The following is a 125,447-nucleotide window of genomic DNA, read 5'->3' on the forward strand; positions in this document are numbered from 1 at the left end:
TCTCCAACGATTGCTCAGTTTGGCTGGACGGCCAGGTCTAGGAAGAGTTCTGGTTGTCCCAAACTTTTTCCATTTGAGGATTATGGAGGCCACTGTGCTCTTAGGAACCTTGAGTGCTGCAGAAATTCTTTTGTAACCTTGGCCAGATCTGAGCCTTGCCACAATTCTGTCTCTGAGCTCCTTGGGCAGTTCCTTCGACCTCATGATTCTCATTTGCTCTGACATGCACTGTGAGCTATAAGGTCTTATATAGACAGGTGTGTGCCTTTCCTAATCAAGTCCAATCAGTTTAATTAAACACAGCTGGACTCCAATGAAGGAGCAGAACCATCTCAAGGAGGATCAGAAGAAATGGACAGCATGTGAGTTAAATATGAGTGTCACTGCAAAGGGTCTGAATATTTATGACCATGTGATATTTCAGTTTTTCTTTTTTAATAAATTTGCAAAAATTTCTACATTTCTGTTTTTTTCTGTCAAGATGGGGTGCTGAGTGTACATTAATGAGAAATAAAATGAACTTTTTTGATTTTGGCAAATGGCTGCAATGACACAAAGAGTGAAAAATTTAAAGGGGTCTGAATACTTTCCGTACCCACTGTATATAGCCTATATATGTGTATAAATAAAATTGAATTTCCCCTTAGGTATTAATAAAGTACTCTTCTTCTATATAAGAAGAAGAAGAAGAGTACATATATATGAATAGATAGATAGATAGATAAAGGAGCATGAGCTGAAAAGTCAAACACACAACCTCAAACTGTCGTTCACACTCTATACAAATAATTATAACTGTTTTGCACTAATGTGGGCCACCATCACATATACATGGTCTAATATTAGAATGAAAACAGACAAACCAAATGATACAAAATGCAGAAGTATCAGTTAAGAAAAGTAGGAAGATATAGGCTAAATAAATATAGGCCACTTTCAACACTAATCAACACATTTTTTATGTTAAATGAGTTGGATGGTTGAAGTTTTTTTTTTTTTAGATTTGGGCCATGGCAGCAAATGAGTCTTATTTCATTTCACATCTGGCCCTGGGATGATCCAAATGGTACTGGATGGCTGACACAATGGCTCAATCATACACAGTTTAAATGTTACACCTTGTGAAGGTGAGGTGTGGCAAACATCACCTACTTTTTCTGGCAAACTTGTGAATTTGTCCTCAGGGATCACAAAAGCATGCTGAGCCTACATCCATCCATCCATTTTCTGTACCCGCTTTTTGCTGAATCAGGGTCACAGGGATCTGCTGGAGCCTATCCCAGCTCTCTCTCGGGTGGAAGGCAGGGGTACACCCTGGACAGGTCACCAGTCCATCACAGGCTGAGCCTACATACCTACTGAAAACAACAAAAACAACCAAAAAAATCTCTCTCTCTTCAGGAGATGAAATAGCCTACATTATGCAGGGAAAGTGAAATTAAGAAGTGAGATGGAGCAACAAAAAGCAAATCACATAAATGAAGGGAAGTGGGTACTTCTCAGTAACTTTAATCATGCCTAAATAACAACATTCAACATTCACATGTATAGCTTGTTGGAAAATATATCTAGGATTTTAAACAAAGAAAACACCAGGCTATGGTTTGATTGACTGTGATTTTTTAAAACCAATTCAAAGTTTTAGGCCACAGACCAAACCAATAATACAGAACATCTCTCGTCTGTAAATGACCAAAACTGTTCCAAATTTTGCAGAATAGTATAGGCATATGTTCATAATGGACCTAAACAATAAGGAATTTGCGTAATAAGTTCTCATGGTCTTTAAACTTTAAATCTACTGAGTTACTTTGCCAAGTATCAACACAAAACACTAGATGGCAGCAGTCTACATGTAATCAGGATGTGCACTGCAGGACATTAACAATCTATCATTTTAACCTTAAACCCGATTGTCAGTGAAGGCATCATTAGCCACCTCTGAGTGGTTTGTTGTCAGTTTAACCGAGCACCATAAATGAGGGGATTTCAAAACCGTTTTATCCTTTGTAATTTTATTTGATATGAATCTTAAGATATGTCCAATATTATTATGTCGATTTATTTCGCCATAAAAATCTTCTTAAATAGTATCACTGCATTCAAAACAAAGAAACAAATCTTTTCATTTCCAAAAAAAAAACCCCACTATATTTGACATATATTTTGGCAAATCCACATAAGCATTGAGTTTTAACCGTAAAACAATCGAAAAAACAGAACATTCATTTGGTCAAAAAGATGAATTAAATGTGTTTATTGTTGAAAGTGTTTTGGAGAAGTGCTGATTTAATTTAATTGTAATTTTGGCAGCTAAGTGTTTGCTGAATATTACCGCGTTATAATAAAATCAATCTTTATCAATAAAGGTACAAAATATTATTAAAAAACGTTACTCAACACCTCCTTAAACAGAAAACACTAAAAACACTGGTAAACAACAGTTACAGCTGAACTTACTGCAGAACTATTTTAGTTGGCACACCGAGTGTAACCACATGAATGACCACACACAACTAAACAAAAATACAACCAGCTAATCTAGAACCAGGGTCCATGTCAAATAGATTAGCTGTAATCTGTCAGATAAGCGTGTGCAGACCAGGTAAGCAGTAAAATGCAAATCCACCGCCTCCTATTCGCTGTGACGCAACCGGAGCGCTGGTTTGAGGGCTGCTTCCACCTTCCCAGTGGCATTCAGGCTTTTGCGCTTCATGATTCCACTGCGCGCTGCCGCACTGACCGCTGGCCCGTTACTTGGGTCCTTCAGGGCTCCCCAGGTGAACGCAAGGATCGCACCCATCCAGCCGGAGCGGAGGGATGACTGAAAGAAGCTGGCTGGTCCAGAAAATCCAGCGGTTCTGAAAGTGCTTTTTTTCAAGAGGCTCAGTCCTCCAAAAACAATATGATGTCTGCTATAGAGACCGGTACCCCCGTGTACCAATCTGCACAGCTGCTCAACTGGTTCTATATGTCTTTACAAGACACTCAGGGCAGCGCGTTTGATGCGTGCAAAGCCGATTTGGACACGTCTCCTCAGGACAAGAACTCCTCCAAGCGCAGCGCAGCTGATCTGAGCTCCAACTATCTCAACAACTTCCTCCATCTGAGGAGTGAGGTAGAATTCATGTGATGTTACGCTGTCACACTAATGATTAACATTTTGCATGACAGTTTACAACATTCATCCTTTGGTAACACTTTGATCCACAATGACGTTTTTGCTGTATGTCACAAATCCTCCAAGGAGCCTATGAATATTAGCTTGATTATTCTCACATATTTGATTTTAGCTTATTTTTGTTGCCCATACCGTAAACCTTACCTGCATACCTTCACTGGGCCCCACCGTGGTGAGTGGGTAACACATGAATATGTGTTTTGTACCCTGGTATAGTGGCTGAGTGTGTTCAGACAGTCCTGGTGTTAGTGTGTAGCTGGGGAAGGAATGGAATGACAGGTTGAGAAAAGCCTCTCACAAGGTTTTAAACGTGTTAAAAGTTCACTGTGGCTGGCCTCTGCTTGGTCAGAGCAGCATATAGTTTTTACCCAGTGCGGCTTGTTGTTGCTTAATTAAATTCTGGTCCATCTAGGAAAAGCAGAAAAATGGACATGAGTGATTAAAAAGTGACTCTGCTATTCTTGCAGATTCTAAAAATGAAGTAATTCAAATAACACGCTGTTGAGTAACAGCACACATACCATAGATATGCAGAGGTTTAATCCAGAGCATTATCCTGTACATGTGCATCTGATCACAATTCTCTTTCTGTGATGCCTTCAGAGTAAACAGCCAGTCTGCAGGATGTTCTTTATGCTTGCCCTGTGGTGCCATAGCACCCGTCTCCTCCACAAGCACAATGATGCTAATTGTGCCATAGCAATAGGACCAGCAGGAAGAATGCACGACAAAGGCATTTTGTTCTGAGTAGGAAATGGACACTACTGGCTCACAGAATAAATGCAGAAAAGGCAGCACATCTGCAGAAATGAAATAATGTCTGTTACTGTCAGAGAGAATCAATCAGGGTGATGGACTGACATACCAGCTGAAAGGCCTCTCAGAAACATAACAATGTTCTGTGTTTTTGTGAAATGACCAATACTTTTGTGTAGTGCTTAAACAAGTGGACAGTAGATTGAACAGGAAATGAATCAGCAACAGCTCCGATAATCAGTAATAAGATCAGATCAAGCAATAAATAGCAAACATTTTTTCCTGTATCACTGTATATTGAATAACTTTGGGTTTTGGACTGTTGGTTGAACAAAGCAAGCCATTTGAGGATGTCACCTCCAGCTTTGGGAAACTGAGATGGACATTTTTAATAGTTTCTGACATTTTATTAATCACATAAGCAGCAAAGGGATACATCAACTGATAATAATTAAAAGTAATGTTTTGCGGCATCCTTACTTTAATTTATGAAGGTATATTGCTGCTCTTAAATCAGCATGGTCCTGTTGCAAGTGATTTATCATCTTGGTCTATGTGTTTCTCTGACAGGCCCTGAACAATAATTTCTACAAGAGCTCTTCTCCCTATGGGTCCCTCAATAATATCGTGGATGGTCTCAGTTCTCTGGCAGACCATTTTTCAGACCTGTCACTGTCCCCAGAGACACGCAAACCCAGCAAAAGGCCACCGCCCAACTACCTGTGCCACCTTTGCTTCAACAAAGGACACTACATCAAAGACTGCCCTCAGGTGAGCCAGTCATTAATGCTATATATCAGTCAGGTGTAGATCCACACACAGGCAGTGGCCTAAAATGAAACAGCTGTGCAGTGTAGGCCATTTGAGCTGTCTATCAATTGCATCGGTGTGTTTGGAAAAATGTATGAAGTGCTATCTGAGAAAGAAAAATTCAAAAAGTTATTAATATAATGACATGATCTAAATCTCAGATCAAATCCACATGCTTCATCACAGTTGTAGGTGTATATTCTTCCATATTTTTATTTAACGTTATTAAAACAAAGTTTGAATATTATGTCTGTATTCTTTTTCCAGTGTGAAATAGACTTCTCAGCACATATTTGAGTTAGATGTACCACAGCAGTATGCTAATGAGCAGCAGATGCCACACTGGATCTCAGAGCTGGACTAAATGAAAGATGATAGGTTTCTCTGTGGAACCAGGCATGACCTCTACTCCAAACATCAGAGAAATATTACCACTTCTTTCGGTGTAGCTGCAGTTCTCCATTGATCATGCTCAGAGGGAAATGCCTGATATTTATTAGGTGTGATGAAAATAATCACATTACTGCAATAGCAAAAAGCAAAAGTTTAAATACCTTGTAAGCTCACACTGGTCATTATATAAAAAAACTTATACAGTGTAATAAGACAAAGGAGTCACCAGTGTAAAAACTGTAACATTCTCTGATAAATGCACAGAAAGTAATAACAGTTGATCCAGCAATTTAATAGATGTTTTTGTCAGTGTCCAGAAGGTCTTTAGAGACACTGTCCCAGTAATTATGTTGGAAAAAAGTTGTGCATAGTACACATTAAAGCCACAACATTTAGGTATTCAAAAATTAAAAATTAAATAAAGAAAACATGCTCTGTCCAAAAGTGCTTGCACCCTAAAACTGTATTAACCAACAAATGAGATGTAACATTTTAATTAGTTAGCTTTAGAGGTGCTGGAAGGTTTGGATTTTTTTCTGAAAACCCATCGCCTTTATCAGAGATTGGTACAGCCCAGCAGTGAACAAAAGTAGTAAAGGAATGTGGGGAATGCAGAGAAAATAATTTGCAGTGAGCTTAAAGTTCTTAACTTTTCACATCTGTGCACACCTGGAAATCATTGCAAGAAGTGGCTGAGACTATCTTTAGAAATGTACTTCCTGGTTCAAAAGAAAGAAGGTTTGAAGCGCTAACTGTTCAACCACAACACTGACACATCAGTATTTAGACTGAGCCTCTTTGATGCATAACCAAACCAGAAGCGACACTGTGTACATCTTTGAAACATCCGTTTTGAACAGCAGGTTCCTTTCATATGATGAACAGAGGTATAAATCAAAGCCTTGCAAAGCTTTTGACTAAAAGAAGTTTTTAAAAGAGTGATATAAGATATTTTATTACTTATATGGACAGGAAGAAGGCAATGGTTCATTCAATGAGAGAACCATACAGAAAGTATGTGGAAAACCTATAACAATCTTTCCCTGGGTGGAATGGTACCCATGGCAACTTAAAACAAGTCTGATCTTTGAATAAGACAGACACAGTGCCTTAGCAGAAGCATTTACATCCATACATTTAAGTTGCAGCCCTACTTAAAGGTATAAGATATAGCATATGTGCTGTGCTCAACATGTCAGAGGTAAACATCCTGTTGACAGCATAGTGGAGAGTTGGGTTACTTGATTCACTTCGAGGTTAAGATGTCAAGGGACAGCTTTTAGATATTTATGATTCTTCTTTGTAGCCACACTGCTTAAAATGTGAAAAATCTGGAAACCATTTCTGCTGGTTGGCTCTCTGTTGCTATTGCTCTGCTTTATGGAGATGATGTCAGATTTTATCATGTGTTGCTAATATTTTAGTCCCACAGCAATGATTATGGAGTGGTCGCTGTGACAAAAACCCTCTTCAATGGAAACTGAGCCGAATGCCCGTCTGACGTTGTAACTAATGAACAAACTGCTTTTTGTTGGCTGGAATCTAAAGCATTTTTAGCTCAAGACAGCTGGAATAGAAGCTTTTGGTACATGTCTTACTGCTGGGTTGCAGAAACACGACTTTATTTCAGTGAATATGTTAAACTGATAATGCTCATGTCTTCTGTATCACGTTGACCGTACAACTACTTGTAATTTCATGCAAATGAACAAAAAACAGCAATTTAACGCCTGTCCCCTTTAACCCAGGGTTGCAACATTTTAAGTCTCCATTGCCAATTAAGTAACTGAAATTGGTTACTGTAAAGTGAATACACAAGTGACAGACACAGTGCCTTAGCAGAAGTACTGACAGTAACTGGCTGTATGGTGGGAAGGACCTGGGCTAAATAAGGAGAGCATTGTTTTCCAGAGGGGCTGTGGAACCAAAGGTCAGGAAGTCAGGCTGTATTGTTCGCGCAGCTTTGCTTGACTGCAGTCATCTGCATCTCTGTCTGTCTGTAGGTGCAGGGGAGAGGCTATCGGACACTCAAAGATGTCCGCTTTCAGAATGTGTTTTTGGAAACAGTGGGTAGCACAGGAAGTGGGTGAATGTCTAGCGTTGTGGTTTAGTCATGCTTGAATATAGGGGAAAAGTCTGCTTTGATAATTACTTTGGGCTTAATGCTGTTACACTGCTATGCAGGTGGAGCCACGCAGTGCACAGCTGAAAGTGTTACTGCTGAATCTCAAACAACTCTGTGTGATTACTGTTGTTTTGGTCCTTTTGTTTTCACTGCTGATAAAAGTCTTATCAGTAAACTGGCTGTTGCCTTTGGCCAGATCATCTGCAGAGGAGGATGAGCAAGACAGAGGAAACCCTGGAATGTGGGGCAGATTCACTGTTTATCAAACTCCCTCTGATAAACACTTGCTGCGATCTAGTAATGCTAATGTAGAAATAGAAGAATGCTGCAGAGCTCAGGTTTTGTGTGGTGGCATGTTTTCAAGAGAAAATCACTTTCTTTATCTTGCAGGATTTAGTTTGCAGTTTCAAAGAGGTGAGAGGCAGAAAAACAGAAACACGCTAGGACAGACAAGTTTAAATGTCTTTGGTTTGAAACATTCTTGTATCATATCTACCTGAGTGTCTAGCAAAATAATAGTTGACCTTAGAAACAGCAGCTTCCACAGTAATCTCACCTCAAGGACCATTAATTAGCCATTCCGGAGTTTTCTATCATATTACATGGTCTTCATCAGCAGACTGAATTCCACTGTCGTCAAACTGTGCAAGACATTTTCTGAGCACCTATTCTTTTGTGTTCACAGTAAAATCATTGTGCTGCTTCCTTTGGGAGGCATTTTACTTCATTTGAATGAAAGAGTCTTTGCCAATTTTTATATTTTTGGGATTATGATACATAGATTTTCAGACAGTTAGATGCTACAACTAATTTAAATTTTCAATAAAATATCATATGCTGGATTTGATGGCACTGTCCCCTAGCATTCTCCCTATATCTGCTAGATACCCTCAGTTTTTTCCCCATTTGCCACTTCAGTACGTACTGAACAGCTGCTTCCTGCCAGATCATACATTTTGCTTTTGCCATCCTGCCTGTAACCTGACCAAATCTGCTGTACCTGTTTTGATCTGTGCTTGCCTACTAACCCTGCACTTTGGACTTTTTTGCCCAATCTATCATAAGCTATTGTAAACCTTCACTTTAATCTTTCATTAAAAGTCACTGAACTGCACAGAGCTGACAGTGTTTGCATTTGACTTCTCCACACTGTGCTTTCTATATTAATGTGACATAAAGGTTAGAAACGTAGATCAATCAAGTACTGTAATCAGTGAGACACGTTTGAATGCCACATCAGAATTTGACTGCAGAATTGTAGTGTCTTGTTTTTCCCATTAGATCATCACAACAGTGACAGATGTGAAACACATGATCAAAATCACTCCTACCTATCATCCTATAGTTTAGTCCCCACACACTGGTCATTACACTTCTTGAATCTCATTCAGTTGTGTTTTGAACTGAAGTTGGGAAATTTTTACTGCTGCGCTTTGCCAGCCCACCTGCTCCTGTTTTTCACTCATTGTGAAACATAACACCAGTTTATAGCTGCACTGCATATGTCATCAACTTGACCACAGCCAGGACTGCAGCTCAGTTAGAGCTGGGATGGAGTAGAGTGTGTATTAGTAGATAATGTTCCTATGAAAACAGCACTGTGGGGAAATAGATGCTGAGAAGTATAAGGCCAGTAGACTTGTGTGTGGGAATCACTCTGATGGTTTAAAGGCTCTGCACGCTCTGAACAATCAGCCTGTTAGAAGAGTGAAAATCTGGAGGGCTGTGTAGGAAAACAGAAAACCAATCATTTGCTATTTGGCCACCAGTTGTTTGTATCTAATCATATTTATTTAGGCGAGAGAGAAAGTTAATCCACTCAGTATTTCTGATGTGCAGGGAGGCTGCCTGGAAGGATTACAGCTTTGTGCTGGTAAATGATTAATTTGATATCTGGATGTTTCTATAAGTGGACCATTTGGTCCTGATAAATTCTGGAAAGGAGGAAACGCCATTGTGTAAAACAGGACATAAGTTTGCTTCCATTGGCCAGGGAGCGCCTCACATCTTGTTTCCTCGAATCAACGCTCTGGCGGTTTGTACTTATAATTGTGGTGAAGCCCATAGAAAAGTTTTATCTGCATCTGAACCAGGAATGCTGAGTTCAGCACCAATGACACAGTGAGAGCAGCTGTGCAAGAACAATCTGGCAAATTGTCATAATCTACAGAACGTGTCTGTCGAAGTCAGACTAGAAAAAACTAGGGCAAACAAAAAAAAAGATAATATACATTTAAGGAGGGGGGGGATTACTTAAATTTTGGGATATTCATTTATTTATTAGACATTTTATTCCAAAATGTTTAATTTTCTATATTATTGCTGCTATTTACTTTCTCTAGTTTGTTGTTAAATTACATCTGCTATTTGATTATTTGCTTCATTAAAACTAAGAAGAGACTGATTTGATACAATAAAAAGTTTCACTTAAGTCGACAGAGTCAGGTCTTTAAAACAAAGAACACTTATTGCACTGGATTTAAGGCCAGACATTAAGGTGTTGTTTTGCTTTGCTGACAGCTGGGCTTCTCTCTGATGCTCTGGGGGTCTGACTGAAACTATATCCAGCAAGGCAAAGAGAGTACTGTGGGTTTGTTAGTGTGAAGTAATTGAGCACATGGTGTCCAATAGGCTGTTGCTGTGTTTTTGTCTCGTGGGGGTATGGAAAGAGAGGAGAGAGTGAATGAAGAAGAGAGAAACGAGTAGGAGCAGGAGGGGGTGAGGATTTGGAGCAGTCCATTGTTTATCCTGATGATTTCCAGATGATGGCATGAGGAGGCAGCCAACCTCCTGGGCCCCTCTCACCAGGCTCCAAGGATTTGGGCCAAGCTCATCTGCTGTAGCATTAAAATCTGGCTTTACATCTCTTTGTGCATTAGTTATTGTGTTGTGATGAAGGTTAGTCGATGATTTTAGTCAGTTGGTGGACCATTCTGGTCCAGAATAAATGAATGAAATCAGAACTTTCGGCTCGACTGCCTTGATATTCGATATAGACCTTCATGTCTCCCTTACTTTTGTGATTCCTAACTTTTTCAACCAGCACCACCATCTTGTCAACATTAAATTTCTCTCATACTTAGGCACTCATACTTAATAATAATCAAACATTTGCAAGACTAATGCTGTCATCAGCTGTGGATGTACTTTGTGTCAGTCATGCATCTAGAAAAGGTTAGTGTTCCATTTCACCAAACTGAGGTGAATATACATTATACCTACAAAACATCTTTTTTTATTGTGAGCATGTTAGCATTCCGGTATTAGCATTTAGCTCAAAGCACTAGCATAGCTCAGTATAGTTGCTAACAAGGCTCCATTTTAGGCTGTGTGTGTTGCACCTTTTTCAGTGAAATAGTGTTGCCCTAACTTGATCAGATCTTAATTTTGTGTTTTACAAATTTCTTCAAATTGCATTATAAAAGTAGCAAATCCTCAATGTTTGCCTGGTGCATAGTGCTTTATGTGTTCTTTTGCACACATTAACTATACTGGAAATCATATTCTGATGTTATTGAGACATTACATTTTGCATCTTTAGCATATAAGCCAGCTGTGGTGCACCTGTCTTGAATTCCTGTCTAAGTTCAAATAATATCCATTAAAAAAAACATTAAATATTATTTAATATTTTTGGGCACGTTAAACAAGCTAGTGGCCTGATGCATCCAAGTGGATTGATGAGGGATTTGTGCTTTTTTCTCCCTTCCCTCAAACTTTACTGCCTTTCATAAACATATCCATTATTGGGTCAAAAGTCTGATTTTCATTTGCTGGTTCTCAGTGTGACATCTTTGATGGGACCAGTGGAAACCCCAGAGTGCTCCATGACCTTTGCTGCCCTCTGGGTCCAGACTTTAGGAAAAGTTTGTTTTGCTTGTTCTGCAGAATGAAAGCTGTTTCCTCCCTCAGGAAGATGATGCTCTATTTACTTTCTGTGCAGGAACATGAGAAGAACGGCCGCCATCAAAAGTGACATCCCACAGTGCCCTTTGGTGGCTCACCGTGCTTCAGTGCCCTTGACAGTTAGAGACTTAGCTGTTGAACATACACTACATATGTTTAAAAGCTGGAAATCAATAGCTGGAAAATTTTAACCTGACATAAAGTATGTTCCTGTTGTGAAATCAAAACAAGGTTTGATGTGAACTCCCCTGGTGGTGCAGATTCAGTCTTAATTTTGACTTGCCCTACTTTTCAGCTGAGGTGCTTTTAATTTAAACCAGTCGAGATGATTTCTTTGGGTTTGGGATTTTGTCATGTCATACAAGTGCAGAGTTCATCTGGGTTTTATTTCCTCACTCCTAAGATCTCTGTGTCTTGATTGGTGGGCTGGGGCCAGCTTTGAGGATGACTGAGAGCCTGAGGTATTTGTCCTATAGCAAGGAAACCTCCCCTATTGGTCCCCCCACAGGCCAGGGGCCTCCTTTATGGTCCCTTGAGAACACAGCTGGAGGGAGAGCGTTTGTTTCTAATGAGAAAGTTGAGACGCCTTCTTTTCTGTCCAACAAATAAATTACACAACAATTACATTATATTTTAAATTCCTAGGAATAAACCATGAAAGCAATAAAACATATGTATTTTCCTTACAGTCTTCTAAATGTCTGTCTTTTTATACCTGGAGTATAGATAAGCATGCTTTGTCTCTCTTCCAGTGATGTAAGAATCACTCAAACATCGAAGCATATGATCTGCTTTCTAACCTGTATCGACAGAAACCATAAATTATCATTTCATTCCTGAGAGAAAACTACTTTAATAACTCAACTTTATTGACCACCAGCAGGTCTGCTATCATTTCCCATTCTAATCACGCTGAGCTCTGAATTGGCTGCCTTCCAAAGAAACCAAATAGGTCGGTCAGTCTCCTCCAGTTAAAGGTGGTGAAAGGCAAAATCCAAAATGTTTGCAAAGCTGTTGAGGTTTACACAGTGAATAATGTCTCATTTTATGTTTTTATGTATGTAGTAGCAGAAAGTAGGTCATGCATTAGGTCAGTCATATAAAATCTGTTTTCTGCTTTAAATATGTGTTCAGGCTCGACCTAAAGGTGAAGGGCTGACCCCATATCAGGGAAAGAAGAGGTGTTTTGGTGAATATAAATGCCCTAAATGCAAGAGGAAGTGGATGAGCGGGAACTCCTGGGCCAACATGGGACAAGAATGTATCAAGTGCCACATCAATGTTTACCCTCATAAGCAGGTAACAGTATATTGAAACTACAGGCAGAAAGCATTAGCAGACTATGATGAGTATTGGAGGCCCCTATATACCAAAGCACCCCATCAAATCAAGCCTTATTCATTTGAAAGCAAACAGTTTCAAATGAATGTCAGACTGGTCGAATCAAAACATGTTGAGGCATGTCTTGATGCTTCTCTGGATTCAAAAGCAGAAAAATAACGGCTAAACAATACTATACATTCTAACCACAGTGAAATGATTAACCACATCTTAAGTAGAATGTAGTTTAGATGAGAATTTTCAGGATTGTTTGTTGCACAGTCTGAGACAAAGTTGTGGCCAGGATTTCAAAAATATTGAGTCAACATCAACATGTCAACAATGACTCAAGACTTCCATCTGTGACAGTGTGGTCTAATGCTTTGTTTTGTGTTTTCTTTGTTGTTGTTCCAGCGCCCTCTGGAGAAACCAGATGGTTTAGATGTATCGGACCAGAGCAAGGAGCATCCACAACACCTGTGCGAAAAATGCAAAGTCCTCGGCTACTACTGCCGACGTGTGCAATAACACACTATTTGCCTTCATATCAAAAAGGGACAGTTATATTTTAATTACTAAAAATACATGATTATAAACTTTATTGTACTGTAATTCATTTAACGCTTTATGAAAACTCTTTACTCTGACACTGTGACTCTCAGCATAAGAGGATGCAAATTTTCTAAACTATTTCTGTGGAGACAAGTATTTTGCTTTTGCTGGGTTCTTCCTCAGTTACTCAGTTATCATGTGAATATTCATTTGAAGTCTTAACTATGAACCGACTCTTACCAACTGTGAATTAAGAAACTTTAGTTTGCGTCTATCTTTACTTGTGTCCAGCATGTTGGAACAAAAGTCATGAGTTAAATTTCCAGATGAAGATTCTCTTCTATGTGTTTGTATATTCCAGAAATAACTTAAATGTTTTCTGTATAAAATATGCAACAAGTCTTTACTAAGAAGTATGTGCAGTATTAATGTGTATCTGCATTATCATATGTATTATCAGTACTGGAGGGTACATAATTTTTGGAATATATTTTTAAGTCATTATGTTTCTGTTGATTATTACCCATTGTGAAAGGAATATATTGTTTAGCCAACTAACATTTATTCTTCATGTATTATGTGCTTACAATTTATTGTGAAAACACCTCTCTGGTAGTTTATTATGCCAAAGTTCTGACGGACAAAACCAATGAAATATGGCATTTTTTTATTTCTTAACAGAATAAATGCAGTAGTTATATTTTGGCACCCAGTGCTAAGACTCACCAAAGTGCTTTTTATGGGTCATGGGTTGTAATGTCTCATTTGTAACATGAGACAAAAAAAGAACATAATTTTGAATGTAGTATTAAATGTAAGGTTGCATGTGCATGTTGCTTTAGAGGGTTTTTGTATATCAATAAAATTTTTAATGAAAATGAACATGGAACAGTCCCATGGCCCTGGTTAGGAATAAGCAGGTATAGATAATGGATGGAACATGGAACAGAACCACCCTATGACTTTTACTGTTTAAAATGTGTGAAATGCCATTTAATGTGCCTCAGTTCGAATAACCCATGAGATGGATCTGTTGATCTTCTATAAGGATCTTGGATTAAAACCTATTATTCATACCATTGAGTGTGTTCCTGTTTCCTTTTCTGTTTTAATCTTTCTCACAAATGTAAGCACATGGTTTTATACAATTCGTGTGACAGCTTGGAACTGGGGGCTAGCAACACAATGGATAATACCACATTCTCCCTTCAACATAAACTAATCCAGATGTTACACATTTTTATTTTCCCCACAACATAATCTGGACCTATCATTAAAATGTATTTACCAGATTTAGCTTCATCACCTTCTTATACAGCACCACTCTCATATATTCCCTGCACAGGATGTCTGTTATATAAAATGAAGACCAAAAATGTTCTTGTGTGGAAACAATTACATCTGACATTGTAGACTAATTTTTCAGAGCAAACTTCAGCAGAATAAATACTTAGAGGAATAAAGTCGTGAGTAAACTGAAGCTGATGAGGAAAGCAGAAGGCAGCAGGAAGAATTGCAAAACACTGATCTCATTCCTCCGCTGGTGAGAAAACTGTAGCATTCCGCCAATAAACGGGCACACCCTTAACTTAAACAGCTTTAAGCCAGTTGCTTAAGTTCAAAACTTCTACTTTGGGGATTTTTATCAAAACTGACATTGACGTTCATATAGTATAAAAACAGATGGCAAGAACAACCTTACATATGTGAAAAACAATACTTTATTTTGTAAATGTCACTTTTCCAAACCGGTTTAAATGTATGGTAAGGAATTAACACCTTTCTATCAAATAAAATAGAAACTCTTAATTTTTCTATAATACAAGATCACATTTTATATGACATAAGTGCAGTAGTTGTTACTTGAACTAAGTTTAAGGACCAAAATGACTAAAGGAACCTGACTGACATTATCCATTGTCAACAAAGAGGTAGCACTCTGTCCCATGACTGAAGAACGAGCCTCCCTTTTCTCAGATTTTCACATTTTTCATTAGAACAGCAGGGGATGAGCTGAGGACTGTGTCCCCTGCTCACAAGAAGTCTACTTGAGCTCACCACAGTCTGCGATAGTGATCTTCTTGGAGGTTCGCCCAGACCGTGAACCAAAAGACTCCACTTTCTTGACCACGTCCATTCCCTCTTTCACACTGCCAAAGACAACATGCCTGCCATCCAGCCTAAATGAAGAAAGAAGAGGTTTACCATCACTGCGTTGGACAGTAAGGTGATTCATGATGCGCCCACCTGTGTTTGACTTGTCAGGTGATGCCAGTATTTATGCACCGATTGTGCTATTTTCCTGTAACTTTCATAAATCTTCATGTTTGTGTTTTCATGCCAAAACAATTACAAGAATTCACTGCTTCATCTGAGATTTTATTCCCAAGATTACGATTAAAATACACAAATATGCATCAATATCTAAAATATGTCAAACTGTCCTGATCTGTGCTGTGTTCATTTCTTCAAAGTTTGCAGTGCCACCACAAGCACTCACAGAATTTAGAATTTAGTTATTGTTTTTTACAGAACTATAAGATTATAGGATTGTAACCACCTTTAGTTTAAAAAGGGATGTTTTCACATTTTAGTGTACAGCTTGGAGGATTTCTAGGACACCTAGAAATGTTTGCTAAATGTTTTTGTCAAAACAGACACTGAAATGGCAAAAACCCTTACAAGTCTGTATACTTCAGTTTGAGTATCGATGTGTGTGTTTATACTCAGTTTTCCAGGGCAGCGAATTAGATTTTTAGGCCAGCCAGTAACAGATATTAATTCAGGCCAACACTGGTGCAATGTGTAAGAATAAATACATGTGATGTTGTGTTTGCCAGTGCGTACCATTCTGTTTTAGCCGTACAGATGAAGAACTGGGAACCGTTGGTGTTGGGTCCAGCATTGGCCATAGACAGGATGCCTAAAATGCAAAAACATGACTTAAATCCCACTTGCCCAAAGCTGCCACCTGGTGGTAAAATGAGTAAGACAAACTATGTCACTGAAGAACAGTATGAGAAACATTCATTTCCACTTAAAAATAATAACAACATAACAGTACCTATAATATGTCTGGTGTAAAAAAAAAACAAAAAAAACATAACCTTTAAATAATTCTTAACATTTAAGAACTTCCATATGATTGAATATGCATGCATCCTTAGTCTGTTTTCATTTTTGGCTCAGGACAATAAACCTGGTTTCAGACAATTCACGACAAAGAGGAACAAGTGAAAACTGCTATTCTAACCTTTTTTTAACCATAAACACTGTAGCTCCTCTAAGGTTTTCACTGTATAGTCTGTAGCAATCTATTCAGTTGCATGTCTTATGGCTGCACTTCATGTATCTCTAAAAATTCTCCTTTTCCTAAACTCCCATGAGCTGTAGAAACCCTTTAATTAACAAACCAGACAGAATTACTTTCGCCTTCATTTTCATGGCTAGTGTTCACAGGCATAGTGGGATATGGGATGATTACCAGGTCCAGTGTGCTTCAGTTTAAAGTTCTCATCGGGAAACTTAAATCCGTAGATAGACTTCCCTCCAGTTCCATTGTGGTTAGTAAAATCTCCACCCTGAAAACATATGTCACTGAAATTACGCTGCAACACCATAAAAAAAAAAAGATCAAGAAAGAGAAAGGCAGAAACCTACCTGGCACATGAACTGAGGGATCACCCTGTGGAAGGTTGACCCCTTGTAACCAAAGCCATGTTCCCCGGTGCAGAGTGCCCTGAAGTTCTCTGCAGGAAAAACTCGTATCAGATTCTCTCTCCGACAATCCACACAGACCGTTGGACGCTCTTTGAGAAAGTTCTCCAGCAAACAATGAGTATGACGATTTAGGGCTTTCTCTTTTGTAGTTTATTAGTCACGTGGGTAGTGAATGGATTTCAGGTCAAGTTAAAATCTCAACCAGTCCAGTCTGACAATTGCAAACTAAAACCAAACCTTTGAGCCTATATACAACTTGACTGTAGACAGTTGTGCAGTTTAGTATCTGCCAAAAAGCGTTTGGTTGGTGGTGTTCGGTGCAAAGGCTTCTAGGAAATAAAGGTAACGACTTACCTGCGGTTTTTGGCACAACCTCTGCGTTGAGCTGCAAAAGAAAAATCAATGACCTGAGGTCAAATGTGGTCAAACAGTTTAGTCCCAAACAACTGGCTCAACTCAGTAAACGAGACAAACAACACAGGACAGCTTTTTCCCTCATACATTCAAAAGCAATAATTATCAAAGTGTAAACAATTGCAATGCAGACTTTTATATTCTCACCTCCAAAGTTACTCGGCCCAGTGGCTCGTTATCTGCTGCGATGTCAAAGTAAACGATCGGGTTGTTGTTAGCACTTGTAGCACCGCTGCTGCACATGCGTGCGGCGGTTAACGCCAGGGAACATAACTTTATCCTGTTGGATAAAATTAACATCTTCAAAATGAATGTGGTCCTGTCGATTCGCTAAGGTCAGCAACGAGGAGGACATACGGGAAACAAGGAAGTTTTTTTTTTTAACCTAACCGGATGTGCATTTTTTAGCGACTGCGAATCAAGTCTCGCGAGATTTTAAACATAAACATAAACTATAGATTTAGTATTGGGAAGTTTGCACTGGGCATCGATTCGTACACTGTGGGTGATCTGAAGGCACAGATCAACACTCTGTCACAATATATGAACACACAGTTCAGATTTAGATATCTGTGTATTTGAAATTTCAGATTTTGCTTATTGGTTTTAAAGCCATCTGTTCAAAGACAGTGTACACTGCAGTGTATGTGGGTGCAGATGTAGGAATTAGAGCTCTTTAAAAAAATGTCTTCATCTGATGCTAGTGTCACCATCTAGGGTAGTGTAGTTCAGACATATTTTAAGCTGAAAAACAATCCCTCCACTCTAAAACCCTATCTCTGTTATCCTGTTAAGGCCAAGCTGATCTAAAGTTTGTTTATCAAAATATGAATAAAATTTAACACCCATTCCACCTTCTAATTGGATAAGCAGCTCAAGTTATGCAGGCTTGATTGTAACACAGAAGACAAGACCACAGTGACATACAGGTATCATCTGAATACATATTTATTAGATAAATATTAGGTTGTCACATCATCTAACTACATACAGTTCTGCAAGACTAAAAATCACAATTAGTTTCTTTATTTTCTGAGCAGTTTAGAATATGAAATGATTGTACATACAATGTACAAACATAGAGACAATGGCCACATCGCATGAATCACCTTAGATTGTATCGTTTTTCCAACTGTTCATGATATCAAAAATGTACAAACCATGGATTTGGTTACAATCTTCTGCACCTGTCCCTTCCACTGCCTTTCTCCCTCCCCTCCAAGCGATTTTCTTTGTAACCTTTGTTTTTTTCCTTTTTTTAGCTTTAGCACCTCAGAGTATGCAGGTGACAGACTAAAACACTCAGGCTAAATATTACATGTAAAACATAGCTGTCCCAGTTCCCCTAACAAAAGAGGTGAAAGTATATTACAGAGGGGGAACAAAATGCTGAGAGATACCCACAGACACTAACTAACGAGTTTCATTTTCCATATTCAGCCACTTCCAGTAGAGGGGTTGCAAGCTTTTTTTTATTATTCCGAAGAAACAATGCACATTCCCAGGGAAAATGAATACATTTCTGTTCACGTCTCTATATTCATTTACATATATACAGACATCCTTGGGACGTTCGGCCTAGCCTTGCCCTCAACATCTTTTCCAGGCTAGAATAATAAACGTGCCCTTCCTTTCTGTGTTTATATTTTTATTTTGCTTTTTTTTTTTTTCTTTTTTAAAACTTCCCCCAGGAAAATGGCCCTATATTGAGATTGTGCAACAGATTTTGGGTGCCGCCTAATACACCAAATTGGCTCACTTGAAAGTAAGAACAAAATATGAACTGTTAATTGTAATCTCTGTAATTGTAATTCTGTATTTACTTGCACTGGATTCAATTCAGATAGTAAAAAATGAAAATGTGGCAGTGTATCAATAAAAGATAAGCTTTTGGATTAGATGTTTTCTTGTGACCGTAATGTGAAACAGCATGTCAATGTGCTGGACTGGAACAAATAACATTTCATAAAGAATGTTTAAAATAATGTTTACATAAAACCAGGGTGGGTTAATCAGCACAATGCTACATTTGAAAGAAATTGGATTTCTAGCCTTACAGATTAATAAGAAAAACAGTACAAAATAATTTACCAAAAGAAAAGGGGATAAAGATGTATATGGTCTCATGCTTTTAAAAAAGCCACATTTTCTATAATAAAAATATAAACAATATCATGAATTTCTTTAAAATGTGGTTGTGATATATCTTTAAAATACCACTGTGTATTGACAGTCAGCAACAATTATGATATTCACATAGTTCACTAATTACACTGAAAGCCAGCTGATACCACCATCTTTTTTAAAAACCATTACTTTTAAATGTGAATGATAAAATGTTAACACAATTTCATGAATAGACAATGTTGATCCTTTTCAATCAAACACATTTGAGCATAAAATAAAAATATTGCTTGAAACCGAGCTTGACATCTGAAAATCTAAATGATGCTACACAGTCACCTTTAGTTGATGCAGGGAAGGGGACCACAGAGAAATGAGACACCCGTCTATAACTGACAGGTGTGCGACAGGGTGTACTAGAAGGAAAATGACTAGAAAGCATGATGATCTGCAGGAAATAGCTTATGAGACATTTGGACTGACTTCCCAAGAACAAAGAGGTGAGACAGCTGTCGTATGCTGGTTACAAACAAAGTCAGTGGTCAGATGGGAGTTTAGGAGCGTAAGTGGTTGAATTGGACGACTAATGATCAAAGGACAAACATTATCAAGATGATACAAAAATATTCACAATTATATTTACAGTACAATAGCATTTCTTAAAAAATAATACATTTGCATACTGAACAGCACTCTTCTCAAAAAATGAAACTGAAAACAAATGTGGCAAAATGTCTGCACCAATACTGCTTTAAAAACCACTTCTTGAACAGTAGTGATGGATAAACTGTAATTGTCCTCCTTTATATCTTTTAAATCAATTATTACCTCCCATCACACTAACAGAAAGACACACACACACACACTGTCACACACACTTGCACACACTTGCAGTCTTACACAGGACCAAGAAAACACAAACATCTCCATCCTCATCTCTCGGACTTTGGTGATGTTGAGCAATTTCCCAAAAGTTTTATGGATAGTTTAATTATGCAGCAAAACAAAAAAAAACAAAACAAAAAAAAAAAGCAAAACAAACATAAAAACATAACACAGCATATCCAGCAAATACATGATAAATGTACTGCGGATATCAGCATTATCCCTTCAATATTAGTGTTAAATAAATCTTACTAAATCTGACAGAAATCATACAAACAAAAGAGCTGTGGAAACAGCAACTGATAAAATCCACACTATCTTTTTTCAACCACTTGGAACAGCACTACACAAGGGCTTGGCACACATGCACTTTGTAGACTACTTAAACAGCACATCATTTAACAGTGAGAGAAATGCAACTTTGCAAAAATGCTAACACGAGCGACACCAGGAGCTCATGCAGAATGGACAGCATGGAAGGAGTTGTAGCAGGAAGCAATAAACACAGCAGGATTGCCACAGGAACCCCAAGCTCTCATATTGTACCATTCATTTCCATTAAAATCACTCCTCTGTACAGGAGGACAAAATACACAGTATGTAGAAGCACAAGTATGATATTCTTGGTATGCAGTATAAACACTTTTTTGTTTCAGTGGGGCTAAAGTCTTTTCCATTCCATCTGCTAACCCTCAGAGACTGAAAAGCAGGGATATCTCTTTTTGACAAAAATATGTATGTATCACAATTGTAGACAAAGTGGAAGCCAATCATTACCAAAAATCCATTTTTAAAATGTCAGAAGAACAAAATATTATTTAAAAAACATTTTGTCAAGGAGACACATATAAGGATCCAATTGATCTTTCTTATTAAGACAGACAATTGTTTTGTTTTTTTTGCATCGCCAAAATCTCTTGTGCTTTTAAATGATGTGTGGTAGACAAAACAGTGCGACTAACCAGACCATTTGGGGAATGGAGCTGTGACACAGAGAAGTTGTGGCCTCTTAAATTGGAATAACAATATGAACACTGGCCAGATAGCGCAGGTTTTTCAGTTATTTTTCTGTTTTATACAATGAATTCCTTTTTTTTTTTTTCTCAAAAGGAAAAAAAACATGAATAAAAAATGCTACAACATGTTCCTAATGTGCACACATACACTTGTGTGAGTAAAAAAATCAACTGAGTAGAGCTGCACAGTTCAAAGGTATGGCCACGGGGTGACAATCCCACCGTGAGCGTTGAGTTTTAACCTCTTTCAGTCAATCTGCGCTGGCGAATGAAACCTGTACAAGAGGAAGAAGAGAGAGGGAGTGCATCTTTGTGTTTATCAAGTACTGAGCGACCACCGTGGGCTCTCAGGGAAAAACTGCAGGCAGTCAGAAAAGTTTATGTGTCTGAATTGCCTTAGTTGTTTTCAAAAAGTGACAGAAGGTCATCGTTGCTATTGCTGGGGAGGTCTGGGGGATCCAGGTACGACAACAGCTCATCTGGGTTAGCGAGCTCTGGAAGAAGCTGTAAGGGAAAAGGGATGTTAACAACACTTCAGGTAAATTTCTTGTAATTATAGGACTTTAGATTTTGTGCTCTCTGTCAGGACTCACATCTAAAGATGGCTCAGGCATGTCCGACCCTGCTTGGCTGTCCAAACTGCTGGAGGGGTTGAAAGCTAGGTCGCTGTGGGGATGGTTGTTGGGGCCGGGCTGCTGCTGCTGCTGCTGCTGCTGCTGCTGCTGCTGCTGCTGCTGCTGCTGCTGTTGCTGCTGCTGCTGCTGCTGCTGCTGAGGAGGTGGAACTTGTCGTGAGGGCTGAGGAGGCCCGCTGTGGTGTAGCTGCTGCCCTGATTGGCTCCCAGGGTGTGGAGACGCATGTAAGCTCTGCTGCAATGGGCCATGTGATTGGTCATTGCTGGCAGAATGAGGTATCTGCAGAGAGAGGAGGAATTCTTTAGATTAATGCTGCAAATAATAGCCTAATTATTTTTACTTGTATTACTTTTACAGATTAATCATTTGTTATTATGATCAACTAATTGATCACGCATTCTGTAAATTACTAGAAAATATTAAAATATTTTTCAGTTTTACATTGCTGCTGGTTATAGTGAACATATGTAGAGAGATAGAGCTGAATGATAGAGCTGTGTGATTTATTTTGCCAGGTTAAGCCTTTTTCAGGAGTAAGCATTTCTTGTCAGATGGCTCCTTACACCCATAAAATACTATTTTTGATACCGTTTCTTGTGCTCTGTCAGCATAGCACTTTAAAACATATATTCTCGGGTGCCTTGGTGCACTTATTTTGTGTATAATGTCTGCTCTCACCTGTCAAAATGAAGCTGATGTATACAGCACCTTTACAGTAAGACACTGTTAAACAGATATAAAGTAAAACTGAGTAAAACAACAGAAAGAAGAAATGCAGTCGAACTCACTGAGTCGGGCATGTTGTGGGAGAGTGGCTTGTCCATCAGACTGTTAGGCAGGTCAGGTGGGTGAGACAGTTGGGGACCATGCATGAAATCATTCATCGACGTACCACCAGAAGTGCCGTGAGGGAAGTCAAAGTTCCCATGTCCCTGGTAACTGTTGCCTAATAAACAAAGTAGAAAGACAGGCATACATTTCTTATGAATATTTTAATCTTTTAATAGATCTTTTACGTTTGTAGAATGACACCTGTGAATGTGAACTAATCTATAGAGAGATTGTAGGATGGATCTATATGCTACCTTGGCTGCCATATTCGCTGTTGTTGCCTCCTTGCTGAGAGGGTAGTGATGGGTACGGTGATGGTCCAGGGCCGAGCTGCGCGATCATCTCCATCACATTAGGCATGATCATCTGACTGGGACTCATTGTCTTAAACCTCTTGGGCAGTGGTCCATCTGGATCCTCCTTGATGTGAATATCAGATTTGATAGCCACCGGCCGCCAGCTACATGTGGGGTCAATGGTCACCTCTTCGAACTCCGAGCTGGTGAAATACAGGTCAGATCATTAATGAAGAAGTTAAAAGATATACATCATACATTACTGAGATATACATTATTTGTTTCTTGTTCCAACTTACTTTTGGATGGCGTTCAAGATTCCCCACATGTACTGGTCCACCTCCAATCCTTCTAACAATGCTGTTTTACTGAGCAAAAAATAGAGACCGTGCTTACAATGTTAACAGAAACAGAGAGATGGATGACTGTCTGTATCAAAGCTGAAAAAACTTACTTGCATACAGGACAGCGCCATGTCCCCCGCTCACAGTTTAGTTGTAAATATGATTCCAAATCAAAACACTGCAACAACCAGAATAAATATATTTTGTTATCAGGTCACTATTTTAAAAGTTTTTGTCCTTGAAGCATCAGATTGTTGCCGACTGCTTGTTGATCCCTACAGTGCTTACCTGAACATGTTTACAGTCATGGCCTCTTGCTGGAAGCTGTATTCGCCGGAAAGTGATCGGACATTTGAGGGAGACCTTGATCGCCGTCTGCTCCACACCATCCTCTCCGTTGAGTGTGGCGTTGCCTGATGATGCTGCTACACTACTGAAATTCCTCTTAACTTCAAAGCAGATGGAAAGAAATTATAGGTATGCAAGAACTTCAAGAAAGATCAGGGCATTATAGACAGCAAAATGTGGCTGTGTACTTGTGTGCTTACCTTTGGTGATGCAGTGCTCTGCAGGCAGAAGCCTCTTCTTCAACAAGCCCTGGAGGACAGAACGAACTGAGGGCCTGTGGACCAGCTGCAGCACAAACAAGTGCGACTGCCAGAAGAAACATAACTGTCATAATCACAATCTCTGAGGTGTTTTTTATAGTTTAATGATGGCTCATTCTTAAAAATGTGTTCTAATTTAAACGTCATCTGCAAAGAGCTTTTTTTTTTTTTTTTTACATCTACATTTTATTTATTTGGCAACTATATTTTGTGTCTGGATTCTTATTTCTTCATTAGTTGTAGAATATTTGTATACTCACACAGCAGCAGGCTGTGACTGTGATCTGGATCGTGTTCCTTCCAGGCTGGCATACGTGTTTCAAGTGCAGGGGTTTGTGGGAGGTCTTGTTGTCGCCCCGCTCGATGGTGAGTGGTGTGGCGTTGACACTGACTTGGACTGATGCTGGCCAGTTGGTGTTCATCTGACGGTCTTCATGGTGGTAGCACTTAAACTGTAGCTCCAGGTCCGATCTACACAGACAAGTAAAGAAACCTTAATAATTAAGTTTATACACATAATGGAAAAATTGTTTTATTTGTCTGGGCACTGGATAGTACATGATCCTCTACAGACAATTTTTAAGAATGCGCATCTTATTTTATTTGTAACAATAAGAGTAAAAGCTTCTTATGCTGTTAATTCTACAACATTTGGTTTTTTAATGTATACTGTTTTTCCCTTTTCAACCTTCCAATTAATTCTGAAACAAACAGACAACCAATAATAAATATCTGGGGATAATATTTTACATGTGCAAGATGTCTTACCTCCACATGAGAGTCTGGTGTACAGAGGGTCGTAAATGGAAGACATGGTTGCTGACAGCAAGGTTATGCTCTAGCCGGAAGGGTTCTAAGACTACCCCATCCCGCACTGGAAATGTCAGGCGTAACTCTTCATTGTGGTTGGCTACATGGGTGGAGAACTTTGTCAGTCAGACAGATACAAACCTCTAAAGAGGTGAATTGCATTTTTCTCTGTTGGACATTTACTGACCTGGAGGTGGAGGGAGAGAGGTGATATTTGGTTTGATGTCAGGAGGAAAGGGCGGTTTCACATCTTGGTTTGGCGATAGGTATTGAGGGATGTTATTTCCAGGGGTCATTGGAGGGGTGGGGTTGCCTGGCACTGGGGAGTGAGGGTAGTTACCCACTGGTCTGGGTGGCTATAGTGAAGACAATCAATTACTAAATCTAGTGTTCATAAGACTCTACAGTAAATAATATAATCAAAGAAATTATACATATGTAAAATATGTATAAGAATGAACTTACCCCATTCATATTACCCTGGCTGTACTGATATCCACTCCCAGAGAAGTTGTTTGTTTGACCATTAAAAGGCGGCTCTTGCTGTAATTTGATTAAACAGGTTCAACATTATTTTCTTTCCCAAAAATAACTCCTATTATTTGCCAAGATACTCTCAATGACATGTTGCTAAAATTGAATATGAAACCCTGTGGAAAATCCTAAAAATGTGGGGGGAAATAGTTATATTGCACCTTGTAGTACTGGCCCATGGCACCGCTGGGTGGAGGGTATTGGCCCTGCAGCTGCTGTCCTGGCATTCTCTGTCCAGGATAGTTGGGGGATGGCAGCGGTCGGGAGGGATTGGGTGTGGGGTACTGCCCCTGCTGATTAGGGAATTGGTTATTTGGTCCATACTGCTGCCCACCATAGTTTGGCTGTGGATACAGTGACAAACATAAATTCAACATAAGTAAAGGAGCTTAAGCTTTAAGGTGAAAGTGTCAAATTTGCATCCACTCACCTCCCCTGGGTACGGTCTTTTCATGCCCTGCATACTCATGCCCTGAGGGCGGGGTCCTGCATAGCCTTGCTGGGGCATCCTTTGCCCGTGGGCCCCAAAAGGGCCCATGCCTTGGCCCCTGGGCTGGTTCATCCCTATTGGGGGTCCACTCATGTTGGAAGCATTCATGCCTGCACCCATGTTTCCAGGGAGGGACGGAGGGCCGCGGGGTCCTGGCTGGTTCATGAACTGGTTGTTGTACGCCTGGTTTGGTCCCATCTGGAAAGACGAACTCATCTGGAAGACAAAATGGGTTCAGTCAACCATTGCTAAGTTGACTGTCAGTGCTGCAAATTTGCTGTTATAGATCACAAAAAACAGAAATGTTCTAATTTATGATTATTTATTAACTCTATGAAGTTTTTATATAGTTAAATAAGCTGTTTGGCTGGCAAACATTGAAATTATTTGTTCAACAAAAAAAAAAAAGAGGTATTACTCTTGAAAGACAGAGTCAAGAAGTACAAGTAGATTTCAAAGTAGTCCATTGTACAAAAATGCAATATTTTCTTTTATATTTCTAGATGTTATAAATACAGGTGCTGTCAGTTGTGTGCCTACCGGTCCATATTGGTTTATGTCCTTGTTCTGTGTTTCCTGCAGGGCAGCTACAGTCGCTGTGGCAGTGGCGGTTGCTGTGGCGGCAGCAGCAGCGACTGCAGCAGCAGCAGCAGCAGCTGCAGGCTGGGTGAAGTCTGAAGGAGGTCGGGAATGGGGAGGGATGCCCATTCCAGCAGGTCCAGTGTTAGGCCCCCCTGGATAACTATAACAAAGATGAACACGATATAAAAAATGTCCTCAGAATTTCAATTGCAATTACTATTGCAATTGACTGCAATAGTCAGTGTGAATCCACTGTCCACTTACTTGCTCCCAAAGCCTCCTCCTCCAGGGTAGCTGGGTCTTCCATACATGCCCTGCTGCATGTATCCCTGGTTAGAGTTGCCTTTGTTGGGGAACTGCTGTTGAGGACCAGGGAACTGAGGGGAATTCATACCTGGATTGTTACCAGGCATACCAGAGCCCATAGGGTTGCCGCCAGGATTCATGGGATTGTTGTTATTGGCCATGGGATTCCCCAAAACCTGTCAGACATAGAAATTCAGTGACACAAACATGGGTAAATGGTGTATGCTTTATGATGATATTTGAAGCCATTGAGAATAAGAGTATCGGTCTATATGACTGCTGATTAATCTCACCTGGCTCTGTGAGGTGTTGGTCACACCCCAGACAGTGGTCACCACAGACAGTGAACCTGGAGGCTGATTCGTGTTCTGCTGCCAGGGAACTGAGTCATAAGGAAAAGACCCATCTCTGCAGGGGACGGACACAAACACATTATGTAAGTAGATGAAACTGTGCTGACTGGTGGAGAAAGACAAAAATCGTATTTATTATTGTAAGGTTGTAAAAAGCATACTCTTCCTCCAGAAATTAACACATGCAACAGTGCGTCGTAATTATTAAATGCGTGCATACAGTTGTGAGGTATTGTTTGTCCCTATTGACTGTGCTACCACCAGTTAGTCTGGCAGTTTGTATGGCCACTGATCCATAAGGAACACAGAGATTCATGTGGAGAAGAAGGGCTTTCCCCAAGGCCCCAGTCTGTCTGTTCACACACCCAACACACACACAAACAAACACACACACATATACACACTTCACACATATGGCAAGAAGTGCAGCAGTGACAACACTGACCCATGTGAGAGGCTGGGCTTCATTGAGCTCATAGGAGGCTGCATGGGCACTTTTCCCGGAGGCTCGTTCTGTCTGTTTTTCTGGTGACGGAGGAGAAGGAGGCGTCCCAGTTCCTCACACCATGAGGACAGAAGAGCTAGAAAGAGAGCACAGGAAGAGTTGATCAGTGCTGTCAGGCTCCTGTGACAAATAACTGCAGAGGTAACAGCCCTCCAGTGCATGTGCTGCAAAAATCTACAAAAATTGATTATGCGAGAAACATTTTAACATTTTAAACATGAGTAACACAAAATGATCTAGTGCAGTTGTGTCTTAAATATCAGTTTGTTCAGATGTCATTGGTTTGTTGTTTAACTTTTGTCTTTTAGACAAACTTTTTGCTTTAAGAACTTAAAATGAATGTTTTTTATACATTCAGAGGAGGAACAGGATTGTGGAGGCAAAAATGTGCTACTTATATTTATGCAAGCAGCAAGATACACATTAACCACCTGGGTAGCTGCATCTTCTGTTCTGTTCATCATACAGTGATGTGAGCAGCTAAATCTTCACACAATGAAGAAAGTGGCAAAAAAACAAACAAAAAAAAACTTCTCACAATGCATAAAATGAATACATTAACAGTTCTGTGTCATTCCACATTCACCAGCAATTTGCTCAAGCAGAAAATCTTGTTCTACAGTGTTTCACTGTCTGTCAAACCTGATGTGGGATCCATACCTTTTGCTGTCACTAGATGAAGCAAATCCTCATCCTTACCCACTGGTCTGCCCTTTCATCCACTAAAATTCTGTCATTTTTTAGTGACCTTGTTTGCAATACATTCACAAAACTGACCACTAAATTCACTTATATTTGGCCCTGAGAAACCAGGGAAAGAATATGTAATATACAAAACACTGTCAAAAGCCTATGAAATCAAAAATACAAAGGTTAATTTTATGAAAATATCATTTTGAGGTTTTCATGGATTTTTAGCAAGTGTTTTACACAATACAGAAAATGCTTGTTATCGTAAGAAACCAAAAGCGACACCTTCATGCTGAAATATAAATGTTCAACTTTAGTTCAGCATGTCACTGCTGCTCTTGGCCACTAGGGCTCACTCTTGGCCTATAGATGAACTCCAACCCTTCCTTTCTCTCCACCTACCTACCTAGCACTTGCTTAAGTAGCAGTGTGTTTCATTGAATCATATGCTTTTCATCTGCAGTGCATGTTTTTGTACTGTTCCAACTACAAAAGACTCACTTTGCCTTTTTCTCTTTCTCTTGCTTCCCCTTCCTCCTTCTAGCCTCTCTCCGCAGCATCAGAGGAGAAAGGGAATGTGGATTCAATCAAAGAGCAGGACAGCCACCTCCTCTTAAGATTCACAGCACTCCTAGGTTGAGTGAGGAGCATGGGAGGGGCGGGTGGTGAAACAGAGCACTTGGTGATTTCAGCTGCGGTTCGCGCAAAAAGCCACGTCAATATGACAGCAGACAGTGCAGGCTGTCCTTGCAGGCAGATCCACCCTGCTGCCACATGCAAGGACAAGCCGCCACGGCACACATTACAAAAAGAGGGAGACAGAGAGATGGCGAGGAAGAAAAAGCGAGGGGGAGTGTGATAAAAAAGGTTGTGTGACTCAGTGAGAGAGGAGACATCAGGCTAATGTGGTTGATGGGAGGGAGGAACAAACAAAAGCTTCTGACTGCCATCACAAACATGGCAACCCAGAGATTTGACCACACATGATTGCTTGCAAACAGAGTATGAGCCTGCTGACACACACACACACACAGACACACACACACAGAGACAGTCTAGGAGATAGACCACACTGTCTTATATTAATTCACATACAGGTAAAATAAATTAAAATAAATAGGGCTTGAGGTGTCCGCTCACTGCACCAAATATCTGAGGACAAAACAGAATTTCAGCATCGACATACAAACACACACCTTCTCTCAGAGCATCGCGCACCAAAAGGCGCCTCCTCTCCTTTCATTTGAACACTGAGTACACCAGCCTTGCTCTGTGTAAAGATGAGGGGTAGAATACAAAAGACGTGTACAGATGGTGCCAGCAGTCTCCCTGCCTCTCCCTCTCCCCTCCCTCCCACTCCTTTAAAAGCAGCACGGGGCTCAGGCACTGAGGCAGCTGGGTTTTTCCTCCTTCCCACCCGCTCATGCTCCCTCTCTTTTTCTCTTTTTCCCCCCCTCCCTTCTCCCTGCTGTTCTTGGTAAGGCAGGTGCCAGGAGACAGGCCACACTGTTCCTCCAGAGGATCAATCTGACTTCACCATTGTTGTGCTTTGGGTGACAGAAAGGGCCTCTCAGGTGCTCTTGTCCTAAAAACATTACAGTCACAGGTAGCTATGCAGATTTGTAGTTTAGTTTTAATTAAACAGAACCAGATCCAAGCGTGGCTAATAGGTTTACAAGTCTCACATCTATGTCAGAATGTCCTGCAGTGCTGTAACAGACCCTTCCCTCTTCCCAGACCCCCTTCTGATAGAGAGAGTTTTCAATTCAAGGGCCTGGCGTCCAGCCAGCATGTTACAGCTCAATTAGGTCCCATTATTCTCTTCCAACAAGGGGTAAGTTGCACTTCTTCTATGTTGATAAACATGTCTCCACAATTTATCCCCTAACCATGCCACCATGAGCCCGTCTGGCTAAGGGGATGGTATTCTTGTGTCACTATGGTTGACATCAACAGCCGCAGGACAAAAACAGCAACAACACTGAGCCGAGCAGAGAAATGACAGACATTTCTAACAGAGAAAAAAAAAAAAAAAAACGGGAAAAGGGAAAAACCAGTGCTGCCACTTACGGAGGAATTATTCTACCCCACCATTAGATAAAGGGCTTATCACTACACAAAATTGCTACCTCTACTGAGCACCAAACCTGTTTAAAGGAGAGGTGCTCTGTCATTGACTCAGAGGATAAACTTTAGGTTTCATATGACAGGAGGAGGAACAGTCAACTCGTTACTCTTCACAGTCTTTCCCTCCTCCACCCAAATGTCTCTCAGGACAGTGCAGATGATGAACACAAAAGGATTATGTTTTTTTTCTCCTGTCCTCCCACAGACGGTCCTTCAATAGGCTCATCTGTTTCCCTCCCTGTGAAGAGCCAAAACCGGAGTTAATCGTCTCACGTGTAGCTCTTCCAAATCACATCTACTCCTCTGGAGTGAATCAAACTGCAATTTAGTGCTACAGAGTCTTTTTGCTCTGTTTACACTGGTTGTCCTGATGTTGATGGGTTTCAGTCCTCCAAAAGGAGAGGAGCCTATCCTGTTTGCCTTATAGACAACCCCAGGGGGTGGCCGAGTCTGAGCCATATTGATATTCTGGTGCTCAGCTGCACAGCCTGATGGTCAGCCATGGCGAGGGGCAGTAAACACATCTGCTGGGACTAGATGGGTGGTTCAGTAGCAGGGCCTGGAGCTTCCAGCTTTACTCTCTGTCATAAAGCCCTAGGGAGTGATGACAAATGACATGGTCTGCAGTTGTTTAATGCTCTTTCCAATGATAATGCTCTCCCAAGCCCACTTTGACTACACATACAGACACAGCACAGAGAGATAGACTGTCCTGATTAAATACGATGGTTTTGTCAGTTTTTGCTCTCATAAGAGCTGGGCCTCTAGATTAAAGGCCACATCACCTACATATATACATTTAATTTATTTAATCAAATTTGAACAGTTTCGATGAACAGTTTTCATATGAAATCAAAACAGTATGAGACGTTTAGGCTCTGCAGCTACTATCTGAAAAGGTAACCATGTGTTGGGGCGGTGGCAGCTATAGATATATCAAGTAGAGACTTTAGGAACAATGACTGATGCAGGCTGTTTGTGATTTCACGTTTCCTAATGCCACAGTTATTGTGAGGAAATACAACATGACATTCTGTAGGATTTTTCTTTTTAGTGACATCTAGCTAAGTCATCTCTACTGCAAAGCATCTGTCTATGTGTATGTGCAACAAGACTCCTAATATCAATATCATCATTATTGCCATGATGATGCTTTAAAGTAGTGGAATAACCTGTGACAGAGAATAATGTTAAAAACATGAGTGGCTGCCATTAAAAAGGTCACTTCTCCAAAACATTCTCCTCTTCCCTGTCCTTCTTTCCTTCCATTTACTGGCAGTAAACTGTAAGGGAGGCAGCAGGTAGGGCAGGTGCCAAGAGCACTTGTGATTCCTCCCCCTCCCTCTCCTTCCCTCTCTGCTCTGTATCTAATAGACACCTGCTCTCTTGTCAACCCTGGACTCCCCTCCCCAGCATTGTGCACCAATAACATCCACACAAACAAACAGCAGACATCAAGCCATCACATTAAAATCACATTAGATTACATCAGCAGTACTTTCTTACTTATTTCCTTTCTAACGCTAACAACAAAGAGCAATTTTTGCTGTGAACCTGTCAGAAAGAAGCATGACCTCCAAACAGTTTCTTTGAAGACATTTACCCAGAAGGGCTGTAAGGAAAACAAAGACCATGAGCAAACTAACAAGAGCGGCTCTAGTGGGCTGCACCTTCTAGTTTCTGAGGGAGCTCTATTCACATTCTATTCTTCCCTCCCTCTTCTCTCTACCCAGAAAGGTTTGAATGGACACAAGCCTCCTGCAGGCCAAAGTCAATTAAAATAGGAGAGTCCCTAGAGAGCTTGAGTATCCCTGGTTACATAAAGCACCTAAGAGGCCATGCAAGCCAGCCATGTTTAGTTTTAGCCAAAGAATTCCTCACTTGTGTGCCTCATGTTGGCTTCCTGGAACAGTAAAATTATGGGATTTACCTCATGATATATGGAAAACTATATGAAGTACTGGTTGCTATGACACTGTTTACAAAGGCCCAGCTGGTGCCAAACTATCCTGTGTAGGCTGGCAGGATCATAAATCATCTCCTACTCTGCCTCGCGGCTCTCAAACACAGCCACCACAGAGCTATGGATGCCCACCTGGCAACCATCAAACCTCTTTTTGTCTTCACACAGATGCCACAAATTATTCACCGATGCCAATTTGATAATGATATGGAAATGACCCGTCCATCCTGCAGTCTTTTTCACCAAATAGGAGCAGGTATAACAGGTTATGGATCTGTTACCCCATGACAGAATTGTGTTAGATGTTGATCCATGGGAGGATAAATAGGTCGAAGCTCACAGGTGTACCACCTTAAACACACAGTACATTTTTTACCTCTCTCTCTGCTCTCCAGCACCCTGGCACAGAAGCATGAAAAGTGTCAGCTTGGTTGTGTAAACCAACTGACTTCAGTAGCTCAGTTACAAAGTTGTAAAGCTCAGCTGAGTCATTTTGTGACACATTTCAGAGTGAACGATGTCTCCACAAAGCTGATGAAGTGGGAAGGATGTGTGAAGTGGGCACATGTTAATGTCATGGCTGCCATGTGGCATCAAAATCCGACATATTTGTCCTGACTTCCCTTAAACATATGCAGCTAAGCAACTATTTCATTGAATGAAATGTATAAGACAAATAAAACATTATGGAAATTTAATGTTTAGCAGCGAAAAAACCTGGGAAAGTAGCTACGTATTATGGCTTGAAAGCATTAGTACTCAGTTATAAAACTGTCTGTATAAACCAGACAACTGCCTCCTGTCTGCACCTCATCTTTGTTGCTGCTTTTTTCTTGCATTATTTCCTCTACTGCTCTCTCTCCGGGAAGTCAGTGATGTTGGAGTCTTGTCAATGAGTACTTAGGCCCATTGCCTCATGGGGAGCCAGACTTGCTGGCTAGGTTTTATGGCCCATTTCAGAGCTTCCCCGGCTTAAATACAGCCTCCTGCTGGCCACATGGCCGCAATGTCGTGCCTTGTCCATCCGGCGAGGAGAAGTGGGTGGGGGGGGGACCTGGACTTATGCCACAAAGGTTTTACTGAGGCCACAAGCATATGTGGCCATGTGGAGGCAAGCGGCATGAGGAGAAAAAGAAAATGCTGCAGATTTGATGTTTCTGGTTTGATGTTTTGACATCCTGTGCTCTTTGTTGCAAAATGGCAAACCTTGTAAAAATACTGACATGGACTGAGGAAAAAACTTTTTTCAATTAAAACTTTCTTGTTTTACTTGATTAAAACAAGATTAGGTAAAATCTTTTCAGTGACACAATAGTTTAAACAAGACCCACAATCTCTGAATTTAGATTGTCTAATGATGACCCTTTCACTTTACCATGCTGAGGTTTGTGAAGCTCGGCCACCTGCTCACTGAGGCACCGACTGCACCAGCTCAGAGTGTGTTTTTAACTGTACACTTCTGCAACCAGATTATCAGATGAGCAGTCCTGCAAAGAAGCAGCTTACAAGAGCCAGACTGTTTCCCTGAGCAACAGGCTGCTATTAACGAAGGCCCAGCCTTAAGCCCTTGTCTACAATGATACTAATTAGGCACAGAGCAGATGTGCCCAGACAGTGCCCACCTCAGGGTGCTGGGCAGGGCTGGTAGTGTCATGGTGGCATACGCTTGTGGCTGAGTCACCTGTGACCTTTTCACAGTGGGCCTGGGGTCAAAGCTTCTCTTTAGAAGTACAGTAGAAACAGACACTGGAGGAGCCTGGGTTGGGTCCTGGCACCCCTCTAGGCTCATTAAAGTCATCCATATGTGCAACAGCTCTGGATTTGAATTAAAAGCTTCCTATGATAAACACACAGGCAACATGGTAAACTCAAACTTTATGCTTGTTATCCCAGTTTCTTTATCGATGCCAGAAAAGAAAAGACAGGGGTATAACTGACATACAGAGGAAGAGGAACAAGGCATAAACTTAGATTTATAATGGTGTGTGAACAATGACACAGGCAGGATACTAAAAACAGATATGTGTGATGTGAAACTCGCTATAAAACTCACAGTAGCCATGTAGCTTTTGACCAACCAAAAAGCACATCTGATGTCATCCAATGTTTATAAATGAGTGGGAAATACCTGATCTAGACTGACACCTTTTATAGCAGTTTGCTTCTGTAGGGTTCAGATTTTACTTTTTTACTTTTTACATGCATTTCTAAGATATTCACTGAATGGCACCAGACATTTGATGAAAAGTTGCGCCTAGTTTAATAGGCATATTGCCATGAAACCTACTTAAGAAGAGAAACAAGCAAAAAGAAACAAAAATACCAGAATTTAGAAAAAAACTAAACAAATAAATAAAATGTTCATATATGGACTTGTATAAAGTTACAATAACATCCAGTGCAGTCATTTCTGCTACAAACATACACATAAATGACTAAAAAGTATTATCACTAGTTGTTGTTTTCTATGGTGATAAATTCAATGACTGCTAATTGATAACCATACTTTTCCCAAAATGTGACTCACATGAGCACAAAATCCTTATCTGACCATAATTTTATGATGGACAATGTTTAAATAAATTTCTTAACAGGCACAACAAGGTGCGTTTATGTGTGTACAGGGATTGTGGATTGCGCCTCACACAAATTAAGCTCTACTAAAGTTAGATCTTGTCAGTTTGCATTAAGAGGTAGATAAAGGTCAAAGATTTCTAAATGCTCCTTTAATATCCAATGTCCAGTAATGTCATATCTAACGACTCATAATTGTCTCTGTCTAAATTAAGTTTAAGTTTGTGCTATGGGAGGTTAAAGAGCTCCATTATACAACTTCTGAGTCTCTTCTCTGCTTTCTGGTAGAAACTGAACAGACTTTAATGTCAACTTTGCTGCTCAAACAGAACAAGCAAAGTTCTTTCTACTGCTCTCTGATAACTACACCATAACTGACAAAAAAAAAAAAAAAAAAGACCAGCTGTGTGATTAATTTTCACTCGTGTGATCAAAATTAATCAAGAACAACGCTTCCACTTCAGTCTACTTTTGGTTTTTTCTCTTGAGGACTTAAATTAAGAAAAACAAGCATGTGGAGGTGCCTGTGTGCACCTCAATATGTGGAAGAAAATCTCTTGGCTATGGCTTCTGTGTAATTTCAAACTTGGATTCTCAAAGTTTTCAAGAATCACATTTGACATTATCAATTCATTTGTGTGTATGAAGTCCACAACAGTTTTATCAAATCTCACTGGGTTTTCACACTAATCTCAGGTGAAACAGGCTATTTGGAGTTTGAGACAAGCTGATAGTATTTCTGGCCCACAGGTAGTATTTTGGTGAAGTGTCCCTTTAGGTTTAGCTTTACCGAAACAGATGCTTATTAGCATACAAAGGCAGTCAGATATCTAAACTTTAAGCCTCTTGCTCCTTTTCAAAAAACTCTGTCCATCAGAAATAATTGGACCAAAAGAAACACTGATCTGAAACAAGCAAATTCCTCCATGTGGTGAAATCTGTGCTTGTCTCTGCAGTGAGCCTGGCTGGTTAAAGCTGTGTGGCACTGAGTGAAAGGGGTGTGATAAACTGCCAAGAATCTCGTGGAAAATGCCGCCTCAAGTAGGTCAGCCCAACTCGGAGAGATAATCAAGGCCGTTTTGACCCCTTCTGTGTGAGCTGTAAGTGGGTCAAATGCAGCAGTCAGCTTTTGTAACTCTATCACGCGGGGCAATGCGAGGAAAACATCATACCGTCAAAACCCATTCTGTTAGTTTAAGACATGGCAGGGTACCCGCCTGCACCCACCAACGCTGGAATCAACCCTGTATCTGCCTCCCCAGGGGTGAAATAATGTGAAGTTCCTCTCAGCAGTAGCTGATCCACCTTCACTCATGCCACTGAATACACCCCCTGCAAACACAACCCTCTTTAACTGTTGTCTCCGTCTTTTGACAGCTCACAGCTTCACAGCCCGACTCCCCCTCTGTGCCCCCTCCATGTCTAAAATGCCACCTGCATTTCAACCAGACTATCTTCAGAAATGTCCCTGCTTATTTCTCACTCTTCACTACACAGAAAAAAGGAGGACTCATGTGTCTAGAAACACTTTTCTGAGTGTGAATTTGCAACAGCAGAACAAAGGCGATACAGGGCAGTCTTAATCTCTGCACTACTGAAGCCAGCAGCTATTTTAAAGCTCTTTCTCTGTCTCTCTATCCCTCCTACCTTCCTTTCTTCTCTCTAACATTCTTCCTCTCCTCCCTCCCACCCTCTTCCCCCTTGTTTCCCTCGGTGTCTCGGGGTAGCAGCTTCTCTCTGTTCTCCTCTCCTCTCTCCCTGCGTGTCCAGTGACTGACTGCACAATATACATCAATTATTCATGGCTGCTCTCTCTGTTTCGCAGGCAAAACCAATCACAGATGGAGTCATTGCTAATGGGCTCCTGCTGTACTTGCCACCGGCTTCTTTGCACTCAAGCAACAAATACCCCAGAGACAATGAGAGGGAAACAGGGATAAGCTGCAAAAAAAAAGGAAACTTCATACAGCACTAACAGCCATGAGGAGAAGAGGAGGACACACGTTTATGGTCAGAGAAGAAGAAAGATACATATCGGCAGAACTGAATTACCAAAATAAGGAGCCGGCTTCTGCAGCAGTAAAGGGTTAAAGAAGGAGAGGGGGGAGAGGGGGGGACAGAGGGAGAGAAAGAGGGGGTGGGAGGACACACAGAGAGGGAGAGAGAGAGAGAACCAAATGCTTATCTCCTCACCTCGGATGTATGCAGCTGTTATTGATGTATCTTCTTTTTCTGTCTAGTGATCCATTGCTTGCTCTCCCAATACACACATCACACAGAAGCAGCCACAGCCACTTCGCCAGAAGGGAGAGAGGGAGAGAGGGAGGAGGGGAGGAGGGGAGGGAGTAGAGAAGAGGAAAAAAAATGCAGGCAGCTCACATTTCAAACTTGCAAAGAGGGGTGGTGCTTAATGTGCTAGACAGCCTGTATCTTGGCCCGGGTCCAGAGCAACGAGTAAAAGAAGCTTCAATGAAATAATTTAAAGCAACATTTGTTAAGAGGTAAATGCACATCAAGTCCTGCTGAAAAGTGGTGATATAAATGGTTCACGTGGGTACATTAAGCAGTGATTTCAATCCCTAAAGCTTGTCTTTGCATACAGTCAGCTTAATCCATCAAACTAGTCATTGTAATTAAGGGGCATGGAGAATGAAGAGGGAGGAGGAGGCTGAGTATTGTGACTTCCTGATGTGCGGAGGGTTGGAATCAGAAAGGGAGGGGCCAATTAGACCACATTTGTCTGTCAGGACATAAGAGTTTGAGTAATCATTGGGATAAATAATTACACACCTATAAAACATAAACTGTTAGTAAATACACCATGAGGCGGGCTGGAGCATGTATTGTCATCTGCAAATAAAAATACTTGCACTCCCCAGCACCAAGTCAGGGCAGGTGTCAGATTAGTGCAATTTATGTGTGACTAAAACACAATAATAAGCAGCTAATTGTAAAGCATAAGGTACAATGTAAATGAATATGCAAAGAGCTTATTTTATTGCACTGTAAATTATAGAGCCAGATGGAGTGGCTTAAGACGCTGCCAATCACCACCTACTGATACAGACAACTATAAAGAAGAGAGGAAGGACAGACAAGCTGAACAGCTCTTATCTCAGGTCTCTGCTGTCTGTGTTTGCTCTCCTGGTATTTACTATCAGCTAAGTGCACAGTGGGTGACTTACAGCCCCACAGCCCTAGTTGAAGTTAGCACATCAGTCATGGTTGACGGGAAGATTTCACATGCAGTGATCACGTAATGAAATTGTCCAAAGTGGACACAGTATATGGACCTGTGTCCATCTTGACAAAGTCATGTTCTGCAGCCAGGCTTTTCTGAAATCCTTAGAATATTATTTTAAATCCTTGTTGTGACCCAAAGGTTTCCAAAGATACCAAATGTATTGCGCAGAATTTTGGAGAAATGTGTTATTCAAAGCATGTAAAATATTAAAATATTTCCATTTTATGTTATCGTGCATCCCTAAATAAATGGCCTAATTAACCTGTACCAAAAAAAGCAATTGGAAAAAATTACGTAAAAAAATATACAAAATATACCTGTCATATAGTATGAAAGCATGTTTTAGTCATTTAAAAACAAGTTAAGGGAGAAAATTAAGATAAAAATAGAGTATTAAGAAGTAACACTTTTCTATTTATTTATTTCTGTTTATTTGTTTATTTATTCTATTTATATATCTTTTCTGACCTGTCCAGGGTGTACCCCTGCCTTTCACCCGAGAGAGAGCTGGGATAGGCTCCAGCAGATCCCCGTGACCCTGGCTTTCAGGAAAAAGCGGGTACAGAAGATGGATGGATTGATATATCTTTTCTTTTTTATTTTAATCATATCCAGAAAATACGTTTAATACTGATTTACATTAGTGAAGCATGAGTATCAATTCATTTGATTGAGACAATCCGTTGTGGTGGTAAGTATTGGTACAGATTTCCAATGATTATAATGTAAAGGTTGTTTATGGAGCTCCACCAGAGCAGAGGAAGAATTGACAGAGACATACATTCATACAGTAGACTGAACAAGGGAACACTCATCCCTAGCTGTTGGACTAAAATAATAGTGGACGCCGCTTGAGGAACTGTGGCTGCCTTATTACCACTACCAAAGCTTCCAATTATGTCATCAATTTGCATCCAAATCTGATTAATTAATGTGCACTCATTTCCTAAACATGGTCTAAGTACAGTCAATTTATTCCAACTACGGCTGAGAGTAAAACAAGATCTTGGCCACCAACAGCGTTTTTAGATTATGTGTTATTCTCTATTTAGGAAAAGCCGCAGCTAAACTATATGTTGAGGCACATGAAGAGAAGAGACAAAACATTTTGGTGTGGAAAGCTCTGAGAAGAGAAATTACACCCCTGCAGTCGTGTGTGTGTGTGTGTGTGTGTGCGCATGTGTGTGTCTGACCTCTGTATTGTGTGCAGAATCAGAGACTGCTCAGTGACAACATGTCTGCCCTCACTGTGTTAAGCACCACTTCACTGCTAGGGAAGGCAAAAAGCTCCTGTATCATCAGCACTTCAAAATACAATTTATGGCAAATGTACATTATATTTGAACTGTTGCATACTAAAGGATTTAACCACTTCAGTATACGTTCTTGACTGTGTTTGACCTGAACATTTCTTTCTGTAAAATCAGGGAGATTTTCTGTTTTTTTCATTTAATTGAAGAAATGTATTCAGCTGTTCTGCTGCATTGGACACAAACTTCATGTTCTCACCTCGACTATGAACTGGAATGATGGATGTTTTAGATAGATATTGAGATTTCTACAGTTTGAAGCCTCTTGCAAAACAAACCCAACAGCTCATCCTATAGTGGATTCGACTTCTTCATTCTACTGTAACAACTTCCACCATCAAAACCACTAAACAAGTCCAAAGCCTCTGTTGCTTGGATGTTTTTTTAATCGTGCTGACACTGTTAACTACGATCCACAATGTCTACTGATCTGATTTGTTACAGAAGTGTATGAATGGCTGAAGGAGCAGGAAAGCTTTGACTAAATCCCAAACCCCCACCCCACTTAGAAGCTGATGCTTCCTTTCACTCTTTAGAGCAGAGAAATTCCAGGAGTTTGCTGAGGTGCAAACAATCAGGAATGTGCCACTCTTCCCTTCTTGGAGGAAAAGTCGTTATTAAGCATTTTGTCAAAATTCTGGTACCGGACCGAACCACTACAGTCTTACAGGAAGGGGCATGAAAGTGATAAAACAGGCCTAACAGGGCTTGTAATGTACTCTGCGATGGAATGAGACAGAGGGGAGGCCCTGATGAGTTTATCCACACCAAGCAAGCGATCTTGTTGCTTTGATGTTGCCACAGCTCCACGTGTAGGGAGCTGTGGCTTCACCAGGCAGCGAGACAGTCCGAGTAATCACAGATTAATAGAGCAGGCTAATCTCATTCACAAAGAGGTCACTACTAGTAGACAGACACCCTTCCCCCAGCTCTACCCGAATACTGTGCACCACTTAAAAAAAGACTAAAGGACTGCAACTGGCCAACCCCCCTGAGTATATCTATTGAAGAGATCGGGAGTGCAACTGACTAAATCACACTTTGACTAGAGGCCTAAATACACCCTGCAAAAACATTACCTCAACCTCTAAACTGCTTACCTTGCTGAAAATGAACTGTGTGGTCACTGGAAAAAAAAAAAAAAAAAAAATCAATAAGAGGAATTACGTTTTCCTCAGGTGGAAAGATACATTGCTGTTATTAGAATCAAGGTCTATTTCTTTAAAGTTTTACCTTTCTAAGTTTTTTCTAAAAAAAAAAAAAAAAATTAAACTGATGTCTTAATCTGTTGGAGGCATTTCACGAAGAATCGATTTGTCAAAGCTACAACCTGTTTCAGCTGTAAGTTGACTGTGAACATTGATTTCCTATTGCTGAAATCAGCTCTGTCCTCCCCTTAGCAAAATTTCCCATCAATTTTCCCCCATGTTTGGTAGAGGAATTCAGATGACATAACAGAAATGTAATAGCTCGACCATGCCTTGTGTCAGAGCCAAGTAACGTTGGGCCTGGTTAAAATGGAACACCAAATCTGATTTACTTATTTGCACTCATCTGTTGACCTGATGTCTTCTGTGGCAGACAGCCTTTTTCTAAACCACAAGAGATCTTACTTTTTTCCTACTTTTAACATAGATTTTTAGAGCGGATTACAAGATGCATGATGTGACTGAGTGGGTCAGTGGTTATGGACTAAGACTTAGCTTCAAATGCTCCCTGGACACTTATTCTGCTTAGAAGACTCCCAGGGTTTGGCCTATGCATTAGCAGAGATAAGGAGCAAGCATGAGGTGGAAGAGTTTCTTTCTTTCTTCACTCACAATAATAAAATGTTTGTTAGTAGACTGTCACATTTATAATAAAGCTGAGAAAATAGGGATTTTCAGATTTGTTCTAGGCTCTTTCAGGCTTCCAAAGGTCTCCTCAGTGAATGGCAGACACTGACTCGTCTGTCTTTGGTGCTGGATGGCTGACCCACTGCCGCCATCCTGGCCCCATCATGTGACTCGCTCCCTTCCCCTGTCGCTTGGCAACGGCCCCGCTGGATGCCGGGGGAGTCGGGTCCTGCCCCTGGGGCCCCGTGGGAGTGTCATTTAAGAGTGATCTCCCTTGGCTGCCAAGGAGTGCTTTCTCTGTGCCTTAACAACCTCCTCAACTGGGGCCTCCACTCTAAAGAGCTTCTGGGAGCTCTGCAGGAGAGAGAATGCCTCTGCAGTGCTTTCCATTGACTCTCTCTCACTCTCTCTCTTTACAGGCCTTATCTCTCAATATATTTATGCACATACAGGTACACAATTGTCCATGAAATGCACTTTGGGATGCTGCCGAGACTTGAGTACTTGCCACCTTCCAAATGACTACTGTTGCAGGAAATTATTCAGCCAAAGAATCAATTGGCAATCTGATCTAAGCCCATAAAGTAGGGCCTGATTTAGCATTAAGTAGAAATAGAACATTTGGCAATGTAAGTTAATAGCAGGCAGAAAATGATTCCCCTCCCAATGCTGACACAAGAGTGACATCTCATGATTTGAAACCTCATATAATCACGTATAAAACCATGAATGTCATAAATCAGAAGGCAAACACAAGTGAAAATTCAAACAATATGTGCCTCTGACTTTAATGGCAGTCAACTTAAGATGGCTGTGTGGAGAGGCCAAACACACAGAAGCTATTGCACAACCCGGCTTACCCTGTAACCCAAGCCAGGTGGAAACCACAAATCAAAAACAGTTAAAAGTATAAAATATTTCTGTTATCTTCGGAGCTGCTGACAGCCTATACATCATCATTCCATTGCGGCTCAGCAGGCTTTTTCACCAGCTTGATAACAACATTTAGCAGTCTACATCTGTCGCAATAATCCATCACTGTACCAAGATGACAGAGCCGAGCGAAAACAGGGACACATCATCATTGAAAGTGTAGGTTTTATGTCACAAATGGACAAATGGAATATTCTGCTGAATACACTTTGCCTAAAACTCCAGAGCAGCAGTTACATATAAATGTAATTCTCCGTGTTGTGAACAAGTGAGATGTAACATGAAGTAAAACGTTTTTGCAGATATTAGGGGGTACGTGAATGATGTTGAAAAAGGAAAAGGTATTTTGCATGACAATTTTTTCAAACTAAGAGTCATTTGTTTTTGTTTTTTTACATCTATGGCACATAATAAAGTTAAAACCACAGACTTAAATTGGACTTTAATTAAAATGTACCAATTAGTTTAGTATACTAGAAATACTCTCCAAAACAGCTTATTTTTTCTGGAATATCAGATCTCTCGATTCTAGTAGCAATGTGTGTATTAAGAAAAGCTGCCAATAATGCGGACAGGAACTTAGAGCCTGGACAGGCCAGCATGGCCAGATGGCTTGCGATGGCGGTTGAGAAAACTCTGGTCTTACCTGCTGATTTTGGAGTGAACTTGTCCCTGTTGGCAGCGCACACAGCCAGGAGCCGGTAGCCCAAATCCAAGTCGAAGCCCTGCTGCGCTGCTACGCGGCTGACCACCTGAAAACAACAATGCCAGATATTTTGTTATGGTCTGAAGAATGTTTATACTGAGGGAAATGACAAATAGAGGTAAAAGTACTTTTAAAGACAGATATGTCATTTCCTGGAAAACTTAAACACAAATTTGCCATATGATGCTGAAAGGAAGCATGAATGTCAATAATAAAAATACATTGAACAGGACCCTATCTTTGAAAATTGTGCTTTGTGGATTTTTGGACAATGCAAGATTTCATTTTATTGAAAATTAACAAGACAAACTTTTAGTCATCTCAGACAAGGCTGTGGAAAGTTCAAATAATTATTTGAATTCCTAGAAAGAAGAAGTTAAGTCTATTATTGCTAAATAATAAAGATATATAAACAAAAAATGGATACATAACCTCCTTGGTCATCATGATAATACTGTTCTAAAATCCCTTTTAAATTGTCATTTTTACAGATATATCCCTGAGCTAATAACTACTTAACAAATGCATGTTCAATCCAGGGCCATCCAGTTAAACTCCTTAAATTAACATTTTATCTCAGTATCTTCTCAGATTCTGTTGAGTCTGTTGCATAAGAGCATAAAAGATCCAGTTCAAATGAAAGGATACGTTTATCTCTTACATATGAGTTGGTGAACAACAAGATAAGGAGAAAATGTGGCCTCCAGTGTCGTGTTGCCCACTGGGAGGCAACATTAAGAGAAACATCCACATGCCATAGCACGTGCTGTAAATCACCAATATGTGGCACATGTTGCTTTGATTTACTATCGCCATTACAGCTCAAGTCATTTAGACCTTTAAGACACACTAAGGCCTGTGAGGAGCAACAGGCTTCACTAGAGAGAAATTCTTCTCCTTGCCTGACTTTTCATAGCTGCAATGCTTCTGTTACATTCCCAAGTTCAAGGCAAGCCCTGAGGTAGTACAGCAGAACACTGCTGCCTGCACTATATCATTATCTCCTGTAAGTATAGTCTTGATGTGACACTAAAACAGAGTATGTATATCTGGCCTTTATTTATAGGAATCCCCCATTAAGGAGATATGAGTATAGACTACCTAATTAAAATCTAAACTTGTGAGGGACATTTTCCTAAATGATAATTCTAGTGTTAGAAGTTACAACAAGCAGTTCTAATTTCAGGACTTAAATTGTACACAGCAACTGGAGTTGCGGTGGATTGTCTACCATTAGGCAAACATGTGCTTTTATGTATTCAAAATCTTATTTATTTAACAAATCTGGTCAGGATTGCATGGTAAAGCTTAAAACCTGTTACAAAATTATAACTAAACAACTGAACAGTAGTTAGTATTTGTGCATACTGATGATGTGTGTGTATAATATATTGCAGCAAGGCAGATTCTACCTATTGATAATAAATGTTTCTTGAATTATTTATGTTTAATTACATACAACAAATATTTTTGAGGCCTGATATGTTTCATAGTGGCCTGACTTTAATAAGATATTTTGCCTCCTGTTAGCAGACCTTTTGCCTGGAACCACAACTGTTTGTAGAAGTTTTTTTATGATTAGAGTCTGAAACTTAGTAGTTCTACAATTAAATCAGATTTTCTGTGCACCCACCTCCCTCCAGTGTGGTTCATGCTAAGGTCTGTGCAATAAACCAAAAGCGAAAGTCTCAAGATTCTCACGGCAGGAAACAAATTGAATTGGTGTAATGGAGGGAAAGGCACCTGCTGCTGCGCATTAAAACAATAACACAAACAACCGCTTGAATGTGGGGACGTGTCACTGCGGGTTACACTGAGGTGCTCAAACACAAACCTCGTGAGGTCTTTCACCTGCTGCAGCCACGCTCACTCACTTACAAATTGCACCCAACGGGAACAAAATGTATATCTTTTGCACTGCTTGAGGCAGTATGGAAATGATCATGTTAAAGAGGTGGTATGGCCCAGGGTGACAGGTGAGTGACACATCTACAGTCCATCCATCCTGCTACCCGACTGTCCTGTTTAAATTTCTTATCAACCTAAGCCAAACAGTTCAGGTAAACAAATGTTAGCAGTTAACCCCCCTATTTTACATATGCTGTGTAATATGTGCATTTAGACACATTTTTAGACCAAAATATGGCTAAATGGACATTTTCCATTTGTTGATACTGCAGTTAACTGTTTACCTTGGTTGCACAGAACTGCTGGGATAATAGGATAACTAACATAAACTGAGTGTTTTAAGCATTTTTAGTGGAAAAGAGCATTTAGAGCACTGGACCATAAAACACTGCTTTTGGAATGGATTGAGAACTTTATGGATATTGGTGAATCCAAGCTGACAGCTGTCATTCCCTGAAAAGCACGAAGCTACAAGCATTTCAGAGCCACCTTTCAACCCTGCAGGTGGTTAGTGTTTGATAGACAAAAGAGATATTGGGTGGGGTATGCCTTAGAATAAACACTGAGCTTGTAAGTGTAAATGATTTATATATTTGCCTCTTTTGACAGTTTGGTGCACCATCGTAAGCAAACAAGTCAGCCCTCTATATCTGGTTTAATCCAGTCAGACTATGCAAAACGTCTTGCAAATTGCACAGATGCATTTTGCTATTTTGGCCAAAATCTTTTCTTTCTTTACAGTTTCCCTCAAACCAGTCAACTGTTTTTTTTAATAGATGTCAGGGGGTTCTAATTATTTAATTAATCAAGAGCCCCCAGACATTTAAGGGGAATTGAAGGCGTTGAAACTGTATTTCCTCATAAGCCCTGATTGCTTTGTGGTTTGAGGGTGCTGTTGAACTTGCCTTTGTGTTCCACTGTAACAGTTTTGTTAGACACAGCACTGACGTCACTGCAAGGTGGCTAAATCTCAATATTTTCTACAGGCTGAAATGCTTTTTATCTTATATTGACCTTTCCTTGTCCTTAGACCGTTCAAGTGTGAAAGTGCAAAGGGGGTGGTGACTGGTGACTTACTGTTAGGCATCCCATCAGGCTTTGCTCAAAGGGGCGCTGGAAGGCTCGGGGGTCACCACACCAGTCCAGCAGCTCAGTCGCTGCCGTTTGGAAATTTGCTGGATTTTGTAAGTGCTGGGAAGAAAAAAAGGAAAAGGTTCAGAATATTCAGTCAAATTCACAAAGGCCACACAGAAAAGGGTGGAGATAATATCTACATCAGTGCAACATTTAATTACTGGTTCTGTACATCAAATGTTTACATTAAAACGAAATAAAATAATTATCCAAACCAAATGAAACTGAAACACCATGAAGATGCATAGAAGCATAAAATGGAAGCATTACATGATAAAAGAATCTAGATACTTAAAATCAATACCAATGTGACATATGCAATTTGCAATACATTTGCACATCTTCATCACCTTTTGCAGATTTTCCACATGCTTTTGAAAATAAATTCATTTTGTACATCTACAAACAAGAAACATCTGCCAGATGTTCTACCTGCACATTCTACCTGATACTAGTTCGCTGACTTTTTGATGCCAGAAAAAAGATGGAAAATAGATTAATGCACAGTGAGAGAGGAAATCGCTTGTCACTAAAGCAAGGTCCATGCCAATAACATGAATAATTTAAAGCACTCTGAAAGGCTTAAACGAAAACAGCATTTTTATGACCACATTTCCCAAAGTTTTGTTTGTAAAACTTTAGCTTATGATGTAGGTCTAAAGCTTTAATGCACAGGGCTCCCCATCAGACTCATGCTTCAGCTTCACACTCCCCAGGTTTCTGTAACACCACCTTTCCACCAAGAGCAATAAATCCCTCTGTATGTCTGCATGAATAGCTGAGGAAGCCCTTATTTCACCAGCCGGCCTTGAGCTGTGCTGCGACTTTATCTGACAACAGGCTCCTTGACCTACAGGCACCCCTTTATGGCATTCATTCCCCTACTGGAGCAGGCAGCCCACTCACTAACCCTGTTGTCTGTCTTGCTGTGAAGCAGCAAAGGAAAGTGAAAACTGGACTTCTCTGGGGTGCCACATTGGACTCAGTGTTGGTCATTTCTTCTTTGAAAGGTTACATTCGACAATATGAATCACTTTATACATAGAAGAGCAGACACACCACCTCCACTCTGCAGTAATCTGTTTCCTTTGGAGAGATTATGCTCACAAGCCTTTGTAGTGCACTTGTACAAACCAGGAACAAATGGACTCCCACTTCATGGCATCAAAGGTAAATAGAGAGGTTTGTCAGCTTAAAGTGAATGGCTGCCTTCTTAACACGTCTGTGGGCTTTGATTCCACTGTCAGGGAGAAAAGAAAGTGACAGCAGTACAGTTGCTGCCTCGCAGTGCTTTTTTCTTGTTTGCTCTTTAGGGGGCAGCAGAGGTCAGGATTTGATAAGGCAGCTTTCATATCAATTTACAAAGCAAGCATTTGACAAGGACTGGATAAAACCAGACTTGTTCATTTTATGCTCTGTCCACGACCGTTCCCCACTCTCCCAACATGTCTTTGAGACTAGGATGAGACATAGTATGTAAATTCTACTGGTGGATAAAGTCTCCTGGAGAAACATAGCCATCCACAGATGCTACATTTAGATTAGTGTGGAAGCTAGACAACACACATGATCAAAGCACAAGGATGCAAAGGAGGAGGAATGATGGGGGGAGGAAGTAGAGTATGAGGAAAGAAGAAAAAACACATTACTACCACTTGGACTTGAAGTGATTACTGTTCTTTGCACTCAGAACAATTGGTCCCACCAGTGTGGCTGTCACATGTAGAGCTTGGCACTGCTATGCCACAGATGTTCCCCCTTCTCCAGCCAAAACCCACCAATCAAACCTAAACTAGTGGCCAAGAGACCCCCCCCCCCAATCCCGCGCGCCCCCGCCTACCCTTATCCCCTGGATGAGAATGAACCTCCAACATTTACACTCCAGTGAAAGCTCAGCCCAGTTCGAGGAAAACAAAGATGGACAGAACTTGCTGTTTCCTGGGAATCCAGTTTTCAACACATACAATCATCCTCTGTAGTCATGTTTGGAAAAGACTTGATCTGCACATCTGCAGCTAAAATGAAAGTGACAGCGCACAAGATCTGGCAAAGGCTCCCTTTCCATTCAGAATCGCAGCTTTTGGTTTTGCTGCTGTGCTTGTTCAATGATGCCCCAGAGCAGTGAAAACATATTAATGGAGACAATTAACCCTGGAAAGAACACAGTAGCATACAAAAACAGCTGCATGGCCTGTGCAGTGATACAGAGAGGGTTCTTCCAGTTTATCTTGAAATATTGATGCTTGGAGTCAGAGGAAGTGCTCCTGCAGTGAGAGCAGAGTTCATAGTTTCCGCCAAACCACTGTACCTATCAGCGAGTGGAGAGTCTGAGGCTCCCCACAGCGAGAGGAAAAATACTCTCTCTGAAATAGATACCAGCAGTATCACCAAGCCCATCTTCCCCAAAGTGTTCACAGCAGTGCAATAGTAGGATTCAAAAATGAAAACAAACTGCCACTGAGAAACTGTGTGTTGTGGGTGAAATCAGATAACTGTTTTTATGTACTTTTTAAAAACCCTTGTGTGTTTGGAGATTAAACAAGTGAACATGTGCACTACCATAACACAGCTTGAGGAGACAAACACTATCAGTATTGTTTACCTTTTCCAAACATGAATGGCAAAAGTACATCCTAAGGGCTACAGCTAATATTTCAGTATTGATTAATCTGCTGATTATTTTTTATTAATAATTAGGATTTTGAATGCTGAATTAACATAGAAATTGGCCATTACATGTCCCTCCAAAGGCCATTTGTTTCGTTCAACAAACAAACCACAGACACTGAGTTTACAATGATGGAAGACAAACAAAAAAAAAAAACAAAGCAAATCTTTGTATTTCAGAGGCTTTTGTTTTTGGCATTTGCTCAATAAATGATAAAAAGGATTATTTGATTACAATCAAGTAATTTTGCATCTCTCAGCTAATGTTAATTAGTCCTCTAATTGTTTCAGCACTAAATAAATAAACTAATTGTAAAAACTGAAATCAAAACAAATATTAAATCATGGCGGAGTTATGAGTCAGTCTTGTCAAGACTCAGTGCCTATTTACCTACTTTTTCTATGCTAATGTCAAACAATACAGAAGTAAAAGAGACATTTGATTGAATTTTACAAATTGTGTCAAAATTAATGTAATGCTGTGAAATGGTTTGCATAGTTTATGAAGAGTTTGCTTAAAATATTGTTGAAAAATCATATTATGGCAATTTCACAACAAGATGGTAATTTAAAAATTACCACTGTAATGATTTCCGATTTAACTTTCAACCCATGATTCAATCAGGCTGACAGATTCCAATTTCTTCCACATTATCTTTGTGGCCAGCAGTAATTTATCATTTGAGTAACAAAATCAATTTGTTCCCCTGTCCGCTGCACTAGCTGGGAGTATTCAGACAGACATGTCACATCTCCCAGAAAACAACAACACAATGGAAGAGGCTTCATTTATATCCCTTCTCCATGTCCACATTGCCTTTCGAGATGCCAAATTTCAGCATGTGCACGCTTTCAATTAAAGCAAACAGCTGGATTGGGTTACAATATTTCCTTAATTATTTTAATGGCTTGGATATTGGACAATGGGGAGCAGGGGGAGAAGATAGTGAGTTAATTGTTCTGATCTCCCCTGATGATCATCTTTGTGTGTGGGGAGGAGAATAGACGGCCGGCTGAATGGGCTCACTGCTAGTCTAATTGGCAGGACATAAATGGTATTTATTATGTGGGCTTTCCAAACCCTGATTGTCTGCAGCACAAAGCTGCTTCTATTAGCAGGGTGCTGGCTCTTATTGGTTGGTTTGAAATGACCCAGCGCTTAACCATTTATTAGATGAACTGGAGGCCTCCTTGTATGCCATGGATCTATCTAATTGGCATGTTTACCCATGTGCTACTTCCTCGGCCACTTATACTGAGACATGTTTGTTTAAATTTTTGTTTAGTGGGGTTAATACATTTAACTCCCAGTTGAGGAGAAAAGCAATTTGCCATGTCCGCATTTGAGTTTAAGTGCAAGCCCCTTGCCTTGTCCCAGAGGTTTTTCTGCTGTACATTTCAAGAGGTGGACCTCAGCACAGAGCCCAGGAACAAAATGGACCATCAGTTAGCAGAAGAGATCAAAGGGAGAGCCCTGTAGCCCGGGGTTATGCAAGTATGTCTGTTTAATTCTGCCAAAGATTGGTCCTGCAGTAAACGGTGGTGAGAGAAGAACAAAAGGACTTGCTAGGAGTCAGCAGTGGTGGAGGGAGGAAGAAGGGTGATAATGGGGGAGGGAGGGTGTCTCCGCTCTTTGACCCCAGTCAGTAAACTGAGTCACACCACAGTCCTGATAATAGGACTGAACAGATTAGTCACAGCAGCCAAACAGGAAGACTCTGATGCATTCTGGCCATGATTGGGAGAAAATGGAAGGAAGGAAACCCTGAGTGATAGCAACAGCAAACCAAATGACATATGATCAAAGTATAAGTTTAAAATATCAACTCACCTCAACAACTAAAAGACCTGTTTTAGTTTAGTGGTGGTTCTTTGGGGTAAGACATGAAAAGTCATCAGAGTTTGCAGGATTTTTCCCACCTACAGACTATTTAACATTGAATTTAAAAGAGGAAATCTCCAAAACTTGAGTTACAGAACTGTTTGTTAGGCTAAAAATCACAGGTGGTTTAAGGTGTAAACTTGAGTCCGATATGACATTTACTCAGTGATATAATTTTCAACACAGTGCTCTGCTCATTCTTTTTATCAGTTGCTGTTCATAATGCATTTCAGATGCCCCAATTTCAACAAAGCACCCACCTGTAATCTCTGTGTCTATGTTTTTCATGCAGGGACGTTATTATTATTGTCACCCCCAGTCCCTTTTGTGCTAAGCTTCCTTGTAGGCAGTGCATGAGGTCAACATTTAATATCAGCACTGTACATAAGCTATGTCTGTATACCAGCTGAACTGAAAGAGGTGATCCTGATAGATAAACTTTACATAATACACACAACTTTTTTTTTTTTTTTTGCTGTTTTAACTGAGTTATTCGCTTGTTTTGGGAATTTTTAACTGGAGCTGGATGAGATGTATTTTGAAAAAATAAAATGTCAGTGTACTCAGTAATAAAAAAATCTACAGCAATTAGATTAATGGAACAGAGGAACATTTCCCTCTGAAATATGTGAATGTTCAACCTATATTACAACTAATAGGTTGTCTAAATTGGCCTTATGTGTCAAGCCTTCACATAATATAACATTAGCAACCTGGTATATTGGACAACTGACCCAGCTGTGTCTCTCACCTGTTTGATACACTGCAGACGGTCATTGGTCTGCTGTATGTGTCTGTCCATCGATGGAATCGAGTTCATGTTGATTGTCCCTCTTTGGCCTCTACCTGCCAGCCATTAAACTGGAGCGTTCTGCAACAGAGGAACAGACACATGTTAAAGTTTGCTTCTTTCAGAGAAGCTGCCAATCCCATCACCACCAGGATATTGCAGTTTAGTGTGTCTATATATGTGTGGGTGTGGGCGTGTGGACGTGTGTGTGAGCTGTGAGCTGAGCAGGGAGATATTGATTTTTCAGGTGACAAGCACCTCAGAGAGCCCAAAGGATGACATTCCTCTCAGCTCCTGTGACACCCTTAACAAGCCCTGGTGGTTGCCCTGAACACTGCCACACACCTTTGGAGAAGACACACTGGGCGACTTAAGAGAGGATGTCGAACAATGTTTAAAACACCTCAGGGTGAAAATGAACACAGGTGGAAAGACACGCACACATATATTGTGTAGAGCCCGGCAGAGTGTCAGCATTACCTCAAAGAACTGCATGAAATCCTTCCATTCTGGCCTGTGAGAACATTAACTTGGCATGTGGTTCTCTGTTTACATTACTTAGTCATTATGTAATCTTTGGTTAACAATTATCTTTACCCTAGGCCCAGACATGCTCTACATTTCATTTCTTCCCCCTCCTCCACCACTCTCAAACTACATGAGTTCCTCTAACAAAACCCCTTACAGCGCACTATTGATTCTGAAGCAGCAGCTTATGGAAAATCTCTTTCTCTTTTTTTTTTTCAGAGGAATAATTTTTCACAAAAGTCAAACAATGGGGCTGTGATTTGACATGCTACATAACATTATCACAAGTTAAAAAGTATTACAAGCCACATTAAAGGTTATCAATTTTGCCTATGGAGATCTAATTTAATGTTGTGTAGAGTGTCAAATAAATATCACACTCGGGGTGGCAGCTATAACTCACAGGGACCGTGCAGCTTCATGTAGAGGGTTAAGTGTATTAACAACCACATATATGGGTGGAGGTGGAAAGCGTACCCCTCCATCTTCAGTCATTTTCTCTCCACCACACTCCTCCCTTTATCTCCTCCTTTCTAAATCTTTGCTTCTCGCTACTGCAGGGGCATCTCTTCCTGTGGTGCAACATCTCTCATCCATACACTTGCCCCATCACTCAGACCCCTCCCATCCCCACGCCATCTTTCTCCATTACCATCACACAGTGAGAGATTTCACTGCATGGTATACCAGTGAGATGAAGGAGAGACAGGAAAATAGAGAGAGAGCAAGAGAGAGAGAGAGAGAGAGAGAGAGAGAGAGACAAGGCAGTATGCTGCACCACACTGATAATGCTCACTTAGGGGTCTCTAGCTGGATTTAACGGCAGGGCTAGTAATCTACTCCACTAGACACTGAAAGAGCTTTTATGCTACCTATTGGAGCTGCTCATGCCTGTACTTAAAAGGAGAGAAGGGCACACTAGCACATTCCCCTTCATAAATTAGAAAGTGCATAAAGAGAGACATCGAAGGAGATTTTGCTGTCTCTGTGCAGATAAGAAGTATTTGTGTTTGTTGATGTTTCTTAAGTGAGAAACAGACTCTGAGACCTCAGGGAGGTCTGGACTCACCTTAGTGTAGATGCAATTATAAAGTTTTATACATATTCATTTTTATAAATTCCATATGGTGATAATTACGAGTAAAAAAAAACTGTCTAAAAAATAAAAAATATATATGAAGAACACATTAAATAAATAATTTTAAAAAGAATCAATCACTACTATGCTAGCATAGAAATAGAAACTGTGAGAGTGTTGTTTTTAGTATTTTCAGTGGAGACATACTTAATGTCCCATAAGAGAAAAGACATCACCCATGCACTGACTTCCTGTGTGTCCTTCTGGTGTTTGCTGCTTTAACACTCCCCTCAGACCCCTCTCTGTGCCAGCTAATACTGCTGCTGGTCCTGGTGTGGGCGGGCCTGGGCCATTGTGCCCCTCAGCTACCAGCAGGTGTCTCCCTGGCCCTTCAAAGGCCTGGCTAGTGGCACAAAGAAGGCGGAGTGGTGTTTCTTTAAGCCTTTACAAGCTCTACAAATCCTCAGCTGCTGCTTCCTAACAGGGGCCCACTCAGCCCAGCACTGCCTGTCTGACCTTGTGGTTATTGATGAGCGAGTCGACCTGCTCTCGCGGTCTCTCTTCCCTCCTGCTCTTCCCATCCCTCTCACTGCCTCTTTTTTCTCCTGATGTCATCTCTTCTACCTCCAACAGTGAGTTAAAACAAGACTAAAAAAAGAGGCTGAATTGCCATTCACTGCTTTTATTCTGTTAAACATACACCACCACCACCAACAATACTCCTGACCTCCCTGGACTGTAAATGCTTGTCCGTGGGTGTCCACATATTTACATTTGCTTCCCAAGATAATATTAAAAAAGTATGAGATGACAGCATTGGGGAGTAATTTAATTTACAGATATTCACTTGTTCTAATTAAACACTAGTGCTTTGTTATATCTTTAATGACTAGCAAGAGCCAAATTAAAGATTAAACCCGTGATGCTGTGGAGATATGAAAACAGATGCAATTATGAGCCTGCCCCTATTTACTTGCTCTTTTCTATCTTACAGATGTTATCATTTATTATTTTCCCTGCACCATTACCTTATGTGAACTTATTTGCCTTGATTCAGCTAGTTACCCAGAAACCCTGCTGCACGCTTTTTTAGTACGTGTGGGGAAATCAGTTCTGATACACACGTTACTTGAGCTTAATTTACCGCAAATTGCACGAAAGACATTACACAACAAGTTGAGAGCTGTGGATTCCTGTACAACAAAAGGCACACGGGAGGGGTGGGTGAAGGTGGGAGGGGAGGAGGGCGACCAACTTTCCCTCCCTATTCAAGGGGAAGCTAAAATATATGTATTGAGTGGGAGCTATAATAAAACAAAACGGGTGAGGAGATGCAGGCTGGGAACAAATATGAAAGGCATTGGAGTATGGCGGCAAGGCGATGGAGCACCACCGGAGGATTGGATGAAATTATCTCTTTATAATCAGGGGGCTTCTGCATGGCTGCTCCCTCCATTGCCCAGTGACAGATGAGGCCTACCTCTTCAAATGGGCTTTTCACAGCGCTATCAGCCCACCTCTAGGGTACAACAATGTTTTTCTTTCCCCTTGTATCACCACTTTAAAAGCTTTGTTTTCATACGGCACCCCGCAGAGGACGCGATTGTCTCCTGTCAGGAAGGGTCCATATTTGTCTCATTACGTGATCATGTTACATAAGTGTACCTTGAAAAGGGCTGCAGATTTAATTTGATGACGTGGTTGGGGCAATTAGATAGTGACACTAAATAATGTTGTATGAAGACATTGAATACCACCATTAAGTTAGAGGGATTGCTTTTTGAATGCTCACAATCACACAGTTTGGAATCTACAGTAAACATTTGAAGTAAACCATCAAAGAGAGTTTCTAGCCTGTTAATGTAACATAGACAAGCTGCCACCTCTGCTCTGCAGGATAAAAACAGTCTAGGGGGGAGAAGAGTAGGCAATGATTAGCTTTATCCCACCATCACAGCAGAACAAATGGATCACGAACCCTAACTGCTTTACACAGTCTCTCAGCTGAGCTGTCAAGGCGCAGGGAAGTGGTAAACAGATTTAATTTATTCATATAAATGTTTTGTGAACCAAAACAGTCAGGCTATGGGCACAGTGTTGTTTAAGTATATTTCCAGTTTTCAACTTGGTTGTTATTTTTGTAGTTTTTTTAGTCAGTGCTCACGATAGCATGTGCACATGTGCCCACCAAAGTAATTGAAAAGATCTGGCAACATGACAATGTGACAGTCGTGACAATGAACATGACAATGCCAAAATAAATGTAACAATCAAAAACGGAATATGTTTTTTTGCACAAAGTTCAATTGCCTGCTTAGAAATTCTAAAATGACATCTCTTCTTGCTTTATAGAAAAACACAGAATATATGAATATACAACATGGGCACTAGAGGTTTCAAATTCCTATATTACACTTATGTAAGTTGCATTGTTGTCCATATGTTGATCTCAGATTTATGCTGAGAACAAAGAGTCTTTCCCCCTTAGTAAATAATGGTGGAAAAAGGCTTCTGGTGCCAAACTTGGTGGAGGTCAAACATCCAGGTGGAGAAAGAGTAAGCATATTTTAAGTGGAAGGAGACCTTAAATAAACCAAACATATGCTTTAAGGGGCATGCATAAGCAGAGTTTGAATGAAGGCATATTTCCTGCTTCAAGGGGGACTCAGCCAAAGTATCCACGGATGTAGACTGCCAGGGTGTTGAGGGTGGAGAAGCAGAAAGACAGCAAGCTGCGCTGGCCGCCATCCCGGCCTCTCACACACAGACACACACACACACACAAAGATCTTCTCACCTTCACTTGACTGCTGGACCAGCATCATGATACCATAACAACACCCTCAGTCACTCCTAATGTGCTTTACAACAACACTACAGGCAGGGTGTTACACCTCCGCAGAGCTGTGTGAAACACTCCCCTAAACCAACACACGCGTAGAAACACACACACATCTCACTAATCGACAGCTCAAAGTACTGCTGACACTATTAAAACAGAACAAGGTTGTCTGAGTGGAGAAATCAGCATCCCTCTTGCACCTCGTGGGGACACGTCAAGACGCGCTCCTCAAGGTGATTGTGTCCCCGCATGTTGTCTATTGTAGGTGAATTAGGCAATAAAGGACTAATCTGCGCCATCATTGACTAGGGCTCAGGCTGTTTGCAGCACTTGCTTAAGGGTTATAAAGATGACGGAGGAGGAGAAAGGAGGGGGATGAGGGGGAGGCAGCATCTTTTCACCCTCATGATTTTAATGAGCTTTGATTCTAAGCTATATCTTGTTTTCTTCCGACTGTCAGCCGAGGCCGGTGTGTGAAAGCTCCCCTTTAATTATCTCAGCATTGTAGAGACGCCGTTTTCCTTCACTGAGGGAGGGGTGTTTAGTTTGGAGAGGGCAGTTTTAGGACTCCAGGTGTCTGCCTGGTTCTTTGCCTGGTAAGTGGCCAGGCAGGCAGCGAGGACAAAGCTGTGTTTGTTCGACGGAGGAAAAAGCAGAGTGGATGGAAATGTGTACGAATCGGCACTGCTTCCATTGTTGCTTTACAGAATGTGCCATAATCCCCAGCAGGCTCCATCCAGAGTTGGCATGGAGGATAATATGAGCTGCCTCCTGCCTGTCCCACCTCCCTGCTCTACCTCCCCTCCCCTCAGCCCCTCTCCATCACCTCCTCCTCCCTTCCCCCATTTTTCTGCTGCACACATGGACACACAGCTACTCAAGTGCACACACACACACACACACACACACCCTCACACCTCCCCACATGGCTCCTTAACAGGCTTGGGAATGGATTTCTTTTATTTAATGTGGTTTGGTCTGCAGCTCTAGAGGCAACCATGAGCAAGGGCGGCCTCACAGTTGTGCCACTCACTTACACACATACACACACTCTCAATCCAAGCAGCCCTGCTGTGTTGGTCGCTGTTCAGTGATCTCTCGCTCTTCCCCTCTGTCTTTCTCCATCTCGCATTCTCCCTCTAACTCACTCCTCTCTCACGCAGACCCACATTCACTCCCTCCCTTCCCTTCCCGCCCTCTCACTTTTTTTTTCATGACAGCTCACATAACCAAGCCTCCTGGATTCCTGTGGGAGCCCCATGTTCAGAACACAGAGATTGTTCAGCCATCAGGCACATCTGCAGCATGATTAGAAAAGCAAAGGGAGCATGGTGGTAGGGGCAGAAGGGTGGGGTAGTTGAAGCCCCCACCACTGCTGCTGCTGCTACAGTCCCCCCAGCAGCAGAAGCTGAAGAAAACAGAGGGTCAGGGATCATGGAAGGGCCTAAGCAATATCTCCTCTCTAACCAAGTGTAACGTTTTACCAAGTCTCAGAGGCTGATCTCCAGCTGCGATAAAAAAAAAAGACTGATGGGGGCCAGTTGCTCTTTGCCACCAAGTCCCCACCCACCCACCGACCCCACAGCTCACCTGGTTTCTGGAACAAGCAGAGGTAGAGAACATGGTTCTGGCTACATGCACACATGAGGAGCATCACAGTAGTTACTCCGTCTGCTGTTTGCCTTCCTCCAAACAGCCACCCTTTTAATTCCCTTACACTAATAGGAGGGGAGGAGGGGTGGAGGGTCAATTCCCCTGGGGAACAAGAGGCAGCGCACATGAGCCACATGACTGCGTGTCGCCTCCAAACAACCAACGCAGAGCTAACAGCTAGCCAGCTAACCTCACTCCCTCTGCGGCGCTCTATCAGCCCTGCTGCTCACTACCAAGCTCTCTCCTCCACAATCATCCAGGAATTTTGGAAGCACACAATGATGATGAAACCTGTGAGCCAGAGTGTAAACCTGCAGCTATTGTTGCAATAAGAGGTGAATTCACACTCCATATTTCACAAAGAGACATCACTACTACCCTCAGCACCCCCCTTGAAACACTTTGTCTTAAAAATTTCCATTGATTATGAGTACAGAGGAAAAGTCAGAGAGATTTAATTTCCATTTTGGTGAGTGATATTGTTACTCTGTAGGTGCCGACACCGCTTCAGACAACTTGTGAGTGAGTGTCCCCCCAAATCCCCCTCCCTTTCTCTTCTGTCTTTTTTTCTTGCCAGTCTTCTGGTTTATTATGCATTCAGCTCATGTGTCCCTCCTGTGAGTGGCTGTTCATTTTCCACATACCATGCTTAATCCGGCCAGCTAAAACTTTGAAATAGCAGGAGCCACAGATGCAGCCGCTACCCAGAAGGAGCCATTATGAGGTCTGTGAGAGAGAGACTGATAGCGCTGGGGGGAGGAGTGACAGGCGAGCTGCAAGATACATGGGAAGGAATTCAAAGAAGGCTGAGAGCAAAACACAAGGGTGTGCGTGCCTGTGTGTCCGATGCCTTGCAAGTGTGCAGGATGTGAGGGGTAGTGGTGATAAGTTGCAGTATGGGGCAGCTGTGTGTGTTTGTTGGATTGTGTGTGTGTGTTTGATGGAGTTATTGGTGTGGATAGGGGGATGGAGATCCTTCTTGTCTCCATTGTATCAATGACCTTTGGCCTTTTGTGACTTTGAGTGAATGGGAGGGAAAAGATGCAGAGAGTGAGAGCGAGAGCTTTTAAATAGTGCATGAGCTCAACCTGCCCAGGCACTGATGGACAGCAGCAACACAAGCTTTCTCTGTTTTACTCAAGAAGCTGTGAAGACATACCATCAACCTGCCAGACCTCACTAACATCTTCATTTTAAAATTTCATAAGCACAGTTTCTGAATCTTGGCTGCAACTAATGAGTATTGTCACTGTCTGTCTGTTATAGTTTTCATCAATCCTTTAGTTCTCTGGTCTGTTTATTGAGGAAAATCTGTGAAAAGAGCCTCAAGTTCCCAAAAACAAAAAGGTAATAATTCTTAAAAATTAATACAATTTCTTGTTTTGTCTGATAAACATTTCAAAATCCAAATCCAATTCCCAATGATGACAGCAGCAAATCCTCACATTTGAGTTGGAACTTGTGAATGTTGTGAAATGCTTGTGAAATGACTTTCAGAGCCATTCATTAATCTGTTAGTGTGTTTATTTGTTTTACTTAATCAGGGTTATATATTTCATGATGTTGTTTATGTTTTTAAATATATTTAGAGCATATTTATTTCCATAATGGGACAGTGAGGGGTGTTACATGATTCTTTTGATGTAGTTTGTATTCTTTATGGCTGACCACTCTGTTCATAGCCTGATTTACTATAAATCTGTATGATAACTGTGTAACTATAACCTAATATGTATTCTATGCCATTTAGTCAAGATACAACTATCTTTGAGAGGCATCATCCTTTTTAAAATAAAGACACTAAAGCCAGATTATACAGCTCTGAAATAGGAATCAACACGGTCTCTTCGTAAAATCTAAAGTTGAATTCATACGTAAAAAGACACCATTGCTACTACAGTCATACTTGTTGTAATAGGGGCAGACCTTGTTGTGGATAAAACTTTACTTTGATTAAGCTGCGTAATGGATATTATAATGTCAGCTGCTCCTATTTCTACTGTATATTTCTGAATTTTTCACTGTGACCTTTTGTGAGTAATGGTTACATTGTTTCAATTAAAAAAACATTATCAGAACAGTTAAGTCAGTTTTTCCCTATACTGCATTAAACCTGGCTACTATCACCACAGCAAGAATTCAGAATTTAAACTCTTTTCATCAGCTTTCTCATGTTTTTGTGCCCAAGACCTGCATCCTCTGAAATGTATCATCTCCTGCACAGACGTATATTAGGGTCATCTAACTGGCATGGCACATGAAGATCTTTTTTTTCTTTTCTTTTTTATATCAGTAGATTGTTTGATAACCTTAGTGAGCAGACTGATCCTGTGTTAACAGCTTGCTAGTATCTGTAGCCATAGGTCCCTCCAGGGAGAAGCCTCTCATTCCACAAATGTGCTCAATTAAAAAGAGCGTGCTCAGAGAGGGGCAGCGAGGGGCCATTCCCTGTGCCTGTTTGATCTGGATTTCCTAATTGGTCAGTGACAACACATTACCAGACAGGCGGACGCTTGATCCACAGAGAGGAGGCTTTTGACTGCAGCAGTTTGGCCGCTCTTTCCCCCTCTCCCCCCTCTGTCCTTCCACCACCACCTTCCTACACGCCCCCTCCATGACCAGACAGAGTGTGTCTGTGTCCGAGTGTGTCTGTATGGAAAGGAGGGGTGGGGGTCTGCTGTGTGGGAGAGGGGCTGATTTAGAGGTTAGGCAGAACAGGCTGCCGTAAATCACAACCACAAAACTCCCTTATGGGGCCATGGGGGGGACACACGCACACTCAGGCATGTGATGAATCCCATGCAACAGACAGACCTCCACCTCCCGTCCTCTGCTTCTGCTCTGGTCCACACTGCACCACTTGCACCGCTCTAATTTACCAAAGATTGCAGGCTGCCATGTCTTGATGCCTTTGTGTAAATGAATCGGGAAGCTTTATCTCAAGTGTCTGTTAAGAATGCCAATATTTCTGAGGAGCAATAGGAGATTCTCCAGGGGCGTAGACCTCAATCAATCACTTTTATTCTTAGTGGTGGCATCTTGCATTATTTTATTCTTTGTATGTTATTTCACTAGTCTCTCATTTCAACCTTCTTTGTGAAGTCTACACAGCATTAAAAAACAAAGGCAAGCCAGAGAGCGTGCAAGTAGTCTAAGTGATGTGGATCACATGTTTGTGGAACACTATGTCTCATTTTATATAATCTTACAGTGCGCCAAAAATAGCATCTAATGAATACTGAATGCTATGAAAGGGGAAGCTGTTTGCAGGCATTATGCAATTCAACTTATGCTGTCAAATGAAGGAATAACAGCCTCAACAACACACACACACACACACACACACACACACACACACACACACACACACACAAAATCACATACAGTCTACATATAATCTCTTTCATACATACTAGAAAGAGTAGCTTGCACAAATACATCATCAGTCGTAGTAGTAGTATTTATTAAAACTCCCAACACCGGGAGTTTTAAGTTTATTCTAGTATCAAAGCTAAGAAAAATCAAAGATAAACTAGAGAGTTTTTTTGCCACGTCATTATATCAAATCATTAGCTCCACATTAGTTGTGACTAATGGTTATTTTAAATGTTTTTCTTTGTTTCTAATTTAATTAAGTTCTTATTGTTTAATTTCTATCAATTCCCCAAAAGATTCATTATACTGTATAACAAAGTAAAGCAGGAGTAATTCCAACATCAAGAAGGTTTTGACATGTTTGTTTTGTTAATACAATACATGTACAATTAACCCATTTTCACCTGACCTATTATATGATGTTTCTATCTATTATACCATGCTGAGTGTAGTATTCCTAACTTGTATGTTCATGGGTGTAATTTTACTAAACCCATCTCTAGCTAATGGGCAAAACACAAGGCTCGGCATCATCCATCAGAGAAGGTGAAGTTGCTTGACAGGTAAACATAAACAATGCTGGCTGCAGTAGAATTTCTTGAAGTATACACACATACATACACAGAAGAAAAAGTGTGAGAGAGTGAGAGAGAGAGAGAGAAGGTGTGAGAGGCAGTGAGACACTAAGGGAGAGTAGGAGAGCTGCACTGGATCAAAAAGGAGGAGGAAATGAATGCTGCAAGAAGCGGAAAAAGTGGAGAAATTCCGTATCCTTCTGTTCCAGTCCCGAAAACTGCTGAACCATCAGCAATTACAGGCTGGCTGGGTCATGAATCTATCTCTCTGCAGTGGTCTATTCTCTCTCTCTCACACACACACACTCACACCCACACACTCTCTCTCTCTCTCAATCTCCGGTGGTTGATACTGCAGAGTTCAGCGGCCTCAGTCACCTGGTCAACAACAAACACACACACACACACACACACACACACACACACACACACACACACACACACACACACACACACACACACACACACACACACACACACACACACACACACACACAGTCACACAAAACTGTAGCTAGAGCTGCTGCTGCGTGATCGCCAACTACTATTAAGTCTCTGTGCAAATCAAAGTGACACTTTGCATCTCCTTTTCCATGACTGCAAAGTTTACACTGTCAGGAGCAAGCTGATATGCAAAGCAGTTGTTTTTACAGATGCAGAGGTGAGCGTGATCCATGAGCAGCAGACCAATCAGGATGTCACAGTGATACAGTACAAGCAGTCATGGGACAAAAGCAAGGGGGCGGACACACACACACACACACACACACACACACAAGGATACAAGTAGAAAGTGCTGAACATATAATTAGCTAATCCAGTAGAAAGCACAGATAGGCAGTCACTTAATTAAAATTATTAATTAAGGTCAATACATTTTTTTTCTTTCAAAATTGCTGTCTACAATTACAAGCGACTCCCTTTTCTCTGTGGCATAAGGCTTCAATATGTGTGCACGCAAGTAAGTTTGCATGTGAATGTGTTTGTGTATGCACACGTGATTGGGCTATCTCAATGAGAGGGAGGGAGAGAAGTCAGTTTCTGTGACTCATTCAGTGTTAGAATCCTTGGCTAATGAGATTAGTCAATAATGGATTGAAAGCAAGCAGGCTCCCCTCCCCGACACAATGACCAGAGTGGCTGCCCTGTCAGCGACACATCCTCCACAGGTCGATATGCACACACACACACACACACACACACACACACACACACACACACACACACACACACACACACACACACACACACACACACACACACACACACACACACACACGCACGCACTCAAACAACAGGGGCAAGCGTTTTAACATACAAATTGTGTTATAATATTGAGCAGGCCTGTTTGAGATAGTGCTATGTGCCTTGCAGGCCAAAAACAACTCACTAGGATTTAAATTCAAATTGGGACTATACCTAGTTCTGATCTACAGAAAAATGGATATTGTAGACATCATGCTGAGGCCTCAAAAGCCCTAGATCTCTTTCATCACATGAATGAATGCTTCGTAGAGAATACTGAGAGAAAAGAGGCCAGCTCGATCCACTGCTGCAGAGTGCCTGAGCCCAGGAAGGACAAACAAGTTTAGAGAGTTGAGAACTCTGCTTTTCTCAGATAAACAAAGACATGAAACTGGCTTTCACCGCAACTACAAGAGAAACACACTGCTTTTCAAACATGTGAACAACCTGTCCATAGGGGTAAAATAATCCTTCCACAAACAAGATGAAGCATGTGTGCAGAATCTTGATGAAATGACAATACTGAGACTTAAAAGAAGTTTTAAAGCACTAGGATGCATCAGAACTCAAGTGCCGGCTTATATTTATAGTGATGATTAGGAATCTGCTGTTGCATTAAATCAAACTTGCCCTGAATAACTCATACCAGTCTATAAAAACTGGAGTCATTTTGCTGTGGATTAAAGGAATAGGATGTTCTATTTTTGCCCTTGTCTCTGTCGTTGTTAACAAAAATGCTGATTAACTAAACATTTGTTTTTATTTCCTCATACAATACATGCAGAAAAAGTTCCATTTGAAAAAACCTGGGTTTTTGCCTGTCAGGTACATGCAGACATTTCTCAGGGCTGAACCTAATTTATTTTTCTTTGCAAGTTTTTAAAGAAAATACTTTTAATGTACGTTTTTTATGTACAGCTGATATACGTGTGTATTTTGCGTGTAAAAACACTCAAAAAGTGAATAATAATTACAGAGTATTATAGGAAATTTTCATTAAAGAAGCAATAAGTTGTAAGAACAAGCAAGCATAACCCATTAGATTAAACTGCATATCATTTCTAATTCTTTTGAGATGCTACCACTATTATGGATTCCTGATAACCAATTTTATCACATTATTTAGGTTAATACTGATGTATTTAAACTTAGAAAATAGTATTAAGTGTAAACCTGATCTAAACCCAGGTGTGTAATTGCCTTTATGAAATAACCAATATCCAGACTGGCCACTCTGAGGTGCACTGATGCTTCTGTCAGACAGGCTAGGGTCAGCGTTACATTTCCAAAGGTCAACCCCCTGGTAATTTGTTTTACTGCTACCCCATCACCACCCAAACACAGGGTGTTGTATCGGGTACACCAATTATTATCTGAACTGAATCAGAGATCAGAGAAATCCCCCATGACCACTTCCTCTATTATTAGTAATGTGTCTCCTTCTCATCGCAAAAAAGCACCTTGTCCCTGATTCCCAGCATGTCTTTGCTGCTGCTTATCAGCAGCCAAGTGACTCATTTACCTGCAATGTGCAAGTCTGTGAGGGATTTAAAGGTAATTTAACCTACATTCAGACAAGAAAATGAATTAAGCACTGCTGCTCCTCTCTCATATTCTGCCTCCTCCTTTCAGTCTCAAAAGCATAAACAGCAGTCAAAATGAAGAGCTCTCTCCTGCTTAGTATTCAGCTGTAATTCTCCTGGGTGGACATCATGCTGTGTAGACAATCTGCATTTTGATTGGCGTGCACCGGAAGTTTATGCATGGCTCTTTAAAAGCCAATGCACTGAAAAACAACAGAGTAGCCATTAAGAAATGTATTTCTAAGGATATTTAGAAAACAGTGCTGTTGAATAGTAAAGAACTTGGTGAGATTTATCTTGTTTCATTAACCAAAGCCAGCAGTGACACAGGAGTATGATATGAAACTCATCATTTGTTGCACTGTGACTGTGTTGGCCAACATGGAAATGCCAGTAATATATAACCCTCTCAGAGAGCTATTTGTACAATCTCACCATTAGGAGCCACTTTATTCCTGTAGCCCCTCTGGCCTCAAACCAGGCTTCAGCCTCTGATGGCTGTAACCATGGCAACTGCTTTCATTCAACACTTGCGAATAATGAAGACAATGTGTTTTCCATTTAGATGAGCTTTTTTTAGTGCAAGAAGATATGGGGAGTTCATTAAGGGGGCTTAATAACATGATTCCTTCTGCTGGATGCATTGTATGAGCTGAATCACAGATTAAATTGGTCTGGTGGGACATGAGTCAATACCAATGTTCACAATTCAATATTATGTTCAACAACTGAACTTGGAAAAGTTGTTTTTTCATCCTGGCCTCGGTGGGCTTGAGTGTTGTAGGGAGAAACATCAAAAACAGGAGAAGTGCCTCAGGCAAAGAATTCAGTATCTTGATCAGACAGAGCAAAACAAAAAGTACAAGCAAGGCAGGCAAATGAAAAGTAGAAGTGTTGGCTCTTTAACACCAGCAGTTTTAGCTGTTTTTGGCCTTTTTACATGACTCTTTAAGTCTGACACAACCTGGGCCTCATTTTCACAGTTCTGGCAGGCATTCCATTTGGTAATAACAACACTGTACTCCCAGTTATATTTAATCATTAATATCTTGTGGACAAACTGTGAAAAACAAGTCAAACTCTATCAGAGAATAAAGTACATGTTTGTGTACATGTGCGTGAACATGTGCAAACACACACACACACACACACACACACACACACACACACACACACACACACACACACACACACACACACACACTGGAAAGAATGGAAAGAAATCAAGGGGAAGGAGTCTCCTTTCCACTGTTTATAGGGAAAACTCCCTGTAAGCAGAGCCAGCTTTCCAGGCCAAAATTAATTCAAGTTTTACAAATCACTAGACAGGAAATACTGTGTTGTTCTCCACTTCCATTTCTTCTTGTTTTGCCGCCTAGTAAACATTCCTTTGATTTGCTGTGTTGTTCGCTTGCAAGGAAAACACACAAAGCAGATAGTTACTCTAATTCCTTGATGACAAGAGTTTATCTTGCAGAGTGCAGTGCATTTCACAGAGTGCAGCTTGTTGCCTGTGTTAACACAAAACCCTGTAAAGACTATTGACTGGAGGAGCTGCTGTCAATAGAATTCCTATGATTTGTATTCTTATTGTTGCTGAGCTTTGTGAAACTACAGTCTGGGGACTTTTCTGCCTCTTCCCTAACAACATAATAGTAACCTTTACTAAAAAAAAAAACAAATAATAAAAAAAATATATTAAAAAACAACTACACCACAATACCACTTTAGAGAGGTTTGTTGCTACAACAAACACTGCGGTGAGCTCTGGTGCTCATGTGCGTAGGGCCACAGTGCAGAGTGATTGATATACAAAAGATAAAACACTGTTTGACTCCTGAATCCGGCTCCAATCACATGCTCTCCGTGACGCACTCGCCGCACATTATCTCTGCCACACACGGCCAGCGCCACTGATAAGCAGGGCTGAACCAGTCATATCTACGCACTTCTGGAAGAGTTTCTTCTTCTTGAATAAATAAACTACTTCGAAAAAATCTACGTTTACAGAGCTTAGGCTCTTTGTGGGTTTCAGTAGCATAAGTGGCACAAGTGATAGCGTGAAAAAAGACCGGAATAAAGGCTAAATCCAAGATGTACTTTCCTCTATAGTCCTGAAATGACGCACTGATTAGTTGATTAGCGATTGATATAATATTTATTCCACTCCAGCCTTTACTGCTCATTACCTGCTGATTGTAAAGCAGCATACAGTTTTTATAGAAAGCTCATATGATTGGTACACTTCAATACACCACATGTATTTTTAATGAGATGAGCCTTCTTGATAGAGGGAGATTGCTGGCATGATTGATGATGCATTACATCTCAAATGGGTATTTGCAAAATCTTTTATACAGGTCCTTTCATCTTTTGAAGTGATCACAAATAATGATATTGAATTAGCTTTCAGCCATTTGTGGTCCCAAGGCATGAAAGAAATCTCTGCTGCCCATGATGGACACTGGATTGCTGGACACTTAAATGCAGTTTGTATTTTAGCTCTCTGAAGACATCTAATTCTGTCATTCGTCACTTTACTCAGTCATGTCAAACACAGAAGCCAGGCTAATGTCTCTTACTGGCTCTCAGGATAACTGCTACACACACACACACACACACACACACACACACACACACACACAGATCCACACACACAGATCCACACACACAAAGCACAAACATTGCTAAAGCACTTTAGAGGATGTGACACAAGAGGACACTATGTAGCTAAAGGTGAAAGGAAACACAACAAAAATGACGACTGCAGGAGAATTTTGATTAATGCTAGACCTCTGCCACACACTCAGAGGAACACACAAACACATAAACACATTTTCCCGAACCACCACCAGAGACAGACGGAGGCTGCAGCGAGCCTCTGAGAGACCACCAGGTGTGACCTATTCATTATTTACCAACAGAGGCAGGCTAGCAACGTCTGCATGCTGTGCACAGCCCTTGCTTTGTAGGAGAGATGTGTTGGGATCAGATGAGAGAGGGCACCTTTGTGGATAGACATCTTTGTTCACACCCTGCCTGTCTGTCACCCTTTACTGCTCTGCAACCGCACAGACAAATGCATCTGCATTTTTTTCAGTCTAAAAAAGATTCTTTCCCACTTATCTAGAACAGTGTCTGACAGTAACCTGCTACAGGGATTTTTTCCTTTTTTTTCAGTAATGAATAGTGTAAGGTATTACTGATTTTAATTAAGCACTTACATTTCATACTCCACCGTAAGCGAGGATCAGCATGCACAACATTTATGTCTTTCACCCTGGCCAATATTAGTCTAGTCTTTGTGTTGGGTCCTTGTGAAATGGTTATCTGACTGTCTTTCACTATAATCCCCAGTGTTATTTTTGTTTCCAACACCTTATGTCTTTATTTCCAGTTTGGAAAGTGTGCTTGTTTTTGCTGTCATCCTGGGTGTTTGATGATTTATGATCAATTAAATATGTGTTAGCTTTTCACCAAAAGACCTCTGGTAAATAAAAACAAAGTGTAATTTACACCTACTTCTTTTTAGCATGCAAAAAGTTTCATTTTCTATTTCTGAAGACACTTATGATAGGGCAGCACTGCTAACAAAAAATAATCGATCCAGTTACTGTGTAAGCAGTTTATTTTACATTATTGTGAAATAAATAGTACCACCCTTATTAAATTAGCAAATTCAATTGGTATTTTGAAAACTATCATTATTTGGAGCCTATCTGACTATGATGAAGACACCTACAGATGTATGAATAAAATCTCGCACTACTCGCAGAGTGAGAGCTCAGAAAAGGTTATTGCTTATGAAGATGGAAATAACAACCGTCAACTGAGTATATAGAACATTGACAGATGAGGAATAAATCTGATGTCTAGAACAAAAGCAGGATCCCTTCACATCCGTTCACCTACATAAACTCTGTGCACCACACTTAAGATAAAAACCCCTAAGTGGAGCTATTGTCATGGCTTGGGTGAAACAAACAGATCTTCCTATGAATGATCTATTTTATCTTGTGTATATTCTATTCTTTCCTATTTTCTTTTATCTTTCATAGAACCACAACACTACTGGAGATAAATTCTGCCAACTTGGCACAAGTTCACACACATCAAGGGTCATTAAGGCAGCTGACAAAAGCTTTTTTTTTTTAATGAATTTGCGTGTAAGAATTCAGCCTCTTCTGGATGATTATGTGTTTGTGTGTGTATGTGCGTGATGAGTTGCAGTGTGTGAAGGAGCCTGGTTTCATTTCTTCTTGTAACACCCTAATGACTTTATTGTTTCATTCTTATCCAGCCTCCAGAAGCTATTACCATATAAACACCTGTGTTATCAAAGCACCGCAAACAATTTCCTGGATAATTTAACAAAGATGCGATTGTTGATTCGGTATGAGGTGTTGTGACTTATGAGTGTGTGTGTGCATATTTTGAGATATCTATTTTCTCAGGGTGTGTTTGTCTGAGTGTGCATATTTTGAGATATCTATTTTCTGTGTGGGTGTTTGTCTGTGGGTCCATTTTGTGATATTCATTTCGCAGTGTTTGTGTGTGTGTGTGTGTGGATCTTAAACCTGCTGGAACCTGGCTACAGCTGGCCACTTTTCAGCTCGAATTGTAGAGGAAAATACATCTGAGTTACCTTAACCCTTTGACGCACCTTCAAAAAATTAACGTAAATGTCTCTTCGTCCCAAAAATGTGCGAAGGTGCATCAAAGGGTTAAATGGAGGCTGTTTTGGTGAAGAGGGTATGGGCAGAATGGTCTGCATTACCATCATGCTTCATGCAATCTGTCAAAACCCTGAGTAAGGCAAACAAAAAAGGAACACTTGCATAACTTAGGAGCCTGATTTTACCCTACAGAATTGGACCTTTCTACTCTGTTTTTCACCCCCACCACCCGGTACTCCCTCTTTCTGTCTCTGACTCTCAGTCTCTCAGTTTTCCTCCCTCCCTCTCAGTCACAGGGGCTGGATTGTTCTGCTGAGGCTTGGCAGAGGCCATGGATGGGAAAAATGCAGGGGAGGCAGCTAACACTTCCTGCCTCACTGAATCAGAGAGTTAACCTTCACCGAGGGCACAATGGCTTCTCGTTAGCGAAACCACCTCACATGCAGGCACTGTCACCACCCATGTTCCTGTTCGCTGACCCCTTTTTGTGTTTCTCTGTCCTGTCTTGGACTTCACATCCAACCAGGGCTGCACCTCAGATGTACACAGTGGAGGTCATTATGTTGGACTGTATGCCTAGAGAACTAACTTGTGTTTTAAAAGAATTAGTATCTATATTTGAGGACATGTGGTCACCTGGTCTGAAAAATTGCAAAGTGAGGGACATTTATGTATAATTCGCAAAAAACATGGTCTTTTAAAACGTTATATCACAAAACAAAAGATTTTTGTTGAACACGTAATAACTAGTATTCTTTCTGTAGCTGCTGAGCAGGCTTGATTCCGAAATATTCAAGAAAATACAGTATAAGAGCTAAAACATAAGTCTAACAAAAAGGATCGTGAGTCTCATTGTCATCTGTATTTAAGTTGAGTGAATGGGTAGTTTTCAGTTTTGTACAAGAATAATTTGAAAAATGTACACTGGCTCCAGACCTTTTCACTTTTTGCAAGCTCTATTGTGTTACAGATTTAATTGTAAGTCGAACAAATGTAATTTTTGCCCATCAATCTACATTAAGGAACCCATAAAAGCAAAATGAAAACATGTTTTCAAATGTATTAAAAAAGGTAAATCGGAAAGTATTCAAACCCTTAATTTGCCACTTTGTAGAAGCACTTCAGACAGCAATTACAGATTCCCGTCTTGGGCAAGTCTCTACAAGCTATGTACACCTGGATTTGGGCAGTTTACCCCATCCTTCTTGGCAGGTCCTCTCAAGATCTGTCACACTGCATAGGAACTGTCTGTGAACTCCACAGATGTTCTGTGGTGTGTAAGTCTGGGATTGGTGTGGGCCACTCAGTGACCAAAAATGTCAATTTTATTCATCTAAATCTACAACACAAGTGTGCAAAAAATGACTTCTTCAAGCCACTGAATATGCTGCTCTTTGGATTACACTTAAATTAATTAGTGGTGTCTTGTGATCACACGCAAAGGGGGACAATTATTTTGTATAAAGGGATGAACAAGTAGTTCATTAATCAATTAATCAAAAAAAAAATGTATCAACCACTATTTTATAATTAACAAATTCTTTGATTTGCGAGTTTTCTCTGTTTTAGATGACAGGAAATTTAACAGTTGTATGTGATTAAACAATGTGCAACATCATTAGTTGCAGCTCTATGTATATACATGATGTGAGCATAGAAACCTCATCATCTTCATGCACAGAAACGCAACCTTAAACAAAATAGGACAAACACACACTCCACTGCACATTCATTCAGATGCCAGAGTCATGAATAACCTCACAGTATTATCAGTGCAAAAAAAAAAAAAGGTATGACCTTACTCACCCACCAATATAAAGGTGAGTTCAAGCTTGGCAATGTGATGGAGATAAGAAGTATAAAACTGATGACAAGCTGATTTTGAGTCACTAAAGTCAATAAGAAAGATGGAACACAAGTAAGTAAATGCCTTTTCCCTTGTTTTCCTCTCATTTTCACTGGCAAAAAACAAGCATAAAGTAGTCTAGAAGAAAATAAAGCATTGATTTTGCACACTGCCCTCTCTACAGCAGAGGACTCCAATCAATAGACTCAAGTAATCCTCTGCACAAGTTTAATGCTTGTGCGGTACAGAGGAAGACAAGTGCTTTGTCTGGAAATTATTCCGTTTTTATATTGCACCAGTACCACTGTTTGAAAGCAAAACAAAAGCAACTAGATCTGTTTAAAGAAACAGTACAAGAACAGTTGTGATCAAAGCTCTGAGGCTGTTGAGAGGAACCTGCACGAGCAGATCACGCCCTGATCAAGAGGTCATCTAAATCAATAGAGGAAGTTAGATGTGTTAGCCACTTTGTAGGATCATAGAGAAAGGAAAGAGAGGGGGAAGGGGGTCAGGCTGTCAGGAGACAGGGTCATATTGCCATCCAGCAACCAACCAGAACGATGGCCTCCAGCTAAGGTCATGACCTCTGACAGAGAGCATTATCAAGGCTGGAAAAACAGGTACAGTTACTCTCCATAAACTGAGACTGAGTCAAGAGAAGCATATGCAGGTGATCCAGTCCCTCCTGACACTGTGAAAGCAGACAAATAAAATATGTGAATGACTGTTAATGAGGCAACAACTGAGCATGAGTGGAATTTGAGAAACTAAAAAAAAAGTTCATCCTCTTCACTCACTTCCATTTCCTGACTGCTCATGTTTTACCTTTTAAGGTGCCTCAAAAGTCAGAAACACTCCTGCTCCACCTGTAAAACATTGACCCAAAGATCTGAACACTCATTAAGCTTTTCAAAGCAGAGAATTCTCTGAGATCCCCTCTCAGAGGTTTCCCTCCATGTCGACCAAATGGTATATCAAGTTCAGGAAATTAGCCAGTTCCTGTTGGGGGAAGAGACAGGGAGCTGAGAGGCCAGTGTAAATGCAGCACAGTTTTCAACACGTCTAAAGCCTCTATTACATCCTGAAGGCCAAATCACACAGACTCATAGCTCTTCTGTGCTTGTGTGTCAGCCTGATAAACCACTTTACACTGTTTTCATTAAAATTCTGCTAAAAAAACATCCAGCTGCCTGATTGAGTGCACTATAGTAAACTGCATCTCCAAACATGAGACAGAACAGTGACTACACACCACAGCACCTTACAAAACACACAGATTTCTTCAGGTTACATATAATATGCCCATTAGGTCATTTAATATCCTCTGGAAAAATTGCTGTGTTCCCCTGGGACATGACTGCTGTCAACACATCAGGAATCAATCAAAGGACCCTGCTGGTTGTGGCAAAGACTCAGTCTGGCTTGAAGCAGCAACATGTCCCCAGGGAAATAGAGAAAGGCCAAAAAAAATCAAACACTCTGCACATGTCCTGCCCTTTATCAGTCCAGAGCATCTCAGCAAACCTGGTTCTGGACATTGATCAGGTTAAGACAGCTTTCCTCTCCGTAACCAAATTAAACATGAACAAGATTACACTGAGGATGACAGTACATGTTGCCCCCCTGAGTGGCTGGATGAGAGACACCACCACCGCCACCAGGTTGGGTTTGGCATGTCACACAACTGTGACCCCTGTTGCACTCACAACCCAGACATGCAGACACAGACACAGACATGCAGACACAGACACAGACACAGACACAGACACAGACACAGACACAGACACAGACACAGACACAGACACAGACACAGACACAGACACAGACACAGACACAGACAGTGTGGTTGTTGCATAGGTTGAAACGATAACCCTGCTGTTTCCATTGCACCCCTGGCTCTGCGGTATGCAATGCAAAAAAAATAAATAAATAAATAAACAAATGCACACTGAAACAGAAGCAAATGAATGTGAGAAAAGTCTGGTTACAGATTTTTTTCCAAAAATCCTCAAAAAGACAGGACACTGTGTGGAGAAACCCAGCCAACTGGGCTCCACAGCAGCTTGAATCTGCACAGTGTCTACTGAAACTCTGTTGACTGGCAGGCGTCGAGGCAGACCCTTGCATGCTGCAACTGAAATTAGGTTAGGAGAAGTCATTTGTCTTTTGTGTAGGGTGAGCAAGAAAAAAAAAAGTGGAGGCTCAAGAGGCCAGATTGAGCAGGAAGGCTGTAAAGGGGAAAGAGTTCATGCAGACTAACATCTGTGATATTTCTTCACTTCATACTTGGTCTCCCATCCCCCTTGCCTTGGGTGTGCCAAATGCTAAGGTGGGGCTTACAAAAACAGCAAAGAGCGAGAATATTTTTTTGTTTAACACAAGTGTTGTGCATGCTGCTTAATCTGATGGCCATGTGTTCCCTTAAATCTTTGGAAATTATATGTTTCTTGGGATATAAAAATCAAACAACTTTAGTGTTATATTGTTGTTACCAAAGTCTGACAGAAATATTTTTATTAGATCCTGCAGTCCTAAAATCTCTGAACAGTAATGAATGGCACTGACACTAAGATATGCTTTCTTGTTGGTTTGTCAGCAAAGAAACAGACATGGAATTTGAAAGTTGAACAGCTCACATTGACTCTCGCTCATAACTCTTCCTAGTGATTTGTATTGTAAGGTATATGATCACATAAAAATGTTTCATGGCTGTAAACCTCTTGCCATAAAATTCTAAAATAAAATTCAAATTTTTAAAATCATTAAAAACACAACTGCTATAAAAATGCAAGAGAAGGAGGGCTATTTATGATAATTGCATATGAGTAACTAGTAATTCTGCCACCACACTGTTTGTTGAGTTGTCTCTAAAATGCCTTATTAAGGGAGCTAGCAGGCTAACTAGCAAATGTGTGATAACAGCTCGACCCTCTCTGGCAGGGGAGAGCCTCGCTTCACCACTTGGTTCATTATCTCAGTTTCTCACCAGGTACAGCTGAACCACAAGCTGCCCCAGCTTGCTTGAACAGATACTTATACAGTAACTTGTTGGGCTTGCCCCACTTCACGTCGGCTACAGTACACAAACAGACACAGGTAAACACAAAGCTCTTATCAAATGACTTTCTAATAGGTGTTTTCTTACAACAGGAGTAACAAGAAGTACAGGCTTTATTAATACACATTCAGCAAAGCACCTGAAATTTTTATCAAGGTGCATTTGAGATTGAGCTGAATGTTTTAATGACAAAATTGAAACATGAAGCCAATGTCTCATTTGAAATAGTAAAAACAACTGCAAACCTGTAATGTGGCATTTGGTTGTGCATGACTGGCTGCTTGCTGTTTTTTTTTTTTTTGTCTTCAATTGTTAGCAAAAATGTTTGACATTTTAGAATTTGCTAATTTGTAGAGTCAAAACCACCGTGTCTATAAAGAATATCAAATTTGTGAAAAACTACAATTTCCAAGAGCCCTAGGTAAGGCCTTCTACTTTCCTTGTCCCAAAAGCACTAAAAAAAAGTTAATTTAAAATGTCAAATATATTTAATTTAACTTAATTAAGCTAAAACTAACAGCCAGCATAACCAGACAGGGACAACACTGGCCTGCTGAAAAACATTTTGCCGTTGCTGCCACCTTGTTCTCGTGTCTGGAAGCATTGTTTGTCTGCTGGCTCAGATGGTGTGTCCTGTCTCTAAGACAGAAGACCACCCCTCTTCCATGGTAGGGACCACCTCACGGGAGGATTTTGGGGGGGGGGGATTTAATAAAGGCTCCCTCAGTCACATGCTAAAAAGGTATGCAAATGTGCAGGTCCTTCTGTTTTCTGACCCCCCCCCCAAAAACCCAAAACCCAACTGATTGCTCCTCTCCAAGTCAAGGCCAAACAGAGGGAGAGACAGAGCGGGTGCGTGAGAGAAAGTTTGGATGTTTATTTTTCAGAGGAATGGATTATTTAGTTAGGACTGCTCGTGGGTGTTTGATCTGAAAAGCCATTATGATGATAGAGATTAGAATTAATTACATTATGATCTACAGGACTATGAAAGAGGTACTTGACGTGCTTTCTTGTTGAGAAAAGAATCATAAACACACATTCAAAAATTCCTCAAGAGCAGAGAGACAAAATAAATTTTGCCACAAAACTGGTAACTGTTCATCCCTATGAATAAAATAATAAAAATTAAACACCCCTGCATGTATGTGCTGTAAAAACAAAAACTGTATTGACTTTTCCAGCAGCTCCTCCTCCTTCCACATATCAGTGATCCCTATCTAATACAAAGGGCCCAGCCCTTGCATGGCTTCTATGATGACCCATGTTCATGAGGAGGTGAGAGCTGATCATTTTGTTCCGATGTAGTGAGCCGTGACAGGCAGCAGTGCGGGAAGGGGGACGGAAGGAGGAGGGGGAAAGAGAGGAGAGGAAGGCCACACAGGGACCCACCAGAAGCAGCAGAGAGCCAGGCCAGACTGAGGGGACCAGCCTTTCCTGCTGCTTCCTTCCCGTGCTCTTGGCCAGCTGAGCAATCAGGTCACCTCTCTTTCCCATGTCGCTTCTGGTCAATTGTTCTCTTCTGTTCTCCTCTTCTCTCCCTCTCTCTCTCTCTCTCTAGCTTCTCTTTCTCTACCTCCTTTCCTCCCAGTGCCACAGCCTGCAGCTGTTGCAGCTGATGTCATTTTGTGATAGGATTTTGTCTGTGCCTGCTTGTTGGATGCTGCCTCCCTGCCTAAACAAATGCAAACATGGCGTGGGCTCATTTAAACAGGTGCACATTGGGAACGTGAGGATCCTTCATGTGGGATACACAGAAGGGAGGAGGAGCAATTGCAGTGCTGCTTTTATGCAAACTGGACATAATATGCAAACTCAAATTTGTTCTTTCAAGTTCTTCCTAGTAACATTATGAAAATACATTCCCTTTACTACGCAACAGCAGAGAAACACAACAGGGAATACAGCCACTTAAAAAATAACAGAGCCCCATTCACACTAGCACGCTCCCAATGTTTATTCCTGAACCACACTAGCCAAGAATAAGGAAGAGAACAAGAAGTACAAAAACATGCCCTTTTGACCTCCCACAAGCACCATTCAGAGGGTACAACCAGTTCCTCGAGCTAAATATCAACCCAAACTGTAAGCAGAGCTGCAGAGCTATATCGAGCTACATTTACAAAAAATATCAAAGATGTCTCCTTAGGGAGTTTTAGGAAAATCCACAGCAGAAACTAATACCATGCTCACTTCAAGCTATGAAGAGAGACAGAGAGAGGGAGTTGTGATGATGCTAGTTGACAGTTAATTCCCAGCTTTGAATACAAGGTTTAGTCCAACATGGTCATGGAGAAAACTCCCTTTTTACACGTGTTCCAGGAGTGTTCCTAGACTTTATATCAGAGACAGATTAGAGCACGTCTTGGCTTGTTCAAAGACCACGAATATTTACATTATTGGCTCAAATGGCATCCGAATGAGCACATCAAACCCCTATCAAGGACAGAACAGGGCATGCCTGTAGATTTGGCACATTCTAGTCGCTATAAAGAGAGATGAAGATGATATTGAGAGTCTTTTTTTCAGTGCTTTAAAAATGAGCAACAAACTCTGGCAATCTGCTGAAACTGAGAAAGTAGATAACTAAGAGTCTGCATGCATGTGTAGCAAGAAGACACAACTGTTGTTCTGACCTTGAAATAACTGCCACTCATGAAAAGCTGTTTTGGTATGAGAGACACAGATTATAGCCCATTTCTAGGCCAGCACGTAATCAGTGTCCAAGTTCCAAATCAATGACCTACTTCCAAGCACACACACATATCCACTGCACAAATGCTGTAAGGCAAACTCTCTTTTAACAGCTTAATGTGGAGAAAGACGGAAATCAAAACGAGTGGATGGTTTGTTTTGATCTGAAAATTTATCTGAGTGTAGATATTTAGCATGATTTAGCATGATTTCATAACAGCAGGCAGAGCAGCAGATGCTCTCCACAGTGCTGCTTCTGTTATTTTGACACTGGCTGGGAGTGAGGGGTGCACCAGGGTCATGAGCGTCAGTGCTTTACTAGTGAGAGTAGATCAGATCTGACCTGGATAAAGTAGACAAACAGTCAGCACTGACTTCCACAGCCTCCTGTGCCGTGAGAAAATGTAAGCGGTGTCTTGGGAGGTGAGCTGACCCTGGCATACTGGTTCTTAATGCAGGGTGGGCTATTTACAGAAACCCCGACCGCACCCCCGAATCTACTCTCCTGCTCCCCTCAATTTGCCTGTACACCCCCCTCGAGCAGATCCACCACCACACAGCAACATGCGCTGTTCAGTCAAGCAGACAGATGGAGATTTCTCTCAGCATTCATCTTCATCGCCTATATGCATGAAAATACTTACTTCCCCCAACACAATCTTATGACTTTTATTTTTTATGTTGTTGTTATATGATGTTATATGACCTGCAGGTACACACATTCAAGATGAGACAGAGAAGAAAGAGGGAGGCTAAATGCGCTGTCCATACATTCACATGCTGCTGTCATGTGGAACTGCCCCAGACAGGCTGCATGCTGATGACAAAGACAGACTGGCAAACATGATTTAATGAGGGGAAACAAGTACATGTGCTTCATTTCCCTATTTTAAAGGTTCAGTCCAGCCATATTACAACCCACCCACAACCTACCCCCCACGCCCTTATTTTCTCACTTAAAGAATAGGCTCATGATTTTCCATTTCCAAACATTAGTCACACATCCACATCTACACTGAAACACTTTCATTTCAATTCAGTCCTTCTTCCTGTCCATCCTGTCCATGATGAGAGCCTTTCCTTAAGCATCTCCAGTAAAAGTGTGTGTGTGTGTGTGTGTGTGTGTGTTTGGGGGGGGGGGTGTTTCACGAAAAAGTATTCCACAATTCAGCTGAAGTTACTGAGGTTTCAGCAGTCTGAGTTAGACAAATCAAGTGAATAACTTCCACAAGTGCAGTCTTTTTATTTCAGTATTCCCCCTTTGCATTTTTCCGGATGATAATTCCTTGCAGATCTGCTGCACAGGGACAGTAAAATAAAGAGAGAATTTTGTATTAAAGAGACTGCAGCTTTAAAGATATCCACTTAAGACTGAAGCCTTATATTAACTTTGACTGAACTTAAGAGTACTCCAAAAACTTAGCTTTTAATGCCGAAATCTGAAACAAAAAAGATCAATATTGACGCAGAACCAGGAACATTACCTTTTTTTCTTAAATGCATACTTCTTTCTTATCCAAACCTGGAAACTAAATAACCCACAATACAACTCAAATGCTGACAGTTCAGTCAGAGATCCAGATTTATTGTGCTAGTTGGGGCTAATGTTGCCAGCTTCAAGAAGATATGACAGAATGACATGATAAGATCACTTCTTTCTGACTCTGCATTCCCACATTTTTCTTCCATTTTCAAACTTCTGCTCTTCCGCTCAAGTGGCATCAATAAAGTTAGTTTCTTAGATTTAGATTCACAAAGGACTGCAAACAAAAGCAGTGTTCTCTAAGCCATGCAAACGAACTTTGATGAGTCAAAAGTGGTAGATTCTTCTTCCATCTCATTAGGAAGGGACCCCTTCACAACCAGTATGGACAGTAGGACTGATGACAGTAAGCAGTACCTTTTGTACTATACATGAATGCATGCATATTGAAAAAAAAAGTAAAGAATTTCTCCTTTATTAGCTATGCCATTAATTTTGCTTTTAATTACCCAAATACTATTCATGCTGCTGCACCATGGACATTTCTGCTGTCACAAACCTCACTGAAAAAAAAAAAAGCATTCTGGTGATGCTGATAGATAGGTCTGCAGATTATTCACAGTAACCCTGACATTGTTTGTGGAAGGGTAGCTTGCTGTTGAATTTTCGATGTGTGATGAAAACCAAAAGAGAAATTCCCTTCACCTCCATTGTATTGAGTTGAAGGCAGAAATGTCAAAACATGGGTAAATAAAACCAAAACTATCTACATGGTATAAGTGTGAAAATACAAGGATGAACTTGACCTTTACACAGAAACAAAAAGATACGACAGACTTTGGATGAATTCTATGAACTGAATAAAAATATCCACATAATAGCAGGTATGTAGTATGTACCTTGGCCTGCTGAACCATGAAGAAGACTAGGACTGTGTTACCTATTTTGACACTACCCTCCATCTCTGTATGTGGTTGTACCCTCTGTATCTCTTCTCTGGGGAGCATTGATCCAGCTTAATGACTTTTGTGGAAAAAAAAAAATCTTTGCACAATGGACAGCCTTGTCTTGTATCATACTTGTTATCGGGTTTAGACAACACAGCAGCAGAATTTGAACATAACAGCAAGGAATGTTATCCTGCCACTTTTCTCCTACAAGTTCAAGGTTTTGTCACTGAATTAGGGCAAAAACCCACTACAATGAAATGATACATAAACAAATCAATTTTTTATGTTCATGCATGATTTCACAAAACTATTTCTCCAGTCCAGAGAAATGGGTATGAAATTAGTTTGGTTGAGTGTGGCTTTTAAATCACAGAGCGAGGGGAACTGTTTGGGAAGGTTTTTTATCAATGAAAGGGGCAGGGAGAATTAACAGGTCACCCAGACTTTATCACTTGAAGCCAAATAGATGACTTCCTTTCTCTGTCATGTGCAGGTTAACCAGCAAGGTTAAATGGGTATATCCTGGTGACCCTGTTCCCCAGTTCAACTACAAACACGACCTGCTTTGAATCCTAGAGTGCAGCGGAGCAGACTGGTCAACTCTACAGAGAAGAAAGGAAATATAAAATAGTGACGTTGTGTTTTCCAAAATTTGTTCAACGTTAAGGCAAGCAACGTAGAAATGATTTGGAAATGACAGAAAAGTAGAGAAATATTCTGGGAACAAGTATTTAAAGCAACTGTCCTGCCCAGGGCATTGTGGTCTGAGAAAGACCTCAAAGCGCTATTTCTGGTGAAAAAGCAGAACAAATGGGGATTACAATATTTGAGGAAATAGTCTTTCAGTTGACCTACATCCCCCAGAGAGATTCCAATTTATAATCCCAGCAATACATGTTGAGCTATTGAATTTCTAGATTCTGTATCAACACCATGAAATTGTCTTAGATGGCAAGTAAATAGGTAAAAAAGGAGATTAGTGACCAGAAGTGCTGACAGCATTTAATTTACCTATGATCCAATTTCATTTCATTTAAACTTCACAGTACTTAGATGTAAACATCTGCATTTATAGCGTGCATATTAACACACTAGCTGGACTATATACAGCACAATGCTAAAACATGTAGAACATTTTATTTAAGGTTGTGAGCCTAAGAAGAAAGACTACAGCAATTTTTTTTTTTTTTGCAGCAGCAGCCTCTAAGGATTTGATTAGACTATTAATTGAACTCTGCATTTCAACACTCCAAATCAAGTCGATGAACTAGTGCGCACACATTTAAATGATTAAATCAAATAAAGTTGTAATGCACGGCCATTATTGCATCCAATGATACTCACAACAGCATCTCTTACTGGCTTCAGTGTATTTGCCAAAAATATTCTTCTTTGTGATGTAATGCATAAGAAGCTGTCTCTGGAAGTAGCCGAGGCTTTCTCTACTGGCTGGATCTTTTGGGGGCCACAGTTTATTGTAAAAATATTTCCAAGTATAAAAAAAGGAGAAGGGCAAAAAAGAAAGTCAATGGTTCCTTTTATCTCTCTTTTCTGTTCTAAGTCAGGAGAAACCACAGGTTATTACACTACAAATTTAATGAATGATGGAGTGAATCTTATTTTTAAAAACACACATAATATATAGGCAATGTACAGCTCAAAAAAATCAATTGTCTAAATAATTCAAAAATAATCAAATCTAGAAAAGTATACATTTTAATTGTATACATCAGACTAGAACTAATATAATCATTTATAGTCATATTAATATCATTTGTATTATTTTATTCTTTACTATAAAAGCCCACACATCTTAATATCTATCAAAGTTAAGACATAATAACAGTGAGTTAGACACTAACAGAAGCTTAGTCATTATGGTTTATATTTTTCACCTTGTTTTGTGTGTTGTAGTATGTAGTTTTAATTTGCTAGGGATTATCTTCACATTATTATAATTACTATTATTATTGACTATTTAGGTATGATCCTCCTGTGTGTAAGGCAGATAGAAAGAAAGACAAGGAGAGTGTGTATGTATTATTACCAAGCCTCAGGAAATACCAAGACAGACACGCTGACTCTCCAGCACTTCAGGCCCATGTGACTGGAAACACACAGGACAGATTGTTTGCATGTTTGCTTGGGGGCTTCAATAAGAACATTTGGTTAGAGAGAAATATCAAAGCAAAACTCAGCATCTGAATCTGGCCTGCACTGGAGGTGTGGTCTGGTTTGTCTGCTTATCTCTCGTTAAAGTTTTGTTTTTCAGCGATCAGCCCTCCTGCTAATTTGCATGATGAGTCCTGCATTTGTGTCCCGGTAGCAATCCAGTGCAACTAGCCTCCATTGGCTTCCTGCTCTCATTACATTAGCATAATGCAGATGCTACTACAGTTAGTAACCTTGCTTCTGCTCAGCACTATTTACAGCAAATACACACAAAAGCGGTGAGAGCTGCAGCACTTGACAGTTTTTCATTCCTAACCCAATTTCTTGCTATATTCCTTTATATATTCATACATCAATGTATCTATTTATAAACTGTACATATATTTTCTATTCTAAAGCATAAAATTTACTCAAATTTTACAAATTAACCAGCTTTTCAGTCACAAATACTATACTATCAACATATTCAGAAAAATGGAACATCAGATAAATTTTTCCATTGATTGGTGTCCCTGAATAAGCACTGCAACCAGGCTGACAAAAAGTCTGCCTTCCCCTCAATGAGACAACACTTTCACTAGCATTTATTTGTGTAAACACACACAAATGAAGAAACTACTTTAAATGATACATTTAAAAGTGTTTCTCTCTTACCTCTTTATTTCCACATGTAATAACTATTTAAACAAAGTTTATTAGCATAGATTCATGCATAGTGGTTTGTTATTCTGTGCTGTCCAGAACATTTAGTTTCAGACAAAACAGGCAAGACGATGTGTAAGGATCCTAGGTGATGAATTTGAGAACAAGAATGAAAAAAATCTGGCTGCTGCCATGAAATGCCCACACCTACCACTCTCTTTGTGTTTGTACCTGGCACACAGTGAGCTGTCTGGCTGGACTCCTGTGCATTTTCAGCTTTGATAGCCTTACATCACCATTAATCTCTCACAAAGATGCCATTATAGATGTCATTAAAATTTGGTGTCCAGCAAAACCTACAAGCAGCCAATCTGAATAATCCATTCCTCCTGCTCATGCTGTGGGGGACTCTTGTGATCAGAGCTCAACCCTGTAACACACTCGGTTATGATTGGCTAAAGCAAGGTCAGTGTCCTAGGAGACCTCACTTTAATATCCAGCAGCAATTAGTGGCTGCTGCGGGTGTTGCTCATGTTATTTGTTAGCGGAGTGAGAGGGACTGCAGGTAGGGATTTAATCTTGTGTTTCTGCATGCTGTCACAAAGCAAAATTATTTATTGAGGAGCACAAAGACAACTAGTTTCCCTGTGGCGGTAACATGGCTGAATAGAAAAAGGTTCCCAAAGGAAGCACAGTTACAAAAAGCTATCTTAAAAAGAAGCCACTGAAAGAACATACAATTCTATTATTCTTTCTGCTAAAGATGAATATTTTAAATTTTCTCCATTTAAGGCTGGTCAAAAAATATACCTTGGTGAGAATAAAAGCAAAATCTATCACATTTAACCACCAAACAATGCAAAATTTATTGCCCCCCCCCCAATTGTTAAATTGCATTTTAGAGGGTGATACAAAATTAAAAATGTAGCTGTGTCTTCATTTATTTTTTAGTGTGGCATAAAATGTTCTTGAAAACCTACAATAAAACATAAATATTAATAATTCTGGGTGCATGCTTGGCCCATGATTATTGTTGCTATACAATAATAACACTGTCTGTTGTTTTGACTAATGATAAGTATGTCAAAGTTTGTCAGGCATGGCACAGGGGAGCATGGAGGATCTCACAGGAAAGAGGAAACTGTATGGAGTAGGGTGGTGGGAAAGCAAAACAGGTGTATGTCAGATGAAAAGACACTACCAAAGACTGACTGGCCGCTCACATCCGCCCCAGGATAACAGTGCGAGTTAGCAGTGACAAGAAACTCTGACTGTTATCACTGGATGAAAAAAATAAACATGAGTAATGCAGAGATATACGCAGTCAAAAGAAAAGACCACTGTCTCTCTCAAAACACAGAGGCAACAGAGGAGTCAAACAGAAAGTTCCAATAAAATGAGAGATGCGGGACACTGAACAAGCATGGCGTTGACTTCCTATGAGTCAATGCATTGTGAGACATACAACACACAAGCTGAGTTCCCAGTGAATCAGAACAGTCAGCTGCCATGCACCACCTCAAGGCACAGGGCCAGTTTAGCACAGGACCGGAGACATGTGACTAGATGTCTGACACAACTGTTACTGTGCCGAGCCTCACCAGGACAGAGATATTGACAATGAGCTCTCAGTATAGGTTTCTCTGAATTAACTTCAAAACACGTTTTGAACAGGCCTCTATAGTGTACTTGGCTCACATATATAATAATCTGGTGCTATGATATGGAAACATATAGATGACTGCAACTTATGATTTACAGTCTGCTGTCAGGAGGGTGCAGTGACATCAATACTGCAGGGGAGTTTGTCTGAGGCCTAGTTGAGGATACCAAAATACCCCCCCCAATTCTAACACCCCCTTCAACTGATAGCGATACATGACACTACACGTGCAGCTGTCTAAATATTACTTCTCCCTTCTTCTCCTCTTCATCTTGCCATTCCTCTGCACCTCTCTCGCCTTCTCTGTCCCTATGGGAGCTTGCACCCACTGAGCAGGGTGAGTTTAGAAACAACTGTTTAAGTGGCGCAACTGGGGATGTCCACATTTGGTGCATCGCTGTCACGTCAACAATCCGAGGCAGAGCGGGCGAGAGCTGGGAATAACTCACCTTCTGCTGTCCAGCTTTGAGCTATAACCAGCCGTACACCCGTGGTACCAATTATCTTGTAGCTAACCACAATTAGATTATTCCAAATGTAAATATTTTTTACAAGGCACTGCCACATGCTTTTTTTTTTTGCCAGCACAAGGCACCACTAAATCACTGTATGCAATTAGGCTTTTAATGCAATTTATATAAGAAACCAGACTGAAGCTAATCTCATAAAAGGACAAACAGCGCTATTAAAAGTCCTCTGCTATTTACTTCATTACTGGCTCAGCTTGCTATCCTTATGCAAAGAGTCCCCAGGTGCATAAATGTTTCATGGCCACCCCACTGCCTGCTTCCCTCTGCTCAGATTCAGTCTTTCTCCATCCTCCCTGAGGAAGCTCAAACTCTGCTGTCAATTGCACTCACTCACACTCATGCTACCATCATCATCAGCCATTAGTGGGGGGAGAGGCGGCACATAAGACAGCTGTTTTGCCTTGAAGACTCAATCATCCCCTTCAGTGGGATTAGCAGCAGTATCATCATCCTCATCATCGCCTTTGATCCCAAAATTACCAAACAAGTCTGAAATTGATGACTATCAGCCAGTCTGCCACTAATTCCTGAGCTTTCAAAAAGAACCGTCTTCACTTTATAACAACCAATCATGCCAGAACTTGAGGAGATAAATTTGTAACATCCACTATATTTCATATCAAAGGCTTTAAAAGAACCAAAGACAAAGATTCTTAATTTTACACTTTTAAAAGGTGACAAAGTGCTGTAAATACTAAAACATCTGTTTTTCTTTCATGAGCTATGCATCAACTGAAGATCCTTTCACTGAAGCAAAGTTATTAAATTCTGAGTGTTTGACATGTAACTGGAGATAAGTTCAAAGGAATACTTTGACATTTTGGAAAACACACCTATTTGCTTTTTGTTTCCAAGTGTTAAATAGTGTTAACAAGACTAATCTCAGATCAGTCCATTTGAAAATTAGGAAATGTTGAAGTGAGTAGGATCTGGGCACATGTTTGTCCTCCTGCTGCAAACACATCACCAAACTAGGCCACCTGAATGACAGTCAGATCAGCTGATGTGTTCATGCAAGTGCTGCCACTATCATCACTTCATTAGCTTTACAGAGACATACTGCAAATAGAACATTTGAATGCACCCACCGCAGTAACTGCCTTCACTGACAGAGAAATTCAGTAATATGTTAGCATTAGGCTCGTTAATACGGTCATATTTCAAGAAGCAGCACTGAGGTAGACCATTCACAAGCGAACAGCATCTCAATGCCAAGTGCTCTTACATATTACACCATGCCATTAATTAATTTGTTGGCTTGCGAAGCGTGGCTTATTCAGGCTTTTCATCATGAGCAGGAAATTGACAAGTTATCCATGAATAGCATGTCAAAAGGATATCCGCTTTTATTTTGCATAAAAGGAAGCAAGTGCTACATCATTTGTTCAGTGACCTTCGTTTTCTTTGCAGTGTCTTTGTTTGGGCAGAGCCAGGCAAACAGTTTATACAAAGACATGAAATGTAAAGGAGGCGCCGAGATTCAACAGGGTCGCAGAACAGTGGGGAGGTTCATCTTTGAGACAAATGTTGCTTAATGGCTTCCTCCTGCTGTACATCAACTCAGACCATCAGAGCAGGCTGCAGAGAACATCTGTCCTGAATACACAGACACTTTGTACTGCCACAGTCACCCTGTCAATCAAACACGTTCTGGCCTGTTACTGACTAGCACCAGCGGTTACGATTGCTTATGAAGACATGTGGCTGCACCAGCTTGGGGTGCTTGTACAAGCGTGAGCACATGCATCTACATTTGTATGTGTCTATGGGAAAGTGGGGTGACGCCACATCTATTTTTAGTCCAGTACACTGAGTTCTGTCTCTGTGTTATGCTGCTCTGTTCCTTGGAGAGGCGGATGGGTCATCAGCAGCAGCAGAGAGCACAGGGATAACTCCAGCTCTGCTCCCTGACCCCTGAACTCCAGTCCCTACATCAGTGGGTCAGACTTACAAGATTCCTGGGGAGGCTTTCTGCAAAAAAAAAAAAAAAAAAAAAGGGCGCTTTCTTGACAAATTCCACGTTCATTTACATCTTTGTCTCTCCGGTGGCTAATAGGCTAATAAGTCAACTGTCAACCTGACATGTTATCTTGCGCTTTCTCATGGTAAGGGTTCCCACCCCAGAACATCTCAGTCAACCAAAAACTGTAAATTAAAAACTTGTAAAAAAAAGCAACCCAGCTCAAGTGCTATGTTGTCATGCCTCACCCACCATTCAGAAGGGTTCAAAAAAAAAAAAAAAAAAAAAAAGACGTTTCCACTCATCTGATACACATCAGTGATGAACCTTTCAGTCAACAGTCATGCTGTCACAAAAGTTTCAAGGGTAAAATCCTTGGACAATTGGTCACTGTTAAGATATCGTGTTGAGCACTTCATTCCAGTTAAGTGAAGTCCTGTATTTCAAAAAATGCTTTGGCTCAATCATAGACTGAATTGGATCCAGTTACATCCAGCTGTTGGTAATAAATGGAGTCAGACTCTATTGGAGAAATCATACCGTAATTGCAACAGAAGTATGTTGAAATAGTATGTGAGTATATTATGTGCACTTTAATTACTGAAGTTAAGGTTAGAAAACGGAGGTATACAACTAGAAACAGAATTTTGAGAATTTCTAGTAAAAGCACCTTTCTCTTAGATTTTAGGGGTTAGGGTTATTGAAGAGAGCTTATTGATATTAATGATTTAGGTAACAAAATCTTTAATCACTCTCCATGGTAGCAAAAAACGATGTAATGTTTTTATTTCTAATAAGACATGGTACTGGTCCCCTAGATGATGATCATTAAAAGCTAACAGCTTTTAAGCTACTTTCTAGCCCTTTTATTTTCCACTAACTAAGGGAATATTGTTTAGAACGAAGTTAGTAACATAACCTCTCTGTAATTTCAACATTCATGCAGTAAATACTTAAAACACGGTTGAATTGTCCTGTGATGAGTTCAATAATGTCATTTCTAACAACATTTTTGGTAAAGATATTTTAGTGATAATACACTGATCCTTCAACCTCCACTCAACAGTTTATTCTAACTAGTCAAATATGGAGATGAATTTTTATTCCTGGTTGGGCTTTTCGTTTTTTCTTTATAGGACCTGTCTCACCCCTGTACACACATTACGACAGCCTCATCATGCTTATCAGTTTAACAGCTTGTCATTAAGACCTGTGGGTGCTCAGGGTGAATGACAAACTCTCACTGCTCCTCTACCTACTCATTTAATAAAGTACTTCCACTTGACTGAACACAGGTCAGTGGAAGAAGAGTGTTGTGATTGTGCCTGGGTGTGAAACTACTACAAAGAAATAATTTGGCTGTGGGCTATTTTATCAAAAGACCACAGCGTTTTTATATTCAACAGAAATCTTTTCATAATAGGACTTTACTCAGACAAGTGATAATAATCCTTCAAATAGGTTTCAGTGTTTTGAAACCTGAAGTGACATGGCTCTGCTCTCTTTGTTTTCCTGTGCAGGGGAGGTGGACATGTGTGCAGAGGCAGGAGCTTAGAGGCCAGGCCCTCTATCCTTCCTGTTCAGTTACCAGAGGCCTCACACTTATCAGTTCCAGATCTCACAAGAACAGAGAGAAAGAGAGACCACTGACAGGAAGGGGACTTTTTTTTTTTCTCTTCCCCTTTTTCCTTTAGCAAGGTTAACAGAATGTCTGCACCCCTCACATTTCACAGAGGAAAGCAATTATTCATTAGGCTTTACGCTGCTGCTATAGAGACCATATAAAGACCAGCATGGCAAAATTCAGACATCAACCTACAGAAATGAATCTGGGTGCTGCTTCATGTTGTAAGAACAAGTCAATTTCTCAATGATTCAACTGACAGGTATCACCTGCCAACAATTTTGACAATTGTTTAAAAAAAAAAAAAAAAAAAAGAGTTTTGCTGGTTCCAGTGTGAATATCTGTTGTTTCCATTGTAAACTAGAGATCTTTTGTTTTGTGGACTGTTGCTTGGATAAAACAAGAAATCTGATCAAAGTGTCACTTTGTGCTTCATCAACCTGTGATAGACAGTTTTCAGTATTTTCTGTTATGGATTAAACAAATCAAAGAAAAATAATGAATTAATAGTAATAATTAGCTACAGTTTTAAATTTAGCTAACTGATTTCTAGATTACACTTTTCTATTAGACACTGTTTCCTATAACTACAGCCTTTCCATCAAACCCTACAATATTCTCCCTCCACAAAGTCAACTTTACATAGACAGTGAGATGGAAAAACCTGTCACTGGGACTGAGAGAGAGCGAGAGAGAACTGTGAAGCACTGATATCATGTCCCTGTTAATGTCATATCCCTCCTCGTTTCACTTGCTCTCACTGTCTACCTCGCCTGACATTTCCACAATAATCACTCTGGTTTATCCCACTCAGCGGTGTGCCAAGCAGATGTTTGTCAGGGCACTGCATTTCTCAGCATACACACTGCTATGATGAAGATTAATCCCTCTTATCTATTCAGTGGCTTTCCTGTGTATGTCCGAACTCCTAATACATGAAACCATAACTGAATTGTATAATACAGTGGACAAACAAATTACATCCCTTTACACAACATAATTCTCCCTTTAATGCAATGTACGCTGAACTACATATTACATAAAAGATAAACTAATGGGTTACTGCTGAAGAGGATAGCCATGACCTTCCGTATATGTGTGTACATGCACATGTGTCAGATTTTACGTTGACCTCAATGTCGGCAAAAAGCATAAACAGATGCAACACCTCAGCACTTTGTGACTCAAAGCCCTCAGGAGCTCCTGATAAAATCAACATGCTGTGCATTGTGGCCACACACAAACTGCTGGCATCAAATGTTTACCAAAGACACTCGTGCACAGTGGAGGACAGAGCATGTCCAAGCAAACAAAGTTGTGGTTTTTAAATCACTATAGTGACAGGGGAGGCTGATATCCGTTTCCAGTAACAAGCTTTGTTTGATTCCAGCTGTGACATAACATTTTTTTTCCAGAAATATTTCAGGCAAAGCAAATTCCCACTTAATTAGGAAGTTCCTTACAAGGTCTGGTAAGTTTCAGATTTTAAAAAAGTTAATTTGTACACTTTGAGAACAGATTAGAGAAACTGTAATCAAACTGGTATTGTGCTGTTCTCGAAACATAGAGGTAAGCAACATTACATTCAACTGGGCATTGTTGAGAAACAGTCACTCTAATGGCTACTTGGTGAACTAGTGTAGCTGGCAACCTCTTGCTGACATGTTAGTAAGCCTGGAACATTCACTATCCATTCACAATAACTCAAGTTCACTAGGGCAGTCCCTAATGTACATTTTGTACTACACAGTATTTCCAAAAGATGCATTTGCAGCAACAACAACCGTCTAAAATTTTCATAACATGTCATAAAAAAAAAAAAAAAAGAGACTTACCTGTGTTGACTTCAAACTTTGATTCTTCACCACAAAGGACCCCCCCACCCATTCACACACCAGAAGGAGAACCACTCCAGCACCTCACGTCTTCTGTCCCTGAGAAGAATCAGAGGAGAAAAAGAAAATATATCAATCTCCCAACAATAAATTATTACATTTGCATTTTCACTGAAAATCAAGACCACTCAATGATTTTGCTTGTCACAGATTCCTTTGGGCTCTGAGTGGCATCTGTGCCTTGGTAAATGTGATACACTTCTTCTCTGCATGGATAAGCTCCTTCACGCTCTTGTGCCCATGAAGGACGAATCAAAAGAGCGGCCGATACTTGACATGATCAGCATGGCATCATAAACATCCAGCAGACAGTAAGTTCACTGCCATTGTACATTCACAATTCACTCCCAATTGACAGATAAGCCTATTAAGAGAGGCCTTCACCATAGTTTAGCACTTATCCTGGCTGGCAGGGCTGATGTGTACACCTGGTGACATCCAGACCCTTCAGAATCACCATATTAGTGATTACTGACATGCAAAAGGTGAAAATTAATGTTTGAGAAAGCATTACGAAGATGCCAGTTAAGAGCTGAATAAATGAATATAGAATATAATAGTGCCATAAAATGTAACTAAGTTTTACAACATATCTAAAATAAAGTGAGAATGTGAATTATTTTGCAGAGGCTGCACAATTAATAATTGTCTTATCTATGTTTGCCTAAACAAATACATACAGAGACTAATATTCCTTTAATTAATCACTGTGAGATGTTAGAATTACAAGCATGTGTTATCTTTGCATAAATCCTGTGTGCCTCTGCTGTCATCCGAGAATAACCAAAATAATCTGAACGCTGTAATTTTATTTTGTATTATATATGTAAGACCTCAAGTGTACAAAAATTTGCATGCTGAAAGATATTACTCAGATCTTTGTGAGGAGGTAAAAACATCCATCCAAACGATATCTACTGCTTATCCACTGGGCATGAGGCAGGGTACACCCTGGACAGATGGCCAGTCCATCACAGGGCCAACACAAAAAGACAGACACACTCAGGCTCACATTTACATCTACACCTGGAGTCACCAGCTAACCTAACCCCAAAGTGCATGTCTTTGGACTGTAGGAGAAAGCTGGAAGTGAATGACAGAAGCTAAGAAAGAATAAAAACGTCCTTGGGTTGTTTGATGTAACTTAGTGAATATATTGTGGAGTGTATATGTAGTTAAGAAATGCTATCCCACCCTCTTCCCCTCCTTTATCCCTCCTACCTTAAAGTCTGTAGCTATATCTTGTTGAAGTATCTTTTTTCATCTGGCATCTGCTTAGTGACACACAGCACGGTAGCCATGGACAAGGCTAATGCTCCAAATATAAAAACTGTCTAACCACAAGGTGTATTTTTCACATTCAGCGGGAGAAGTAAGTCCCTTGTGCCTTGCACTTTTTTTTTTAAAAATCGTCTTTTTTATCATTGGAAGATTTTTCAGGCAGAATTTCTCCCCTGTTGGAAGTGCCGCTCTCTGAAAAGAGAAAGTGGAGGAGCGCTGGGGGCTCAATGGGTCAGGAGAGAAGAGGAGGAGGAGGGGTTGACGCTGGGTGCCTCCTTTTTAAAGCCAGATTCTCCCCAGATACCTCAGTGCTATTCATCAACAGCTTTTCCAGGGCTGTGAAAAATCAATGTGCTCTGCACTGCAAACAGTTCATAATGACGGGGGATGGAGGGGAAAAAAAAAGCTCAACTGCAACAGAATTGATTTGTTTAAGTACAATAACACAGCTCTGCAGTGCAGCGAGGAGGAGGCTCGAGCACCCAGACAAAGACTGACTGGCAGTATGAAACCACAAGCAGTAATTGATAAACTGCCAGCAAAGTGCAAATCTGAAACACAGGAGCCTGTTATCTAATTAAAGAAGTTTCTCCCTGAATTACCACCTGACAGAGGAAAATAAACTTTGAGTGTCAAGTGACAGTATATCTTCTAAGACAGAGAGAAAAAAAAAAAAAAGATGTTAAAAATGTAAATCAAGACATTTCTTTACTATAAGATCATTAGAAAAAATGAAAAACATATTCCAAAATCTGAAAATGTCATAATAGGTGGGAACTGTGCACAACAAGCTTATGCCTATGCAGAAACTGTTTGATGTTACATAAAGCCAAGTCATCAGAATGTTCAAAAGATGGCATCAAGCCTTTGCTAGGGGAAAAAAAAAAACTTTAGAAGATGATACGATAAGATGGGATTTTAAACCTCCTGATATGGCAGAAAACAGGAATTTGGAGTAAATTGTCTTAAGACAGACCAGCACAACTCTTTTAAACCAGGCACAGAGGTGCATTTAGCATTGTTATTCATTCAGAGAGGCCCTCCCAAGTTTAATTGGGTCCTCATGGAGTCAAAATCCCCATTGTTGCTGTAGCCACTAGAGCTGGACAAGCCCCCACCCCCCCAGCACCAGGTTTCAGTGTCTACATGCAGAACGGTCATTCTGTGCAGTGGCCATGAAACCTGCTGGTGAGTCAGGTGGGTGGTGGGAGCTACACACCACCTGGTATGGCTGGACAATGGCAGAAGAGGGACACCTATGGAGTAATGCTCACCTGGCTCTGCTCTCAACACTGTGGGAAAAGCTCTTGAGAGCTGCAGGCTGTCTGTCCACTCAGCCAGCTCTCAGGGGCCATTATTCTCAGTGGGCCACATTTGCATTTTAACTGGTAAATACAATAGATTTTTAATGTACACGGGCATGAAGCTTGTGAACAACTTGAGAAAAAGGATTAAAGTGTTGTTTTTTTTTTTTTTTTTTACCTCTATTTAAAAAAAAACACAATGAGCTAAGGTGATAAAATGACTAAGAATCACAAACATGCACTGCAGAGTGAAATTCATTATTGTACAGTAATACTTCCTCCAAAACTTCAGCAGACCTTCAAAAAATGTTTCCCGATAGCTTTTGTTTGAGATGAAGCATTGATGACAAGTCTAAAATAGCAGACAGAAATAGAGAGCTGTGTGAAAATGCTGTTTTAATCATACCATTTTGTTCTCAGTAAATACTAGCTCTGAAACTTTTCACCTCCCATTCACCTCTCCCAGCAGTGCTCCACTTCCACTTGGTGTTACCTTGGCACAGAAATCATGACGCCTCCTTCAGGCTGCTTCCTGTTGTTGATATGCTCAAGACATGCAAGCTCAACCAGGATATGCATCTCTGCTTTTCAAAAGACACCCAACAAAGACACTTGAAATCAAAGCTGCAATGCTGGAACTGGAAATGTAGGACTGACAATCTAATGATTTTCAGCAGAGAGACAAGGAAAAGAAGAAGATATAAACAGAAGTGTGTGCAAATATCATGCTGGCAATCATTTCGCCTCACAGCCTGTTTACATATACACTAATAATGTGGCTATAGACTAAATAATTAATGGGATGCTAATTCTTCTTCACCCATCTTTCAAATTACATGTTTTGTATAGACTTTTGTAGGGTTACATAATTTCCACATTAAATCAATCTGTTAATTATTATTTCTAGAATAAGAAACTAAAGCAGGTCATAACCATTTTAATGTTGTCCTTGGCATACTATACTCAGAAGACATCTATATGGAGTGATTTCATTAGACAGTCACATTTTTCACAGGGCAAAGCCATAAACATGAAGTTCATCACTGCAATGAGTGAGTGCTGCAGTGATGATTACAGGTTCAGAGATAATGGTTTCCAGTGTGATACACTTAGAGTGTGAGGCACTAGCTCAGTTAGCTCCCCGATCGTCACTCTCTGCTGATTAACACTAATACCACCATCTAGTTAACCACTGCTGCTGTAATTATGTGGAGCCTCACATAATGTATACATAAGCAGGCAAACCCAGTCTACTGCAAAACTGTGCAATTGTATACATGTGTGCCAGCACATCAGTACCACAGCAACTACCAATTATGTGTCTTATTTATGCAAATGCAGGTAATTTACTTCCTAGTGTGTTTGCCCTCTAGTTCCTGTTATATTGTGGATCACCTAAAAAAAAGTATAATAATTGAATGATGATTGTAAGACCCAAACCGTTATTCTTTCATTTAAGAATAATTTCAAATAGTTAATTTAATGCTTTATTAAAATGTCAGTTATGATCACGTAACAAAAGTCAAAGGATCAGACAGTTTGCGAACAAGATAACAGTTTGGTCAGATTATCTAAACTACTGCAAATGAAAACAAGCACATGCAATGTTAGGGATGTTTACAGCAAACAGTAATCATTTCGTTAAGATCTGGTCACAGCAGAAGCTGACACACTGCTTTTTTCTCCTATGGGCATGTTGCTCTTGGGATTGTCATTTGATCCAAATATATAGAAGGTTGGCAAAAAGAGTGGCAGAATAGTTATCTAGCTCTATATGATTACTCATTTGAATAATGGCCAAAATCATGAAAATAAGACCCAAGTTGTATGAAACAAGAATATGACTTCAAAACCCTGAAGTCATATATATGTTTTTTTCTCATTCAAAACAGTGAGTCAAAGCTTGTGAGATTTGATGAATTTATGGCTTCGATGTTGTTTCTCCTCCTCCTCTCTCTACTGTATATCTTGTTTCAAAAGCAAGAGCAGTCCAAGACGGCGCCTGTATTTTTCTTCCTTTGTTTCCAGCATTTCCCTATCAGAGAGACAAGGTGATAGCAACTCCCATGAGAGAGACAGAGGTAGGCTGCTTGCAGAGTGCTAAAGCAAAGAAATGCTGTACCGTCTGACCACAGATATAAAAATGATGCCCCCCTACCTGCCCTACTCTGTCCTGCTTCATCTGCAAAGCAAATTGCATGCCCTGCAGCCAGAGATTCCTCTCTGGTCACCTAGCTGTTCTCACCATTTCATGAGCCCAGGAGCAGCGGAGGGCTTACTAGAGGTGAAAGACTTCATAATATAGGAGACAAGCCAAACAGAGAAACAGAGGGGAGATCGTCCAGCCAACTGCAAAGGAAGTGGGTGTAATGAGGCCTGATATGTCACAAGAAAGAACCAAACCTGGATTTGCATTTTCAGCCCCTTTATCTCCCTCTCTTATCTTTTCTTCCTCCTTCCTCATAATAAGGAAAAAAGAAAAAGCAATGAGGACGAAGAAGGGGGTGGGTGGGGGTGGGTGGCAGTGGCAGACATATACACAGAGGAATCTAGGGAGGGAAAAGAGAGCACATTACTGTTGGGAGGGAAAAAATGATTAAAGGCTGAGATGAACACAATCTGCTGGTTCCAGAGGAAAGAGGAAGGAATTTCCAGAGCCAATAACCGAAACATCATGGGGAGACCTGCCTCTCCCTGCTATTCAACCATGACTATGCTGGCTGAAGCACATTTTCTACATCTGCCCTTTTACACTAGCCTACGTCATGTGTGTTTCATGCATATACAGTCACCTAGAATATTGGTTTTTAAAACATTGCTACCTTGTAATTAAAGGAAATGCTTCAAATTTTACACAGAATTGCCCATGTGGGATTCCTCGGGATTGGTTTTACTTCAGCTAACCAGGTAAAACAGTGTTAAGATGACTCAGTTGCAGAAAACTCTGGAGGCAAAAGGGAAAAAAGAACGAAAAACAGCAACATCAATAATGAAGTGAAGGAGACGGGGGAAGAAAACAAAGCCGTTCATAACAAATGAGAAAACAGGCAGAGCGTCTCATTGCAAGAGCGCTAACGACAATCAATTAGCAATTGCTCATGATCTTGGGTGCGTCGGAGTATAAGGTGTCTTAATGAGTCCCATTTCCATTAGCTGCTCGACTCGAGAGGCATAAGAAGGAGGCTGCTCCCACCAGCTCCTCTATCTCAATGCCTAATGACTGCGAGAGTGGATTACTCCATCAATTCTTTGCTTCTCTTTGTTTATCCCCTGCGTAAATAATGGTCAACCATTACAATGCATTAAGCAGGCCACTCTACGCAGGCTGAATGAGAGGGAGAAAGAGGAGCACAAGTGCTCCAATGGCATCCTCCAGTGATCTCCAGGAAATCGGTTAATACCAGCCATGTGGTGGCACAGTGTGTAGGGGAAGGAGGGGCACAAGCATCTGATGGTTGAAAATATCTGGCTGGTTTTTAATGGGAAGTATAGTTAGAGAGGTAATGTGGGACAAGGAAAGGTAAAGGATTGCCCTATCTTCAAAATGTATCAGGGAATCAGCAGAAGAAATACAATGACTTTATTTGGTCCTTATTTCATGAGCGTTTCATTCACATCTGTTGTGTTGAGGTTGTGACACAAATATCAGAAGCCTGAGCAAACAAAATGCACAGATACCACTAGAGATATGTTTTTGTAATTTAACTGACCCTTTAAGAGACCCCACTGCACAACTCAATTAGGCTTTTTTCTGAATATGATTTATGGAAATATAACTTTTCATTTTTATATTATTTGCCTTGAAGAATAGCATCAGGGGTATGGAGGGATGGATTTGAGTCTCAAGCAATCGATGCTACAGTGAGGACTTTATTTGTGTCATATGAGGGAATATCATGTACCCTTGCCATTGCAGCGCTTTCGCCCTGGATAGTACCAATCAATATTTCACTTTTTCTCCCTAGTTTCCTCTCTCTTTCTGGCACTCTCTGGTTTCCCTCTTGTGTCACAGCACCGGACAGGATAAAAATTAAACGCATCAGCAGAAAAACACACAAGTAGAAATGATCTTGCTGCTCTGGCCACTCGGGTCATGAATTCAGCTAACTGTGCTTATCACAGGCTCCTGCTATTAGTCTTAATAGCCACGGTGACAGGTCGCCTTGAGAGGAGATGGGCTCTGCTTCCTGGGGTTCACCACAGATAGGTGATTTTCATCTGCAGTCTGTCCTTGTGTCATAGCGAAGGAAACGTTGGGTGGATAAAGTCTGGCAGCATATTGGTGAAAAACATCTGAACCATTTCAGTCACCAGAGCTATTTGTTCTTCAGCACATAGCATCAATCAAGGACAAATTACAAATTCAATAAAATGATGATCACATTCAAATTGTTGCTTGGGTTTTGTCTTGAATTAGAAGGATGTGAAGACCCAAAATATACACATAGGCTCTGTGCAAAACCCATGCATACTACATATTAATATGGACTATGAAACAATTCATTCCCCTCAGTATAGGGTGGAGACCAAATGAGAGCCAAAAAGAGAGTGAATACTGGACTGCAATTATTGCCATAAACACAACTCTAAATAAGTTATGAAGTTGCTCTGTGTTGCCTGGATGTTTAAAATAGGCAGATTTTTGATGATAACAAATTTATAAAGACAATATGTGTTTTTACTCATTGTTACACTGACTCCAAGTGGCCAAAAATAATGAATGCAAACTGATGAAAAACCTTGGAGCTTGCCTTCAGCAATGCACACGACAACTTTAAACGTGATTACGTTCCTTGTCAATGGAGTGACTTTTCATCCTAATCTTTATGTGCACAAACTTGTACCATTGCCTTTTCGTCAAAGCATATGACTGTTTCTAATGACCTGCTCATCTTTCATACTAAAGATGCAACCAGGAAAGTATCATGTCTATCTGAGCCTTGGAAGTGCCCCAACTGCAGGCGTAAATAACCTCTCCTGCAACACTACTTTAAGTCCAGTGGACATTAGAAGAACAAATACAGTATATATTACACTGCAATTTTCCTCTTGTGAGCTGCTTAGCAGGATGGAATGAAAGAATAATCATTTATATTGCTCAGTAAGAATGGGTCAGGACTAGAGTGTAACAGGTGAAAATATTGGCTAGGAAAAGAACTGTATGTTTTCATAAGTGTGAACATCTTAGTGAGAAAAATTATTATCCCTTCTGAACTAAAGGTTATTTGCTATAGCCTGTCCAGGAGCCAAACGGCGTTGCCATTGAATGGGACACAAAGCCTGGCCAGGCCAAAGAGACAGAACAGGAAACTTAAAGTGTTTTGTTACCGCATGAAGTAAAACCACATGAAGGAAACACACAGTCAGCTCACGTACAGAGAAGTCAGCCTGCATCAACACCACCATATAACAGAAAACTAACTGAACACACTAAAATCCTCACTGTCCCTTAACATGAAGTCAGACAAGTACTGTTTGGAAAACAAATATCAGGACATCTCAGGCAAAATATTTTCCCATGAGCCAGAGGAATCGTCAACCGCTACGCTGAGCTGGTGGCTGAGATCAACATGTTGCTCCCTTTAAACAGGGAGGGAGGGAGGAATAACTTTGATCCATTTTTGGTCCATTTCCATTATACAGTTTTAGGACTACTTGGCTCGAGCAGAGGCCGAAATGTGTTTGAACTAATCACAGCAAGTCCGTAGGATAAATTGTTGTAACTTCCAAAGCACAAAGACAGCAGAGGTAGCAGGACCTGTGGCGACCTCTTATCATTGCTGAGAGATGACACTCCATTTTACAAACATGACAAAGTACAGAGATACTGGGCAGAACAAGCTGTAGCTGTAGATCTGAGTGTAGAACAATGGGTGACTGTGCTGGTTTCTAGCCTGAACAATGGCAGGATGACATGGAGCCTGACAGACACACACAGAGCAGCAGGATCTACACTGCAGACAGGAGAGGCAGCTTCACAGAACAACAACACTGCCAAAACACAGCTCCCCATCTCCCTTTTTCCTCTTCCAACATCTCTTACGTGTTTTGGCACCTCTGCCACTCATAACTCAAAAGTGAACAGTCAAACTTTGAGCACTGCCATGAGCACAACCTTGTGGAGTGAAATGAGCCAGTTACTACTGAATAACTGGGCAAGAGCTAAATGAATCCTAATTGGGCGGTATCTATGATGTGGTTAACAGGTTGTTAATGTCATTTACGTCAATTAACAAATCAAAGATGAAGAGGAAATTAAAAATGAGGAAAACAGAAAGCAACCAACACAACTTTCATAACTGTCCATTAAAAATTAAGCAATAGCCAACATCCTGTTAACTTAGCTTTGCACAAAGACCTCAAACAGACAGTAACAACTATGTGCCACTGTAAAATCCACCTACACTGTATCAGCATAACACATCTAAAAACCAAATTTCTGTTTATTTTAACAATAACTTCAAAGGGACTTTATGAAACTGACTAACAGGCTTGAACTTGTCCCTGAGACTGCTGGTGCTGCACAAACTAAATTTACATGCTTTTCCAAAATTGAATAAATGATATAATTGTTGTTTTAGCATTGAAGATATAATATTTAGTATGGAAGATTATAAACCATACAATAGGAAATGTACAACAAAACCAAAAAAATGATGCTAAATCCAGGAGGTGAATCTCTTGTCTTCCATATACCACTGAGGCCCTAAAAGAGTCCTTTATTATTGATGCACTCGGAGCAGGGCTTCAAGCAGCCTTGCTTCTCTTATCAATCATTCATCTGCTTTCCACTGAACATGCTCCGATCCTCCTGTATTAAACCACCAATCTGAAGTCTTTACTTAATTAAATAAGGCTAATATGAGCCTCAAACACCTGCTCTCAAAACAATAAACAATGCTAAACAAACGTAGGAATCCCAAGCAAGCCGTAACCTGTCAATCATTTAATACACGACACTCAGGTCTCATAAATTAAGAATAAGATGCCAGAACCTATTTGTGCTGACTCCTGTGTGTGTCCTTGTGTTTTCAAAACACCAAACAGTGGGGAAAAAAATGAAATTGAACCAGACCAAAATAATAATGTTGCTGCTACATTCATAGTAAAACAGATTGAAAAATATGTTCATTCATCCCAGGCTGCTGCCTTCTCTCCTTCCCACCTTGCACCCTGTCTGAGCAGGATCCTATTTTCGCTCGACTACAGCAGGCATTTGGTTAAGAGCAAACATAATCAAACTTTGTGGTCTGTCTCTCTGTGGAGTGGAATTGAAAGCATATCGTGTGGAGTTCTTTGGTGGCAATCTCCAATTACCTTCTGCGTGCAAGTGTTCACTGCACTGGAACTTTTCCATTTCATCATTACACTCAAGCTGCCCCCATCGAAAGCCAACCAGCAGCAGCAGTGGCGGCAGGAATGGCACAGCAGACCGTGTCATCCATGCACTGCAGGGGGATCCTTCCAAGCTGCATTGAATTCCTCATTTTGTCTGGGAAGAGATGTATGTCTATACAAACCACAGGTGCAGTGAGTTTTTTTAGACCACCAGAGTGAAAAAGGGGGCTGGGCAACAGTCAGCTCCCCCTCAGCTATGTTTGTCACAGTTACTCAGTAGGTCAACGTTCCCCTGGTCTCATTAAGAGGTAAAACACTGAGGCTAGAAAACCTCTTTTATTGACCTCTGCAGGAAATGTTTCAGCTTGCAGAAAGCCACTGATGCAGTCATTCTCCAGCCCTCACAATGGATTTGGGAAACTAGAATGAGGGATTATTTGATGCAACTTCCATTCAGGGGCCCAATTCAGCCAGACCAATCAATACTAATCAACAGGGAGATGACAGGAGATAAAATTCCCTTTGCTGCATCCAAAGTCTCATGTATCAGGACTTAAGAGCTTGGACTCAGGCCCTGCTCCTCACAATCTAGTAGTGCAAAGTAACTGAGGATGTTTTCTCAAGTACAGTGCTTAAGTACAATTTAAGGGTACTTGCACTTCAGTATTTCGTGATACTTTATTTTTTTACTATTGACTACATTTCAGAGGGAAATGTAGTTATTTTAATTTAAACATTTTCATCTGAAAGATACATTCTCCAGTCATGTCATTTCAAACATGACACATTGTTAGGCAATAGGATAAACTACTTAAAAGCGTATAATGTGAAACCACATTAAAATACTACTTTCAAATAAAGCATACTAAATACATGTTCTGAAGCAAATATTTCCCTAAAGAGTCTGTGGACACAAAAGAAAAAAAATAATATTGAATTTACATTTATCAGGTGGACAGAGGCATTACTGCAAATAAGTGCTAATGTTAATGTTGCTTTGTTTTGGGTAAATAGGCAATAATTTCCCAGATAACTGGCTAATTTGGCAGTGTTGTGCTTACAGTTTTCATTGTGTTCCCTTAAAGTGACCAAACAATCACCTGACCCGCACATAAACATTAAGATTCTTTAAGTAAAAATAAGATACTAACACCACAAATATTATACCTCAATTAAAGGTCCCTCACTGAAAATGTTACTTATAATAACAATAATCCACAGATCATATACATTCTAGTGGACAGTCTAATATATACAAAGCATAGTATTTGTCAGGTGTCAGATTAATGTAGTGGAGCAGACATGTAAACTGGCATGAAAGGATAATATTCAAGTAAAATACCTTAAATGTGTATGAGTAAAGTTTGAATATAGAACTTGTAGACCTTGTAATGGAGCATTTCCAAATTGTGGAATTTCCTCATTCACTACAGTAAGGACCTGAAATCTTCTTCCACCACTGCTCAAATATCACTGCAACACCCTGCAAATTATTAATCTACAGCATTAACCATGCTGACAGTGTCAAGCTGACAGTGTACAGCCTGTAGAGGGTGCCTTTCATCTGACACAAGGAGCAACAATGAGCATGAGCTTTTCATGTTAACATGGGAAACATATATGTAATGAAACAACCACTGCAATCTCCACTGCCATGCTAAGTGAATGTGACCCCACACTGCAGTTCAGCAGTGCTGCCAAACAACAGTCACGCCAGTCTGGATGAGGCTGAGCACTGACGGGAGCCTCCCGAAAGCTCTTGTGATGCACAAGGAATTTGGTGTGGTTTCCTTGGAGCAGAGAGGAAACGCATGAGTGAGAGTAAAGAGGGAGCAAGATCCCTGCAGAGGTCAGAGCGCGTCCCTGGAGGTGTCAAGGGGAGTAAATGGGCATGACTGCAGAACATGGGGTTAAACCCGCTCTCCTCCCCCCTCCTTCCTTCTCTTCTTCACAGGGTGCCTTCACTGACTCATCCCAGAGCTGCTAAGAGCGAAAAGCAGCACAGCTTGCTACACAAATTGGAACAGGAAGTGATTGTCGGCTTCGGGTAAACCACTACCTTGTTAGAAAACAAACAAAAACGTGAGGTGTAAGTGGACATAGGAATGTAATGCAAGTCAAAGGATCAAGCTTGTGTAGGCTGCTGCTGGTTCTGTACATGGTTGGCTGAAGGGTGACACCAGTATCAAGGCACATGAATATTCAGTGACCAAGTCAATGAGGCAGATAGCACTTGACATGTTTAACATCCACCTTTGGCACAAAGGCAACAAGGTGAAGCAGCAGAACAAATATGTTGGTTGTTTGTGGGTGGCAACAATCCCTGCTGATGAATTGGATGGTTTTTGAACAAAAAGAATGAGTTTCAGTGGGCGAGCATCACCAAAATAACCTGGACCTGGAACAAACAATCTGATTTCCTCTGTGGGATTTGAGTTGCTAAACTGCGGTTTTTTTTTGGTTTTTTTTTTGCAGACTGGTATTAAAATAAAAATTGTCATATTATGCCTTGCAATACACTGACATTTACATCCTTAGAAAAACATGTTTCCCTCAACTATAATCCCTGCTGGTATCAAAATGTTTGCTCTCTAAATATTTACCAAGCCAGAGTCACATCTAAAGCCTAGCACAGGCACCTTGAGATTTCCTTTTTTTTCCAAGTGTTGTGTCCCAAAGGAAATGCAGTGAAAGCACTACATACTATCTTGCAAGTGAGTAAACTCTTTGAGCACACAACGCATTCCTTCAACCTCTCAAACAACTCAGAAAAAGGAAAAAATATCTGCCACCAACAAACTGCACTGCTTAAAATCAGTGCTACTCCTGTGTGAGAAATGAGCAAAGATTCAAATGGTTTTTGCTTTTGCAGACAGGCAGTAAGAAAATGTATTGCTGGGTAGACAAAGTAATGTAAATATTGACACGCTGATAGTCCTGTTCACTGAACCTGTCCAGTCACAGGCATTTAACATCTACCCAGTACTATTGCAGGTGAGGGAATAAAGGAATACTCAAATGAAAAACTTTAAAGTGTCAAATACTACGGAAATCAGGGAATAGTTTGGAACTTCTGCTTTTCAGTGGTTGCCTAAAGGTTAGGAAGGTTAGAAGGTAGGAAGGTTGTTGGCTCAATCCCAAAACTCGCAGGATTAAATTTGGGTGAGACAAGAGGGGGGGGGGGGGGACAGCCCATGCCCCTCCCTCATTAGCGCCACTGTGGTGCCTTTAACCCCAGCTGCTCCAGTGGAGCCGCTCAGAGGCTTCAGCAGGTCACACTATGTTGTACTGGGCAGCTTCCAGGCCTGAATATGTTTATTTCTTTGAACGTAATCACAGCGTTCCTGTTAAAGACATCTTTCTTATCAGTGTGACTATCTTGAATAAGCAAATAAGGATTAAGAAAATAAATGATTTGTTATAAAAATGATTGCTGTTTGTTTCTATGTCTATGTCAACTAATCGGTTACTTCTTTCAGCTCTACATCTCGCTATGAGTCTGCTGATACCCTGTATTGATTGACCCAGGCTTCTCATTACATGGCAAATTTATTTTATCACCAAATGGAGTATTTTATCATTTTTAATGATACAACTGTAATCGGAAATACAATTGTAAACTGAAATATTCAAATAATCAGCATATTAATCAATAATTTGTAAGCATTAGCTGCAGCCCTACTACCATTCAAAGGACTTGTGTTGTGGTCATATAAGGATATGGCTGTAAGGTAATTTAATATGAATTCTTTTTTTTTTTTTTTTGTTTTTTTTTGTTGCCAAGTTGTAGTAGGCATCATTATTTGATTCTCACAAAGGAAAGATTTCCTGTACTGGGGCTCATTGTGCATTATTACATAAATAACACACATTGTAAACACATATATTCATAAAATGTGCTCACAAAGGAAGTGGCTGTCTGTGCAGCCTCAACAAACAAACTGCTTCTAAATGGACTGAGATGTCGTGTGCCACTGAACGCCACATCCACCGTCACATACACTCAAACACACAGAAAGCATTTTAGCCATGTTTTCTTTTCAGTTTTCCATCTCATGCACATGTCACAGAATAGATACAGTCCTATACTAATCAATCCAGAGTATTTTACTCACATTATACGCCCATTTTACTTTTAATGCTTTAATTCTCTTTTTCAACTTTTACACGCACAATTTTGCTACATTGTGGTGTAGTGGTCTCTGAGTACTTCCAAAAGGCAGATGACCAACAACTCAATATGGTGCCTGAAGGCCTCCTGTGTAGACACAGAGTTACCGCCGCTCACCCCCCACCCCTCCTCCTTCCCACCACCACCACCACCACCCTACCCACTCCTCCATGCACCCTGCCTCCTGATAAGCTGGTTTTCCAGCGCTGCTGATGGCTCCGTTTGCACAACCACTCTATTGTTGCTGTGCAGGGTGGACAAATGCACTTTGGACCTTTCAGTGGGGAAAGCTTTTTATTGTATTTCCCTTAAGGGCATCAACTGTGGTTTATCTGCAACCTGCCAACCACACACACTGTAAACACTGCATTAAGGATATCTACAGTTAGAAAGCATAAACAGTAGCTGCTGTGTATCCTGTGTTGCTGCTATTAAGTACCATACAGTCACTCTGCCTGGCTGCTGATTTTTCCACAGTTTAAAAAGACTCATAAAAGGCAGCTGAATTATCTGTGTTGCTGAAACCTGATCCACTACCGACTGACCTTTTCCACAAAGCAATATTAAATGTAATAGTTGGGTTGAGTTAAGTGATTGCAATTTATGAGTCCATTTAACTGGATTCAATATTGGATGACAAATGATTACTTCACTGAAGTAAAGATTACATACACACAAAAAAAATAACCCCACCGAACAAATACAGAGCTTTATCAAACTTAACAATCAGCTCAGTGTCTGCTGTGAGTCTGGCTCAGCAGAGGGTTGAACAGAATTTTAAAAATGCATGACAAGACTAGAAGAAGAAGAGGTTGCATATTAAGTATCCACACATATTCTCATTTTTGAGCTCAAACTCTATTAAGCTAAAATTGATGTTTATTGAATAGATGTTCCCTCTGAATCTGGTCAACTGGCCAAATGGATTAAGTGTATCAAATTCATTTTCCTGAGTGTATTGAGGAAGTGTCAAAATGAAACATTTTCAATTTAGCCCCTTAAGGTCCAAGATTTCTTCATGCTGCTGTAGAACAAGCTGCTTACCCTGCAAAAACAGGCGGCAACATGCTGCTAAACGTGGCCCGGGCATTAAATTAGCCCGACACAATCCACATATTTGATTCACTGTGCAGGCAGAAAAGGGTTACATGACTTTCAGGCATCCAGCTCAGACTTTAAAGAAACAATGCAGCCTACTTTGCACACTCCTCACTGCTCTCTTTTCAGCCACATCCTCTTGGATTTTATGACTCTGGTTAAAATGCAACCATTAAATATTCATGTGTGAGGGCTTTCACCCATGAAGCAGTTTCCCCCCCACTCTCTTTCTCCGTCTGAGCTTTAGAAAGTGAGAAACTTTTTGATTTTAACTGACAGGAGCTAAATATTAAAAAAGAAGCTTTGGGAGTTCAGCAAAGTGTAGACTACTCTTCTCTAATATCCCATTCTGCTGATATGAGCCCCTCCTTCTTGGATTTCATCCTCATTGTTCTTAAAATTTCACACTGCAGCGAGACTCTTGTAGAGTAAATTAACATGATAATACAAACTGTGGCGATTAATGGAAACAAAATACTCAGAAGGTGAACAATGACATTATGAAAATTGATGGTTGACAATCATTTCAAAGAGAATAGTGTTTTTTCACTCATCAGCAAACATCATGCCACATGCATCATAAACTATATCTATGAAAAATATTGCTCATTAATTTTTCACTTGTTGCCTTCACCGTTTATTATGCAAAACATTTCCTAACAGCAGCAAAAGTAATGACACAAATAATTCATACTTTCCTGCTTAAAACTCCTGGCATACTAAAATTCATAATATATAGTGAGTGAGAGCATTTAATAAAAGATTAAGGATGAAATTATGTCTTCAGGTATAGAAAGTAGCATAAATAACACTGAAATGTGATTTCGCTGCAATAAACATTAGGAAAATCTTTGAGGCTTTATTTGGTTTGACGTGTTTCACGTACAAATTGAGGGACACAACATTCAGGGCTTCTGCAAACAGGCAATTTTGTAGACAAATGAAACAACTGCTCAGACATGTGAGGCTTTGCACCTAGTCCTTGTGCTCAAGGTGGCAGAACGCATGTATGACAGCTTTCTGCCATAAGTTGATTTAACTGCTGAAAATTCATGAGGGGAGAAAAAAAAATAAAGCCTAACAATAGTATTGTTGTCTGAGAGCTGTGGAAGTGCGGAAGGCATGAAAAGTTCATTCATTCCGAACTAATCTTTTTAGTGATTTGGGAGTAATGATTCGTGCCACTTACTAATGAATGAGGGACCGAACTAAACATTAGGATATTTATGAATAATATTGTGTCAGCTGAGCTCTGCTACAAGTAAGCCTACAGTCAGTCACTCTGAGTTTGGACAGCAAGTGTATGAGAAGCATGCAGAACCGATTACTCTTTCATCAGTCACCACAAGTCCATCCTGCTGCAGCACTGAGCACCCGATTGAGATGAATCAAATGTGTTTTTTTTTTCTTTCTCCTGCACTAGTTCCAAAGAAGCCACTTGCCAGAAATGAAGTCAAACTTTCCATCACTACACATCGTTTTCTTTGATCCCAAACAAGTAAGAAAACAAAAAAGTGAAGAATGGCTTGTGAAATGTGAAGGTTTTCACAGGCATTCTTCAGCTCTTGGAAGGCTGCCGGTTCTTTTGAAAGGGGTTTTCTTCAAAGCAAACGCTGGTGACATTACCCATTCTCCTCCCAATTAAAATTTATTGAAAACATCCAGGAAACACTGTACAGCTAATATCATCCCAACTTGTCAAAAACAAACAAATATAGAGATCACAAGGATAAAAACGGAATCCTTCTCCTGCCTTTTGAGATCATAAGCAGCATTTAATGATGTACGATAATATGTAGAATAATAAAATGTAATGATTTACAATATGACAAGTCAGGCAAAATTTACTGTGACAGACTGAATGGAGTCTAACATAAAAATAATTAGAGCTCACATGGTCTTCTCCACCTCCCTCCTAAGGAAGTGTCTGTCGATGCCACACAAAGACGATGAAAGATACACAGCCTCAAGTAATTAGCTTTTTCAATTTGTTCCTCAGCTGACACTAACAAAAAATAAAACATAAAAAAAAAAACAACAAAGCATAATGTATCAGATTTATCAGCACTACAACTAGCAAGCTCTGATAGCAGGTACGTTTTCTGAATTAAGGTGATCTATGGCACTAAATCCAAGATGTGCCATTTTACCTCAAAAGTCAAGTGAAAGCACAAATCAATGACTGTTGAAAAAAAAAAAAAAACAGCTGGAGCTAATGACTGGAGAACAGATTTTGACAATGTATACTTTTAATGAGGGTGAAATCATTATCATCCGCATTTTCTTAAGAAAAGATGCCAAAAATTTACAGACTCCGACTTCTCAAATGTAAATTTTTGCAGATTTTCTTAACTCTCAATGACAACACATTAAAAACATTATTTCATTCATTCTATGGACTAAATGATTGTTTCATTGAGAAAATAACTGATATTTGTAACAAGAGAGATAGTGAGGCAACAACATCTAAAACAAAATTTCTCTACAATTTATTTCCAGCAACCTCTTTTTTTTTTTTTTTTTTTAAATCTGAAAAAATAAATCTGCCACAGAAGTCAAAATATTTTTGTTCATTTGTAAAAGGGAAAAAGGGTAGAAATCTTGTATTTTGCTAAAAGAAATAATAAAGCACTTGCAGAACCCTGATGAGCAATATATACTGGCTGTTCCGAATCGTAAGAACATCGGGCCAAGTATACAACGTCAAAACAGCAAAAAGAAATACAGAAGTTGTTTACGATGTTTTGTAGCAGACTTCTCTGTCCCAAGCTGGAAGCTCTGTGAGAAGTGGCAACACATAGGGGTAATTCTCCAAAAGAAACCCACTGTGCCCTGTACCCCCCCATCCCAGATTAGGTTTCACATTCCTACCTCACAAATAACACACACACACACACACACAAGCGAAAAAGCAAGGAAGACAGAGTGGAGACAGAGGTGGAATGAGACACAGACACTTTTGTTAAGACATTTCTGACCTCAAACTATTTCATCTCACTGACGATGTTTACACCCAGAGTCAAACACAAGAATATCATCTCACTTGTTCTTCATCCTTCAGCCCCTCCCTCTCCTTAACCCCTTCCATCACCCTTCATGCTAATGCAACACACATTAGTCAAACCAACCGCACACTGTGTACATCCACAGTGACATGGAGGATGCTGGGCCCTCGGGTGAACCATCTCTCTCTCTCTCTCTCTCTCTCTCTCTCTCCCTCTCCCTCTCCCTCTCCCTCTCCCTCTCTCTCTCTCTCTCTCTCCCTCACCCGCTCTCTCTCTCTCTGCACATGCCAGGCACATCACGGGGGCAGCCTCACACCACAGTGTCTGCGACTTAAACATACCCTCCTTTTAGAGCAAATGGTCAAAAATAGCATCCGACATCAACATTTTTTTAAGCTGTGGACCCCATCGGGCCACAGAGTGTTAGCCAAGAAGGAAAAGGGGTGCGATATACACTGTGTGTGTGTGTGTGTGTGTGTGTGTGTGTGTGTGTGTAAAAATAATCTGGTCAGTTAAAGCTTTTCTCTGTTTGATACTGACAAAGTGAGAACCACCCTGTTGTTAGAAATGAGCTTATGCAATCTGCACCTATAAATAGGAGTGTGAAGTGTGTCTGCATGTCTCTCTCTCTCTCTCTCTCTCTGTGTGTTTATGTGTAGACAACACTGCCCAATTAATCAGCATTCATCAGCAGCAGTAGTTATTATGATATCTGTGATTACTATGAGCATATGAAACCTCTTGTCTCTGCACCAGACACTGTTCATTTCCCTGAGCCACCACTGAGGGCAGAATGGCTCACCAGCCACCGGACCAGGGAACATAAGGAAACAGACATGACGTGTTTACAGAGGAGTTATTTAAAGTCACAGCTGGGACAGCAGCGCATGTGGCTACAAGCCATATTTTTGGTCAGCTACATGCTGTGCTGATACAAACACACAATTCATGTCCTATAAATTCTGGTCATTCAGAGATTAATTTAGCAGTGTGCCTGTGTTTCCTTCCCTGACATACCATGTGTGTTATGTTCTATGTCCAAGTTTGATGAAGAAAATACTGTACAAAATTTGCAATCATTATTGGATACAGAGCAGTGTTCTTGTGTTACACCTTAGTAACAGCTGAGATGCTATTTCCATGGCTTCATGATTCCTTTTGAGTTTTCAGTTTCGTATATCCATCTACGATTCATGTGCTTTGCGCTTTGGCACTACAGTTCCCACCATGCTCAGGGTGATGTAAGCGAGAAGTACTATGTTGCTATGGACATGCCAGATTAACTAAAGGCTAAAGCTGAGCTCAGTTTTTTAGTCTATATTTGTTTATTTTGTGCCAAATCTGCACCATGATATGTCATGTGACTTTAGCTACAAGCAGTTCCTGCTTACACTGCAAATATAAATGTACTGACAATTCCCTGTATTACTTTCACAATGAAGAATGGGTCTAAATTTAATCATTATTGTGCAAAAAAGTGTGGAAGTTACAACATCATCCAATCAACCAACATGGAAAACACACGTAAAAAAGGCAAGCCCTGAAAGTATAACCTCAACCTTATTTATAGGTTTTTGTCCAAGATGGAGAACAGAAATACTGCTACCACCATAAGGAGTAGAAAGAAAAAAAAAAAGCACAACAGAAAAGGTGAAGTTTTGGGGCTAAAATGCTACAATCAGATGTTAAGGGTTAACGTATTCCACCCTATCCTGTGCTGAGACTTCTCTCTTGGTCTCCTTTAACTTTCCACAGCTGTCATGTCAGTGTATCAGCTCTGGTCTGTGATGCATGCCTTGCACCTGGGTAACCGACCGCACACAGACACCGTGTTAGTGCGAGGGTAGAGTGTAAGCTGACACAGTGGTGTCACTACTGTCTGCGCTTCATCATGGTTTGAGTGTGGTGAAAACGTAAGATCAGATCACACAAGAGACAAAATCAACTTAACTTGTAAGGTCTGTAGGTTTGGGATAGCTGGTCGGACAGAAGTTATATGAAGACGTCACCTTGTAATCTAGAATCATGCCTGGTCCATTCCTCATGAATTCTGGACACTTTCTAGACAAAACTATAAAATCATCTACATCTAAATCATCATTACATACAGAGAATAAAAAAAAGGATCCTGCAAATCATTGGCTGCTGTTTCGTAGAGTTTGTATCACACAGTTAGCTTGAATTGGCCAAACAGGAACAAAAATAAATCTCTTCTCTATTATGGCCTTATTGGTATATGTTTATATTGAAAGCACTAATAAACTATTTTCTTTGGCTACTTATATTTAACAATACAGAAGTCTGAATAATACTGGTTATTTTACATGTAAGAGTCACTGACTGTTTGTTTCTATGTGCTCACCTCACCACTTTAAAGCAGGTGTGGACAGAGGTGCTTCCATGGACCAATCAGAATTTACAAATATAGTGAAGTCTAATAATTGGCACATGGCAGAAAGTAGTGAAAATTAAAAATCCATCATTAACTCCCAGACCCTAAGGTGACCCATTGGCAGCTTGTTTTTTTTCCAGCTGGAGTCCAAAACCCCAAAATATTCAACATTCATTTATATAAAATAGAGCAAAACAGTGAATCCTCACACTAACAGAAACCACAAATCTGAACAACATATCAGAACGTGATTGCAGGTGTTGAGATCGTTTCTGCTCCCATGCGAATCAAAAGTGAACCACAGGCAAAGCGCCCTCTTTACTTCGGGTCATTCCAGGCTTGAAAAAACAGGAAAAATGCAAAACAATATTTAAATAGAAGCCTCTTCCATGTCGACATATGGCAACAGATGAATGAAAAACAGTGCAATGTGTCAGGGACTTTATGTACCTGTGTTTTACATCTTGATAGCAAACCTGAAAGCATTTGACATTTGTGTTTGGGGTGGGGTGGGTGGGAAGAGGGCAAGGGGGGGGGGGGGGGGGGGGTGCGCTGCTGGGGAAACAGATTACCCTCAGATCTTTTCTTTGAGAGTGAGAGAGAGAATGGGGGAAGTACGTTCCCTGTGTATTAGTAAATCCCAGTTAATTTTCCCTGTCAAAGAACAATGAGATATGGACCCCCGCGGGCTCTGTTGAATGTAATTCCACTACTTGTTCAGAATCACCTTCATTACTCATTAGAGGTGTGGATCTCTCTCTCCTTAAAGAGAAGGAAAAAAAACTCAGGTGAACACACTAGACACCGTGATGCTTCAGCAGAGCCCCTCAGGAATCTTTCCAGTGTGCATTTTTTGATAGTGAGATTACACCTCTTGAGACATTTTCAAATTTTGAGAGCTGCTACTAGTTTCTCAGTCTAAGCTGAAATTTAAGAGGGGAAATACGTTTTGCCATGTAACACTATCACATGCTTCACGATCTGACAACCCTTCAGGGTTCCTGAGTTGGACCTTGTTTAATTTATAGGAGCTGCGACTTAGGAGAAGCCGGATGTTATTCATGATTCAGAGCCTTTCATTTACACTTAACACTGCAGTACTGCACTGTAACATCAGCTGTGTATGTTTTTCACAGCATGTCACATTCAACATGCATGAGCCTGCAACTGCTATGTGCTTCAAAAGCTCCAATTATACTCATCCTGGGTTAAGCCTCAGAGATTGGATCTGGTTTTCTCTTTTCACAACTATCATGTCACACTCTGGCTCGCATGACGACAACGAACGTGTGAACAAAGTATCAGTAGATTTTAATTGCAATTTAACATCATCTTTAGCTGCAATGTTATCCAGATGTGAGCAAAAATATCTGAACAAACTAGGAAAAATACTCAATCAAGCTGAAATGAGACAATGTTTGAACTTTTTTCTTCATAAAAAACAATTATCAAAACTATTGTCAATTAACTTGAGTGTCATCCATGCTGTCTTTTACTTTAAGCACTAGCAACAAATGCAACTACATACAGAATTATTAGTCAATTAATTGATTTGTCACTTGAAAGAAAACTAATTGCTAACTATTTTAATAAGTGAGTAATTGATTTTGTCATATTTTAAGCAGCTTCTTAACTGTAAATATTTCAGGGTTTTCTTTGTCAAACATGATCCTAAACTGAATAGGTTTTGAATAATGAAAATAATCATCAGCTGTTGCCCTAAAACTCTTTATAACAGAGATTTTAAATAAAAAGGAAATGTCTTGGTGCAGAAGTGGGTATGAGAACAAACCAGAAATATAGTATTTAGACCTATTAATCATGAGATGTGTGTTTTCTGTTCCGGCTAACTTCCCCTCCGGCATGGCTGCAGCTGTAAGAGGAGGCAGGCCTATTGTTCAGACTAACAAGGGGCGCAGAGGTCACTTGCATTTTCACAAGAGCTTTGCCAGAGGGGTTGGAGAAGCAACCAGCTCACGAGTCTGTTTGGTATGGATCTACACTAAAGCTTTTTCTATAAAGTCACATCATTCCCAGTCTATTATAGAGGGGGATAGATTAGATTAAGTAAGATTATGCAGAGAAGGGTTCCCTAAAAAGAGCAATAATAACACACTCAGTACTTAGCAGCCAAGTCAACAGTGGGATTAAGCCAAAAGGACACGTTCAAATCCAATGTTAATATGCACAATGGCCTTCTTTCCACAAGCTCAACTTTTTAAATGGTCTCAAATGTAGTTGCTTAAAATTTCTCAACAGATTTCGCAAACTGCAGCATCAACAAAACTGAGGTTTTTACGTGCATTTAGTCATAAGACTGAAATTAATCTACAACTTGACCAATCTCAAACCCCAAAATAAGGGTGATTTTTCTTCTCTCCATCAAACTGTCATCCCCTCTCTTCCCTGCTGTCAAGCTCTCTCTCTCTCTGCATACAGTTTGTACAATAACAACTCCTATCACCAATGCAACCAAAAATATGCACAAAGTGGCTACACACTCTAACATGATTAAATGATGTGTGGTCTGGCGTCACTCCCAGCACCTCTCCCATCCCTCACTCTGCATCTCCCTCCTCCGCAAGCACACACAGATTCCCTTTGCCTGAGCTGTGTTTTGAAAATAGAAGCTTCATATTAACAGTCAACAGTCAAGCTGACAGGTACAGTCTGACCATTCTCCCCATTACAAAGCCTCTCGGTGGATGGCTGTTACTGCAGGTTCGTGTCACAAGGTGGATCGTCGCTAATCATCACAAGCACACACCGGAGGAATGCTGAATAACACATGTGAGAAGAATATGGTGGTATGCTGTGCAGCAAATGCTTGTTTTGCAACTCTGAGTGACAGAAGAAGTATTTGGATCCTTGACCAAAACTAAACTACCACTAACACAGTGTGATTATTATTATTATTATTATTTTTAATCTGAGTAGGTATGAGACAAAATGTCAATAAAGTGAGTGCAAGTGCAAATCACTATTGATTTTCTGGTGCTTTCACAGGGCATCACAAGCAACAAAGGTCAGGAAACACAGGATTAATATATCTCAGTGCAACACAATATATAAAAATACATGTTAAAACTCCATCTTCAAAGTTAGTAGTATCTGTAGTAGTAAAAATAATGACAAGCACAATATTTTATCTGAAATGGTGTAGAGTTGTAGTATCACGCAGCATGACGTTACGTGTAGGAGTACAAGTACATACTTTGTTGCAACAGTTATCTAACCCTTTGAAATGACTGAGCACAAGTAACATACTAATAGGATTATTAAACATTAAGTGCTTGTTTGACACCAAAGTAAACCTCATGATTAAGCTGCTACAGCTGCCCAGTGACACACTTTCTGTACGGACAGTGCAACACTTTCCCTGCACTCTCCTTACTCACTGAAAACAGCCATACCAGTGGGGTGATTCATCCCAGGAGTTTATTCTGTCGAGCAAAGACAACACAAAAAGGACCTTGAGCGAAACCTACACAAACCTCCCACAGGCTCTGACCACAGAGGAAGAGAAGTCGGCCGCTTCTCAATCGCCTTTTTCCTGTTAGAGAGCTCTCAGCACGCAGCAGCCGCTCGCTGCAAGTGGAATTCCCATGTCGAATCAATAACATTATGACATTATACACCATCCAACAGCCCTGTTTACCAACTACTTTAGCAAACATGGTTGGTAAAACAAAGGTCAGGCTGCAAATATTTGGAAGACGGTTTAATTTTGTTGCTATAATGAAAATCAAACTGAAGTGTCATTTCATAAAGTGGTATATATCTAAAGTGTGTGGATTTTAAATTACACTGCACAATATGTTGTGTGACTGGGATACTTTCAGACAAGAGGAGCATCAGATGCATCACCCAGACAATATTTCAGTAGGTGAGTGTGACTGGTGGAGATGAACCAGCTCTCGGTCTCCTCTCAGGATGGCCAGCAGTGCTGCTGGAGGTAATGAGGCCTCTTGTGTGTCCTCTCAGATCTGAGAGTTGAATAATTTCCCATGTGGCACGGCCATTTTCAGTTTCCGTCTTTACTCTCACCTCGTCGGTGGGTAGAAAAGACAGAGTGAAAACTCCCACCCTATACTAAAAGTGTGCAGAAAACACTGCCAATCCACAATGCCACACACACAGACCTCAAGACGGGTGCAGTCCAGACGACAAAAATAATTACTTCAGTGTTTGACATCTTAAAGATTTATATATGATATATATTTATTTATTTTAAAAAGCTTTACTTTTTGTTCCTTATCCTGTGTCAGGAGCAGTTAGATGTTCTTTTACAGTTTCAGTCTGCCACACTATGTATTGATGCTGACTACTGGGCAGCAGGAAACTGAGAGTTAATAAATGGTCTACTTGAGCGCCCAGACACACGTGCTGGGTTGCAGCTCTCTGTTTCAATGTGTCTTTTGTTTGACGGCTGGTGTTTCAACATCCTCAGCTTGAATAGAAGAAGGTCAGCCTGGTGGGGTCTGCCCTGTGGTTATTCACGAGTCCAACTTGGGGTGACTGGGAGGGAGGGGGTGGGACAGAAAACCACGTCCTCCGTCTGACACCACACTAATCTATGAAGCCAAGGGAAGTTTGAAGTTTCCCCACACAAACAGAGCTCAATCGGCGTTTAATCACACGTGCCACTGAGTGGCTCAGGCAGGGGTTTGAACAAAATGTAATCAAAGGACTGGCTGGATAAAGTTGGAACTTTCCTAGTTTAACATCATCTGCCGATCTGCTCGACACTGTACCTGAAACATTTAAAACCTGTTCAGTCGAGAAGTCTGCCAGTTCAGAAAGCTGCAGGCAGCAGCTATTAAATCCAATCAGACTCTTGGATTACACAACAGAAAAGTAAACAAGCCACTGAGGCTGCTCAATAACTGGTATCACCACAGAAGTTTCCCATGAGCCTGAACAGCTGGGTCCAAACAGCCCTGCTTGTGCAGGACGCACTCGGATGCTGCAGCAGCTAAAATCAGACAACTTTTCGGCACCATAACAAAAACAGGAAGAGCTGTCCTGGACATCTCTCCAAAAAGAGACGGAAAACATCTGCATGTGTGTTTGTTTGCTTGTTCGATGCTCCCAAACCAAGACATTTAGACAGAGAAATGAAGGGCAAGCATATGAGAGCAACAATGACAGTGGTTAGGAAGCAGATCAGGGAGTAGCTTATTTTTCCCCACTTGGCCATGCTCTCGGCTTAATGGAGAGATGTAAAGCAAATGAGAGGGAGCCCAATTCTATGTGAGAGGCCCCCTCAGTCCCAACACAGTCCATAGTCAAACAGCAGGAATTTGGGGAGTCAACTTGTTCAACTACAACAGTCAGATAACTCCAGGACGTGACACAGATGCATTTGGATCTAACGCTACAGATCTGAAATTCTTAATAAAGTTCAGAAATAAACAATCAGTCACAACATTAAACGGATAATAGTCTATTTACCTGCAGTGGCTGCTGCCTTGCCCTGACCACAGTTATTCTTCAGCTCGCGTGCACCAGCAGCTTTAAACCCACATCATACAAACCATGTGCACATCAGGAGCCAAAGGTAAAAGGACTTACCTCTAGACCTTGCGCACATACACGCACACGGACACACGCACCGCGGCATGATTCATTCTGCAAGCAAAATGCACACTGGCTGCTACAATGTAGCCTCCGAGCCCCGACGCTTCAGAGATCAACGCGGCATCTGTTACTACCGAAATGCACAACCTGCTTAACAGCCCGCAGGTCCAACCCCGATGGCACAGAGCGGCGCGATAGTAAATAAAAAGCTGGGGTTTATCATTACAGGCTCCGACGTGCTCCTCCGTGCCAGTTAAAGTGGTCACTCTATTGTTGAGAAACAATCTGAGCCAAAGTGGAAACAAAACCTTCCCGAGACAAGAGGCTCGCAGGGCGACACCGGGAACAAGCAACGTTAAGTTTGCAGCTACTCACCGTGTTATTAAGCGAAAAAAGTCCTCGGTAATTTTCGGCTCTTGTTTTTAAATATCTTCCCCCCTCACGGCCACTGAGAATGGGCTCAACGTCAGTGGGTGAGTAACTGAATAGACTCGGAGAGAGCGCAGTAAGTTGAAGTGTCAAATTACATTGGCTATTCTATTACCAAAGGGACCTATGCTCAGTGGCTGCTGACAAAATGTGTCGCGGATTTTCCGCGGAGGAGACGCCATCAGCAGAGATCCAGGAGCGGAGCCGGAGCGGACTGTCGCTCAGCTCAGCGGAACTCTGCTGGACCTGGTCCCTCTGACTGTGGTACCGACCGTTTCTACCGCACTTTGAACACATCAGCTTCACAGTGGAGGATTTTACACATTATAAAAAAAGTGCTTCCACACATTAAAAGGAAACCGATCATATAAAGGTTATTTATGGTCATTTAAAAACAAATTAAGACTAATATTATTACATTGATATTATTGACCCATCAAATGGTTGATCAGGCATTTATTCGTAAATAATAAATACATATATTGCCTATAATTGTCACGTAAGAATAATAGTAATAATAAAAGGCTAGCAGTAAAATTCAAATACACATAAAACATATTATAAATGTTAAACATACAATTATATCATACAATTAAGTAGCTAATGATCATTATTTACATATATATACATATACATTATATACATCATTGATCATTCATCCTCAGTCCAAACAGTCTGAATGTTATTATCTGATTGTATTACTATAAATATAAATAAGACATATGGCAGACTAATAAACAACAAATGCACGCCCGCACGCACGCACTAACACACGAGCGCACTGACGCACACACGTGCTTGCACTGTATTCCCGTGATCCTCCTCGGAGCTGGCGCCACCCTCCGTGTTTTGCAGGTCGCCGCTCTCTGATGGAGAGCTCTGAATAACAAAGACATGTTTGAGAGCAGCAGCGGCATCAGCAGCAGCAGCAGGCTGGGCTGAGCGCTGACGTCAAGAAGCCATGACTGTGCCAGGCAGCATCCAGACTCCAGTCCACCACACGCACACGCATGCACACGCGCGCGCGCACACACACACGCACTTTGGCCTGCTCCTGCCACTGTGGCCCGTTTGGAAGCACCCCATGTCAAAAGTTACAAACACACCACCCCACCTGATTGACTCTCCAAAACTGGGTTGTGATTAGAGTCAGAGTGGAGTTTTCTCACCCAGAAGCTCTGATGGAAGACATCTCCATAAAACTGATACACTCTGCTGGTGCACTTGGAGTCCTCTGAGTCCCTGCTTTCTGGCCTGTGTATCTGCCCCAGCTGTCTAAGTCAGGGGGGAGGGATGGGCTGGAACAATAGGCACCATTTGTCCTGCTAAAAGGTGACAGGAAGCATTGATTTCATCCTATTCCAGGCTTGTAAGCCATCCCTGAATTGGCTAACGTTAACATTTCCCTCTAATGGAAAATGGAAATTTTTAGGTAATTGTGATTCACAGCAGATGGATAAGGATTCAGGAATGAACTTTTGATTCCAGGATACTAAAACCCCATCAATTCTATTGAGCTGTTAATTGCAATAAGAGGTGCAACATAAACATCTTAACTCTGTACAAAAGCTACTGTATCAAAAGATATTAGGAAACAAAGAACAAATTGGCAAACTGTCAGAAGCTAAAGTTATAGCTAATCAATAATGATTAAAACCAGCATAGCCAGCTAAAGATATTAACGTTACTTTAACATCTGCAGCTGCTGAAGCTCAAGAGGTAAATCAAAACCTGAGAACCTTTCCTCACACCTATTAGAGACAGTACATTTTCCTACATTTATTAGCTTCTCATAATTAAAAGTCTGCTTTTTAAAGCCAAAATCTGTTTTGAAAGCATAATGTGTAACACTGTATTTCATATCATACAGCTAATTTTAAAAGCAGCTGTTCAGTGCTCTTGTAGGAATCCCTAAACTGTCGCCTATTAACCAGCTTAAAATAGCTCTCATTCACCAATTTGTCTCTGGCCACTTGTCACACTCAGCTGTGAATTTCTTGTATGGTGAAATATTTGAGCCACAAAAATCAGCTTTTCTCTCCTTTGACTGAGTTATAACAAACTCAAGGGTCTCACTTCATGAAAACTTAGGCATTCGACGCATGTTTCAGCTCATGTATGAAGACATATGAGTTTATTATCAACAATTCTCTCTTTTTTTACAGAATAATTGACCACCATGACATAAAATACTGACTGTCATGTTCCACTGAGATATTTTGAAAGGGATCAACCTACCAGACCTGTGATCACAGTGTTGTGACACCTTCCCTCTCAAGTTGATGTGATGTCTGTGATGTACGCCAGTGTAAGACAGGCACAATGGTCCAAATATAGATGGGGAATTTTCCTTGTAACAACTGGGTCAAGGAGACTGAGTCAAAAGCACTCTGTCGGTGAAATGCATTAAAAATGATATGCAAAGTGATGTTCAGTGTCGCAGATTCAGCACCGCACATCAAGTGCAGACTCAGTGGGACGTCAGATTTACCCGACATACTTTACTGGCAGAGGCATGCTGGTCTGGCGGTTAACACTGCCACTCCACAGCAAGAAGTATGCTGCTCCTCTGAATGAAGTTTCTGTATTTTACCCTTGTTTATTTCAGTTTTTTCAGGATTTCTTCTCATGTCAACACCACTGGATTAGAGATTAAAGCTTTAACAAGCTACAAATCAATTTGCTTATTCAAAGCTGCAGTAATTATTATTTTATTGTAACAATGGAAAAACATGATGTGTGAAAGGCATCACCTTTAGAAAATTATCATCAATTTTAAAAACCCCCCTTTGACCAACACTAAATGACAAGCATGCAAAGTTATAGCACCCAGCTTGTAAACATATTGGAGCATTTAGCAACAAAGACCAAAACAGCAACAAGAAAAGTGAATATGGGACTTAAATTCAGCAGGTAGACACTAACACAACTCAGAGTAAATGCACTGTAATGGGCATCAGTTTGTCTATTACAGGAAGGCGTCAGCTTTAACAATTTTCTAAGGGGATCATAGGTTAATGTTGTGTTTACAGCTTGTTGAACTTTCCACAAGTGGCCACAAAAATCAATTATTCCGGGTTTAAGAGATGGCATCACTGTTCATGCCAACATAACACAGGTTCTCCTCAATTTTCAAAGAATTAATTCTCCTGCTGACTCAAACTATCTTCTGTTCGGTCCAAATTTGTTTTTACTTTGCTGTTGATGTTTTGTTCAGGTCTTCTGGCCTAAATTGTCTTGGGGGATACAATGCAATGAATACATTAAACTTCCTTTTTGTCAGTGTTCATTGATTGTTACATTTCATTAAAGGGATTTACCTAATACCCCATAAAAGCCCATATTGTCTAGGTCTTTGACCAGATGGCCATAATAAAGACGAATGGATTATAAGGCAACTATAGTTTTCACAATGTCTTTTCATGTTATATTAAGTGGTGTGATGAATTTGAGGGACTTAAATTAGCTTTTTGCTTAAGAACCAGGTTTCAGTTGTGTAAACATGAGTTTAGATTTTGCCACCGATACTCTGTTTAATTTTTGAGTTGAAATGATGAAATTCTTCTAGAGAGTTACAGAACACATCACCGATGCTGAACTCCTGCACGTCCTCCTTATCCTTACATAAAAACAGCACAATGTGAGCTTTCAAAGTTTAGGCAGGGAGATGTCTGTGTTTTCATTTACAGTTCCCACCTGGTTTATGAATGAACAACCGCCAGGCTCCAGAGACCAGCCCACATCCTCCACAACCAACCAAACTCTGGCTGTCTTCCAGTCCAAATGATTTCACAGTGCACACTTTACTCTGCTATGGACGGGGAACTAATGCAGTCTAGTGAGATGTCCGAAACTATGGCGAGAGACAGCGCTGTAGTCCCAAGGGTCTACTTGCTATGATTTTCAGAAGCTGTGTTGGCATTTTTTGCTTTAATTCATTTAGCTAAATCATGATAATTTGAGTTAAATTACAGCAGTAGATGATTGATTCTGTGCTTTCATTTTTCCAAGCCTCTAAGTGCATCCGTTTCCAAACAACCTGGTTACTGGGGATCTGTTGTGTTATGGGATTGTGTGTGACCTGGTAATAGTGCACTGCAGACTGAGCAATAGAGTCTGGTCAACAAATAGGATTTCAAAGGATGGAGGCAATCAGTGAGGCAATGAGGAGGAAGAGGACAGGACTCTGCAAACAGAGGAGGTGACTATTGCACTGCATTTGACAAAAAGACATGAGGGAAGTGTGTTAAACCCCATTGATCCTCATTACAGCAGGAGAAAGAGAAAAAGGAGAGACATACCTAGACAGGATGTGGTAAAGCCCCCTGACAATTTCTTCCACTCATTTTTAACTTGAGACATTTTTTGAGCAGCACCAGCAGAAAGCTGGCTGCCGGCACCCCGTGATGTCTGCTTTTGGGGGAGCAGGGAGCCAATCAATATGTGCACACAAAGGGGGAAGAGTATTCAGAAAGCCAACTGTTCCCCCAGGCCATGGGCAGCGAAGAAGTGGGAGAGACAGAGGGAGACAGAGGGAGACAGCGCAGAGAGAGCAAAAAGGCGAGGGGGTTGACAACATGTTTCCTCTGCTACTATATGCTGAGAGGAATGACATGATCACTGCACACTCACACACTGACATGCAGCAAATATAACCATGACTGTACTTCACAGCAATGCACAAATGGAATTATATAAGTTCATAAAAATATCACAATAGAACCAAATCCATCATCTCAACATCGGGTTATTTTTATTTACTGTTTATAGGGCTGTAATTGATTTGTAATTTTGAATTCAAAAAGGCCCATGACCAGTTGTGACAGCCTAAAGTGTCCAAACAAAAATCAAAATGTAATAAATCTACCACAATATTAACAGGGGAAATCAGCATATTTGAGAATGTGAAACCAACAGAAAGCATTTTGCTCAAAATTGTTTCATTTGCATTTGGTTCATTTTCATTTGAACTCATATACAGCAACAATAATAATATAGTGAACAACTGAGAAAAAACAGTGTGTGGCAGTTGTACCTAATTAAATTCTTAAATTAATCTTAATTTAAAAAATCAATCATTCACCAATTGTTAATTAAGAGAAATATATAAGAACTATAACAACAAAAAACATTTTATATTATATTATTAATATTCTTTAGAAAGAAACAGCTTTTATCTTAACCTATAAATGAATAATATGGTAAAATATAAATGTTTTTCTCAAATCACAGCTTTCTCTCAATGATTCATTTTCTGTCAGTGTTGAATTATTTGTTTCACCTCATAATGATCAAAGCAGCATTGTTTTTTGTTTTTTTTATATTTACAGGTGCTGTGAAGTATTTGTTTCTTGATGGTGCAGGGCAGCACTGTTGAGCTATACTGTTGTGTGAGTTATAGATGTTTTGTCATGCATTGGGAATTATGTATAATTTGCGTCAAACAATCCCTGCATGGCAGACTGAGCTCACAGTGGGTGTTCCACTTAATAAAATCACTTAGTGCAACAATTCCCACCTTGACATCCCTCTGTTGCCTCTCAGAGGAAAAGGTTTAGGTATATTGCAGTGCTGTGAAGACTTTTTTGTTTTTCTTTTATGTATTACCTGACAGGAGGTTAACTAGCTATTTCCAGCCCCATTATTCTCCTGTAACTCCAGGGCAGAATGAAAAGTCAATTATAGTCAAAGCATACTGTGTTTGTCAGAATCCAGGCTTGTGATATACTCTGCTGAATTATTTTCTGCTAAATGTGAGCGTTTAATTATTGGCAAGACATTATAGGGCTTAATGAGATATCACAGTAAATTGCATTATGATTTCATACACACCAATATATAAAAAATCTCACCAAGATGGCAGTTACTGAACAATATCAGAGTGAGTCTGTCCAGCACTGTGACATTTAAGTAAGATGCTCTCCATATCATACAGGATGGGTTCCAGCTCCTCAACTGGGAAATGTCACATGTTTTTTAAGGTCAGGTTGGATCTCTTCAGTTATTTTTCATCAAAGGAGCTTAGCTGAGTGATTCCCTCTTATGATAAATTGGTTCTACGGCAGGTATCAACATATCAACATACATGATCTAAAGTAGTGTAACTTTACGGTGCAATTCAAAAGCAAAAGTACAACCTTGGATATCTTGTACTGTTATATATCGTCAGGCTTTCTTGGATTTATTTTCTTGCAATTTCTTGGTGTATCTATTTTCTTCTCAGCTGTTTTTCTCATCTACCAACAGTCAATGATTTCTTACTTTTCACAGAATAACTCTCTCCAAATCCCCACAGAGTTGCTGTGAACTTGTGAACCTGCTGCAGGTCTAGTTTGTGGGTGATGGAGGAATATTGATAGCAGAGCAAGATCTTTTCCATTAGAGAAAAAAGTCAGTGCCGTGCCCCTTTCCCGAAAATGCAACATCTCTTGTTGCTTTATTGCATTATGGTGTACAGAGAAACCAGCATCTGGATATCTATCCATCCATCATCTACTGCTTATCCTGGAACGTCCAGGGTCACAGGGGGGCTGGAGCCAATCCCAGCTGACACTAGGCGAGAGTACACTCTGGACAGATTGCCAATCTATCACAGATGAACATTCACACGTACATGCAATTTAGAGTCACCAATTATCCTAGCCCCAGACTACATGTCTGTGGCCTGTGGGAGGAAGCTGGAGTGCCCAGAGACAATCCACACAGGGGGAGAACATACAAACTCCACACAGAAAGGCCCCAGGGTGAAATGGGATTCAAACCCAGAACCTCCTTGCTGTGAGTAGACACTGCTAACCACCTCAGTGTTATGGTTGGTGCAAATTGGTAAGTGCAGATAAAGGCTGTGGCTTTTTTTTTTGTCTAGGTATTGAGAATAAACACATCTGTTTTCCTCTGATTTTTCAGAGCACTCAAACATTTTCTGCAAACAACCTGTACTAGAGTTGACCAAATGCTCACAGAGTTTCGACAGTTATCTACAAACACAAGAAGCAAACAACAGGCTAGAAATGGAAGATGCAACGGAAGATGTTTTAGGTAAAAGGGGGAAAATAACTGTGGAATGGATTCTACAGCACTCTCACCTGCCTGACTCTTGTCCTGAAAGCACTGGTGCACCACCCGGCTGTCTCATCTCCTCTTCTGTTTGCAATGTACAATAATGATCTCATGTTTACAGACACATCAACCGTCAGTAGTACATTTTACAGATATCTGACTTATGACACTTTTTCTAAAAATGAGGTGGCAGAGGTTGAAGACTTGAAGTGTTCTGCTCAGACTCAGATAGTCTGAACACCTGGTGGACAGTACTGAATTATTTTGCTCTTCAAGTGTTGCAGTTTTATTTTGACTTTGTTGAGGGCTGTCTTGCTTTCTGTTTCACCTGGACTTTATGGATGGCCGAGAGCAATTTTTCACTCTGTACTTTCGATAAATACACTGTTCCAGGATGTCTTAGCTTGCTGATCTATGAAAAGGTGAAGCAATATAATGCAGTTACAAAGTTGTCTCATTTATATATTATGTCTTCTTATTTGGCTTCTAGTGTCAGCCAACAGTGAGCCTACACACCAACTATAGATCATGTAGAAATAACAAAAAAACACTGAGGATGTTGGATGTATGTTTAAGTTTCAAATTCTGAGTATGAGCTATTATTTTTTGCTGCACTTGCTAAATAAATCTTTTTTTCAGCTAAGGATTGACAGTCTGAGGGATGGGAATCATAGTCAACATGAGATTCCATGTTTAACCTTATAAACTCTATGCACTGTAAATCCCAGGGATCTGACCTAGTCATTCTGTTTATTCCAAAAATACTTTGGCTGAACACTGTTTAGCAAGAGCCAGTATGTATGTAACCGGATCTTGTGACCTTCTGCACCCCATTTTGTATTATACTTCTCATTAAGCTATTCCCACAATCATTCATTGCCATATTAAACAGTGGGAGGTTAATCATGGGAGAGGTGCAACAACTTGTTAAACCCCATGGAGGGCAGCAGTTGTTGCAGATGCACAGGCCCACACATCCACACATCCAGACACACACAGACACCCTCATGACAACATCTACTTCTGCTGCTTCACAGCTTCTAACTCATCCAGCAGCCTGTTTGGCAGGGGTTGCCGGGCAACCTCTGCGTAAACATGGCACCTGACATGTCGAAAGGGAGAGCAACCAGGCGCTCAGGCACCCGTCAGCATATCTGTGTCAACTTCTCTTTCAAACATGCACTTATGCAGAATATGAAAGCGCACTCCCACATGTGTACATGGAATAGTTTAATCCTCTTAGAAATAGAAGCATATGCTTGAGCTACCATTGTTTGCATTGTTTGGATGCCACCTCTTAATAAGCATTTAAGTCAGAATAAAGTCGATAAAAGAACAATAGATGGGTTTTTGAATGCAGGCAAATTATCGGGAGAGCATCTGAATCATCATTTAACTACAGTATCAAGTCAAAAATAAACACAGGAAACAAAAAACTACACATGTAATGATGCATAATTCAGTTATAATGCATGTTATGGCTTCATCCAAACCAGTATATTAAGAGTCTTACACTGTTTTTTTTTTTAACAGGCCTTTCAATGTCAAGGTCAAAAGCAGAAAGCAGTTTTGTTATACTGTAAACAGACCAGGATGTGGAAGCAAAATGCAGTTGCAACCCCCACACATGCTACAAAAAGCATTTCAAAGAGAAAGAAACCTGAGAATAAGGGTAAAGAAATGCAGTGTAGCAATAAAACACCAAATAATTCAGCTTAAAAAAACCCCTAAAATATAAAAACATAGTAAAACATTTAGATAGGGAAAGAATATAGCTATCTACTCTGCAGGTATATGTAAACATTTTGCAACATTGCAACTGGTATATGATTGTTGAGTTGTTTCATATTACAGTGCCAACATGCAAATATTGTGGTATTCAGCGCTGAATGAACATCAGCAGATGACATGAAAAGAGTTCTCCATCATCAAGCATACGCTAGTAAAATATATTGCACTATACTGTATAACAGGGCTCTGTGTTTATTCATGAATCCAAGAAGCCAACAGGGGAAATAAATATCCAGATACTTCTATATTTTCAATACAACATGTAAAGCAGATATACAACTGTTCAGATAAGAGATGTTTAAGCGTCTATCCTTATTTGTGTTGCTGTGAAGGAGTTCAGATGGAGTTGAATAGTCTCACTGCCTGAAGCAAGAAGCTCAACAACAGCAGAAACTTTTGTATCATTTTACAGATTTCAGCAATGTGAACAGGCTGATGCTGGTTGCCGCCCTTAACCCATGGCTCACTGGTGTCACTGATGTTGGTATTTAGGTGCTGTTGATGTTCTGAGCTGCAGACATGCCGGTGCCATGCAGTGTGTTTTAAAGTCACCGCTGTATATATCATATCATATATCATCATCATTTGGCCGACATTTTTCAAGTGGTATTCCCATCAGCCTCAGTTGTAGCTTTTGTTTACTGCTAATAAGCAAATGCAAGAATGTT

The 125,447-nt window shown here is 40.5% G+C and overlaps 3 protein-coding genes across 7 annotated transcripts; 1 reads left to right on the top strand and 2 right to left on the bottom strand.

Moving 5' to 3' along the window:
• Positions 1-2,575: 2,575 nt before the first annotated feature.
• LOC113135503 (zinc finger CCHC domain-containing protein 24-like) lies at positions 2,576-14,119 on the top strand. The gene is made up of 4 exons (XM_026315586.2): positions 2,576-3,118; positions 4,508-4,708; positions 12,306-12,470; positions 12,906-14,119. The coding sequence occupies exons 1-4, from the start codon at positions 2,906-2,908 to the stop codon at positions 13,017-13,019; spliced, it is 693 nt and encodes a 230-aa protein (XP_026171371.1). The 5' UTR covers positions 2,576-2,905; the 3' UTR covers positions 13,020-14,119.
• A 627-nt stretch (positions 14,120-14,746) lies between these two features.
• Positions 14,747-17,568, bottom strand: ppifb (peptidylprolyl isomerase Fb). Its single transcript, XM_026315587.2, has 6 exons — positions 17,325-17,568; positions 17,118-17,148; positions 16,704-16,792; positions 16,528-16,624; positions 15,891-15,966; positions 14,747-15,223 (listed from the first exon to the last, which is right to left on the bottom strand). Exons 1-6 carry the CDS (start codon positions 17,475-17,477, stop codon positions 15,088-15,090), a joined length of 582 nt encoding a protein of 193 aa, XP_026171372.1. The 5' UTR covers positions 17,478-17,568; the 3' UTR covers positions 14,747-15,087.
• Positions 17,569-18,789: 1,221 nt separating this feature from the next.
• LOC113135550 (zinc finger MIZ domain-containing protein 1-like) lies at positions 18,790-116,003 on the bottom strand. Of its 5 annotated transcripts, none has more exons than XR_003296182.1 (24): positions 115,876-116,003; positions 89,272-89,370; positions 51,221-51,340; positions 45,864-45,977; positions 42,819-42,924; positions 27,437-27,572; positions 26,932-27,046; positions 26,597-26,814; positions 26,291-26,492; positions 25,691-25,966; positions 25,422-25,604; positions 25,192-25,269; positions 24,914-25,082; positions 24,685-24,826; positions 24,177-24,387; positions 23,857-23,962; positions 23,597-23,757; positions 23,419-23,486; positions 23,264-23,332; positions 22,923-23,167; positions 22,626-22,783; positions 21,968-22,116; positions 21,796-21,918; positions 18,790-21,706 (listed from the first exon to the last, which is right to left on the bottom strand). XR_003296182.1 is itself a non-coding variant. In XM_026315662.1 (23 exons), the coding sequence occupies exons 3-23, from the start codon at positions 51,287-51,289 to the stop codon at positions 21,599-21,601; spliced, it is 3,255 nt and encodes a 1,084-aa protein (XP_026171447.1). In that variant the 5' UTR covers positions 51,290-51,340; positions 89,272-89,370; positions 115,876-116,003; the 3' UTR covers positions 18,790-21,598. The 5 variants fall into 5 exon arrangements, 3 of the variants coding, with proteins under 3 accessions (XP_026171447.1, XP_026171448.1, XP_026171449.1); XR_004463339.1 differs by having other exon boundaries at positions 21,796-21,924; XM_026315662.1 differs by having other exon boundaries at positions 21,796-22,116.
• Between the last annotated feature and the right edge of the window lie 9,444 nt (positions 116,004-125,447).

Source organism: Mastacembelus armatus, chromosome 19, assembly GCF_900324485.2.
Source record: "Mastacembelus armatus chromosome 19, fMasArm1.2, whole genome shotgun sequence".
Lineage (NCBI taxonomy): Eukaryota > Metazoa > Chordata > Actinopteri > Synbranchiformes > Mastacembelidae > Mastacembelus > Mastacembelus armatus.

Excerpts from the sequence above, each read along its gene's own strand:
- LOC113135503 (XM_026315586.2), top strand. The coding sequence starts at position 2,906 with ATGATGTCTGCTATAGAGACCGGTACCCCCGTGTACCAATCTGCACAG. Across the intron at positions 3,119-4,507 it reads TCCTCCATCTGAGGAGTGAG|GCCCTGAACAATAATTTCTA; the intron begins GTAGAATTCATG and ends TTTCTCTGACAG. Across the intron at positions 12,471-12,905 it reads ATGTTTACCCTCATAAGCAG|CGCCCTCTGGAGAAACCAGA; the intron begins GTAACAGTATAT and ends TTGTTGTTCCAG.
- ppifb (XM_026315587.2), bottom strand. The coding sequence starts at position 17,477 with ATGTTAATTTTATCCAACAGGATAAAGTTATGTTCCCTGGCGTTAACC. Across the intron at positions 17,149-17,324 it reads TGGGCCGAGTAACTTTGGAG|CTCAACGCAGAGGTTGTGCC; the intron begins GTGAGAATATAA and ends TTTCTTTTGCAG. Across the intron at positions 15,224-15,890 it reads TGTACGGCTAAAACAGAATG|GCTGGATGGCAGGCATGTTG; the intron begins GTACGCACTGGC and ends TTCTTCATTTAG.
- LOC113135550 (XM_026315662.1), bottom strand. The coding sequence starts at position 51,289 with ATGAACTCGATTCCATCGATGGACAGACACATACAGCAGACCAATGAC. Across the intron at positions 25,967-26,290 it reads ACATAAACCAATATGGACCG|ATGAGTTCGTCTTTCCAGAT; the intron begins GTAGGCACACAA and ends TTTGTCTTCCAG. Across the intron at positions 23,758-23,856 it reads AGAGCACTGCATCACCAAAG|TTAAGAGGAATTTCAGTAGT; the intron begins GTAAGCACACAA and ends TCTGCTTTGAAG.